This window comes from Canis lupus, chromosome 33 (genome assembly GCF_003254725.2).
Source record: "Canis lupus dingo isolate Sandy chromosome 33, ASM325472v2, whole genome shotgun sequence".
NCBI classification, from domain to species: domain Eukaryota; kingdom Metazoa; phylum Chordata; class Mammalia; order Carnivora; family Canidae; genus Canis; species Canis lupus.
Window position 1 is genome coordinate 8,753,241 of NC_064275.1, and position 144,179 is coordinate 8,897,419.

The following is a 144,179-nucleotide window of genomic DNA, read 5'->3' on the forward strand; positions in this document are numbered from 1 at the left end:
TCAGAGGACATTTTTTTCCATTATTTTAATGTTCTCTTCTATCCTCTAAATTATGTCTAATTTCTTTGGAATAGTATTTTTCTGTTTAACATTAGTTTCATGTGGCATACTTGCCTCAAAGATCTTTTTATACTTTGCTGTCAATTTATATTTTAAACTAAAACCATAAAAAGCACATCAGAGTTCAGTTGGAGCTTTTAGTAAGTTTACTGTAAAGCAACTGGGCAGGTATGCAACTGTTACAACTGTTAAAAAAAAAAAAGTCAGAATTTGAGACCTTATTTTCTGGTGCTTGGGAAATTCTTTAGAGAAGAGACTTAATTTTTTGGTCCAAGCCACAGATATCTTGGTGCTAGATGATAATAGAAAGAGTCGAGAGCCTGACTCTTAAGTAACATTCCTATTTTTACCCCCATGTCTTATCTTCGTCTTGGCATTTAGAAACCCCAACCTCCACCTTAGCCATATCTCTTCCCAAGCTTACTTTTCTGAGCAGTTGCTTCTTTTCCCTGCACCATCATTTTGTTGCACTACCTCCCCTTTGTGATTCCTTCCTTATTGTGGACAGTCCATACCCAGAAGTGCCCATATGGCTCAGGCAGGTAGTTAAGTAAATGAAGAAGCCTGGTCCTTCAGAAATAACAATGCAGCTGGTATCCCCTGGGATTGCCACTATTCAGTTTCAGTTATTATATTTTATTCCCTTATAACTAATTAAGTAAATGTTTCAGAGGTAAAAATGATCAACACATATGGTTGGCCTGTCATCTTGATTCAGAAGTTCTCCTATGTACTAAATTCTAAAAGAAATTCTTATTTTTGGTGAGGGGATTTAGATCATATTACCTTCCATCAGACTTCTCCAAGCTACCTTAAATGAACATGGTTCTGGGTTGAACCATGTCCTTGCCATGCCCAAGTGACCTCAAGCCATATCAAAAAGGAAATATTGTATTTCTTATTCTAAAAATTTCAACATGAGAAGCCCTGAATAATCTAAAAGGCAATAATTCTACCTTGATTTTATAGTACCATGGCAGCATGCTTCACTTTTTTTTTCTCATTTGGACCCTAGGTATAAATTTAGGGCTGAATATTGAGGCATAACTCAGGGAAAATGATTGTGCACGGGTATAGGTTAATGTGGTTCATTTCTATAGCTTTCTGGTTCTATATCTTGATCCAAAGATAGGATTGAGTTTAATGTATAACCTATGAATCAGATGGATGACATATTCTCAGATGGTCACTTTTAATATCATTTCTCTTGCCAGGCCTTTAGGTAATGCAACAAAATTTAATGATTATATTCTGAGATGAGATCTTGAGTGTCATGGTTTTCTGATGCTGATTGAAGGAAGAATTATTGAGGATTATTTGCATTATGTGATGAGATGGGGTAGATAGCATACTGGATATTGAAAAAATGTAAATGTGTTTTAGACTTGAAGGCCTCTAAAGGGATGTTTGTAAAAAAAGGCCAAAGGGTCATTTAATTTGTCACACCCTCCTTGTTATATTGGCGAGTTTATCGGTTTCCAGAGTTAATTCTGAAGGATGGCAGAGTATGTCAACCCACAATATGATTCTAGCAGTTCAGGACACACCACCTCCAAAATAGTTTTGCTTTGGTATGTTAATTATTTTTAGCTGCAGAGTTTTGGAAAGCAGCGCATGCAGAAAGAGGCTGTCTCTCAACCCCATTTATCTTTCTAAAGACAGATCCACTAAAGGAAACTCAGTTGTTACTAATCCCCCCATGGAGTTATATCATTCAGTTATATAATGATATATCTTTATATCATCCAGTCATATATCATCATTGACTCATCACAGGATAGGAGACTGGAAGTCATGTCACCCAGACAAACTTTGTCACAAACTCACCCAGACAAATTTTGTCACAAACTCAGAACTATTCTTCTAAGGGCTCATTTATTTTTCTTAAAAATTATTTGTTCCTCCAGAGGTCTTTATCCCCTGGCCCCTTTCCCTATTAGGATGGTGCATAAGCCTGAATTCTAAGCTCCTTCAAAGAGTTACCCATTTTTTCCCTAGAGATCTCCTATTGATACATAAGGTATACATGCTAATAAATTTCTGGTTGTTTCTCTCTTGTTAATCTGTCTTTTGTTATAAGGGACCCAGTGAGAACTTCAAAGGGTAGTAGGAAAGTTACTTTTTCTCCCCTACAATACCAAGTCATAACCTGATGGAAGGGGCAGTTGGGTCTCCAAAGACTTCCCTACTCCTTCCCAAATAAGCATGCAATCTATATTAAAGTCATGTGTTTTTCTCAGAAAGATAATTTTAAGACTTAGCAATAAACATGCAAAATAAAAACAATGGGATTTCTATATTAAGTAGCTTCAAAGCAGGCCCCCAACTTCTTTCCCCAATCTGATTTTTTACTCGAGTTCCTCCTATTTAGAAAATACAATAGTAATTAAATATTAAAATTCTTAAGTCAGTGAAGACTGGCTTGCTCAGATATTTAGAGCAAACAAGTTTTTAAGGTGTTTGCATTACCCTAATAATTCAACATGATACAGTTGTGTCCATTAAGCCTGTCAGCTTCCCCCCTTGAGAAGGAAAACATCAAATCAAAGCTCAACAAACATGAAATGCATGGTTTGCTGCACAGCAGATATAGATCTCTAAACAATTAAAAAAGTTGTTGTCTCCTAAATTATTGCTGAAATGGGCAGTGGTGCACACCACAACCTGTCTTTTCCTTGCCACACACTGCTTAACTGGTCACTCATAGACATGTGTCCAGATCAATATCCCAACATGTAAGAAAGTATTAGAATGTTGCAAAGTGAAGCAATTTAGAGGTACATTTAAGCTGCTGAAATTGAAAAACACCTCACATAATATACCTGTAACCCCAGTAATATCTTAGATTCCCAAATAAAAATGTGAGAAAGAGACCCCATGTCCTTTAAAGTTACAGACTAAATCAATTTTTAGTCTCTTTGAGAAACTATCCAGGAGGGGAAGAATCCATCTAACATATACTTCTCTTTTGGTTTACTGATGTATCTTGACTTCCTTAACTCCTGTTACACAAGTGGAAGGCTGACCTTCTGCTGGTTCTTTGGTGAAAGAAGCTTATGGAGTCTATTTTCTGAACTTAAATCCTGCAACTAAATACATTAGACTTGCAGAAAGTTTTATGGAGTACTTCAAAGGCTTCTGGAGGACTAGACTGTAAAGGTATATTCTATTGACTTAACTCAGCCCCAAATTGCCCTACCTGAGAAGTAAGGAGAAGAAAGTTAATCCGCAGGTACCAAGGGATGTGTACCTTCTCTCTCTCTCTCTCTTTTTTTTTTTTTTTTGAAGATTTTATTTATTTGTTTGAGAAAGAGAGAGAGTGAGAGGGAGAGAGCACCAGTGGGGGCAGGGAGAGGGAGCAGCAGACGCCCCCACTGAGCAGGGAGCCCTACTTGGGGTTGATCCCAAGCCCTTGAGATCATGACCTGAGCCAAAGGCAGACACTTACCTGAGTGAACCACCCAGGTCCCCTCACAAGCATACCTTTCAAAATCTGCTTGGGTCCTGTGAGATTACACATTCCCCAATGGCCACAACACTGCCTTCCATCTGGCACTCCTTTCTTGGTGCGCCTCCTTTGGACAGGTGGAAGTGTGTGTTTGCTCCATTGACTCTGGGTGGACTTGTGTCTACAGCAGAGAAGATGTAGTGCAGCCGGTTGTACAAAGCAAAACAGCTTCTCCTTAGCTCTCTTTTGGAACATACCCTCTTAGAACACAGTCCTCATGCTAGAGTAAGCCTCAGCAACTCCACAGAGAAGCCCTCTGGAAAGGAACTGATAGTCTGAACCTTCTGTCCAGATGTGAGTGGGCCCTTGCAGAAGCTGCTGCTTCAGTCCCAGCAGCAATGGCTGTCCCCACTGAGTCCAGGACACACTGCAAATGTGTGAACAAAGTAAGTCATGCTATTTTCCTTTTGAAGTTTGGAGTGCTTTCTTAGGCAGTGAGGGATCACTGTATTGAGAGAGGACCCAGCTATCCCCTTAACTGCCTCCATTTGGCCCCAGCCCTTACTTTCTAACTGAGTAAGTTCTTTTTTCTCCCAGTTTATCTCTTAAACTCAGGCAAAAGACCCAATGGGCATAGCATCCATGATGGGGACTGAAACTACATCCAAGCAGTAACAACCAGTAAGACCCCACATTACTGACCTCATGACAGTGATCAACCTGACCTTTACTGCCCAGCTGCATGGACCCACTGACCTCTGTCCCACATTTTCCTTATATAAACCTAGTATTTAAAACAAAACAAAACAAAACAAACAAACAAACAAAAAAAACACAAAAACCTGGTATTTCCAGCAGTTTGGAGACAGTTTTTGGAACACTTACTGTCTTCCCAGCGTTGACCTCACTGAATTAAATTCCTTTCTGTTTTCACCACCACTCATCTCTCTTCATCTGAATTTATCAGCATTGAGTGCCCCACCTGGTCTGTTTGGGATCTTTGGGGCCTGGGTGCTCTTGGGCCTTTGTGCCCTACTTACAGTATTAGGGAATCATGCTTAACCTTGTGCTGATTTAAATTCAGTAGTGTGTTCCTTTCCCCCATGACAGGAGTTGGCAAACTATAGTCTGTAGGCTAAATTATGGCCCATAGCTAAGAATGATTTCTACTTTTAAAGTATTATGGAAAAGAAAAACTCCAAGCAAACAAAAACACAACGAATATGTGACAGAGACTATATGTGGCCTGCAAAGACTGAGATATTTATTATCTGACCCTTCATGGGAAAGGTTTGGTATTCTTTACTCTAAGATAGCCCATCTTCTCTCAGGTAGTAGTGTAAATTAGGGCTCCTGGTTTTGTGCTGGAGGAAAAATTGGGCAACAAGAAGAAATCCCAGAAATCTTTCCTTAAAGATTCTATCATAACTGTCTTCCCACAACTAACTTAAACTTCAAAAGCAGTTGCACATTTTATTGAATACCCTCATGCCAGCACGTTGATTTCCCTATTAAGATACAATAGACTATAGTTCAAGAAAATACATTTAAGGTGTTATATACATTATACATATACATTGTACATATACATTAAACTCACAAACTGTTGAGCAGGAAATTTTTGGAAAACATTTGCTTGAGATCTGGAAATAGACATACTACCCCCTTTTCCTCTGCCTTCCAACACACACATCTATAATGTCTTATCTGAGGCTGAAATAGGAATTTTAGGGGAAGGATATTTGTATACGTTTATATTATGTACTATAATTACACAGTGGATTAAAGATTTTCAAGATCAAAATTGAACTAAGAAATGTGAACATTTAACACCAAAAATCTTAGCATTTTTTTCTTCATTGACTGATTGATACATTAAGAGACCTTGTCCGAGTCAACTACCGGCCCAGAATCATGTTAAGCAGCTGTCTCTTCCTTGAGCTTGCTGTGCCAGTAAAATCACAGGATCTGGCCAGAAGGTCATTTTTCATTGCTGCTCTTATGTTGAACAGATATTTTCATCTTATCTCTAATTTCAGATTCAACAACTGCTAATAATAAAATTTTTATCCATGAACTATGAAGAATAAGGGTACTTAAGTATAATAGAGTTTGGATTTAGACAGGATAAATAATTATGGAAGTTGGGAATTTTGAATCCTGCTTACTCTTCTCCATCGATTTAGGGACTGGGAGGCAAGAAGCTACCTGAGGACAAGTTGATGTGTCAGAGATCTTTCTTACCTGACGTGAGGAGTTGGAGTCATACACATTGCCTCTGTTTTGTGGAATTTATTTTTTTTTTATATTTGATAAACTGACTCATTATGTTTGAAAACTAGAGTCTTGAGTTGGTAAAATTTTTAAGTAGAAATATCTTTGGCATTTTAACTATTATCACTTAGCCATTTGCAAATGAAATGTTTCAATGAAAAATCATGAATATCAAAGAATATCATGAATATCATGATTCATGAAATCATGAATATCAAATATCAAATTCATGAAAATCATGAATTACAAAATTTTTGTAATGATCATATCGTTAGGTACTGACTCACTGTCCTTTACCAGGGATCTTGGTGATTTTTAGAGAAAAGAGCATAATGCTGGTCTTACAAGGCTGCCTTTAAGCCCTTGATAGGTTGGAAATTGCTGTGGAGCTTTAATTTTTGAAATATGTTTTCAGCACAAGGTAAAATTGATGTGATGGCATAAAGAAGCAAAACAAGTAACAACCTTTCAAAGAGATTCAACATAATTGTTACAAAGTAAAAAACCTTTTAGAACCCCCATACATTTCAGCAAGAATTGTGTTGTTTTCCATTATGGTTTTTATAGAGCTTCTGTAATATTGGTTCATAAAATGTGTGTCTGCAGAAATTATCTACGGAAGTTGGAGGGAGAAAAGACCTGCTAGGGCATCTATTTCATTTACAAGCCATCAATAACTAATGCAAGACACGACAATAATGCAACATTAAGGTTATTCATTTAAGCACAGGAGTCAGGAAATGCAAAAAACAAGGATCTCGTAATAACATCAAACACCCACAGTGCACAGATAAAATATTTTTGATTGCTAATTATACTGTTAAGTGTTATACCTTAAAATGAAGCACATGAAATATGAACAAGCTAATGTTCCCTTGAGATACTTAACTTGCATTTCCTGGCTTTTATGTTTAAATTGGAAACTTTAAAAGTTTCATTGACATAAATTTTTGTTTTTCATTTCCTTTCATTTACTTCTTATTTTTGAAGAAAATGAAAAAAAAAAAGTTGTTCATTGATTACTGATGTTGTTAACAGTGTTAAGAGTTACCCTCAGTCTCCATAGAGCTTTCTGAAGTGATTTTAAAATTGGACTTATAAAATTAACCAGAGTGATGCCCACAGTCCTCAGGATGTGGTTTCCATGTCTCTGAGCCTGGACCCAGTATTGTGGTTTTGCCCTTTCATTTTAAACATGGAGCCGCCTTCTCTAAACAAATCTCTGTGCCACATTTGTAGATTTCTTAATTTTATGAAGTACGATTTGAAAAGGAATAGGGAGTAGTGATAAATTTTGATTTGATGAAGTCTTTTTCAGAAGATAGAGTCTCCCTTTCAAAGATAACTCTTAAAAGAACAATGAAAAGGAAGAGGAGGGGTAAAGACTTACAGAGGACAGCAATAGAAAAAATACCTGGGTTGTGAGATTAGACACTGAAAGTAAGTTTAAATTGATGATGACAGAATTGATGATAGCAAAAACATCAATAGGATAGGGAAAGGAAGAACTCAGGAAGTAGATGACAACTTTTGTTGAGACTCCACGGCTTAGGGTCAAAAGTCCAAATGGCTGATATGGCAAACAAAATCCTTCCCAATTCACTTCTAGCTTCCCTCTGGAATCACAGACCCCCAAACACATCCATGTCCTGGCCTCAAACCATTTTACTTTACATAGCAAAAATATTTGTAGTGTGATTAAATTAAGGATCTCGAGATGGGCAGATTATCCTGGAATATCCTAGTGGGTCCTTACAAGTGACAGAGGGAGGCAGGATGGTCAGAGAAGACACCACAGTGGAAGCAAAGATCTGAGTTATGCGATTATTGTCTTTGAAGATGGAAAGTGGCCCCAGGCCAAGGAATGAAAGTGGCCTCTATAGGCTCTCCTCTATAGGCCAGGAGAGCAAGGAATGGATTCTCCCCAAAGATTCCAGAAGGAAGGCAACCCCTACCAGCATCTTGATTTTAGCCCTATTAGACCCATTTTGGACTTCTGGTCTTCTAGGACTGTTAGATACTATCTTTGTGTTGTTTTAAACCACTAAATTTGTGGTAATTTGTTACAATAGCAATAAGGAAACTAATATACCTCTGCACACTCATAATGATAGCATTATATTACTTGGTCTCAAAGATGACATCTATTATAAGACCTAAAACTAATTTCATGAGACTTGGAGGTGGGTACAAAGACAAATATTTGTTTTATCAGTTAATAACAGATTATGTTAATGCAATTACATATTTTTATCTTTTTGAATATGACAACTGAACTTGGACCTCAAGTTTTCCTTATACTCAGAATCAAATCATTCTTTTGATTTTCTTTAGGCTGCTGGAAGTTGTATAGTTCGATCTTGGCACATTGCTTTTCATAACTCATGTTCACAATTTCTTTAGAGATAGACATTGCCGTTTCAAGGTGTTTTGTTTGCATTTGCTTCTTGTTAATTCATAGTTCCATTTTTTTTTCTTAATTGAATTACATGTTGTTGGAAGTTTAATAGCTTCTCTTAAAAACCTAGTAGAAGCATTTGTCAGGCAGATGTTGGCGCTCCAGTGATAGTCCTTCACGATGCATGAATCAGCCCTGCTATGCTTCGCTACCTTTAAAAGTCTTATGATTTATTCTGAAACACTGGCAATGTCTTCTGTCTCTAATTGCATTACCTGGATGCGACAGACAGTCTTCTGCATATTCAAGCTGCCTTATAGCCCCTTTTTGAAGACATTTAAGTGACAATTAGAGATCCATATTTCAGTGAAAATTAAACTGCATGCAATGCTACCAATGCAAAGAACTCAAACAAGTTAATGAACAAACACATTTTAGGCAGATAGATTCCTCTATGCAGGATGAAAACAACTGGGCTGCAACTTACTCCTCTGCCTTAGAGCGGAAAAGATTATTTTATATTGATGATATGACATATCTTGATTTTTAGAGACATCAAAATAGAAAAACTTGACCTTTGGGGGTCCAGGAAATAAGATAATAATATGAATAATAGCTAATACAACACAGGCAAGATGGGGAAACTGAGGCTGGCAGATGATAAATAACTTCCTCCAAGATCAGCAGGCGAGCAGAAGCAGCGCTCTGAGGGAGCGGTCCTGGCTATCTCCCTAAAGTCTGGGTATTTAAACACTGTACCCTGTTACCCACCCCTTCTCCTGTTCCCACAACCTGTACTAAACTCCTTGGTGATCCAAGGACACACTGTTCTCATTCCAGCCTCTGTGTGGTTGGGCATATATGCTCTTCTTTCTCCATCCGGCGAACTCCCTAAGCAGGATGGTAAAGGAAAGTGTTCTAGACTCAAGTGACTGGAATCCTGCCCCCCACCCCCCACTTACAAAGTAAGCCTCTGTGGCCTCATTTCTAAAATGTATATTACTTAGTTCATATCTCATAGGTTTGTATTAAAGATTAAGTACAGTGATGCAGGTAAAGTGTTTCCCAGCAGCGACAACCACATTAAGAAATTATACTTAATGAGAAAAAGAAGAGGGAGGAAATAGGAATGATACATGTGTTACTTTCTCTCCAACAACTCCTGCCACTTCTCACAGCATATGTCTCATACTCTTCGATTCTATTGTAGACAGAAAACAATTTTTGACCATCAGCTTTGTGCATGCCTAGTCCGACTTTTACTATCATCAAAGGAATTAATGTTGTTGCAAGAAATGTAAGAATGCTGTTTGATGGCGAGAGCTCCTATATGGTGTTGAAGAGGAACAGAACTAGACACTAGGTAAAGGCGGTGAAAACAGTTGACTCAGTGTTATCACCATAGGGGAAAGATGCTTCAGAATGGAGCTGCATTCAATTTCTAATCTATAACAAGGACAAGTGAGGATTTTATAGCCAAGGAACCTAGTGAGGGGGTCAGTGGATGGAAAATTTCTAAGAGGAAACATTAGGGATAGATTCTTGCTAAACCAATTTAGTAAGATTCTTGCTGAAGGCAACATGGCCAGACTGATATCAAAGTAGGGCAAGAGAAACTTGGTCAGGTATCAAGTGTGATCAGATATTGAGGTATGGGGATGACTTAGCAGGATTCTTGCTGAAAATGGGTTTGGCAGGGATCGACACGGAAAATCAAGACCTGTTTGACAAAAAGGTTCAGAAGGGCTTCATTGCAGTTTGGTCAAGGAGAGAGTCTGTCAGTGGGAATCAATGACAAACTGTGAGGGGAAGTCCTCTTTTCCTTTCCATTATCTCTTTCCCATTACTGTGGGTCCCATTAGGTACTGTGAATATTTTTAAAAAGATTTATTTACTTATTTTAGAGAGACAGAGAGAGAGAGAGAGAGAAAGAGAGAACAGGGGGCAGGGGCAGAGGGGACAGCACAGGGAGAGAATCTGAAGCAGATTCCTGATGCTGAGCATGAGGCCTGACTGTGGGGCTCAAACTCATGACCTTGAGATCATGACCTGAGCTGAAATCAAGAATCAGATGCTTAACTGACTGAGCCACCAGGTGCCCCTAGATACTGTAATATTTAATGGCAGACCTTCATTGACTAGACATATAGGTTCATTTTTTGCAAGCAAATGTTGTTTGGAGAAGGAGAGTTGACGGGAGAGAGACTCTCCAATCAATGTGTCAGTTAGTCTTAACGTGATACTCAAAAATAATCTAGATATTTCTACTGGTTGTCACTTGGAAATGAGTAGGAGAACTCTGATGAGGTGTTTGAAAGAATAAAGTCTTAATTTTTTAAAAAGACTTATTTATTTATTTATTTATTTATTTATTTATTTATTTATTTATTTATGAGAAATGCAGAGAGACAGGCAGAGACACAGGCAGAGGGAGAAGCAGGCTCCCTGCGGGGAGCCTGATTGTGGGACTTGATCCCAGGACCCCGGGGTCACACCCTGAGCTGAAGGCAGATGCTCAACCACTGGCCCACCCATGCACCCCAAAGTCCCAAATTTTTAAAAGCTGACATATTTGGTCATTGTTATGTATCCTGTCCCAGCTGGTACATCTCTAGGTCTGGGGAAGCACAAATACAGTGAGCCCATGTGATTTGCTACTCCTAACGGTTGAATGAATCTGGAAGATGCCATTATCCATTACCTGTCCTGCATCCTCCTCACTCACATTTCCTTCATCCGAATATGCACTGTATCTTGTTGAAATTGTAGCAATTTCTTACTAAAGTATCTTGGTGCTTTGTTTTCATAGGGTAGGGTGTTCCCTTCATTAATCACCATGGCTTTTAAATTCTCACATTTACTGAATACAATACTTCCTCTGAGGCAATTGTAAAAACCTTTACTTATTCTACAGATATGGCAAACTAAACGATAATTTCTCTTTAGAAGCAGTTTCTGCACAGTTAATGGTGACGGATTACTTTCACCCTTGAGATAAATGCGTGTGAATACACGCACACAAACTCCATAGACACTTATACACGTAGATTCAGCAGGAACAGAGAGGAATAGTTTGATGCCATTTAACTAAAAGCTTTAATTTCGGAAGACAATTAGAAATTAGAGACAAACTCAAAGAAAGGAAAACAAGTTTAGAACTTGGGCGAAACCACTGTTTTCTCTATTCTCTGACCTTTGGCATATTATTTATCTAGTGGGTTTCAGCAAGCTTTCATATTTAGAAAAGGTCACATGAATAGCCAGATTCACGTACTGTATTTGAATAATGTAGGCAGCGGGGGGGCCAGAGAATGAGTGTACTTAGACTAGGAAGCGTGATTTTCCAGCCTGGTCTCATTTCTGCCCCCGATTTGTTGTTTGACCTGAGGTGAGTCATTCTCGTCTTTGTCTGTCAATGGTGATAATGAGATCTCTTCTTTCCTTTTCTAAAATAGATGTTGTGAAGAATGCAATAATCTCCCAACTGGCCTTTCCCCTATATGTACCAGCTCCTGAAACTAACTGGATACCACCTTCCTAAAATGCGGCTTTGTATTCCGGCCCCACGTTCAGATTTCCCTACATCTTCCTCATGGTACATCTTCCGTTTTAATATCCCATGTCTTCCCCATTTTAATCCCAAGCAATTGCTGACCTTCTTCAAAGTGCTAGACATTGTACCGGGCACTCTTAATATTAACTCTTATACCACCGTGAGCATAGCTATTTATGCTCATACCATCTTAAATATAAAGAACATAAAATCTTTAAAAGTATGAGTATGAGAGCAGGTCTTTTGCATACTTGGCTTTTGCTCCTTCCACATGCATAGTCAAGCTGTTGCTACTTAGCACGTACCTTTATGTGCATGAGCATACAGGCACATGCTCTTTTATTTAGAACTTTAGATTTATGCCCCACGTGCCTTCAAAAAAGATGTAAGGTGGGACGATGAGTTTGAAGTTGACCACAGCGCCACTACATTAAAAATAAACAAAAACATGAATATGAAAAGGAAGAGGAAACAGGCATCTTATCTCTGGAATGTTTCTCCAAACCGTTTACTGCTTGTACTGTCACCTCTCAAAGTCTCTTGCATGGACCGTTGCAATGGCCACCTATCCTGCACCCCCTTCTGCTGTTACCCCTACAGAATTCATCTTCCATACAGAGGGTAGAGTGACCATTTTACAATACGAACCTGGGCATCTGCTTAAAATAGTCTATTTGTTCCCACTCAATTTAAGGCATGACCTTCAGGCTGTAAGTGACCTGCTTCATGCTCAGATCTCAACCCTTCTCCCCTTTCTCATCCACCTCATTAGTGGCTTTCTTAGAATAGTGTATCTGGCCCAAGGTGTTTTGCTTCAGTTGTCACCCCAACCTGGCACGTTCTAACACTGGATCTCTGTGTGAGTAGCATCTCCTCATTAAGGTATCAGCTCCTAGTTTGCTAGATCCAGGTCAGTATATGTAGCCATTCTCATACTGAGCTTTTAGAAGGGCTTCAGAGTATTTATCACATGGGTTCACTTTAATTTAGTTAACTCGTGCCTGCCAATATGCATGATATTGCTTCCCAGTCTTTCACAATTTCAGAAAAAACAAAACAAAACCTCCCTGTAATAAGAATGATCACATATGCATATCAACACACTGAAAGGAGATTATTTATAGAAATAATTGTCTGAATTGGAATTACTAGATCAAAAGATATGGGATTATTTTTTGATAGATTTTTGCCAAGCCAGAGCATTTAATTTTATTTTTTTTCAGCTTTATTGAGGTAAAATTATCAAATAAAAATCTTATATATTTAAGGTGTACAATATGATGTTTTGATGTTTGTATACATTGTGGAATAATCACCTCAATCTAATTAAATAACACATCCATAACCTCAGATACCTCAGATAGTTACCTTTTCTTTTTCTTTTTTTTTTTTTTTGGTATGTTAAAAACACTTAAGATCTATTCTCATAGCAAATTTCAAGGATACAATACAGAATTATTAACTATACTCACCATGCTGTATATTAGCTCCCCAGAACTTATTCCTCGTATAACTGAAAGTCTGTACCCTTTGACCAACATCTCCCCATTTTTCTCACCCTTCAGTCCCTTGGTAACCCCTGTTCTACTCAGAGAGCTTAACTTTAAAGCATAAGTCAGTGAAGGTAGTCATGACATGCAGCTTTATAAAGCTCTAACTTGATCCAAGGATACATCTTAAAAAGCCTTCAGGAGTGGATGTCTTGAATGCTTTTCCCTGATGTGCACTTTTCTCAGCAGGTCTTTAGATATGAAATGTTTTCCTGAATACAGCCTCCTGCATTCCCTGTTGCTAACTAAAGGATGAGCCACAGGCTTGAAGTACTGGAATAAGTATAGGAATTGACCTCCTGCTATGCACACTGAAAAGCCTGAGCTGTATTTTTTTTTCCCAGAAGGAGGGTACCAAGATTCTCTATGAGGATGAATCAAGAGGTCTCCTTTACTGAATACCCATCTCCTGCTTTTTCTCCATGCTCAGAAAGGCTGGCACCAAGGTCACCTCCTCTAGAAATTTCCCCTGACTATGTGCCAAAATGCAATCTTTCTCTTTTCTTCGCTCCATCCACACTTACTGGCTGCACTATTTACTTGGTGCTCAAAAATGCTATACTTTATTACTTATCTCTTTTTTTTGTCTTTCTTCCCTCACTTGGGGTGTGTAGAACTCAAAGGGCAGAGATATTGCAACACCCCTCTTCTTATTTCTAAACCTAATTTGGCAACTCATACCTCCTAATACAAACACAAGAAGGATCATGAGACTGGCTATCCTCTACGGCTGGCAGGGTGTGGACCCTCCCCACTCTCCAACCAGTCCCCCTTTGGCCTGTGATATTCCAGTGGGACACTACTGATCCCGAGCAGGAGCTGATCTCAGATGTGGAATATTTTCTTTCCACATGATTTTCCTACCAGTAAGAGCCTATGACCTTGGCTTCATTAGCTGTTTTCTAACCAACTGAACCCATGACTAAACATTTTTAGGGCAAAATTTCCATTACAACTCATTGTTAAGCTGGCCTCAAGAAGAAAACAAACTATAGCCCTGGAGGGGAGAAAAAAAGCGTCAGAAAGTTGCCAGTGAGAGAAAATTGGGGTTATATGGTCAGTCTACATGCCACGTCAGCTACGGTACGCTTCCTCTGTAATGAGCTATGCAGTGATCCATATATATATGATCTATATATATAGATCTCAAAAGACTGCTGAAATCAAATTTCTAGATGCAGTTATTATTGATGTTTTCACGTCCCGGCATAGTAACATTTGACAGGACTGCACAATTTTGCAATTTTGCTGGGGCAAAGCTAAGTGTCTCAGCTATGTGAGGAAGCTTTTGTTCTGATTTTTTTCTGAATGCTTTGCATATTATGGGCACTCAGTCCATTTGATTGACAGGGTATCTTCACAAGATAACTTAAAAGACTACAGGTACTTTTGCCCTGTTTCTAGGAAGAGAGCACTGACTGTGTCTACTGCACTTTGAAATAAAGGCTTGGGCAGCTAGGTGCCATGAGTCATGAGAGGACCAAAACCATCTGTTTTTGCCTAAATTTTTACTTATTAAGTTTGGCCTTTGATGCTAATACCTACTGACCTACTACTGCTCTTTGTTGTGAAAAAAAAAAAACATTGTGTACATGCTTAGTACGGATTTGATGGAGCCTCTTGTTTATGAGCAGTTGGGATTATTTTAGTTCTCATCCTGTTGCTATTCAATATTTGACACACAAGCTTTAGTAAAGGGGAGATAAAAAGTGAAGGTAGAAATAAGAAGTAATTATTCAGGTAATTTAGGCTCCATAAATCTTTTTGTCTCATTTTAGCTTTTGAAGTTTAGATCTTTTGAAACCAATTTCAACCAAAGTCAAACTTAACACACTAAAGTTCGCCTTGTAATAAATGTGTTGTAGACAAAGGCAATTTTTTCCTACAGATTTGACTGCTTCTCTTAGCAAGTCTTAAACCAATTGTGCTTTTAAGATGTAAAAAGTATTATATATAATTTTTTAAAGCCTCAATATATTGTGGCATTTCTTGGCCTGCAATAACTCCAAAAATGCTTTCCAGTGACCTTAATTTTAAAATCTTTACAAATGCTCTTTTCTGTTAAGTATTTGGCGTTTTTCTTTAGTTCTGTCTTTGAAGCCCATTATAAAATTTTTTCACTCATTTCAATATCTCTCCTCTACCATTCATTCATTCATTCATTCATTCAATATACATTTATTGAATCCTAATCCTTTCTTGTGCAATATGAAAACATGCCTCCATTAAAGCAGTTTTTTCTTTGGTGGCGATGATAACCAATGCTTGAGCATCAAGTAAACATTTTTAGAAAGACTTCATTATCTATATATTGGTACTTTAAATGGGATGCTGTGTGATGGTACAAAGACTGAATATTCTCAATCTAGAAATTTTGGAAACAGTAGAGTGAATAAAGGCTAAGTCAGTAGTGAAGGGACTTTGATAAATCTCAGGATGCTCAGTCCGCTCAGTCCGCTGAAGGTGTTGTAAGGAGGTACATACAACACTGCAGACCCCTAACCGGGTAGAGTTGTTTAATTGGTATCCCTGACTCCTTCAGGCAGTATAATAATGCTTAATGATTATGGGAAAGCTTCTTTAATTCCTCATCTTTATGTAAGCAGAGACCCAGAAGTGAAAAAATGTCAAGCTCATTCCTTCAGTTTGGGTTGTTGGAAGGTGATTTGATGTCTTCCATCTGCATTGTTAAATGTCAAATATGTCAGTGGATTTTGATCATGGTTCTCACAATGATAAAAATGGCTGTGGATTGGTGATAAGACAGAAACAATTAGCATTTTTATCTTTTATTATGAGAAACTTTAAAACATATACAAAATAAATAGAATAGTATAATGAGCTATGAGCCCATCTTCCACCTTAAAAAATTATCAGTATTCAGTCTTCTTGTTTTATCTTTGCTTCCACTCACTCCCCAACCTTATTCAATAATAATTATTATAATTTACGAGTGGGTTGTGTTGTATGTGTGAGGTACAAGTTAAAGACATTGAAATGCACAAACCTTAGCTGTACAGTTTTCAAAAATAAGTACACCCTTGTTACTCCACCTATACCATCAGCAACAGTGGGATTTATACTTATTATTGTGGATGCTATAAAGTCTGTAGATACTCATATGGAAGAGAGGGAAACTCTCCCTCTATCTACTCCCTAATGCTCAGGCCTGGTAGTTGATTGTTATCCATGGGCTAAAGGACTTTAGTTAGATGAGCTTTTGCTTCCAAGCTAATAGGTCTTTAACATTATTCTCAATTATAGACTCTGAAATATCCTCCCCTTGTGCTCCTTCAAGGTACAAGGAAGAGGAGATAGCTATCATGAATCAGAGGAGAAGGAAGAAGAATCTCCAAGTCCCATGTTAAACCTCAGTGTCTTTGCTTGGTTAGAAAACTGGAAGGAATTAAAGTCAAAGTCTCTGTCTCAGGCTTTTACTTAAGTGAGGTAATATTTGTTTTTTCTTTATCACTAATTATTCATTTTTGAGCTCTAACTTAGTACCTTCATTATACCCTTTGAATTCTGTTACCTCGTAATAAGTCAAGATATTGATAAAATTTTAGTGTATCCAGGTATGTCTTAGCTGCGACTGTTGAAGTTGCATAGTGTGGTTGAGTGGAGGCTGGGACATAGGAAAATATCTGGGGTGTTCTGGGCACTGTAAGCAGCAGAGGGTGTGGCTCCAAAAGGTTCTCTTCTGCCTACATTTCCTCTTTGTAGTTTTGCGCAGTCCAACCAGTTCAAAATACAGATCACTACTGCTAAATAAGCCTTTAATTCTATGTATCAGAGATACACACAATATTTCTCTCCCCACTTGGCACTGAAAATCACAAACGAACACAGAGATGTTTTTTAAATGAAGTCAGATTTTTTCACTTCTTGCCAAGATATTGTTACTTATTCACAGTGTGTGGCTATTTGCAAGGCTGATCATAATTCTGCAGAAAACTGCCTGTATTCCCATGTCACTCTTGAATAATCAAAATCCAGAGCTTCAATAAGGGTGCTCCTCATTTACAAGGTTAATTCTTCCAATAATGATGTCTACACTCTTGCACGCATTTCAGAACTGAGAATTTATTGCATCGGGCACAAACTCATTAGGTATGCAGTGCAAATAACCTTATTAAGAATGCAGGGAGAGGATATACATTGCTGTTCTGTTGGGTCAGAAGGGTAAACACAACAAGAAAATGAGGCATTTACCACTAAGTAGTCCAACTGATTTATTTTACTGTGCCTTTTTCATTTTTAGCCTTTTGATGCACAGGCTGCCTGGGTACTCTACCCTCACCGAGGCATTCATAGAGATTCTAAATTCTAGAGGGCATGGGAACTGTCCCAGAGAACAACACCAGGGACTACGCGTTAACTGAAGTTAGAATTGATAACAACGTTTCAGGTCAGTGTGAATTGGTAGTAAATCTGGTTTTGCTTTTGCGCTCCAGGTGTTTCTGTTAGGATTTGATAAAACATATGATGGAGAATTTCCCTGCTGGTATAAACAAAACTCGACTGATCTAGATCTAAGCAGTGACACAGCTCTAAGTAGAGACCAGAACCAAGACAGAACAGAATATATTAACCGTTCATCTATCTCCTCTATATTGTCTGTATTTCCAGTTCAACTCAGTGCTTTGATGGAAGAAAGTTGCTGTCTGCTTCTTTTCTGCCCAGAGATAGCACCCAGTATAGCAGCATGCCAATGGGAAGAACTCTGTCAACCAAGTGGTCTTCTGTGACGTGAGGTCACATTTTATATAACAGAAAACACTATATCAAAAGCTATAATATCCTCAGGGCCCTTCTTCCAAGAGCCACTTGGCTTAGTAGTATATACTTTTTCTAGTCCTTGGAGTAACAAAATATTTTTAGGAAGATATCACTATCTTTCAAACTAGTACCAGTCACTGTAGCATTTCTTTACCTGACAATGATAATGATCATAGATTGCTACTTATTACTATAGATTTTACTGTATTATAAACATTGTAAACTTGAGTGAACTCACGAGAAAAGCATTTGGCCTTATGATGATCCCCAAATAAGAATCGTACCGAGTACATTTTATAATCTGTACATTTCTCTAAACAAATAGCTCATTGAGACTTATTCAGCATTCCATTTTCTGGTATGCAGGGAGAGGATGGAGTATCTTCCTTTCCTTCATTCATCTCTCTGAAGTTCATTTTTAGCTTATGTTGTTCTGTTCATGCTTATCTAGGAGAAAGATGGTTCCTCAGTTTTCATTGTTCCAAATCCCTGCCTCATGGAGGCAGAAATTTTAGTTACTTAAAATCTTAAATTAAATCAGATAGCAATGTTGACTCTCAATTGCAGAAAACAAAGAAAGATAGCTAATAGAAGACATAGGGTTGTGTGGTGAAAGGAGCAACAACCTAAAATTTCAGACGACCAGGGGTACATCTTCCAGGGATTTATAGATTAAAATCAATAAAGGTAAAATATGTTAAATAAAATCTGAAATTTTTATCAATATGTCACCTCCTAATTCATTGGAGGCCAAATAATATGATCCACTCCACGTGGGCATTGTGGTGCTGAATAAATGTTCCAAGCTTTTACTAACATGCCTCGTTAGAGTCAGCTTCAACTAGACCCCTGAACATATTTCTTAAAAATCTAAACTGCTGGTGAAATAAAATTTCTCTTTCTTTGTCTCACTCAACCCTTCTAAAGGAGGTCTGGGTTGGGAGTGAGAAAGGGTGGGCTCCATTCCTTGCCCTGCTGCTGACCAGCTGGTGGTGACATTGAGTATTTAGCCCCTTGAGGCCTTGGTTTTCTGTTTGTCAGATGAAAGAGTTGGGCTACATAACTTAAGATTCTTTCCGTCTTTAAAATTCTTCTCTCAACATCTTTAAAAAAACTATTTTAATCCTTATTGATTATATAATACTCATCAATGATATTCTCTGACCTTGAAAATACTAGAACTGGGTACAAGAAATGTAAGACTGTCTCTAGTTGAGAACAAACATGGTAACCAGAGGGGAGGTGGGGTGGGAGGATGAGTTACATAGGTGATGGGGATCAAGGAGGGCACTTGTGATGAGCACATGGTGCTATATGGAAATGTACACCTGAAACTAATATTACACTGTATGTTAACTCACTAGAATTAAAATAAAAACTAAAAAAAAAAAAAAAAAAAAGAAAAAAAGATAAATAACTGAAGCAAATTAAGTCAGAGCCAGACTGAGAACAGGGAGACTCTTTATTGGCTTAGGAAGGGTCAGGTTCATGGATATGTGAACAAGGCAATCATATAAGGTCCCATGTTTAGGATTTGATACAATGTGGGCATCTTGAATTATTAATAATTTTATCTTTAAATTTATCTTCTATAATCAAAAATCATCCTGATGGGATGATGGAGCATGCACTGAAGTCATCTTCTCACATACGATCCTGCCTCCTGTCATCTCCTTATTTCCCCTGGTGGGGTGCCAAGTCATCCACTCCCTTGACTGCACCCAGTGACTTCTGCTGCCTTCTGTTCCCAGCATGAGTTTCAGCATGGGTGCAGAGAGGACACTTGTGAGGGTCTGTACTTGCCCAGCAGGTATCCTCATTCCCAAGGGAGCACAACATTAAATGAAAATAAAAGTCACTATGATAGTTTGAGAGACAATAGAACAGAAAAAGCTTTTCCCCTGCTTTGGAAAAGGGGCTCATATTATCATTTTGCACTGAGCTCTGCAAATTGTATAGTTAGCCTTCACCTTAGGCCTTTGTAAACACTTTATTTACATGGATCAGATATTAGCAAGAACATCACCCTTTTAATATGACTTTGTATATTGTATAATAACAAAAGTATATAATGTATGTATAATATATAATGTAGTGATACTTCTGGTGTCCCTGTTGTTTCTGATCTTATTCTCATTTTTGTAGGTTCAGGAACTTGATTTCTTTCTTTCTCTTTAAGTCTTAGCTTCTGGAGAGCTGCTCATGTCTACCAAACTATAAGAGCCTCATGAATTAATAAATAATTGGAAATACTGATAATGGGGTATCAACACATTTTCTTCTCAAGAGAGATGCCTATTTGGGAAATAAGATGATTTTAAGAAAACCCATACAGAAAGTATATAGATGATCTTTAGAAATACTATTAATAGAGTATTATGCATCCTTTTTTACTATACGAATATACCTGCTGAGATGGCTAAAGTCTCTTACCTGCCAATCAGGACACCCTGTTCTATGGATTATGCTGAAGGCACAACTATACAATATTAAATTCTCAACTCTTATTTACCCAGACTTTACCCTTCGGAAGGCATTGGGTGTTACAGCGTCCAATTCCACTGAGTGGATCTTTAAGAACTATATTTACACAATATTTAGAATGTCAGTATGTTTATTTCGACAATTAAATGATCAGCTTGAACAAATAGTGCAAATATTATCAGAAGTAAGAGCTCATTATCAAGTCTACCAAAATGAAAATGATCATTTTTGGAAGACATTTTTCAATATCCATGTGGATATGATGCTTAACAGGTCTAATCTGCAGGTTCTGTAGAGTGTATTTTGAGAGTAACTCATCTTGAAATGCCATTAAGGTGTAGTCTTCCTCAAATTATTGTTAGTATTCACATGATGGAGATTGAGAATTATTAAAGTACAGTCTTAAAGTTTTCCAGTTAATGTATTTGCAGAACTCTGAGAATTTAATTGTGTTCTTGTTCAGACCTCTGGCAAGAACTGAAACTGCTTTCTGAGAGAAGTCTTGGTCCTGCTCGATTCAATTGCTCTGCAGCTGGGCAGGAATACAGATAAATTATTCAATGTTTATACCAAAATAAGCATCTCGTCAACTACACAGCTAGTAGCTAAGTCATTAAGAAATCAGTCCATTAAAAAAACAAAATGTGTCCATTCCAGGCATTTATAAAAACCTAAGTTTTCAAATATATGTTACATATGCTATTCTTTAAGAGGCCACCTGAAATAAGCAATCATTTTTCTAAAATTTATAATCTCCCTTCTGTTTTTTTTTTCACTAGAAAGCTCCACAATCCAGTTCTTCAAAAAATTGTCATTTTAGTGATTGATTCATTTATTCATGCAACTAGTGTTTATCGATCTCCTACTAGGAGCTCTTTCAGGCTCTAGTTGTAAAGACAGCAAAGACTGAACCTGTGGACCGCCATAGAGTGATGTGGATACCCAATATCAGATAATGACGAAAACTATAACAAATCTAGGAGATGTTAGATTTATGATAATGTATTTATCAATGCTATCCTGAATGCTAGCGTGAGGTTTCTGGAGCAGACAGATTTATCATTATTTATTTATAGCAAATAATAATGCCCCGTTTCCTTGTGCTGTAGTGTCTTCCTTCGGGGGCAATGCAGTGAGAGCCAGCTGTCACTCAACATATACAGAGTCTGTATGGTAGGTGAGTACCCCCAACCTCCTCCCCTAAATGAATCTGGACATTTATACAGGACAGAAAGGCAGCTGACTTTCCTCTTTTTTTGAGAGCGTTTCCTTGGAAAAATAATAGGAAGGATCCTGCGTCCTCCTTTTGGAATGTGTCCATGGCCCTGGGTCTCATCTCCCCTTGAAATGTAAACACATACCTCTGAAGAGATAAAACTCTCTGGGGTTCTTGTTATTAGTCAGTCCTAAATTACCTTGTAAGGATTGTGTTTTAGCCTAGATTCCAAATTTCACTAAAGTGTTCCCAGAAGGCCCTAACTTTGCAGAAACAAGAATATTTTCTCCACAGCTGCACAAGAGGGTTATGGGACAGAGAGCTTGATGAGTTCCTCTACATTGACTTGTCAGCTGTGACCTCTCTGAGGATGTGATCTCAGCTGCCATCTGAAAGGCAAGAAGGAGCCAACATGTGAAAATTTGTGGAAAGGGAACATCTGGTACAAGATCTTAAGGTTAGAATGATCTTGAAATGTTTTAAAAACGGAAAGAAAGCCAGTGTGGCTAGAATGTAATGAGGAAAAGGAAAGACACACAATCAGAGCAGTGCCAGGTTTCCCAGAAGGTGGGAGGGATTTGAATTTTACTCTAAGGGTAATGGGAAACTATGGAAGGGTTTTTAAGCAAGGAGGAAGCGACTTCAACAGTCTAGGTTTTTTAAAAAAAACCCTAGCTGTAGTAATAAATGTAACAGTTAGTTTTAGTAGATGTAGAGAGAAGTGGGTGTTGTCCTTTTTCACTAATTTCTTTATTATTCCCCCATTTAATAGATGCTTCCTATGTGCTATGTAGACATGAGCTAGGTTCTGGGGACCTGCACTTGGAAGTTTGACATGGTCTCTCTCTTCCTGAAATTTAGGCAATGAGGGAGAGAAAAGGTTGTGTTTGGGATTGTAGGAGATGCTGTGGAAAGAGGGGGGGGGGCAGCTAAACCAGAGTGAGGCTGAGAAACTCAAAGGAAGACTAAGATTTAGGGTTGTATTCAACTGTATGTCATGGAAATTCAGTTAAAGTGTCTTATTTTGTTTATTTTCCATTTCATGTGACTAGAGTCTGGAGGCAGATAGTACTCCAGGGCTGTTGACAGGAGGACAGTGAGGTGCAGACTTTCCCTGCTTTTTAGAATTGTCATCCTTAATGCACATTCTCCTTGTATTTGGAAAAAAAAAAAAAGGAGAGCGAGGGCGAGAGGGAGAGAGATTACCCTTCTAGACATCACTTTTCAATTCTAAGAAGGAAGAAAGGGTAAAGGTAAAGAGCAAAAGATATGTCGAGGAGGTTTGCCCATGTTTTTAGGAAGACATAACACTCTGAAAAGCCCAATATTTAACTGTAGTTGCTACAATATATTTTTTGCCCAGAACTACACCTCAAGCCCATCCTCTGATTCGTGGGACTGTGGAAAGCTAAGTATTTTTAAACGGAAACATTACCCACTAAATTAATTTGTGTTCTATTAGAAGGGGAGATGGAATGAATAGATGTCAGGATGGCAATTAAAAACAACTGGCACGAGGATGATTTCTGTAGAAAATGAGAGCTAAGACTTGGAAGAAAATGGAAATTCTCAGAAGGCCACTGAGAGACTTACAGGAAAGAAAAAATTCCTATCACTTAACCTTTCCTTCTTAATTCTTTAAGAGCAGTGATAAAAACAGTAGAAAAAAGAATGTGTTCTTCATTTTCTACAAAGTTGCTATAGAAAATACTGTTCAGGTTTTAGTCAGTGCTCCTTTGTAGATTCTTAAACTATATTCCTCCTTCCTGTTTGATTCTTGTCCTTTGAAGTTTGTTTTCATAATAGCTTTATTATATCTATTCCTCTTACTTATAATATCCCTTAAATCAGTTTCGAAGTAGGTGGAAACCACCCGCTGTAGCCATGGCTGAAAATAAACAAATGTAATAATATAGTGAGTTTCAGGAAAAAGTTTGTTTGATCTTTAGAAGATTTTCTAAACCAAATATCTAGTATAATGGACCTTGGGGTCAGTCCTCGTTAAGCAGAGTATGTGGCTGTTGACAAAAACAGACCTACATGTGTCACTGGCCAGAGTATTACCATTGTAATAAAAATATTATATAAAATAAAATCAACTTAAAGCAATGCTAAACTATCAAATATATTAACTTCATTCCTTAATTTCAGATTACACGGACTATTTGTTTCCTAATCCTTCTTAATCTCTCTGGCGTGTATTTCTTAAAACTTGAAGAGGGCACACTCCTTTGGAAAGAAGGAAAATTGCTTAGGACAGATATTAGTAAACAACTCTTTCCTATGGACCTTTGATGTCTTGTGAAAGTAGCAATTATAAACGGACTCTAGTGAAGCTGTTTATTCCAGCAATGCACCTTCTTGATTTTTAAGGTAAGAGTTCAAGTGTGGGGCCAAGTCAAATAAATTTTTCATAAATAACCTTGCATGATCGTGTGGTTCAACTACATATTTTCAGCAGGCCCGTGGTGAGCACATGGAGAGCACAGAAGATGCTGGACGATACTTAGAACCAGAAACCATCACTAAGATGGTTTGCACAAAACTGAAAGCACTGGTTGGACTTGGTACAAATTATTCTCGGGAACTTATTATATCTGTATAGAACTCATTTTCCAGATGACTGATTATATTTATAAAAGCAATAGTTTTAATGTTTTCTCTCCTGTTTAATTTCAAGTTTGATAATTTGGAGAGTCCTCCACTCAGTGTGAGCTCTGTTTCCTTTTTCCTCTTGATTATATATCGATCTAGTTGAACATGAACATGTGGAACTGTTGCTGCAATATGGTTTTTGGCATTTATAGACTGGACATTTATAGGTGCATTGCCACCCTAAGGACGTTTTACTTTTTATATTAGGATAATGAGTAAATATTTGCTTAGAGTGGAGTTGAGTATCGGTATTGGGCAAATACATGCGCTCATTTAATTTTGTCTCTCTTTTACTATATGGACTATTATTCCAATTACAATAATTTTTATCTCATATTTTGCATTTTCATTTGAAATTTAGAGCATCACAGAAGAGTTGCTTTCAAAAAATGACGAGACGCTCAAAAATGTCTATGTGCTTTTAATGAAACAGATTGCTAGTTACTCCAGTGTTTCCTGTGTACGTGCACGCGCACACACACACACACACACACACACACACACAAATCATTACATCACTCACTCAGTTTCTAAGGCCTGTTAGACTCCTGATGGTACAAATGAAGTAACCTTTCAGCAACCTAACACTGGACTACAGAAATGGTGAAATCAGGAAGCCACTTAGAGTTTAATCCCCTCTCTATTAAGAATTCTTTTGGAGAAACACAGGAGTTGCTGTTTGGCACCTACAAGTGCATAGGAATCCTGTTGAATGGAAATTGGCACAAGTACCCAAGTCCTGAATGGATGCCTTGTTTGTGAAAGGCTTACTACACATGCCTGTGTTCAGAAAGAGGAGAGGGTATGGGGAATGGGAAGGGGGATCAGATAAGAATACCAGTATATTTCTGTCATATAAAAATGTAATAATATTCACATTCCAAAATATTTCTTAGGCAAAATGGAAAAAATTGACCTAATAATTTATATAAAGATTATCAAATGTTTCAAAAAGTAATTTTTAATAGACACCAGATCCTGAGAAAGAATTGCATCTGTTCTCAAAATACTTTTTGTGTGTGTGTCCTTAATATACCCATCTATGTTCATTGTGGGGGAAGAGATATATTGGCATTTAAATAACACAAAGTGGTTGCAAAAGTTTATTGTACACAAATATTTAACTATGGGATGAAAAGATAGGAGCTGGAGGCAAATCAGATTCTACTTCTCCAAATCCCAGCATATGTAAAAGAAATCCTTTACCCAGGAGAATTAGCAGATAGTCTAAATCCCATTGGAGTTCATTGGCTCAATTCAATACTGATTCGGGATTATTTATTCAGAGTTTGGTCTCTTCTGAGACATTAATAAGGTAGGTAAGAATAAACCATGTCGTTCAATTTAAGCATTGTAATTTGTCTAGTATGATTCAGAAGCATTATTAAGTTAGCTTTTATATTTGAAAAAAACAGTAACAACATTCCAAAATGGACATTGACTATGGCAGGTGTAGACCGTTTCCAACTACTTTATACATTGATCTGACTTCACAAAGTAACTTTAATGAAACAAATATGATTCTATCTTCCATGTTTGAGATAAAGCTGGGCAGACAGTGAGTATGTGGGACATCAGAATCAGATCTCCAAAAGAATCATTTAGCCATTAATAATTATGAGTTGATTCTAAGAAGATCAAGTTTGTTGTGAATAAATAAAAGGTTTTTTTTTTTTCATTTTGGGTTCAGACAAATAAAAACTGAAAAGGAAAAAGTCTGTAAAGTTGCTAGGTAGGGGAGATGGAATTTAGCAGAAAAGGTATAACATTAACTTGCTGTTATGAGTCAGAGTTCTACAAAGAAAGAGAACCAAGAGTGTACAACTCTTTCCCTCTCCTTCTACTTTATCACCTCTACCACCTGATCTCTCTCTCTCTCTGTCATCTCTCTTTCTATACGTACTCTTATGACCATATTTAATGTTGACCACATGGAGAGGAATTAGATGCATTTTTTTAAAATGATAATGATGGAGAAGCAAGTTGACTAATATTGTGCCATTCACGAAGAAATTTCAAAGAGAATATTTGTACATGTGCATTGCATTTTCATCCATGACGTATGTTTCTATAGGTCAAAACCATAGGTTTGAAAAGCTAGATAGTATTTTGTTCTTCATCTCTATTCTCTGTTTCATTAGGGTAATGGTACTTAACACCTTCCTGAATGTGTCAAAAGGTAAAGGTGATGTTATAACCTGTCTGCTTTGATGTGACTGTAGTAAAACTAATATCAAGGTGGTACATTTGGACTTACTATTTTCTCCCTTCAAGATGTGGTACTTTATTATATGATAAAAATATATCAATGAAACTGTGATGTTGGGCCTCTTGGTTAGTTAGTATAATGAATGTGTAAATGGGTGCACAAAATTCACTCTCTGACTCAAGAAAATGTCACTACCAGCTAAATGGCCAGTACTATCTAAAAAGAAAAAGATCTAAGCAGGAAACTCTCTCATTTTTTTTTCATTTTTTTCTAATAAGAAATACCATTGACTTTTCAGACTTCTAGGCACGATAGCAAATTGGTAGCTCAAAGTTATAATCCAGTCCAAATATGTGAAAATGATTTAAAAACATGAGGTAGCACATAAAAGTTGAGTAATTGCAAATAAAATCCTTGATCTGGTCTTGAAAAATTCGAATTTCCCACCTTGCTGTGCAATGTACTTCTGAATGGGAACAATTCCTGAAAAAAGTGTTAACTGTTGTTGTCTTTAGGCAAGCTTTGTGCTCCCAATTGGTTCCTTCCTGCTATTAACTCAGCGTGCTCTAGGCCCATTCACCTGGAAGCTCACATCCCTTATTTAAATTATCTTTCAGCCTTTGTAGTCCTCGTTTGTTTCCTGTTCTATGAAAGAGGTGGTACCCAATTTAACCAAAAAGTTCAGGACAAACCCTTACCATTCTGGAATATGTATTGAAACTACTATAGTATCCTATGTTTCTGGCTTAGAAATTTCTTAGAAATTTTGGTTTTAAAAGCAATGGGTCTGCCTAATTATGACAATAGAGATACGATTAGAACAATTTTTCCTACCATTATCCAGTTTGTGGCTTTCAACCAAGATTTGCTGGAAATACAAACCACAATTTCAGTGCTTTTATTGGCAAATAGGGCTGTATTGGTGAACTGATACAGTAATTGCACTTTTATAGCCCTCAGCACTCCAATTTACAATTATTTTAAATTTAATGCTTTTGATTAGGTGTTTCCAGAAATAAGAGTGCTTAAGTAATCCAAGAAACAAGGAAATGCCATATAAATGTGGGGATGATTTATAAGCTTTCTTAAAGGTATTCAATATCAGATACCTAGGAAAGCTAGTTCCTGGAATTGATCATCTGTAAATAAATAACTAGCAAGAAATTATACTACTATAAATACTGTAATTACCATGAATTCTTCACTGAAAGCACCTAGGATATATCAGTAAATCTTTCATGTAAGGGAAGTCTCTAGAAATACCTGAAAAAGCAGAGGTTTTAAGAATCATGTGATATAAGAGCAACGATCTATCAGAATTTCTACTGAGCATCTTAAAGTAATAAATTCAACATTCCTTTAATAACATTTTCCCCTTTTGTGGTGCAAGAATGCCTGCGATACAATAAAATCTTAGTCTGGCTGTATTGCTGCTTGCTAGCTTATCAACTAACAACTTATGCTGATCAAGTAGTAAGACTAATTTATTCAGGTTTTAAACTCCTGAGATTAGAAATATTTGGTTAAATTACTTGTTGAGCTGGGAAATCGATTGCACTTATGTAGAAAGCTTGCTTGGGCCCTCTTTCAAGTGTGGCTAAGTCTGCTTTTATAATTTGTCTACAATACTGTGTGGACTGAAATCTCGTTAGGACATAGAGCCAATTTATTTGCGTATAGAGTACATGGGCTACAACTGATTTTATAAGTACCTGAAAAACCTATGGCTCTCCTACAACTCAGCTCTGCAGTAAGAAGCCCATTGGGGTGCATCTATGTGATGCCCACGTGATAGCAGGAAATGAAAAGTAAATTGCCTGGGGAGAATCCATGATACCAGAAAACTATTTTCTGGTTGCTGGATTAATTGATTATATCAAAGTAAAAAATTGATATATATATATATATATATATATATATATGTTTGTTATGAGTTCCTTTATAGCACTGAGTTTGGGTCCATTTTAAAACAAACAGGAATTTTGCAAGTGAGGCTAAACATTCACATGGTACAAACTTCATCAAGCATAGAGTTAAGAGGTACAAAGCTCTTATGCTTATTTTATAATATAGTTCTTTAGTGTGAGGCTAAAACTGCTTTAATAGAAAACTACAGTAAGAGGTATTTCTATAGGGTGAAGAAGACCTTTTCCTTTAATCTTGAAAGAAATAGATTTCACCACTTACAAGTTACAAGAAAGAATCATAGATGTTTTCTGTAATGCTGTACTGTCTTTCTTTAATTCCTTCATTCATTCAGAATATATTATTGATGCCACCTACATACTAGGCATTCCCCTGGGGGCTAGGCAAGCATTAGGGAACAGGAGAACCCACAGGAGGGATTACATTCAGGTATATGTCAGGAGGGAGAAGACCTAGAAGTAAGTAAATTATGTAGGACGCAAGAAAGTGGGTGCTTTACAACTGGATGAGACTGAATCATCTGGAAAGCAAACGTACATACTGAGGTAAAGAGGGCAAGGACTAAGCCCTGGGGGCAGTTCCATCCCTGAGAGAGAACTGTGAGAAGACAGTGGAAGTCAACCTTTGTCTCTTACCCCTTACACAGGCTGCTGCTGAATGTCCATTTTACCTTTCTAGGTTTGACCTTAATAACAAAAAGACAAAATCTCATCGTTATGTTTCATCATGGATAGATATTTATATTGAATGATAGAAAAGATGCACCTGTCCTATAAGCCAGATCCTAATGTATTGACTTACTAAAACTATGTTTTATTATAGCTCCATGTGACAAAGAGGGCTTTTTACTTTCATTTTCTAGCTGGAGCAATTCAGTTACTGAGGGTTTAGTTATATGATTTTTATTTTTATTACTTCATTTTTAGATTTTATCTATTTATTCATGAGAGACACACAGAGAGAGGCAGAGACATAGGCAGAGGGAGAAGCAGGCTCCCTGCGGGGAACCCGATGTGGGACTCGATCCCAGGGATTCCCCAGGATCACGACCTGAGCCAAAGGCAGATGCTCAACCACTGAGCCATCCAGGTGCCCCGTTATATGATTTTTTAAAGGAAGTCAGGAGCCCAGGCAGTTTGAAGAAACGGTTACTGATCAGGGAGTCTTTGAGGTCTAAATTCAGCCCCCTTTAGGAACTCAAGGGCATTCATTTGGTGGCCTTACTATGAAACATTAAGTAAATCCTTTTTGTGGGTGGGATAACTGCACAGATTTCCAATTCTGGTGCTATCAAATACTGATGAATATTTTATATAGCTAAAATTATTCCCAGATACAAGCATATGCTGCAGGTACAACTAATCAAATATTCAGCTAAGTCGCACAGCTTGTAAGACAAGAAATCCCCTAATAAAGGGCTCAGAGTTTTCTGAAAACTGTTAAAATTTTCTCTTAGAAGTTAGTGGAATGTATGACGTTACTGTTCACTACCTTTTAATGGCAAAATAGTAACAAATAATTTCAGTTACTTTATCTCAACTATTTTATTTTTTCCTTGTTGAAAGCCTCTAATGGAATTACTGTCTTTTTAGCTAACCAACTTATAGAGAATGCGGGTAGTGGTTTCAATATTTATGAAATGCTCATTTTCTCATAGGGTAGAGGCCACTGATTTTTTTCTGGAAATGGCAGGATTTATTAATTGATGCTTAAACCCACTGCATTTTTATTTTAACTTTCAAAATGGTAAAGAACATGGCAGACATATATTCAAAGTGAAACCTGAAAGATCGCTTGAAAACACCTAGCTCAAAAGCTTCATTATAGAATAAAACAGCCTCTGGAGAATAAAGAAAAGGTGAAGTTCCTGTCAACATAATTAGGAAGACCTAAGAGAGATTTCTTAGAATCATTTTTGTGTTTTTAATAAGAGTTCCTAACCAAAAAAAAAAAAAGGAATTTATATTAATGGTATTTAAAAAATTGGCATATTCATGTATGTCCTATTTGCTCATGAGTAGAATGGTGTTTAAAGTTTATGGAGCTGACACTTCTCTGAAAAATGTGAACCTTGACTTGTCTGGTCTAGGAAGCACCAACTCTCTCTCAACACTAAACAGGACATAGAAGGCAATGTGAGTAGCCTCCAGCTATTATTTTTTTAGTAGTTATATTAGCTTTAAGTTCACTTACCACTTAGAGAGAAAATTTGGTTCAGGGAATGGACTAGAGATTCTAAAAGGCTGAACTCTTAGATTTGAATCTCAGTTCACAGTAGCCATGGGCAACTTGCTTCAGTACGGAAGAAATTGAGAACGTAAATGTTGTTAAAGTATCTTGAGCCAATTGAATAAAATAAAATTTTATAAAGATATATGCCAGGGTATTACTGATAAAGCAATGTGCTTTTTCAGGACAGCCATTATTAAACAGCTGGCAGAGTAATATAAACCCACACAATGGGCTTCAGTCTGCTGCTTGGTCATCCCTAAGCACAGTAGCACATAAAATAAAGCTTTATTTTGGTCAGAATATCCTGAAAAGTTTTCCATGGTGCCTGAATCCCAGCTTCTCACTTCCCTTCCCAGTGAGAAATCATAATAGTTCCTGGGGTGGAAGGTTTAGATGACATCCAGCTGAGTCCAAAGCCTCCAAAGGCTGATGGGGCGTGTTGTTTGGAGGCCCCTAAACAGAAGCAGAGATTATGAAGCAGGTTCAGTGTCTAACTCCTTTACAATTCGGTCCTGTTGGGTTTTTTGCATTGACAGCCTCTTAGTCATTATGATCCCAACCAAACCATTTTTCACGATGATATTCCATATCCCATTTTCATCACTACATGAAATGTAGCACTGAAAGGGCCAGGCATCTTCACAAAGCATAACAGAACACTGATAACCGTGCAGATTGACTCCCAATCCAATCTCAGGCCTTGTTGCTTACTTTATGATCTTTTTTCTCCTGGACCAGCAGGCTTTCCCTCATCAGGCTGACGGTGGCTCACTTCACACATACCACTCAAGACCTCTGTGCAGTATAAAATAGAAGATCAAAAGCAGGTAGGAGAAAAAGAATAAGGGAATGAAATGAAAATTGAAAGAGATATAGTTGGAAGGAAACAAAGGTCTATAAAGGACGAGCTCAAGTTTCATGTTGGTGATGATTAGTCTTGCAAAACCTTCTGAGACTGTGGAAGAATTTGCTTGTCAAAAATCCAGTTTTTTTTTTTCTTCTCTCTTTCTCTCTCTTTTTAAAGGCTTTTCATAATGAGCGACTCTTCTCTCATTTGAAGGGTTGAATCTTTTCTGAAAAAGTTTGGTAAGGCCAGGCATTTGAACACTCAGTCACATGCAGCAGAACCAGGCACATGGAGGACAGCTGACTCCACAGAACCAGGGCCTTGGGTAAGTGCCCAGCACTGCAGCCACCTGAAGTGACCTCAAATGCTACCTTTTTAGTAACCATGGAAAATTCACTTTAATATTTTTTTAATGTCATAAGGCAATCTCCTTATAATTCTTTTGGTGGTGTGGTTCCAGTGATAAGTAAGGATTGGGCTGAGGAGTATCTTGAATATTGCAAAAGCAAAACGAAAAGCATCTTCCCATATTTGAGTGAGGAAAAGTATAAAGAAAATTTTATTTTAAGAACTGCAGTCTCATTCCAAACATTTGGGTTGGATTTGGAGAAAGGACTTACTCTTTTGGCAGCTTCTTCAACTTTGAAGTTAGGGTCTGAGGTCAAAAGTTGTACAAGCTTTGCTACACCGTTGTATTTGAGGCTAGAGCTCCATTCACAGTCCACTCCCAGTCGGCTACAGCCCATGGCTGTTCCATTAATGAGATATCTTATCAGGGATCCAGCTTACCAAAAAATCTGGGTAAATATGAGTGGCATCATCTCTAATTACCAAGATGATATGATAATTGAAAATAATTGTGGTTTGATTTTCTCTTAAATGAAAATAAATTTAATGATGAGTCTCGTATTGTTATAATCCACATGGAACTCATGTAACCTGGAAAGAAACATGGTGATTTCTATCCATATCTTGGATGATCTCTAAGTCTCTTTCCATTCCAAGACTGCCTTTGGTAAGACCAGTTGTTTTTCATGTTAAGGAAGACACCTCACTTCTTAGGCTCATGTATTTGAAATAATTTTTTAGTTCTCAGGAATATGATATTATTTGTTTTGCTACTGGGAACTGGCTTCTTATGATTCATTTTAGAGGTCAAGGAAAAACCATTCTGTTTAAGTTGTCAGCTTAAACAACTTTGTTAGCAACAGCAAAGGAGTTGAATTTAGTTAAAAATCAAATATTTATGTTAATATATAATAGAATATTTATTATTTCATTTTCTAGTCACTAGCTTTATCTTATGAGACACATATCAGAGCTATTATTTAAATATCGCTCCTGGTCATACAGTTTTAAATGTACCTAAGTGGTTTTTTTATTTTTCCTTACAGACTACTATAATACTTGGCTAAATATAAAAATCTATAAGTATACTGTATGTACTTTCATTTTAGAGATTTTCAGCAATGTCCTCAAAATAAAATATAGTAATTGTTATTTTTTAATAGCCTCACATAATATAATAACAAGATGATGCTAGATATTGCAACAAATTCTACATTCCTTTCAAGACATTTAAAGCTTTCCCCCTCCTTTTAAAAAGCCCTATGATAATGATCCAGAGGATAAAAAAAATTCAGATTTTTCTGCTAGGAAATCTTATTTTGAAGGTAACTTTTGAACCATAAGCGGATGCTCAGATTATAATCCATTTAGTCATGACATCAAACAGTGAATTACTGAAGATTTATGTTTTTGTAGCTTTTTCAATAGCTTGAATAGCATTAAGATCATTAGTAGAGGATGATAATCTTTTGTATCATTTAAATACCTATTAGTAGTGTTTGCTTGCAAGGAATTCAATTTTTTGGTTAATTTACCAAATTTGTGCTTTTTCCTCCTTCTGTGTTTAAGCTGAAATGTAAACTGGGTCAAGACTATAAATTCAGCTTGATCTGGTTTGCTGTGTTTTGTCTTCATTACAAAATGTTGTAACTAGAAACCGGGCATAACAGCTTTACCAAGACATGATGAAGTAAATATTAGGCTGAGTTTCATAGATCCAGAGTCATTGCTGATTGTTACTAGACATCTGCGTTGATTTTGAGTGGGGAATTATAGGAATTCCAAACTCTCAAGACTTCAATGATGTGCTAAAGTAAAGTATACCTCAAAAACATAAATGATTGATTTGACCAGTTCAATAATACTTTTTCAAATATTGGATGAATATCATAAGTATTTTATTACTAATGACCAATGTTTCAGATTGGCTGAAAGAAATCTCCTATAAACACATTGTGTCCTGTCCCCCAGATTTGCATATTATTTTATGTAGGGCTACATACTAATTGTTTAAAGCAGTATTGGCGAACTTTTCTGCAAAGACCCACAAAGTAAATATTTTTAATCTTTGTGAGTCTTTGTCATGACATCTTAAAGCTGTCATTGTAGTTCAAAAGCAGCCATAGAAATATGCACACAAATGAGTGTAACTGTGTTCCAATAACTTCACTTATAGACACTGAAACACGAATTTCATTAATTTTCCCTCTTCATGAAATGTTATTCTTTTTTTTTTAATTTACTTTTTTCAACCATTAAAAAATGTGAAAACTGCTTTCGCTTATGGTCCATACAAAAATAGCTGATGGATAGAATTAAGCCGGCAGGCCATATATAGTTCACTGACCCCTAGTTTAAAGTAGTAATTTTCTAGAACTCACAATAAGATATACTAATACATGAAGAAATATTTTAAAAAATCCAGAATTACATGCCTGGATATTTATGGATTTTTAAAACATAACAAGAACATTAGGAAATATTATAATGCCAAATTTGAGGGAAAATAAAAAGCTGCTATGTCTTAAAAAGAGCAGAGTTAAAGTTAGATTAATACGGCAGTTTTGTTATTTCTATTGCTATATATGTAAAAGATCCAGATGCTAAATACAAAAGGTATTTTTTTAGTTTGTTAAAGATACTTGAGGTTAAATGAAAATGTCAATGGCTTTATTTGTTTATAAAGTTCAGATTCTCTGTAAAATGAAGTTAACTTAAAATTTTCACTAAGGCTATAGGCATTTAATGTGAAACTGCATCATTAGGAAGAGTAAGAAAAAATGAAGACCAGTTAGTGTCCTATGTTAGAATTTAAAGTATATTTGCTCAAATATGCTTAACTAATAAATAACCAGAGCTCATATAACTAAACTGTCTCTCAGTTAGACATACCATCCTTTAACCACTGAATATAAACCTTCTGTAAATTATATGAATTTTACTTTCAAATTAAACAATTTTTTAGATAAGATTTAACTTGAAATTAGAAAGAACTTTTGCTTAGCTTTCTATTTCAAATGTAATTTATCATAATTTGGATATAAGAAGTTAAAATAATTGAATAATATAAAATACTAATCTTTTAGAGACTTAAAATGATTACCATGGAATATATACACTTTAAAAACTTATGTGTATTTGTGTTTAATGTGCATTTGTGCTCATATATTTAAATTCTGGCATAGCGATTCTATTTAGAAACTTATTTTGAATAAGTACTTCAAATTAAAGTAATATATTTCTGGTTTCTAAAAATTCTGTGCTTTGTCATTTCTATCATAGAAATGTGTGCCATCAATATTAATGGAATGAGAAGGAGACTTAGCAAGGGATTGTATTTTGATGCTTTTTAATTTATAAAAATTGAAAAAAATTACTTATAAGGCATAAAATGTGCTAAGTGAACTTTTTTTTAAAAAGTGAAACAATTACTTAAAGCTATTTAGAGAACATAAAAAATACAAACATTTTTTAAAAGAAAACTGAATCAATTAACTAATTCAAGCAATTTTTAATCCAAGAGTTTTATATACATATAGATGTAATCTTAGATACCAATCTCATTTTCTTTTGTTTTAAAATCATATAAAAATCAACATAAGTTACTTCTAGTGGTTAATTTAAGGATTTTAATTAATGTTTTGTTGAAATAGAAAATTTAATTTCATTAATGATATCATCTTTAAAAAGTAAAGCACTATCTTGGTCAGGACTAGAAATTAATATACTAGATTTTCTATATTTTGGTAGTATGATATTGTCCCTATTAAAACAAAATAACTCTTCATTTAACAAAAATTTCTTGAGAATCTGTAGTGGACCTGGCATTTTGCTATGTCCTAAATGCAAAGGTGAACATAATACTCTTGCTTTTATGAAGTTTACAAGTTTATTCAAAAACAAAGATATACATATGAATCAACTGGGGCGATTTTGAACCCCCTCTTCCACCAGACATTTGGCAGTGTCTGGAGATATTCTTGGGTGTCATGACTTGAGTCAGAGTACTCCTGGCAGGTAGTGAGAAGCCAAGGATACTGTTACATCTGCTACAATGATGTTAAGACATCCTATAATAGTTATCTAGTCTAAAGTGTCAATAGTGCTGATGCTGATAAACCTTGATCTCAACGTAGCACATTTGAAGAACTGCTATTATAGAACAGTGCAGAGACTCTGGTGGAAATAGAATAGGAAATGGTCAACTCCATGGGCAGGAAGTGTTGTCTTGATAAAGGAATATCTGAAAGAAGAGCTATGTTTGAGCTGACTCCGGAAGGATTGAATGGAGAGATGTTCCTGATAAGAGGGTGTGGAGTTGGGAAGAGGAACTTTCCATACTGAAGCAGCAACATGAGCAAAGGAATGAATGTGTGAAATCCCTTTTCATCTTTGGGAACATAAGTGCAGGGTGCGTAGAATGGGTATGGAAGTAGAGAGATCTGAGGTTGGTAGGAATCTAGGTAAGTAGGAATCTTATCTCAGGGATCTTTCTTTCTTTCTTTCTTTCTTTCTTTCTTTCTTTCTTTCTTTCTTTCTTTCTTCTCTCTCTCTCTCTCTCTCTCTCTCTTTCTTTCTTTCTTTTTCTTTTTAAATGTTAATGAAGTATTTTCTTATTTTGTGCTGTCTTTATTTATTTATTTATTTTATTTGTGATAGACACACACAGAGAGGCAGAAGCAGGCTCCATGCAGGCAGCCTGATGTGGGGCTCGATCCCAGGACTCCAGGATCAGGCACTGGCTAAAGGCAGGTGTTAAACCACTGAGCCACCCAGGGATCCCCCGATTTTTCTTTCTTTTGTTCTATTTTGCTACATCATAGAGTTGGGTTTTCTTCTGAAAGATGTTGAAGATGATGAAGGACATGACATGATCAGGCGGTCTATTTGTAGGACTCATCAACTGCGATGTCAAATGTCATGGTTATTAAAAGAAACACAAAATCCTACATCATTTGATGACAGAAGAGCCACAGGAAGAAAATGTCCCCCAGTGGGGAAAAAGGATCACTACTTCTTTACCTGTCAATGTTTTGCTTCTGATTCTATACCTTTCACTTTATTGGTCAGAACTGTATCAAAGCAATAAAAACTCAACCTTAATTTCATTTCTGTAGTTCCATAAATGCATTATGTTTCTGATTGGCTGACTCTCGCAGGCCTAAGCTGCCATGTTGTGGCATTAGTTAGCACTGTCCTTTCTTAGAGGTTCTGTTTTCAGATTTCTGTTATGGAACTGCGATGAATTAAAAAAAAAAAAAATCTGCTGGGCACCCCGGGCCCAGCGGTTTAGCGCCTGCCTTCAGCCCAGAGCCTGATCCTGGAGAACCGGGATCGAATCCCACGTCGGGTTCCCTGCATGGGGCCTGCTTCTCTCTCTGCCTGTGTCTCTGCCTCTTTCTCTCTCTGTGTCTCTCATGAATAAATAAATTTTAAAAACCTTAAAAAAAATTCTGCTTACAAAAAAAAAAAAAAAAAGAGACAGAAGTGAAATCTCAGCTGTAGTAAAACCTTGTTCTTTTATCTCTCAGTGGTTCTCAGCCCTGGATGTCCAGTAAGATCATTGAAAATGGGAAGGGAGGTGATTTTAGTGCTTGGGAGGCTTAGTGGCTGACTCTTGGTTTGAGCTCAGGTTGTGATCTCAGAGTCCTGGGATAGAGCATCATGTGGGCCTCTGCCCTGGGCTCTGTATTGGGTTCCAGGTTCAGTGGGGAGTCTGCTTGAGGATTCTCTCCCTTTCCTTCTGCCCTCCCCCTGTTCCTGCTCTCTCTCTCTCCCTCACTCTCTCATAAATAAATAAATAAATAAATAAATAAATAAATAAATAAATAAATAATTTTTAAAAAAGAATCACTGAGGAGAGAGATTTGGGTATCTGTATTTCTTAAAACTCCTTATTTTAACTCAGGGAACTGTGCTATGAATACAAAATATTAACCTCACATTTTTTATTTGGTCTTTCAGTGATTTCTTTTTGGTTTCTCTCTAGTAAATATATCTTCATATTTCTTATTTGGTCTTTCAATGATTTCTTTTTGGTTTTTCTCCAGTAAATATATCTTCATATTGCTCAAAAATTTTTGAGTATATGCTATTAAAAACTGGTTTTCTAACAAGGAGGAACTAATCTATGATTTCTTATGTAAAATTCACAGAACAGATGAGTCTCACTAGCTAGAGAGATAACTAGAGACTTGAACATGGAGTTTGGAACAGTGATATTTACATTTTCCAACAGTCTTATTTTGTGCCACCTGACTCTGATTGGTTGGTTAACGTGGCTAATGAGCATGATGTAGTGAAAGTGAGGCAAGGAGTTTGATCTTCATGTAACCTATTCTCTGTTCTTGAGCTATAGATCACACACCTCATCCTAGACAACTGCCTTAAAAAATGGGGTTTCTTGCTAAAGTGCTATGGGAGATTTAGTGTGTTCCCGTGATTGCAACTGACAGAGCTCATCTCTGTAAAAAGTAACTAAAAATGCCAGTCCTAATCCTTTGTTAACTCAACAAAATAGTCATTAATTACCTGCTCTGTGCAAGGGGATGACATTTTTTTTTATCTGTCAGGAAACAAAAAAGAAAACAAGGTTCAGTTCTCACCCTATGGATTATTTATAACATCATACCAGTGAGCAAAGAAGAAAACACTATCATTACAAATTGTCTTCTCTCCAGCTTCTTGATTATTTTCTTTTTCATTTCTTTTCTCTGTCATCAAAGCATTCCCTTTGTGGAAAAATTTTCTCTTAATTTCCTTCCTAATTTTCTCCTTCAATTCACAAACTTCCTTAAGTAAGTATTTATTGCCTCTACTTCCTTAATACATACTTTAAAAAATAAACATCCTCCTAAAATATAAACAAACGAATAATCAATCACACTCTATAATCCTACTTTGAGTTCTTACTTACATCATGGGAAACATTTTTTCTCAGCATTTTTCTGTGGGTAGCTCAGTCTGGGAATGCTCTTTTCCTTTCACTTGCTTCTTCTGTGAATCCAATCAAAACATATTTGTGGGTAGAGATATTCAGCCCATGGGCACCATGTTGCTATCTTGTTCTGAATCACTGGATTTCAGACTTTCCAGTATGACTCACAGTCAGATATTTTACATTGTAATCTAATATATACTAATCCAAACACATGTACATAGTATATATACATTTTACAAAAATATTCCATTTTACCCTATTCCATTCTATTCCATCCTATACTATCCCATCCTACTCTATCTCATGAAAAATGCTGTTCCTGAACCCACTAAACTAATATCCTAGCACAATATTTATTTTAAAAAGATTCTTCTAATCTAAACTCATGATTTTCTACAGGGTCTGTGGACTGTAGCATCCTCCTAAGAGTATCGCTGAAACTCTCAGGAGGTTTAGATAGTTTGAAAACAAAGCATATTTGTTGTTGTTGTTCAGTGAAGATTTGTGTTTAGTGAAGAGGATTATTTTATTTAAATTTTCAAATATCACAAAAATGAGACTATTTTATGAGACCTAATTTCTTCTTCTCATTTATATTTTATCCTTTTTTTGAGTCACCCAATGAATGGACTGAAACACTCATTGAAATTTATTTGGCAATTAATTATGTATTACTGGGTGACATCTTTTGTGTCAATCTTTGGGTCAGAGACATTTTTGTTATGATGAGCCTCAGTTTTCAAACTGGTCTTGATGGAATATTTACCACAGTAGTGTGAGATAAACTCTCCTGAAGAAGTGGGATCTCCATGTCATAAGGAATTATGTTTAATTTTACCAAAGACCTTGATTTACTAGCTATGATACAACATTATCTGTAATCCTTCTGCTTGCCTTCTTCTTTCTGTTCACCTGTTTCCCACTCACTTGTTGACTAGGATCCACAATAAGGACCTTACCTATGTGGCCCGCAGGCATCTCTACAGCTTGCCTGGTGCTTTGGATCCCAGAACCATTTTGGTTTATGAGACAGAAGCTAAAATGCTATAACTAGAGTTATATCTTATATTCCTAGCACTGGCTATTGCAAGGGCTGTGATTTTGTTAGAATTGTGTTCATCTCATTGAAGACACAAAAGCTCATAAGCTCTCTTCTTAAGAAGTGATAACTATCCTCCCCTTCAGAACTCTTCATTCTTCAATGTCTTGACATCATTGAGTTTGATCCTATAAATAAATTCTGCTTTTCTGTAATGCTACTAGAAAAAGGGTGAAATATTTTTCAAAACCTCTGTAACCTAATTATAATTATTTAGTCAGTTATATTGTACAAGTCCTTACTTTATAGATGACAGGAGAGTACATGAGAGGCAAAGTGGGTTATCTAAATTACTTCAGTTAGAATAAATTAGGTGCAGGTCACTTGATTTTGAGTTTTTGTTATGATAAATTTATAATATAAAAGAGATAAAAAGAATAGCATAAGCTTTAATGTTTTGCCATAGTTCTTACACACACACACAAACACACACTTTTTTGGTAAGAAATCATTTTAAAACAGAAATACAGCTGCTACTTGGAAATCAGGACTAATGTTTAATTCTTTCCTTTTAATTACTGATTTTCAGAGTAAGGATTTAATATAGTGACCACCTCCAGTGATCTATGAGTGGTCTTTTTAATTTATAAAATAGGAACAATTAATATGGAACTAACTGCAATGTTCACGTATGAGGATTTAAATTTTAGATTATCCCTGATTTCAACACTGATTCTTAACTAAAGCTTTTATGTATATATTCTACTTGATCTGATTGGCTAAAACTTTTGTTGATCTTACTTTATCATGGTCAAAGTATCATATTTTGCGTATGTGATTTTGTTATCAAACATCTAACTTAAAAATATTAGAAATTGTTACTTCAGGAGCTGCTTTTAGTTATGTTCTTTTGTGTTATCTATAATAAGCATGCATTACCTGGGAAAATCATTTAGCCACTTGGCATCAATTTCCACATCTTAGAAAACAAAGGCAGCTCTGTTGTTTCAATGTACTCCTCAGAGTGATGTCATGAAGGTTAATATTACATTCTCCCAAATAGCTCAACAAATAATAATAAAAAAATGAACATTAATGAGAACAGGGTTGAAAATGTATTTGAGGCAGAAAGAACAAAGTGCTATTATAAATTATCAGCAGCCTATTTTATTTTGTGATTATTGCTTCCTGAAAGCCTTTGAGACCTTTGAGAAACAAAAATGTAGATGCTAGGAGGAACAAATAAAAGTATAAAACCGATTACAACTTATTTATTTTTTTAATATAATTTTACTTTACCAGAAGAAGGACAGAGAGGTCCAAAAGTAGAAGGGTTAATGCTTTCCCTTAACAACATTGAGATTAATCTGCGAGGCTCCTTCTGATTTTTATTTCTTATAAAATGACAAGAGATAGATACGAGGGTGTTCTGATACCCCATCAGTTGATGTGGAGACAGCAGGAAGGCAGCAGATATCTAACACCTCCTAATTTTGTAAAGCCTAAATTCTGATAAGGGAGGTGATTTTAGAAAGAAGGACCTGATGAATTTATCACAATTTTCTCCTCCAGTTCTTAAAACATGGTTTCTTTGGCTTTTGATACTGGAAGTCCTCTTAGTCCTCTTCCCGTCAAATACTTCCCTGCGCACATGAGCTAACTGAGAGTAAGACACATTATGTGACTTCTCCAGGACCACACAGAAAATTAGTGATAGAACGAGAACCAGAGCCCAAAGCTATGGTTGTATTTAATCAGAAGTATGCTAGCATATGCTACATAATGTTGCATTATATGAATTAATAGGCAACGTGGAAACAAAAATATCTCAGTGAGTCTCTAGAAGGAAGTTGTGGGTAGGCCTAGCCTATAATTTCTGATGGTAAAGCAATTTTTTTTCTAAGAAATTTTTCATTATCCCAAGGTCATAAAAAATTATTCTAAATTAACTTCTAGAAGTTTTCATATTGTTGATGTAATTATTTGAAGCTAAAATGTTTCCCCTCTGATTAAAAACTTTTTGAGGACTGAAACATATATTCAGAAATGCATATTCTGAGCATTTAGTGAAGTCACATCAAACTGGAATTTATCATCAACAAATCCCACTATATAATCTTGGGGAAAAAAGAGAGAAAAATGCAATTAATTTAAATAATATTTTTAATCTTCTGTTATTCCAGTCAATGAATTGATTTATGACTGTGTAAATGTGAGACAGACTACATCAAACTGATTTCCTTCAGTTGATCTCTGTTCCCCTGTAATTATCTGGTTGTAAGCATCTCAATATGTGGTATATAAACTTAGTGTTTAAAGATTTGAATTCTATGTCTAACATGGCTTCTGAAGCAAAACAACTGCTTATTTTGTGCTTAGTGTGAGCTTTTTTTTTCTGTTGCTGTATATTGAATAATTGAAAAATATATTCTGAGGTGTTTAAAGATTAACATTCAATTTGAGTTACAAATGGTCAAACCTAGTTATTCTTAAAGATTTTAAGCGCAAATTATGAAGTTTTATCTGTAAGTTCTAGCAGACCTTATAATCTTTAATGTCTTTGAGTAATATAATATTTGATTTTATATGCAAAAGTAGTTAATTGACATACTGAAAAGGAAATAAGATATATTAAATTTTTATCAGAGGAAGTTTAGTATGTTCATAGGAGTTATCTGTTATAAAAAATCCTAAGTATTCAACTAATGCTCAAAGATAAAAAATAGATTTTTAAATGCGTTCAATTTTATATTTTAAGTATCTCAATAATATATATAATCTTGGAAGCATGTCAATTTTGCATAAAAAGTCTAAATTATTTACTCAGTTACACATATTAAGTCAGAATAAAAGAACTAATATTAGTTAAATAGGTCAAATTCCCTAACATATTAATTACAAAGAATACCAACATGCATCAGTTCCTTTAACACAAAGAAATGATCTGTAATTTTTGATTATCTTAAATATTTCTATGCCTACATATTCCTGGATTTAGGAGATACTAACCCACTCAGAAAGCATTATCTTATAAGCTAACAGCAATTGCTTATTAGTCAGAGGTTTTGACTGGGACAATGGATAGATTCTTACTTGCAACCATCATGCAACATACCTTTATTTTCTTTACAAGGACATGATAAATTAGGGAAGAGTTTGGTCCCATTGTTGTTATAGCCCACATAAGTCATCCAGCCCATATAACCCACATTTCTAACATTCTCTAGATTCATGTTACCCATTACCCAATTTTTTTTCTCTGCAACTCCAATGATAGTTTTAACATTTGATTACATTTGGTCTTTATTGACTCTTTAAGATATATGAATGAATTTTTCCAGCTTTAAATATTTCTGATTTTTTTTTTAATATTTCTGATTTTTACAGAATCTTGTACTTTCTCATATTATTTTGGTCTGGTATGACAATAGAATTCTTATGGACATGAAATGATATCAGAGCAGTTGAGGTCTCTGTATTACAAGAGTCTAAAGGGATATAACAACCCAAATACAATACATAAACCTTTGCATTTAGTTATATTATCTCTTTAGTCTCTTTTTTCTGGATCTTGGATTGGAGAAAAACAGCTGTAAAATATATTTCCAGTGAATTGGGGAATTCCAAATATAGAATTCATATCAGATGCTCTTATGAATTAACTGTAATTTTATTCAGCTTAGTAATGGTATTGTGGTTATGTGAAAAAGGTCTTTTTCATATATGTGTTGAAATATTAAGAATCAAAATGTCTAAAATTTAATATCAAACGATACAGTAATCACCATCACCACAACAATAAATGGATAGACTGATAAAATATAAACCAAAAATATGAGAGAAATAATATCTGATTGGAATCAAGATTTAATTAGAATCTCAAGGCTGTGTTAGATTTGGTGGTGTCCTCAGTTTCTGAGATTATGAGGCTGATTACACAGATCTCATTTCCAAACATAGTAATCCATTCAGTTTTGAGAAGCAAAACTAGCCATGAAGAGCTTAAGAATAACGTGTTTCTCTACACAGGGTTTTGTATGCAGAATTAGTTTGCATCTTAGATACATCCAAATGAATTTCTTGTCACTTCTTTTCAAGTGAACTTAAATTACAGAAGAGACCATTATTGCCTATGGCATGAAACATTGAATCTTGCCATTTCGAGATAACTGGTTTAAAATTTAGTCACTGCTGGTTTAAGACTTAGTTACTTTGGGGTTAACTATTCATAGTCAAAATTCTTCTGTCTGTACATATGATATTTAGATAAGACCTGTGATAACCAATAGAGGCTTGCTTTTGCAACTTAAAACAAGATTGAAATACTGCCTTTTACTAGTGCTCCATCTTTCATGATACGTAAGATTTGGTTACATTGCATTTGGACTAATCCACTGATATCTTGGTCCCTTCTCCACCCTGCTGCCATGACAGTAAATACTTCTTCCAAATTTTTATCATCTCAATATACAAAGCCACCATTTACTTGGTTGACCAAGACACACACTTGAGAGTTCTCGATTTCTCTCACTCACGCTGCACCTAGAATTCAACATTGAGTCCTATTATTTCCTGTTCAAATTAATATCTTAAATTTATTTACTTTACTCCTGGCATTACATTCCTTGCCCTCAACTCAAAGGCCTTCAATGGCTTCCCATTCCATCTAGGTAAGATGGTTTACCATGGTCTGTCTCCTGGCCTTACCTTTATACTTACCTCCTGGCCCTTTCCTCCTTGCTCAGAATCATGGAACTTCTTTCAAATTCCACCAAATAGGGGCGCCTAGGTGGTTCAGTCACTTAAGCATATCCCATCAGCTTAAGTCATGATCTCAGGGTCCTGAGATTTAGCCCTACGTTAGGCTTCCTGCTCAGTGGGGAGTCTGCTTCTCCCTCACCCCCTGCCTTGATCCCCCAGTTTGTGCTCTCTTGTTCACTCTCACTCTCTCTCTTAAGTAAATAAATTAAATCTTTTTAAAAACCCTCAGATTCCCAAAATATTAACTGTTTTAACGTTTTAGAACCTGTGGTTACGCAATGAGCTCTACCTGGAGTGCTGCTCTTTACAGACTTCACTTAAGTCAAATCATTCCTTCAATTCTTACCAACTATGGCACATTGCAGGAAGTCTTTACTTGGCACCCCCTATCTAAATTAGGTTCTGGGATCCCTGGGTGGCGCAGCGGTTTGGCGCCTGCCTTTGGCCCAGGGTGCGATCCTGGAGACCCGGGATCGAATCCCATGTCGGGCTCCCGGTGCATGGAGCCTGCTTCTCCCTCTGCCTGTGTCTCTGCCTCTCTCTCTCTCTGTGACTATCGTAAATAAATAAAAATTAAAAAAAAAATAGGTTCTATGGTTTTGCTTTCTTGAGGCATCCTTTTCTTTCATAGCACTTACCAAATATATTTTTTGTGTATGCAATTATTACATTACTATTTCCTTTTCTAGTCCAGTCTATAAACTCTGAGGGTAAGGGCCATGCTTGTTTTGGTCACCACTGGATTCCCAATATCCTGAGTCTGAAACATAGAAACTACTCAATAAAAATTTGTGAAATGAGGGACACCTGAGTGACTCACTGGTTGAGCATCTTGACCCCTCAGCTCAAGGCATGATCCAGGGGTCCTGGGATCCAGTCTCACATTAGGCTCCCTGCTTGGAGCCTGCTTCTCCCTCTGCCTATGTTTCTGCCTCTCTCTCTGTGTCTCTCATGAATAAATAAATAAAATCTTAAAAAAATAAAAATGTTTGGAATGAATAAATAAAAAAATGAATTAAGAGGAATTTGAAATAGTAGGGGTGCTCTTATTCTTATTCTCTTATTCTTGGCAAGAGTTGACCAGTATATGTAGTTATCTTGCCATTATCATTACTGGTACCCATGCAAATACTTTTGATTTTTTAGACGTGTGTTGATATTCAGCCAAAATATGTCAGTATGGTGTTACTTCTGATTGGCTGGTTCTTATGTTGTGTCCTTTCATAAATATTTTGTATATTATCCCCATTAAGAAAGAAACATTTTCATTTGGAAATAATCATACTCATTGCCAATTGTTTAGTTAATTACAGGGAAATGGGCATTTAAAATAAATAAATTATCATTTTACTATTAATTTGTTATCACTGTACTTCATGAAAAGTGAGAGGAAGTTTATATACTAACATGTCTTCAAAGCTGCTTCAGGAGAATAAAATGTACACATATCTTGAAAATGAAACTGGTGCATTATTTAAAAAAGGCTTTTAGAGTGACTTAGTTCAATCTGTCAGCACCCCCAAAACTAAGATGTTAGAATAAATGTTTAAGCTAAACACTGTAGATCATTTAAATTCTATGGATTACTCAAGAAAACCCTCAACAGAAAGACAAATGAGAAAGGCGGGCAAAGGGAAATGAATGAATACTCTGTGTCAGAGAAAATTGGAGTGGGTTTTTCTCTTAGGAACAGCCTTGAGCATTCATATTTTCTCATGGTATGTATCAGCATCTTTAGTCATAAAATTTCTGGGTATCTTCTTGATGGCTAAACATATTTCCTTCTTGGAGGCATTATTCTGAAACTACATGGTACATTTTATTCTTTGTTTAGCAAGACAAGGACACTCTTTGTTAAAGAATGTATATGTACATCATAATGGATATTTCTGATGGAAGTTTTATTTTTTTACCTTTCCTTTTATTATCTATGTTGCCTTTAATGTCCAAGTGGAACATGGAAATAAAGAGTACAGAGTTTCAGTCTAGACATCCCATCAGAAAATCTGTTTCTTGTTAGACAGTCATGGTTTCCAGCACTTTAAAACTGATGGCTGTGGAAGGTGAACTAATATGTCCTTTTGCTAGAAGCAAGACTGTGTAACACTTTTTAGACTTCACTGAGCAGGACAGTTGCCTACCTGTACAAATTCAGTGCCTTTTTGCGGCAGCTCTTACCTGGGTCTTGTTGGTTGCTTCAAAGGGCTTTATTCCTTTAACTTAAACACTGATCTCTGCTAAAACACACATATTTCTTCTCCTCCACTTTCCTGGGAACTCTTTAGACTATTTCCAGTCATTTAAAGTATAATGAACTGTTTCTGATCTTTTCTGAGGGGCAGGTGATACAGAAGCACCAGGAATGAGGTTATGCCCCCTGTAGAAGCCAGGAAGCCTGTGCAAAGCAGCTGGCCAATAAATTTGGAGGAGGGCTGACAATGAGAGAATTCGGGCAATCACTCATGCCAAAGACCCATTTCGTATTTTTTAAGTCTGTAGGATGAAACCATCAGCCTTATTTCAGCGAAAAAATGCCTAAGTCTTAGCATGACAAACATTTGAAAAGATGGTTTTTGAATTTTCCATTTTTCTTCTCAACTAGAACAGTATCATACAGATGGTCTACATGAATGCAATAAAATTAAGGAAATACAAAACTGACAAATGGTTGAACCCATTTGTTTCTGTAAAAGTTACTTCTTGAGAGTAGATAAAAGCACTTTGAATACGTTCACTTTTTCTCAGGTCACAGGGGTGCTATTTAATAAATTACTTTTCTCAGGCACTAAGGGCCACTTTTATTCATTTGAAAAGGTTAATGTGCTTGTTCTAAATGTCCATGTTTTTCCCAGAGAATAATTTATGCACTAAAAGTCTGTTTTACTTGGGAAATGCCTAAACAGTGTACAAAAAAGTGAAGTACAAGTTAAAAAGAGTTAGACCTGGCAGTTCATAACTAAAGTAGTTTTTTCATTTATACATGTTGTTGATATATCCCTGACAACCCCATTTAAAATTTCAATACTCCCATCCTTCTACCCTAGGACTTCCTATCATTCTTTTTGCTCTATTTTTCTCCATAGTCCTTATCACAAATACACTCTGTATTTTACTTACGCACATTGTTTTCTTCTGACTTCCCTTAGTAGAATGTAAGTTCTAGGCAGACAAGAAATTTTCTGCAGTCTTCCTCTCTGGATAGTACCAGGCATATGTAAACATTGAGTAATATTTAATAAATGAATGCAGAAATAGATCTATCTTGATCAAATTTACTAAGTAATTGCCATTTTTCCTTCGGAGTAGCATAGGATTGCTTTCTAGAAGGAAATACCATGTGATTGTTATCTGTTTAACCTTGGGCAAGTTACTTAACATTTCTGTGCCATAGTTTTTTATCCCCAGAATGAGACAAAAAAATTACCTATCTCAGGATTAGATAATATATATAAAGTGCTTGAAAAAACATTGTGGCATATAATCAGTCCTTAAAACTCACTGTATTATCATTAAGTCAATCCGTGAAAAAAATAATATCCTAAAGGCATTCATTGCCTAGGTGAAATAGTCATGGCAATTATGTAGATATTAAAGGTATTTTTTGCCTCAATCATCAGAACTGTTTAGTTCAAGCCATTATGTTATGCATGTTATTAATATAATTTACTTTCTGAAAATTATCAGAGCATTAATTTTATTTATTTGACAAACCAGTAAAATCAGACAGAACAGTGTAATAATTCCAAGGGTAAAGCTTGGTTTTGAATTCTACTCTGTCATTTACTAGATCTGTGACCCTGAGCAAGTCAATGAAAAACCTTAGGCTCCAGTTTCTACATTTGTAACATGGGTTAAAAAAAAAAAAATTGTGTTAGTAGTTCAATATTAAATACAGCACAGTTCCTGGCACATGGCAGATCTCAATGAAAAGAAGGTCAAAAAATGATAATTGAATATGCAAAATTAGAGAACAGTGTTTATGACAGAGCTTATAAACACTGTTATAAACATTAGAAAATTGAATGAGAACTGAAAATGAAATTACATTTTTCTGACTCATGGTCAATCTTAAGCAAATAAATCAGAATTTCTATTTTGGAAGAAGATACCATTCTAAAAAGAAAAATTAATAGAGAAATATGGATATATTTGACAGCAAATCACTCAGCCCATGATTTCCTTTGTATTGTTATGTATACAACACAGAGCCTATTAATACCAGCTTAAAAGATACGAGTGTCTCTTTTTTAAAATTAACACCTCTAAATTTCTTAAAATTCAGTGTTGTTCGTGTAATTCTCCTCTCCCTCTTTTATCCCCACAATTTAAATTTATGAAGATACTAAGCTAAGAAGCAGGTACAAAAACCTTGTGCACACTTATCTTCAAGGTTTGTGTTATCTAAGAACTTAGTATTAATGTTTTGGATTATTGGCTGTGTTAGGCAGTCCTGCACACCGTTGTCATCACCAATGTTGGGGCATTGGTTGCTGCATTTAGTTATGGTGGAGAAGATGGGAAATGCCTTTGCTCAAGCAGTTTGTTGGAGCCATGATGGGACAGCAAGCACCATATGTCACATCAGAGTGGATGATAGGAATCAGGTTCTACTTTGTGATGTGAAGCTCAACTAAGCTTTTTTAGGCAGAGGACTGGGGTACAGAATTATACTTGCCATACCATAGAATTATACTCGTCTAGGAGCCAGGGAGCCTGAGCAAACAGGACCTTATGCTTTAATGAATGTAAAGATACTATTTGAGTACTCAAAGTTACTATTTGAATGTATCTCAAAATAGTCCCAAATATCAGGTAATACCATTTCAGGAAAGAACTTTAGGAACTGTGGCAAGACAGCATTACTAAGCTTGCTTCTGTGAGTTGGTGATGTCCAGGGTTACTGTGTGCAGAGGAAATGATGAGATGGGATTGAGGGTGGGAAGGTTACAAGTTAATAGTACATCATTTTGTTTTAATGTGCAGTTGGACTATAGTCTCTCAATGATAAGTCTCTCTTGATAAGTCTTTTAGGGATCAAAATGTGGATACCTAAACAGGAGATGTAGATGTCCTTTCAAAATCTCCGGCTTAATGTACCTTAATATTAACACACAGATCAGTACAAATGCCATTATAAATAGAATAATGTCATTCAACTAATCAGAGCTTCCAGTAGCTCACGGAACATCTTTATGTTGAGCAATCTAGCTCTGGAGCATGTGGCTTAGCCAAAGCACAAGCCCTGTCACTGTTTTTATTGGATCTACCTGTTAAAGTACAACTTTCACATCAATATGTGGTGACCCTGAAACTGATATTTCAGTGTCTTCTGTATGTCCAGACTATGCTATGGTTTTTATGCACCTATAGTTTATAGTATTGTGACCATCATCTTGATTTTCAAATAACAAATCTAGAGAATTATTAGGGAAGGGTTGAGTCCATATATGCCAATATGATCAAAAATTATTTCATCAAAAATATTTATTAGGAGTTTTAATCTTCACAACAGTACTGTGAGTCTTATTTAAACTGTAGGGGAGAGAGGCTACCTCTTTTGGAGAACCTCAAATCTGATCTAAAAGTTGTAAAGCTTAAAATTTAAAAAATAGATAATAAAATTTTAAAAAGTTGTAAAGCTAAGACTTTGCCACCTCTATTGGTAGGCTGTTTCAAATAGCATGAATTTGTCATCCATTTTTGCTAAACATGGATGTGTCCTATTTAGTCTATAGTAATAATTCTCACAGTTTTCCCAATTAGGGCCTTTTCTCTATTTTTAAAAAATAATTTTCTCCCTCATAATGCCCATATTATAAAATACATCTTTTAATCAGATTGCATCAACTATATAAGAATTTGTTTATTCATTTCAGATGAAAAGATCTATTAAAGATCTATTAATTCATAGGGTACCTGGGTAGCTCGGTTGGTTAAGGGCTGGACTCTTCAGCTCAGGTCATGATCTCAGGGTGATAAAATAAACCCTGTGTTGGGCTCCATGTTGGGGTGAAGCTTGCTTAAGATTCTTTCTCCCTCTCCTTTTGCCCCTCTCCCTGCTCATGCTTTCTCTCTCTCTCAAAAAATCTAATAATTAATAAATTTAAAGAAAAGCAACTGATGGTAAATAGCAACCAAAATAATTTATTTAATAATAGATGATAGGTAGTGTGTGCAGTAAACATTACCAGAAAGACCTGGAGTTGAATTCTGGTTTCTCCACTTATTTTCTATGCTACTTAAACTTCCTGAGACTTATTTGTCCCTCTCTGCACATGGAGTAATAATTCCAGTCTCATCCAATTATTTTAAGACATATGAATGAGAAATAATAGCAAATGATCTGGCTCACAGTGCCTTCTTTGTAAATAGTGTCCACTCGGTAAGTGTTATTTTTCTTCTGTGAAAGAATATAAAAGCTAGAAAGTGTTTCAGAATAAAAATCATTCATTGATGAAAATTCCTGACTCCCTGAATCCCAAGAGATGGAAGATTTTTCTAGATTAGAAGACAACAATGTGAGTCTAGAGTCTCCAATGCCTTGTGGGAATCATGGGGACCCATCCTGAGAAGGGCATGGCAGGGCATATCTAAGTTTGTGCGGGATAGGATGTACTGCTCAGAAACAAGTTGCTCTCTTTCCTACCAATATTTCCAAGACTCCAAAAGAGCAAGGCTTTCTTAACACTTAATACTTCTTTGAAATGTCTTGAGGAGCTAGACAATGATGGTATTTATAGATGGGGCCAAGAGAGCCCAGGGTCTGGGTCAGCCATTTGTGTGAACTTTTAGTTGACCCAATGTCTTAGGGAATTAGAAGTAACCAGACATATGGCTGTTCTCCTAAAAGTCATGAGGTTGGTGCCTGAGTAGTATGCTATAATGCTGAAGGAAGGAAGCTCCTGTTGAATTAATATTTTTCAATCTATTTTTAAGAGTAAACTCATGCCTTCCTTTCCCACATCCTTACCAAAGTGACTTTGTTCACCATAAACTTGTTATACTAAAATGATGGTTCAAAAAAGCAAGATGTATTTCCTTCCTTTTGCTAAAGACTTGATTAATCATCTAAGGGCAGATCTTTAAGGGCAGCTAAAATATCACCCCCCAAACCCCAAGCTTTTAAAATGCACTAAATTATTTGAGCAAACCATTTACAGTTTTATTTTCTTTTTGCTTTTTGCACACAGACCAAAACCACCAACCCAAAAGATTTTTTTCAGTGCACAAACTGCCCTGAGCCTCAGTTGGGTGCTCTGGAAGATCTGGCCAAAAATGGGGCATCCAGGAGAAAAAAATATTAAGCACCAGACTGACTGGTGTTTAATTATCAAAGTCAGTTCATATTTATTTGTTCAACACATGATGACAACATAAAAAATCGTTTTCCGTTACTTTCGCCTAAGAATGCACGGTGTTCATTTATCTGTATCAGTCCTATTTTACCCACCAATGAAGAGTCATTGGTGGAATCATGATGTAAGTCCACACATAGTATTTTTCTATTCTTCCTTTTGCTTTATCCCTGTGTTTCCTGAAAACAACAACAACAAAATATATACAAACTACTGATTTTGAGAAGTAGCACTAGTCTGGAATTTATTTGATAAGGGAAAATTTTTCCTGACATTATTAAGCCATATAGACTATGGAAAATTCTTTGAGAATCAAGTATCAAGTGTTAAATCCCTCTTAATTTACAGATATTGGTATTTTAAAGTATAGAGTTGTCTCTACATTGGTCAGTTTGTCTAGCTATGCTGTTCTAATATGGTAAATATTTGGTTTGAGTTCTTCTTATTTATAATACACTTTCTTTGCAAATTTTATGACTTTCATTTAGTTCTTCCACTACAAAAGTCTGGATTTGTCACCCTTACCAAACTGATGCCAAAGAATGGAAATAATTTTCAAATATCATAACTGAAACTTCTGTCTTGTTGCTGATAATTATTTCTCATAATCCTTAGGCTTTAAATGAGCTTTGCCTGCATGGATGCAGCCTGCCAGCCCACCCAACAGTGAGTTCAGATCAGCCTCAGTCTTTCCAGCAAGAAAGAGTGAAGGCTGATGATGTACACATGATAAGAACTCTTTTCTAGGTTTTGCAATGGAACGAATATGGTTGCTGTTGCTTCTAACAATTGGAGTGCTTCTGGGGTCTGCTCAGTTTAATGGCTACAACTGTGATGCCAACCTCCACAGTAGATTTCCTGGTAAGTCTGAACCTAGTCTTTTCTCTAATTGTATCTGGAAAGAGTGATTGTGTTTGAATAGTAAGGCACTTGAATACATATGGAAAATGGAGGGAGGGGATATCCATCTACATTAAGTGGATATTAACAAATGGCAAATGACAAAAGACATTTTTCTGGAGTTGTAATTTATATCCACATTAGCATACAAAGTGTTCATCATAGTTAATATTATTATAATGGCTGCTCACAAATGTGAAAAATATTGGCTATTGGGTGATAGAATTGGTAGAGGCTAATTTCATCAAAATTTGCCTAATTGATGCCCTTTTCTTCCTCATAAGTTAATTCGGACTTTCAAAACTGCCCTATATGCTAATAGATTTACTTAGGAATAATACTTGAGAAAATAATTGTGAAATATTGTGTATACTCAAAAATATTATTTCAATGGCATGTCGGTCATTACAAAAGTACACAGGTCAACTTGAGAATGTATGGCATGGCAACCATCAATATTGTGACAGGAGTTTTTCACCACATTGATGGGCATGTCCTACAGGTTCCTAAAATATGCACTCAATGAGAAGTAATTCAATGTTTCATTTAAGTATTCATCATTTTATATCAGCTAAAGTTATAGAATCACAGTTAAACATTTACAAAATAAAGATTAGACAATCTGAAACCACTTTTCCAAGTTTGTCATGCAAATTGATATACTTTGTCATGTTTTACATTTTCAAACCTGCCGGTACTCCTTTGTTCAGAGCATACCAGAGCAACAACACACTTGTACAGAGTATTCCGTAGGTAATTATGGTGTTGATGTGGGATTTCTAATTCACCTGAAGAAAGGTAATATGGATTGCTCCAGAATAAAGATCCAAGTATTTAGGAATGTATTCAGGAGCCCAACCTAGCACACAAGTGCTTGGCAGGTTAAGTATGACCCGGAGGTCAGGATGGGGAAATGTCTAAAGGTAAGTCGAGCCAGGTGTTCTAAGGCAGGGTTTTAATGATTTTGATACCACAAAGGAGGGTTAAGAATTTTTTTTTTGTTATGGAAAATTCAAATATATCTAAAAGTAGAGACTAGTAAAACAAGCATTTGTACTGATCATCCAGCTTCATCAGTTTTCAGCACATACATTTTGCTTCATCTCTCTCTTCTTATCATCACCCCCCTCTCTGGAATAATTTAAAGTAAATTCATTATTCATGCTTCAGAATGTGTATCTGATGGAAAAATACTTAAAATATTTACACTTCATGTATATATCTAATAAACTTAATGGTAATTCTTTAATACATCATCTAATACTCAGCCAAGTTGCCTCTAAAACATCCACATGATGCATTTGTTAGACTGACATGTGTCAGTCTATTTTAATTTATAACAGTTTATCTCTGTCCCTTGCTTTTCTAAAATACTCCTCATATTTTTAAGTAATATGGTCATTTGTTTTGTGGAATTCTACCTTTGAATCTGGCTGATGCAGCTCTGATGTGTCCTTTAACATGTTCCTCTTTTCCTGTATACTCTGTAAACTAATTAGGGTAAGAGGCTTGAGTAAATTCAGGTTCAGTTGTTTTGCCAGGAAGATTTTGTGAGTTATTTGTGTGAAGTATTTTGTCTTTATTTTGTAGGCAACAAAGAGCCATTGTGTCCTATTAAACATATTCTTTTAAGGATCTGACCTGGTCATGTTTTATTTTAGAAAGCCAACATTGGGGAAAGCGAAAGATAGATTCGAGTTAGAAGAAACCAGAGGCAGAGAGAAATGTGATGAAAGCAGTGTCAGTGGGAGCAGCAAAAGGAGACCGTTCTTAAGAGATATTTTTTGTGGTGGACACAACAGAGCTGGAGAATTTGTTCAGCTGGGGAGGTGAAAGAGTAGATGATGACCATGTCTTAGATGATTTTTTGAACTCGGATAACTGGATAGCGATACTGCCAACTGACACCAAAAGTATAGTGCACTTGCATGTTTTAGAAAGAAACTTTGGGTTTGGAAAAAGTGAATTTGAGGAGCTTCTAGAATTTATAATGGCAGTCTCTATCCAGTATGGATCTTGGTCTGGGGAGAGAGGTTGAAACAGAAAATAGTTGTGTAGGGGCTAAATCCCTGAACGCTGAGTAAGTAATGAGGGAAGGGGACAGGAAAATAGAAGGTGGGAAAACAGACTACTACTTTAGATATGGTTGGTAGTGAAGGAAAGAGGAGCAACCTGTGCCAGCAGTTTAAATGAGAAGAGAGAATTTACGGATTAGAGAATTAGAGACAATTTGGTATACGTGAATAAAGGGAAAGTATTCAGAGATTGGGAATACCAATAAAGAAAAACTTGATGTGATGAGGAAAGAAAAGATGGAGGAGAGCAAAGGCAGAGGTGGAGGTGCTAACCTCCAAAAACTGATAGCTCTTTCTTTGATTTCAGAGAGAGGGAGAAATAAGACATAGGCAGAGAAGTTGAGGGACGCTCATTGTGACAAGGGAGGCAGAGGCCCTCAGGAGAATGAGGGCCCAGGGGTCTGGTCAGGTCCTGGGGAGGGTAGTCAAGCCTTCCCCTGTTATGTGTGGAAAAGGAGGCCAAATGTAGAAAGATTGCTCAGCAGAGAGGATCTATCTGATGTTGTACTTACTTATTTGTAAAGGTAAATCAAATATGTAAATGAACCAGGAAGTGACTAGGATAGGATAGAGAAGTATTTTTCATATGGGAAATTTAAAAATTATGTTAAAACATTTATTTGTAATGGTGCCCACCGACCACCTGCATCAAAATCATCTGGGAGAGTTGTTAAAACTCCCCAAAACTGTTAACTCTACTGTTTTACCCCAAATATGTAGTGTCCAAATCTGTAATAGTGGTGCTGGGAGTCGGTATTTTAAGCCCTGCAGATAAGGCTAATTCACATTTATGGTTAGGAACAACTGACATGGTATATACTATTATTTTCTTTAGTCCATTATTCTAATTAAAAGCATAGTCATGCGTTAGGGGAATAAAATTAAAAACAAACCCATCTCCCAATTTGGAAATGCTCTCCACCAGGAGAGTAGAGATGAAAGCACTTATCATTGAGTGAGCATTAAAGCAGAATGTGAGGCTTATCATAATCAATCCATCAAGAGATTATAAAGACAGAAAGAAATCTTACTCTTACATAGCTAAGCAGATGCAACCCATTACATATGTTTTCAAGATAAACAATAACTTGTCCTCAAATAAGAGGACTTGACAGCACCATTTGTCACATATAGTTCATTCTAAATATACCTGGTAATTGGGATGACCATCTGTGTTAGCATATTGACTTTATCTAGAGGAAAAATAAACTTGTATGTTTACAAAAGGAAATACTTTTGTAATTTGGAGCCACGCTCCCTCAGAAGTTAGGCTCCTACCCTCCCAAGGAACCCGTGACAGAGGGGTGCTACTTTCCTGGAGGTTTACCTTTCCAAGAGATGGTTTCCAGATCCTCGAAAAAAAAAAAAATTGCTGGGTTATAAAGCTGACAGAAGGCCTATCTAGTTTTTAAAGGATTTATACATGTCTTAAGGAGATGAGAAAGTACTTAGAATTACAAGTTCTCTGATGTAAATGATTTAAGAAAAAGGAAGGAGAAATTTCCTCCCTTATTTTAAACATGGAGAATTAGACCTTCTATTTTTAATTTGTATTTGTCCTTATACATGTTAGCACTTTTTGTACTGTCTGGATTAGATAACAAATATCCAGACTTTCCAAATGTACATGCACATGCACGCACACACATATTGTTGCAATGTAAAATCTGTTTAAAAAAAAAATCTAAGATCTAGATATAACTCCGAAGTCCCAAGAGAGGCTTTAATGGGTATTATTTTCAAGTAAGCCCATTTTTGTAGGTCATTTGCAGAAGACCAGAGTGAGCAAATAAAGCATGAAGGTTAATTGCTCACTCCCCTCTTGACTTGTGGCTTCTCTTCCACATCAGGATCACCTTTGATGTCATCAGGAGCTCCACAAGCTGCTCAGATACTAAGCAATGGGATAGAATGAGAATGAGTCTGGCAAAGGAGAGGCTCTATCTAAATGCAAAGTAATGTTAATAATGATGAAAGTAATCATCTCACCCTATCTGACCTTTGCTGTTTCATGACATTAGAACTATTTTCTTTAATTTCCATGGCATTTATCCTTGGGCCAAGGGAACTGCCATGGTCTAATTCGTTTTAAATTTAAAGGGACACAATTTAATGTTAAAGGTAGTTAACTCTTGGCTATCTAAGCTGATAGCAAGGAACAGACTTATACCCCACTGGTGCTCTTCCCAGAATGAAATTCAAACCATAGTTGACGTTTAGAGTATCACAGAATTATTTGGCTTAAATTAAATATCTGGATAAATGCCTTTGGCCTTTGTGACTGACAAATACCTTTGGAACTACCTCCCTTTTTGGGAAGATGGTAGCATATAAGGTTTAGCCTCTGAGAAGTCTTTAATGATAAAGGCACAATCAAGGAAAGATTAGGTTTATGGCACCAGAAACTCCGTGACTTGACACTGTCTTATAGTGAACTAAGCACTCATGGGAAACTGAATATAAGTCAGTGTTACACAACCTGTCATTTGCATCCTATTTAAAATAACACTTATAAGGGAAGAAAACAATGGGTTCCATGTATTGAGTGATACCCACATTACTAATTCTTTCTTGTATTTCTTACGACAAAAGTGTAAAATCTTATAACATCATTTTACAACGGGGAAATTGAGGATTAGCGTCTGTTTAATGTTGCAAAGCTAGACATTGACAGAGATATAAAACTCAGGCTCTTTCCATCAAGCCATGATGCCTTAAAGTGAATTTAGAATACTAAGTTTAAAATAATCAAAATGGGAATAGCCACATTAAAACATCTGAAAAATCACATAGTAGAAAAACATGTTTAGCCTTTTGGATACTTGCTTGACTAAGGAGGTATTTTTTCCAGTAATACTTATTAATATTTCAGTAAACAACAGTGTTCCACAGGAAATAAAATTAAGAATCACCAATTTAATTGAATTTATGGGTGGGTCAAGCCAAATGAACTCTCTAATCTTGTGTTAGGCTTTGCTTAACCATTGCATTATGCTGTGCTCAAAGTAAGAGTGGATAATGGAATAATTATTCAAGGAAATATGTTTTGGCCTTTCTGTGATAAGAAGGGCCAACTCTCCTGCCTTCCTACATAGCAGTAGTGTTTTGGTGTCCAAATTGTCCAGAGGATGCCTGCCTTCTGCTTTGAGCTTGTGATCGCCATTACTAGACCAGATGAGGCAGCGATTGCTGATCACTTCTGGTTAATCTTGGTGATAAAATACAATGGCAGGAAGAGCAATTAGTCAGCAGGTACCACGAGTCCATACCCTTCTTTATTTCAGTAAAGAAGTTCTTTATTGCACGAATTTTTCACTTCCTCTGCTTGTATAAGTGAAACCCATAGGCCTTTTCCTGCCTGAAAAAGATGACCAATCTCTTCTGGTTCCAAAGACTGTAGAACAGCTAGTGGGAGGAGAAGTCTGCAAAATTTGCCTCAGACCACATATGAATTTCCTGCAGCCCTAGAAACAACAGCTTGTATTTGCTAACGAGAAACAGATGTGGAAAACCAAGGTGGCAAGGAAACTTGTTCCATGTAGAAAGGAAACTTAAATTCCTAATCCACCTTAAATTCTCCATCAGCTGCTGGTTCTTTGTGTGGATGAAATATCAATACCCCTTTAGGATTTCTTGCTCTTTTAGCACCCAAATCTCAACATGGTATAAAATCTTGTTGAGAGGAAAAGTAACTTAAAAAAATGAGTTAAAACAGTGAACATAGCATCTGTTCTCTAAGCAATTTTAAGTTTATATAGCATTTTATATATATATTTAAATTATTATATGGCATATATATGATATATGCCAAGTATTTCTACTCTCATTTTACAGAGATAGAAATGGAAATGATGTATAAATTACTCATAATCTGCTAAAAATGGTATAAATTAGTTTTGGAATGTTTATTGGGGGTCAGGAAGTAAATTCTTTCCAGGTGAGATTACTATATCACTACAAAGCAGTGTACTCTTCAGCATATAGAGAAAGCTCCTCCTGGGATGGCAGGGCTGACTCAGTGGTTGAGGGCCTGCCTTTAGCTTAGGTTGTGATCCTGGGGACCTGGGATCCAGTCCCACATCGGGCTCCCTGCGGGGAGCCTGCTTCTCCCTCTGCCTGTGTCTCTGCCTCTCTCGGTGTCTCTCAAGAATAAATAAAATCTTTTAAAAAAGCCTCTTCCTATTATATTTAATAGGTTTTGGTTCATACTCTCAGTTTCAACCCAATGCTACTTTGAAGGACTTGTAATCCAGCCCATGAATCGAGGTGCAGTCATAGTCACAGGATTACCTATATCTGCATCTGACCTGCACAGAGCCTCCCTCTACTCACAACAGATACCCACCCCACCCCATGTCTCCTTTGGTTTTGGGAGAGTGTCCAAAGTGTACTTGCCATTTGAGGTGCTACTCCAGTTATTAAACTGCTTGGTTTATGCAATGGGGGAGAGATGGGGGTAGGAAAAGATCAAACCTATTCCCAACTTTGTTTCACCCACGGTCACCTTAGTACTAAAATAGATTTATTTGGACTCAAGCTCACAAAGCTTTTTATTAGCCCTCTTTTATGAGATTCGAAACCAGTTAGTTCCTCAGAGAAGGAAAGGAGTTAGGCATACATTCATCTCCTTCATGATTCTTTCTCCTCCTCCTCCTCTCTCTTTCCTTTTCTTTCATCCCTTTCATCCCAACTTCTCATTCTTGTTAACATGTAAATCATACAAATAGCTATTTGGTGGGAGTACTTAATCCTACCAGATAGAGTCTACCCTAAGGGTTAGCTTCTGCCAGAAGTAGATAGGTGTGACTAAGCAGTTCAGCTAAGAGACTTGCAACATTGGCGTCACCTGGGGGCTTGTGAGAAACACACAAATCAGCCCACCTCCCACCAAGATCTACTGAATCAGAATCTGCACCTCAATAAGATTATCTGCTAATGCATATGCACCATGAAGCATAAGAAGTGCTGTATCGAGCATGGTACTCATGATGTCTTGCTAGCTTTGTGTCAACCCCAGGTGGCTGTCATGCACTTGCTTGCTATTAATGACAATAGGTTTCAAAAAAATCTATCACTGTAAAGGGAAAATAATTTTTAAAAATCATTATTAGTAATGAGGCAAAATAATTAGTTACCAAGACTAATGTATTTTGAAAGGTTAAGCAACTAAAAAAAAAAAGAAAAAATCTATTCATTTGATATTATTTAATGGGTTGAATTTTGTCAATTGGAAGTCAGAAAATATGTGACATTAAAGATATTGATGTCTGTCTAAAACTCTAAAAACAGGAATCATCTCGGGTACTTGGCAGAGTACAGATAGGAAATATGAGTTCCGGATGAATAGTCAAGATGAAACCATATTAATTGCACATATATTTTCTTTGTGAATCTTGGAACTTATTGGTATAAATTAGAAACCATGTATGCTGTTTGTGAAGGAATTGAATTAAATATGCTTTAATAGACATTTGCTGTGTATTCACTAGGCACCTGGGAATATCCAGAGCTTCCAATGACTTCATAATCTACTGGGAGAACAAATATCCATTCCCAGATACAATGTAAGCAGTGTGGTAGCCTCACAGTCAAAGAGATACAACAGAGCACAAATTATTACCTTCCATTGGGAAATGAGGGAAAATCTCATTAATGGACAACTTAGATATTATTTTTCTATTCTCAGCTTATTTCTCTTCTTATCTGAATACTATCATGGGTATTTCATCCATTATTACCATTTATTTGTGATACATTGAGTATTTGGTGATTCTCACATTTATACTTTTTGCTCTTTTGTATCCCCCAAATATTAGATTCGTATTTATGACCATCTTTTCTACACTTCTGCTTGAAATGTCCCATATATATCTCAGCCTCTCAAAAACTGAGCTCATCCTCTTTATTCATGCCTTTATTCCTTATCTCAGGGAATGATCAAGTCACCCACCAAAGCTGGAAATTTGAGTTATCAGTTTGACTCTCTCTCTTCCTGCTATCATCTAATCAATTTCTTATCAATTTTGTCCATTAGAATGATTTCGTTTCCACGTATATATGTATGTAATCCTTTACACAACATGGGGCTCAAACTCATGACCCTAAGATCAAGAGCCACAAGCTCCTCTGACAGCAGCCTAATGCCCTGGAATGATTTTATTTCTTCTCCACAATCCCTTCCAAACACCTCTCCCTTACAGAGGCATGGTTGTATACAACATGGTATATACACCTCTTCCATGTTTTTATCAGGCTGTATTATAATTGTCTAGTTTTTCTGCTTCCTCTAATTGAACATGAGCATCTTGAAGTAAAGGAATGTTACTAAAGCCTTTATCTTTGGAGTCTAGCAAAAAGACTGACATGTAACATATATATATATATGTAGTTTTAAAAAATACTTTGTTGACATGAAGCAGCATATAGTCTAGATCTTGAAAATAAATAGGAACAGTAGCCTCTGGGTTGTATAAAACTGATGGCACTGATTTTGTTTTATTTATTTTACTTTTATTTTTAAAAATATATTTATTTATTTATTCATGATAGATATAGAGACAGAAAGAGAGAGGCAGAGACACAGGAGGAAGGAGAAGCAGGCTCCATGCCGGGAGCCTGACACGGGACTCGATCCCAGGACTCCAGGATCGCATCCTTGGCCAAAGGCAGGAGCCAAACCACTGAGCCACCCAGAGATCCCCCGGTGATTGTGTTTTAAACTCATGTGTACATCACATTTTTTCTCTTTTTTATATTATGCATTGACCCCAGAATTCCTGATATTCATGTGGAGATTTTTACATTTTCAGATCAGTGGTAAAAGAATATTTTGAGCCACTGCTCTGTGGGGCTGAACCCAATTTTTTGGGGGTGTTGCCGTTTGTATCATAGAATATGTGTATGCAAATTATTTGAATAATGTATTGCTCTGTGCTCTTATTATTCCAGGTAATAATTAGAAAATGTTAAAATAAATATTCTGATGTTAAGGAAAGTAAATGTAGGTCTCAAATGTAACAGTATCAAGATGAAATGGAGATCGTTCAGTCTATCAAAAGCGCAGGATCTTTAGTGTCATCTGGATGCCACTGGATTTAAGCTAGTTGAGTGTGGAATAGTTGAAAAAAAGAATAAAGTTAGATATACTTGCAGATATATGAATGATATGCAACAAATATATTGTCAGTAATTGTGTCTAAAGAGAAAAGTATAGTTAAGATGTTCTAGGAATGGAACTTTATTGAGAATGAAGAAGTAGAATGAGGTTTTTATTCATATATATAGAATTGGATTCATCTCTTCTTTACTCCCACTTATATGGTAACAATACTCTATAAACTCCAAATCTGGACACATTTTTAAATATGTGGTGAGATAGATGGCTGGTAGTGTGGCAGGATATTTAAAATTTGCATAGTTTAAGGAAAGGTGAGACAAACTCATGGCCTGATTGGTAGGTGAGAGAAGTGCAGAGCATTTCTTTATTTTTACCTGAAATTGATTTAATACTATGTATTTTTAATTCTTATGAAAAGCTTAGATTGGTTAAAATATCAGAGGAGGGGCACCTGGGTGGTACAGTTGGTTGGGCATCCGACTCATGGTTTTGGCTGCTGTTGTGATCTTGGGGTCAAAGGATTGAGCCCCACATTGGGCTCCGTCCTCAGCGTGGAGTCTGTTTTGGACTCTCTCCCTGCTCCCAGTGCCCTTCTCCATTCCATGCCACTCTCACTCTCAAATAAATAAATCTTTAAAATGTCAGGGGGAAAAAATAGCTATTTTGGCAGTATAACTGCGCATAAACTCTGTAAGCTGGCCTGTCATTATAAACATGCTTAGTATATTTAAACAAAACTAAAAGCCAAAAATCTAAAGTTATTTATTTCTTGATTTTGTTTTTAACTTGTCCGCATTGAGTTGTTTAATACTCAGGTGTTGTTCAAAAGGATAGAGCAATTCAGACCAGAGGTTGGACACTAAAAAGGCTCAACAAAATTTAGTTGTTGAGAGCGACCGTTATTTACTAGCTCTGAAAAAAAAAAAAAAATCTCTTCTTTTGGCAGAAATTGCCCTTTGGCAACTTAAAAGTCTCTTTTCTCCCTCCCCAAAGCCTCACAAATGGAAAAGTTGTGCTGAATGGATGTCTTTAGTATCTACAACCAGGAAAAAAACTGTGTTTCTCAGAAGGGATAGTGAAAAGTCTTAAGAAAACTGGGTTATGGGTGGATTTGAACAGATTTCTTTTCTTCCACTGCAAAAAGCCTTTAGCTTGTTATCATATCTCCTAGCGGGATCAGCTTGTAGCAAATTCAGTTCCATTTCAGGAGTTACAAGTCTTTGGTTAGAGGCAGAAAACTAGAGAGAGCTCTACATCTGAACAAAGTAATCTTTGCCATTTATGAAGCTATTTTAAGTATCCATTAATTCCTCTCAAACAAAGGTAAAGAAGCTGAAGGCTTTAGTTGGCTTAAATTAAGGAGAATGATAATTCTCCTTTGTAACATATTTAATGGTACGTATTCACTTCTATACGTTTGTGATGGTCCAAGTAATGCAGTGATACCAAGTCTCGATTCCACTGGACAGAGAGAGAGTTCTTAGTAAACTCATGGGTAACTAAGAATTTGATCCGAGGCTGAGGTAGGTATTTTGTTACCTTACAGAGACCGAAAAGCCTTCCTGTCTGAAAAGGCTTCCTATGATTTTGCCACGGTGTTTGCCACTTGGCCTCATTTTCTCCCATTTTCTTCTTTGTATCCTACATTCTCGTGAAAACAGAACTGTCCAGCTCTCAGCCAAGCCTGAGCTTATTTCACACTTGTGTCTTTACTCATGCTCCCCTCTGTGTTATAAAATTTCCACTCCTTTAAATTGCTAACTCTACTGATGCTTCAAAACTCACGTCAATGGCATCTTCTCCAGGAGACTGTTCCTAACCAGCTGGTCTGGGTGGGGTGTGCTTTCTGTACCACCCCATAGCTCTCTGCCCAGTCTTTCTGTCAAACTGGGCCACACCTATCTCCTCTTATGGACTATGATGTACTCGAGAACAAATACCACTGCTTTGTAAATCTTCAGTGCAGTCTATTGTTCCAACACTTCATATGGTAAAATAACTACTTAGTTAATAATTAAATATATCAACGACTGCTATAGCTTCCTGCCTTCTGGGACTTCCAGGTTATAGAGAAGACAGATAGAAAAATACACAAATATATACATGATTCTAAGGCAATATGACAGCATAATGGGGTGGCATGATTTAGATTTGGGATCAGGAAAGTCTTTGGGGAGAGGACAATGAAATTTGAGACCTGAAGAATGAATAGGAGTTAACCAGACCAGGAGGAGTAGGGGTAGGAAGAGCAGCCTCAACAGAGCAAAGAGCACGGATTAAAGGCCCTTTGCAAATCTATGTTAGGCTTTTTAAAACGTTCACAGCATTTTGTTGAGGAATCGTTTATATAAAATAATTTTATATATTTACACTGATTTTAAGGAGAGAGCTTTGCAATTTTGACTCATATATGCAGTCATGTAACTACTGCCCAGATCAAATACCATTGTTATCACCCCATATATTTCCTTGTTTCCTCTATTTTAAACAATTTTACCCCAGGGGGTAGCAACTATTCTGGCTTTCATCGCTCAGTATGATGCCTTCAAAGAACTTGAAAGAAATTTAGTGAAACAAAGGTAGGGAGTAAGGGGTTGGTAGAGAGATGTGAATACAGTGGTTAAGGGGAATGGCAGGTCATGGAGAGTCTTGAGGACCTGGTTCAAGATTTAGAATTTTGGCATAAGTGAAATGAATAGCTGTTGAAGACCCGAGCGGAGGTGACATGATTGGATTCATGTATTAATAGCTATACTGATTAGAGAGGGTTAAAAGTATAAATAAAGGAACCAGTTAGGAAAAGCTAACCTAATATTCTAGGGTTAGAGATGACAGTGGCACGAGCCAAGGAATAGCATGTCAATGCAGAACAATCAATAAATATAAGATCTAATTTGGAGTTTGTGGACAAACATTTATTAAAATAAACTCTATTATTTTAGTAAAGAACATCTTTAAAAGTTATGGTTGCTAATTTAAACAGCTAATGTTGCTAAAAGCTAATAGAGATATTCACCCAATTTTAAGTAGGATTTATTATTTCCTATGTACTTAATATTAAATTCTACCTATGAAGGGAATATTGCTTGAGTTTTCTATAATAACTATCCTAGTATTTGCCTTTTGGCTTTAAAAAAGATTTCCCATCTTTCTCTCCATCTTTAACCATGAGAAAGACTTTCTTTCTTTTTGTAATGAGTTTAAGGTCATACCCAAACCGAAATTTTCATTTTTACGTATTCACATTCTCAAAATATGACTCACTTTGCCAGCAAAAATCAGTATGCAGAGTGAATACTCCAAAGAAACATGCTGTTGAACACTGTTACCCTTAGATTAGATTTGAAGTACTTAAGCAAATAAAATGACATTTATTACTATTTATTACTTAGGTGAACATCATCTCCTTTACTAAACATTTATTTTAGTGTGCTTGTTTTTCCTGTTTTGAAGAAAAGAGTTTATTTCTCCAAATAGTTCAGTCGGTTTTTGTTTTGTTTGTGTCCACGTTTTGACAACCTGATGCTTGTTTTTGATTCTTTATCTAAGCGGTAAGATGGGATGTTAAAAAGTGGTTAGGTTACTGTATTAATTTCCTAATGCTGCCACGACAAAATGCCACAAGAAGGGTGACTTAAAACAGCAGAAATTTATTGCCTCCGAGTTCTAGAGGCTAGAAGTTCAAAATCAAGGTGTCAGCAGGGCCATGTTCCCTTGACACTCTGGGTAGAAGAATCCTTCCTTGCCTCTTTCGAGCTTCTGGTGCTTCACAGGCCATCTTTGGCATTCTTGGGCTTGTAGATGTGTGGCTCCAACTGTGTCTTCACATGGCATTCCTTTATAAGGACACGAGTCATGTGGAATTAGAAACCCACCGTATTCCAGCATGACCTCAGCCAAACTAATTACATCTACAATGACCGTATTTCCAAATAAGGTCACATTCTGAGAGACTGGGGGTTAGGATTTCAGTGTATTTTTTTTTTTTTTTTTTTTTATGAGGGGAGCAGGACATGATTCAGCTTATAACAGTTACCAAAAACAGTAAAAGTAAAAGCTTCTGCCACTGGGACATTGCCTCCCAACCAACCTCTCCATTTGCTACAAATATTTTTCTCATTACATATAGAAAAATAACTAAATAAAGATATGAAAAGCTTGTGTGTATACACACACTCACCTTTATTGACCTAGAATGGATCCCATCACTGATAACTCATGGAATAGTTAAGGAAGCTGTGAAAATGTTATTTTAAATTTCCACGTCGAGTTCATTCCTTTTATTTTGGCATAGTCATTAGCAAAATTTTCTTAGAGCAGGCTATGCCTCTTTTTTTGTAGTATCAGCACATTTGTTTTCATTCCTTTCTCTGTAGAGTAAATTTAATATAGGCAAAATAAAATGGAATTCTGATGGACAGCTTCTGTTTCTCCATCCTGGATGAGATGGCTTACAAAATACCAAAGTGCTCAGCAATACGGCTTACAGTGGATTTTTAACTGCTTCTTCCTTACACTTGGGAAGATGCATCATTTGTAGTGAGTCTCACTACTCTGGACAGGTTATCTAAATAATTCAGTTACTCTAGCTCTGAATTTTCTCTGTAACCTGATTTTTTCCCCACTAGATTCTCTAATCATCTGTAATACTCAACTGACATTTAATGCACGTCCACAGTATACCAGACACAAAGAAACAGAGATATTTTCTAACTCCTTAACAACTAAATCTAGGACTATTTTTCCTGGCTACTTTTCTTAACAACTTTAGCGATGGATTATAGTACATTTAACTATAGGAATCAGTTAAACAGACTAGAAGGATGAGTAAATACATTAGAAGATGTTATAGTTATTCTTGTACCCTGTGCTGTGCTTTTGTGACTGTTTTTTTTTTATATATATATATTTTTTTGTTTCAGCTGAAAGAGACATCAGTGTTTACTGTGGGGTGCAGGCCATTACAATGAAGATTAATTTTTGCACCGTGCTGTTCTCGGGTTATTCTGAAACCGATCTGGCACTGAATGGAAGGCATGGGGACTCCCACTGCAGGGGGTTCATCAATAACAACACCTTCCCCGCAGTGGTCATTTTCATCATCAATCTCAGCACCTTGGAGGGCTGTGGAAACAACTTAGTGGTAAGACAAGTGTGAAATTATGTGCTGGGTTTGGGGTCACGACAAAAAGTCTCCCCATTTCATGAAGTAATCAGAAACCCAGTCTATCTTTCAAGAAAAAACTCCAGTAAAACTGAACAGGTCACTTCCTTTGCCTGTTGGAGGCTTCAGACATACAATTTTATTTCCCAGTAATGGTTCTGCTTACTGTAGCTGAGCAGTTGAGGGGCATGAGTTCAGCTGTGCTCTTCTAAACAGCATTAGTTGTGTGAGTGACATTGATGAGTAGGCCCCTACAGCTTATCATTAGCTATGCTTCTCATGCTTTTTATGGAACTATCTTATCATACAAAATTTGTTTGTTCTGGTGAGTTTGGCAATGATCCCTTGGCCCGTTGCTTCTTAGTGACCTCATTCAGAAAGAAAGATGGAATATAGAATGGGAAACTCAGAATCTTCCAGGTTCCAAGTTTTACCATGGGATGAATGACCCACAGCAATGTTTTGTGGAAGAGGGCTGTTAGCATTTCCAGTGTGATATTCTTCGCCATGTGGGACTGTCCTTTGAATTTCCAAATGTTTTTCATACCCAAACTTACTCATGAAATCCCAATATATTGTTCAAAAAAGGAAACCTCTCTAGTCATTGTGAAAATCAAAATACTGCTTCAAACATTTCCACCCTGAATGAGAACCACTAATCTATGCTATTCATTTATTTATGCTTGCATTGAGCACCAAAAAAAAAAAAGAAGAAAGAAAGAAAGAAAGAAAGAAAGAAAGAAAGAAAGAAAGAAAGAAAGAAAGAAAAAAGGAAAAAAGAAGAAAAGGAATTGAATAAGAAATTGATTCTCCCAGGAATTAAAATTAACTCAAATATAAATATTGTTATTTGAGGGGTGTTACACTGAAATTCATTGAGTTCTGTTTTTCATTTTGCTTGTTTAAATATAATCTTATGGGTAAATCCTAACACAGGCAAAAAGGAGACCATGAGCATTACCACTTAGCCCAGTGAATGTGGAGAAACTGGCTCTTCCTCTTCATAAATTATTGTTTGAAATTAAAAGGGAAGGCTTAATTTCTCTAAGGGAAGGATTTCTAAGACTGGATGGGAGATGGCAGACAGGAGAAAGATTTCTTTGATCTCCTTCTTTATCTTTTCCCAGAGGGCATTTAGAATATTGTGCCCCTGACCATTTCCAAGCCTGTAGCATAAGTATTGTTGACTCTTTTTATTAAAAACATTTGTTTATCTCTCTGAGTTGTGCGCAAAGAGGTTATGAGGTGGGCCTGAGGGAGAGTGACGCAGGCTGTTTATTACATGTCTGTGTTTCCTGGTGGAAGGAGGAGCCTAAATGGAGAGCCAAGTTTTCCCTCCTCCCACCATACCTTGGGATCGATCTCTCCTTCATGGCACTTTCTTCTTTGGATTTAAGTCTTGCCCTGCTGCCAAGAAAACAATTCAGGAGTGATGCCAGGCAAAGCATCTGTGTGTGTGTTTGTGTGTGTGTGTGTGTACATGCATTCGCATGTGCACATGCTATTTATTTTTTAAAAATCTAAAAAAAATCTGAATAATTTGGATATAAAAATGGCTATATACGTATGTGTGTGTGTGTGTTGTTTGTGAAAACTCTGTTTTCACAGAGTTAGTATATTTAGTTAGCCAGTCAGGGAACTGTGGGAGGAAGGGGAAGATGCGCTTATTTTTTTCATTTTTGGCAAGGACGTCACCAGCTTTGGAGTCTGCTCCAAGGACAATCCTACATAGGAAAAGTTAAGTAGACTATTACATCATTGGATTAGAATAAAAACATGTTTTCGTTTGTAATGATTCTAGCTCTGCTCAAAAATTAGTTAGAAATTGCCTCAGCTTTGCCCATGTGCTTATAAGTTTATGCAAAAAGCTTATTCTATTATTGAAAGTAAGTATTACAGGTTTCCATAATATCTGCTAAAAGTATTTATTGAGAGTCATACTGCCTTTGACATAATGGGAGGCTCTACGGTGTTATGAAACTCGAGAACATTATTGACTATTCCCAAAATGATGGTTCTTAAATTTTAGTGGGATTGAAGAATCCAATGAAACCTAATCAGTCTCGGGAAAATACACATATGGACAATATTTTGATATAACTTCTGGGAGTTCATGATCCCTCTGAAACCCATCTATGAACTATTGCCCTGGAAAGAAAGAAGAGTCTCCATACATGTACCACAGAGTAAGGCCCTCAGATTGACTCTTAGAAAATGTATGGCCTTGATTCATTTGTTCAGAATTTATCTCAGGGTTCCCAAGATGCTGGTGTCACTGTGTGGTGATGACCGTGCCAAAGAAAACAAGGCTAAGTGGAGTCACTACCCACAAAGAGCTCTGATTACATGGAAAGGGACTGCTGGTTCAGCAGACTGCTTATGCACTGTGACTCCTATGATGCAAATGTGCACTACCTACGTCAGGAGTTTTCCTAGGGAACATGAGATCCAGGGGAGAAGCAGGACATGTCATGGTGAAGTGGGGGAGAGAGAGGCAGAGGGAGCATGTGCAAAGTCACAAGAAGGGTCCTACAGCTGGGACATTATTAACCAAGAGCACGAGTCCAAAGATACGAAGCCAAAGTCAAAAACAAGATCAGATTAACAGGAATCTTTTAAGACAAGCCACAGAATTTGGACCTTACTCATGAACATTTTTGAATTACTTGTTGTAGCACTCTGAACATGTAATCTCTCTCCTTTCTTATTTGTGAAATGTGAATAAAGTGTCTTCGGTGAATATGAAGTTTCATTTAAAAGACACATATAATCACTTATAAATAGCTTTATTTTGTATACAATCTCAAAGCTATGGCATGCTGCAGTTGAAACAGACCCTAGAACTAATGTGGTCTAATGTTTTATTTTGCATACGAAATGCCTAGATTTATAGGTAGCTATTAAATCTCTGAACTTGATCTACTATTCTAACAGGTATCCACAATTCCTGGAGTCAGTGCTTATGGAAATACAACTTCAGTACAAATAGGAAATATTTCGGGATACATTGATACTCCAGACCCACCAACAATCATCAGCTATCTACCTGGGCTTCTTTACAAATTTAGTTGTAGTTACCCACTGGAATACCTGGTTAATAATACCCAGCTTGCCTCGTAAGTTCACATTCTATCCTTGCTTTCACATTCTGTGTTTATGTTTGGGTCATTTTTTTTTTTTTTTAATCTTCAAGAGACTTATAAAGATAGCAGGGTTTGTTGAGAATAGCCAAACTCAAAGTAATGGAAACCATAATAAGTCTTGTATCTATCTATCTATCTATCATCTATCATCTATCCAACATTGTTATGACCCATATCAACAGATCAAATATATATATATATTTCCCCCAAAATTAAAGCTGGCTCAAACTGGTTGGATGTCTACCTGGGATTTTCCTCACACCCTTCAGAATTGCCCAAGAAGCTCAGAACTCTGTGTACTTATGCAGTCCAGAAGAGCTGTTCCGTTTCCAGTGCATAGAACAGCTACTGCATTGTTATGTCCTGTTTGGCTTCAGTCTCTGCCATCTGCTCTCAGTGGTTGGACTCTGCTGCCTCAGAATCTGAGGACTGCATGCCTCTTGCTGCAGACACAGCACAGGTGCCGATGGTTCCCAAAGAGCGGTGGCAACACTCAGAGCCAAAGAGCTTCAGATATGCGCTGAGGCCACAGCCTTTTGTTTATAGTCATGCATTCATTTATTTTTCCCAAAGTACCTATTCCAAGACAGGGCTCTATTCACATTACAACATAGTCATCTGGATTTGTCAAATAGTTTTGAAAAGATGGGGTAGCTGAGTAAAAACTTTCTCTCCTCGGTGCTAGAATTTGCTTTCACAAAGGCGTAGTTATTGTTTAATCTCAGTCATGAGTGAATGTAGAGGCCACATTCTGTTTCAGTTAAAAAAAATGATCACAGCTGGTTGTGATGGCACAATGATGATAAATACCTGGGAGAAAAGCAAGGCTGGGAAAGCAAGAAAGGCTTGGAGTCAAAACAATGCAGGTGTAGAGGGAAGTGAGTCATTAGGGTGTCATGGATTAGTCTGCTCCCCTCTCTTCCTCAGTAAACACATTCTTGAGATGCCGTGTACATGGAAATTCATTCATTTATTCAATAAATAGTTATCATACTTCTACTATCATACTTCTGCCATGCAATGTTCTACCAATGAACAAAGTAAAACAAAAATCCCTGATCTCATGAAACGTCTAATGGGATTGATGAAAGCGTGTCTGTTTCAGATTCCAATGCTATTGGAATGACGTTCTTCTTTAAAAAGTCTCATATATGTAATGCAAAATGGAAAGATGCCTTTGTAAAGAAAAAGACCATAAAGAACAGTCTGTCTTTATGTGGTCTCTCTTGCTTTTTGATTATTTATCTGTTCAGTGATTTAAATAGTGTGCGTATTCCGGGCCTAGTTAAAAAGTATGTCAAGCTTACTCAAGAGTTTTAGTGCCTTAAATCCAACATTAATGTATAACTGAAACTTTTAATTTAGAATCTCATCAGTGCTTTCCTTTCTCTAAATCTGTTTTAGGTCCTCAGCGGCTATTTCTGTGAGAGAGAACAATGGTACATTTGTCAGCACTTTGAATCTGCTCCTTTATAATGTGAGTTGATAGGTGAAGGATGTCATGTTCTCTTGTACCGTTCTGAGGAGCCATTTATGTGGGTGGATTTTATATGAAAGGCTACCAAGAGCCACATTAACCCTGTTATACTTTGGTAGCATTTATGCATCTTACTAGCATTTTTTTATATCTTAGTGATAAATATACTAAAAACTATTACTTTCTAAAAGTTGATAAATGACTTAGATTTTATTTGTAAATGTGATTCTACATAGCTACTCCAAATGTCTATCTACATTTTTATGTATATATTTATTTGCACACATGTGTATGTAGCCATAGGGTCAAGAATTTGGAAGTAATATTTTTGTGATAAAAAGATAGGAAGAGTCCAAATGATGCTTTCCTTGGTGACGAATGTGTTAATGTTTTCCATATGGGCTTTGGCTGATGATAATTCTATCACATTTGAAATAATTTGGGTCGACTACATGGTATTGTCTAAACTCTTGTCATGTAAATATCGACAGTGGCAGCAAAACGTGAAAAATACATGGATTTCTATTTATAACTCTAACATTAATCCCCCAAATGATATTTTCATGTTGATTAAAAATTTTTATTCATACATTTTAAATGCCTGATTTAAATATCAATTTTTCAATCTATCAACCAACATTTTTGTAAATTATGAATCTGATTTTTACATTATTATTCATGTCATCATGGCACTGAGTTATAATTCATGCAACTGATTTAAAAGTCAGTGCTTTATACTTTGAATATAATGAGCTATAAATATTGTAGTAGGACATTTTCCAAAGGCATTTAAAAAAATCATGTTTATAAGTGTGTAGTCTGACACCACTGAGTTCTAAACAACAAATTAAAATGTGTTGGAATGAAGATTGCCTTTCTGTCATTTCTAAACTTTCTTCTGCAAGGAGAAACTGCCAAGTTACTTGGTTCCACAATACTCAGCAAATACGTGACAATATTCATTCCCAATATGGCCAGATAGTTATTATTGTTTTGAGCAATATTTTTAAATTGGAAAATTCCTATCTGTTGATTTATATGTGTAAGGTCCCTGGGGTAGAATTGAGGTGACTGGTTTGGATTCAGTATTTGTTGTATTTGAGTGAAACAAAGATGATACTTCCTCATTCTAAAAAAGAAAAAAAAAATATGCCCACATGGCATTGATTGACGCCTTTTTTGTGTGTGTGTGTGTGAAATTAAACTATTCTCTTACTGGAAAAGCAGAAAATAAAAATTTAGAAGTGCAGATTTGGGGAGAGCTTTGCTCTGAGGGTCTTTCCTTTATAATTAGAAATAGTATTCTTTTTTTATGACTAGGCATAATCCTTCAAAAACTTTCTAGAATCTTAATGCTAAATAAAAGCCTATGATTTGGTGATAGCCTTAAGATTTTAATTCTATGGTAAAAAGGTAACCAATTGTTTGATATCAGACAGTAAAGGAAATAGGTAGTGTCAAAACATGTTTTTTTTTTTTTGATGTCTTGTGCTTTATATTTGATAAGATTCAACATCCTAAGAGCCCTGACGAGAATAGATTGTAAGACTATAATTCAGAAAACAGAATAAACACATCTAATTTTTACCCAGTTTGCAATAAAGGTGTCACTGATGATTGAATTAAAATTAATTGAATTTTAAAAGTTATTTACTGAACAATTATGTAATGAAATTTGACAATTTCTCCACAAAATACACTTTTAAATGAACAGACGACTTTTTAGAACAGTTTTAGGTTTACAGAAAAACTGACCTGGATTTCCTCTATTATTTACAACTTGATTTTGGTGTATATTTGTTACAATTGATGAACCTGCATTGGTATATTAACTGAAATCGGTAGTTTATATTTGGTTTCACTCTTCATATACATTTTGTGGATTTTGACAAATGTCGATGACATACATCCATCATTAATGTACAAAATAGAAGATTCTCACTGCCCCCCAACTATTTTTTTAACATGGTTGTAATATGGTGCCATGTTACAGGATATTACCAAACTAGTAATTTATGTAAGCCTCCAGTTTTAAAATAAATAAGTCACAAAGTGAAAAGTACAGCCTAGGGAATATAGTCAATTGTGTGGTAGTAACAAGGAAAAAAATCCTCTTAATTTACACTAGAAAAAAATGGATTTCCTTTCTTTCACATATTGATCCAAAATCATACTTATTATAATTGTTTGGAACACTAACATTTAGCTGTCCATATGTAATTTTATTGCAGAATTTCAGACTAAGTATTGTTTTATAACCATTAGTGGTCATATCTTCCTATTTCATATGCAGAGTTTTTTATTTTTAATCCATAAGAATGATGAAAAGTTACATTATATAGCTACTATTCTCATTCTTTGGAAAGGAAAAGTTGTGCCTAATTTGGATTCATCCAATTGTTTATTTCTATGTGTTCTGGAAGCTAGTAAATATACTTAAGAAAATTTTATTTATAAAAAATGATGACTTTAATTGGCTATGTGATCTCCATGTATGTGGATTATTTCAAGTTGAACTGTGGTCTTATTTTTGTAATATAAATGTATCAGTTTTCTTCTCTGTGGAAATGGAAAATGAAGATGACTTTGTGAATTTGAATTATACCTAAATATTAGTGTCTTCTGAGCAAATACAGAAAGATTAAGTCTGAAATAGTATCATAGTAATAATGTTTCTTAAAAGTTGAAGAAAAAGTCTAAAATAAATATAGTTGACTTTAGGTACAATGTTGCACTAACAAGCATAAAAAAGCAACTATACAAACCAAAGGAAAAAAAATACTTTTTGAAGCAATTTTAGGAGGAAAAATGTGATGATTCATGACTAAACCACAGCTGAGTCACATCATTTGCAAATGACTTAGCAGTATAATACTTGTAAAAAAGTAAAAACTCTTCTGGACACTGCGGATGCAAATATAAGATTAAAGATCTGTATATTTAATGAAGTGTGGAATATTTGGAGAAGTTTGCAAAGGGAGCTGAAAAAGATAAAAATACTACCTATTAGAAATGGTTGGGGAGCTATTACCATTTATCACAGAAATATAGAAAAAAAGTACAGCATATAATCCCTCATTTATCTGTCTTTATTTGGGAATAAAATAAAGTGCCACTCTTTCAAAAATAAAGTGTGCAAGCCATAATTTAAAAAATTCAAAATCTGTTGCTTTCTTTCCAGCTTCTTAAATAGCTTACATTTTTAGAAGTTCTTTTCTTTTCTGTTTTTTTTGCATTCTACAGTTTTTTTTCTGTTTTTTTTTAAACTATTAAAGTTACCACTTCTCAATTTCTAAACTATTGCTTTAATACTGTAAATTGGGAAGTGATATAAATAGGCTCTCTAGAACTGTTATAAAATAAGGGTAAAGAGATGGAAGTGAAGTCCTGAGACACTGTTCTATAAGTAATTGGCAAGGAATCAGGTGAAGGAACTCCATGGCATACATTTTGGCAACTTGCAGGACACGTTGGTCTTTTTTGGGGTTTTCAAATACATTTTGGTAATTTCAGATTGTCAGATAAGTGATTTGGGGCAAATGAGAGATTATCAAGAGTGTAAAGACCTACGACTCCAATGGCAAAGGGTTTAAACTAAAATAGACATAACTCAAAGAAACTGAGTATTAGCCACTAATGTAATTTAAATAAATGAAGTATTAATTTAAATAAACTCTATATCCACAATTGATTATTAAATTAAAAACTAACCACTATTAACTGTTGAATGCAATTTAAATACACTGAACATTAACCATTATATATGATAAGCTATAGAAACAAAAATATTTATTTACAGAAATGAATTTGTTACTTGGGTATCGTTTAAGAACAGTTCTTAGAAACTAGAGGATTAACTAGATCCTTTTTGCTGTTGATTCTGTTTATTTATGTTGACTTGCCCCCTCTTTATATGATATTATTGTTTTAAGTGGTAAATGTATTGTTTGGAAGACAATGACAGATTAATTGCTCATTTTTTTCACCATTAGGATTCAACCTACAGTCAGCAGTTAATTATCCCAAGTATAGGATTACCTTTGAAAACCAAAGTATTTGCAGCTGTACAAGCCACTAATCTGGATGGCAGGTATTTTCAAACATCTTTTTTTGTTGTTGTTGGCTAAAACATTTTGACCACGTAAAGCCTCATGAATCATAAAGTTTGCTCATTTCATTTTTAATTTAAAAAATACTGTCATTGCCACATCATTTAGGAATGCTAGTAAATAGAAATAACAAATTGCAAAGATTAAGGAATGACAGTTATTTTGTGTCATTAATTGGAAAATAACAAGTCTTCCCATAAAGAAGGAGGGAGAATTACTGGAAGAGGGAATGGGCTGATCTTCTGGAATACCACAATGTTCTATTCTTTCATCTGAAAGATGATGAATCACATGCAATCATTTTGTGACCACTGAAGATTTGTGCACTTTACTATGTGTATATTACTATTCAATAAAAATTTATTAAAAACAAAAGAACTCTCCCCATAATGATCTGGGCCAAAATTATTTAAAATGATCCTCAGAAACATCTCCATAAAAAACCCTAAATCAATAAAGTTTCATATGATCAAGTTTCATATGATCACATTTTAGATAATCCAGAATGATCAACATTGAAAGGGAATTCTAAAGCTGAGGATCCCATCCTACCCTATAATAACATTATAATGTGTACGTGGTTTACTTTGGGTTTCTCACCTATTATTACATAAACTTTGTATCCTGAAGAGTATTCTCCAGTATACTCTGGAAATTTAATTCCTCCCTTTTTTTCTTCTTAGTATTTCTGTTCTTGGATCTTTAAAACTATCTTATCAAATGCAGGATTTAAAAAAAAATGTTGGCATTTACTTCCCATAGACTAGTAATTTTTATAACAGCAGAGTTGGAAGGAAATAATGCATAAACCTAGGCACAGTATGTCTTGTGGAGGAAGGCTGTGTATTTGCCTCATGGTTTTCTTTTATCTAAAACAGTGTCTATCATAGACCTCCCACTCGCGCCACCACTGATTCTGGCATAATTTTCAGTGTATGATTTATGCACCAAACTACTTGTTGTATATAGTATAATATCTTCCATCATTTGTTGGATATAGTAATTTCTGGAAACAAAAGGCTGTTGTTCATAGTGAACATAGAAGCATCTCTGTAGCTCACTTTTGGCTTTTGTTTCTTCTTATACACAATTTTTGTGTTTGTGTGATATTAACCTTAGCCCCACTTGATATAGGATGGCAGTTTGCTGCAGATTTTTAAACACCTTGAGCTTAGGAGAACATTTTAATAATCAAGAAGCCTCTGAAATAACTAATAAAAATATGATCCTATTCTATGGGGTAAGACATTTGTCAATATTTACTTCCCTTGGATTAGTAACTAATATCCAAAAGGAGGTTCTGACTCTCGGCTATGCTTGCCTCTTTCTGCAGATGGAATGTCTTAATGGATTATTGCTACACAACCCCATCAGGGAACCCAAATGATGATATTCGATATGATCTCTTCCTTAGGTAAGTCTTGTATTGATAGCAAAATCCTAGTTGTAGATAGTTGAAATGAAAACTCCAAGATAGATAAACAAATTGTAGGGTCCTTCTATAGCTTTAAGTTTAAAGTTACATTTTGAGCTTTTAGTCCTTACAGAGCTGGAAGCATAAGACTTGAGAAGAGTTTTCAACACAAAAATGCTGATAAAGCTATTGTTGAATGAAACTGCAAGTAAGTTAGGTCCATCAAAGATGTTTTATTCATGTTTAGGACATATGGGAATATTTCGCTGTCTTAGAAAAAGCACGGGTTGGATATTATTGGTAATCAGAGAAAGGCAGGGGGAGGTACTATTTATTCACAGCTAGACAGTCTCATCGTATGTCATGGAAAGTAAAATTAAAGTAATGGTATAGATAATTTAGACCCCAAAATGCTTTTCTTCATTTATCAGTATTTAATATGAAAGTATGATATAAGCCTACTACTCCTTTTTTATCAGAGCCAATAACTTCAACTTCATTCCCCAATAGACAATGATAGAGTGAATGTAATCTACATTTGGGGAAAGGGGACATTGATCATAAAAACATTCAATCATCCCAGTTTCCTTTCAGCATTTTTATCTGACAGCAGAGCAGACTTGAGAGTCAAGCAATGGCTTCTAATCATGCTTATAAAATGCAGTTGGCTCAGATCACTGCTGCTTATTGACACATGATGGGAGCAATATGATGGGAAACCAAAAGAATATGTTTTATTGGTTAATCAAGGTTAAGAGGATGGTCAGAGGCTAGGTCAAACTGACACTCTTACATCCTATTGCTGGAAGTGTTAATTTGGGCAATGTTTTGGGGAAAAAAAGTCTGTATCAAAAGCCTTAAAATATTCCATATTCTTTGATTGAATATTCACACATTTGGAAGCATATTATAAAATATTTATGATTTTCTGATCTATCACTGATATTTAAAATAGTAAAACTTGAGGGCAAACTGGGTGTTCAGCAATGAGGAAATGGCTAGGTGAGTTATGGAGAACTAGTGATTTGAGATCTCACAGAAGCATTAGATTATATAAAGTTACTTCTAAAACAGGAAAAAATAAGACTGTTTCTATTTTATTTCCTACCTTTCTGGCTTCTTAGTATTTTTTTCCTTGGTAATATATAGTTCTTTAAAATTTAAATTAATCAAATAAGAGGTGAGAGAATCAGCATATATAATTATATGTACAATGAACCTCATTTGTATAATATATAATAGAAAAGCCATAAGGAAATACATCAGTAGGTTCACAGTGGTTATTTATGCATGGTAGGATTGTGAATCATTTTGTTTTGATGTTTTTCTTATTTTCCAAAATTTCTATAATGACCACATACTGATAATCTGGAATATGATTGTCAGACTTCTAGTATGACTGTGGCTTAGGGTTGAATCTCTTTAGTGTTCTTATCAGAACTATAGAGAGTGAAATGAGTAACTAAATGAGTTTCTCAAATGTCAGTTGCAGTGAAAGTAGGTGAAAAAGAAAACTGAGAAATCCCAAAATATGTGTTTGTATTGATAAAAATAATTAAGATCAAGACCAAATGGTGCAGAGGGAGGTCTGCAGGAAGCAGTGTGGGAAGAGGTGGCAGGAGAAGCAGGGAAGAAAAGTCAATGTTGAGGGGTTAGGGTAGTAGCAGATTTCATAAACAGCCAAGAGAAATGCACACCCAGAAGGAGAGGGTACCACTCTGAGTGGGAGTTGTTAGGAACAGAGCTGAAACCCAACAAGCCAACAGCCCTGGGGAATGTGGAGAATGAAGGGATAGAGAATGACCAGAGCCTCAGAAGTGGTAGATCTCAGAAAGTGCCAGGAAAAGTGTACCTTCTAAAAAGTGAAGGATTCACCTAGGAAGATAAGAGCCATGGTTGAATAGGCTTGTGAATGAAGCTGAGGAACATGGAGCTGATAGTAGAACTCTTGATATCTTAGGTTCAGAGAGGCAGGGAAAACTCAACTACACAATTATGGTGCATTCAATAGAAACTTGTCTGTCCTTGTAAAACAAAGGCGGGAGAACCTCGAGTTGAGGAAATCCTTGAGGAAAATCCTTACTGCTCCACATTGCCCAAAGAGTCCCCAGAAAATGATATGTCTAGGGAAATCCAACCTTTCAAATGTGAATGGTAAGCAATGAAGATACTGCTTGCTATATTCCAATATACTACACAAAAAAAAATGTAAAAAAAAAAAAGCTGAGAAAAAAGGATGTTAAGGATAAATTAAACTCACTAGAAAAGGTTGCATGAAAAACATAAGATTTGCAATTAGACATTGCAACATTAATTTTTTATATTACAAAGTAACCATAAAGCAACAAAAGCAAATTTAAACAAGTGGGATTATATCAAACTAAAATCTTCTGCACAGCGAAGGAAATCATCAACAAAATGAAAAGGCAATCTACTGAATAGGAAAACCAAGAAAGAGTCTGGAATTCTAGTCCTATTTGGCAGTAATGACACAGCATCTCTCCTTCCATGATGAAGTGTTGGCAAAGGAAGTCAGCTAAAATATAAGGTTTATGTAAGATTCTGAGTCTCATAAGATAATTGTCCAAAACATCCTATCTTATGAGAGGCCAATATCTAAAATATATAAAGGGAAGTCTGGATGACTCATTTGGCTAAATGTCTTATTCTTGATTTCAGCTCAGGTCATGATCTCAGGATCATGAGATTGAACCCCATGTTGGACTCCATGCTCAGTGGGGAGTCTGCTTGAGATTCTCTCTGTCTCCTTCTCCTTCTCCCTCACCTCTCAAATAAATAAATACATTTAAAAAAATATAAAGAACTCCTATAATTCAACAGCAAAAAAAAAAAAAAAAAAAAAAAACAAAAACAAAAAAAAAACACCCTCATTCAAGAACGGGCAGAAGACATGAATAGGTATTTTCCAAAGAAGACATAGAGATGGCCAACTGGTACCTGAAAAGATATTCAACACCATCAATCACCAAGGAAATACAAATTAATACTATAATAGAGATAGCACCTCACACTTCTTAGAATGGGTACATCAAAAAGATAAGAAATAGCAAGTGTTGGTGAGGATGTAGAGTAAAGGGAATACTTATGCACTGTTGGTGGGATTGGAAATTAGTATAGCCACTATGGAAAACACTATGGGGTTTCCTCAAAAAATTAAAAATAGGCAGGACTCCTGGGTGGCTCAGCCACCTAAGTGTCTGCCTTCAGCTCAGGTCACAATCCCAGGGTTCTGGAATCAAGCCCCTCTTTGTGCTCCCTGCTTCCTGTTTCTCCCTCTCCCTTTGCCCCTCCCTCCCACTCATTCTTGCTCTTGCTCTCTCTCTTGAATAAATGAATAAAATCTTAAAAAAAAGAATAGAATCACCATTTGATCCAGCAGTTCCATTACTGGGTACTTATGCAAGAAAATGAAAACCTTAACTCAAAAAGATATATGGACCTCCATGTTCATTGCAGCATTATTTACAATAGCCAAAACATGGAAACAACCTAAGTGTCTATTGATGGATGAATGGATAAAGAAATTGTGAATGGATATCACATGGGGGAAAAACCTCTTATAGATATCATAGATACAGAGAACAGATTAGTGGTTGCCGGATATGGGACTTGGGGGTGAGAGATATGGATGAAGGTCAAAAGGTGGAAAAAAAATTAAAACAGGGAAAACAGAGAAGGACAAGAAGAGAAGGAGAAAAAGAGCAAGGAGGCAAGGAAAAAATTGTCAAAATGACAATTTGTGGTGAGTTCCTTGGGTGTTCTTTTTGTTTCATATATCCTAGACTTAGAACTGAAGAAGTCAGTAACTCAGAAATATTAGTGGGCACAGATATAAATGAATGAATAGGTGATAAACCTGTCCAAATGAATGAATAAGTGAATGATGATAAAGCCTGTCCTCTCAAGCCAAAAGACAAGGAAAGGAACAGCCTAGTAAGCAGAAAACTTGCACAATAATTGTACTACTCTTAGTCTAACACCACAAAATGGACTGTGGTTTCATCTCCACCCCGGCCAGCAAAGGCTGAGTGGAGAGCCAAATTTCCACAGTTGTCTGGCCTTAACAAGGCATCCCAATCTCCCCTATAGGATAATTTCAGAGAAGGCTGAGTAGGGATTCTGTACTTCTATTCTCACCAGGCAATAATGAAATACCCTTACTTGCCCCTTTAGTTTCATGTCAAAGAAGTCCCAGTGGAGAGTCAGGACTATTCTTACTGCCCCACAGAAACAAGGCCATAGTCCTCGGGGCGTTGCTGGAGGCCACTCCTACCTCGGCTAATCAGCCAGATATTAGTAGATGCCTAATGGGGAGTAGAAACTCTCACCCTACCATTAACAAGATCCCCAATCCTTGGGTCCAGAAACGCCAAGAAAGATTCTGGTATTCTAGTCCTATTTGGCACTAATGTCACAGCATCTCTCCTTCCATGATGAAGTGTTGGCAAAGGAAGTCAGCTAAAATATAAGGTTTAAGTAAGATTCTGAGTCTCATAAGATAATTGTCCAGATGTCCTAGGTTCAGTAAAAATCACCTGTCACAACAACAATCAGGAAGATCTCAAGATGATTCGGAAAAGGACAAAAATAAATGTGACAGAGTTTAGAATTACCAAAAAAAAAAAAAAAAGATTTTAAAGCAGTCATTATTGAAAGTTTTAACAGGCAATAGCAAACGTGCTTTTAATAAATGGAAAAATAGGAAGCCTTGACAATGAAATGGGAAGTCTCTGAATGGAGAAGGAAGACATAGGAAGAAAAAAATGAGAAATTTAGTACTTAAAAATACAATAATAAGCAAGAAAACTAAATATGCAATTACCCTACAATCTAGCAATTGCATTCTTGGACATTTTTCTCAGTGATAAGGAGGCTTATATAAGGGACTCACACAAAAAATGTATACATAAATATTAATGACAACTTTATTTGCAATAGCCAACTTTTAGCTATTTGCAATAGCCAAAAACTGGGAAAAAATGGATATTCTTTAATAGATAAGTAATTAAACTAACTGCAGTATATCTATAGCATGAAATACTACTCCTAAATAAAAATTAATGGATTATTGATTTCTATAACATAGATGCATCTCCAGATAATTACACTGAGTAGAAAAAAATCAAATCCCCAAAGGTTACATATTGCATGATTCCATTTATATAACACTTTGAAAAGATGAAATTTTATTAGAAAATTCTAATGTATAAATGAAGTTCTCTTAAAAAAACATAGTGATGGTGGGTGGTGCCTGGGTGGCTCAGTCAATTAAGTGTCCAACTCTTGATTTGGGCTCAGGTCATGATCTCAGGGTTGTGGGATGGAGCCCTGCATCTGTCCCCACACCCAGTGGGGAGTCTGCTTGAGATTTTCTATCTCTCCCTCTGTCCCTTCCCCTACTTGTGCACTCTCTCTCTTTTTCTAAAAATAAAAAAAAAGTAAACAAACAAACTTAAAAAAAAAACATAGTGATGGTGATAGAATTATAAGAATTCAGGTAAGAAAGGATAGGACAATGAAAGAGAAGGCTATAAAAATGAGTAAAGGGAAATAGATGGAACTAAAAAACAATGTGCTACAGAAAAATTTCTATAAGACAGAAGGAAGACATAATTAGGTGTTCCAGGGAGAATAGACACAGCAGAAAGCACAGTATGGGACAGAGCAACTAAAACTAGGCAATGCAAATAAAAAGAAACAAATATAAAGGAAAAGATAAAAAGGATTAGAGTAGGAAAAATAGAAATAGAAGGTAGGCCAAGGGAATCCAATACAGACATAAAGGATGCCCTGGATGAAATCAAAGGTTTTGTCAAATGGAAATGAGGAGAACTATAAAAAGACATAATCAGAAATATAATAAAAATGAGAGACTTTAATTCCCTTCTCTCAGGAAACTCAGCTCTGGTGGCCAACAATTAAGTAAGGGTATAAAAGATCTGAATGACATAGTCAATGAGCTATATATTAATAGCTGACAATACTTAACAACATGGAAATAGAAAGTCGCTATGACTTGGCAGTTTTAAACACTTGGATCTGTATTGGAAATACAAACCAAAATTTTGCAGTAAGTAAAGAAAAAAGTAAGTTCTTTGAAAAAACAAATAATCCCAAGCTAACCTAATCAGGAAAAGGGATGAACAAATCCACAAAATACCCCAAAACGTGGAAATGGCCCAACCCAATATTATACTTAATAATAGTTCTAAAATTATTAAAGGAATGTGACATCATGTGAGATTAGCCACATAGACAAAATTAGAGTAGTGAGATAAGAAATAGTTCCAAAACACATGGTAAGAATTTACAGTGTGATAGACTGTGACATCACAAATCAGTAGGATAAACAGAGATTTTAAAAATAGTGCTGGACAGTAGATATCCATGTATGACCAACCTCTGCGAGTTTCAAACTTTTCTTCTGCAGCTTTCTCACCATCCTCAGCCTTCCTAGAGTTGAAGAGACTTAGGGCCTTGTTCTGGATTAGCTTTTGGCTTAAGGGACTGTTGTGTCTGGTTTGATCTTCTCTCCAGACCCCTGGAACTTTCTTCATATCAGTACTAAGTCTGTTCCACTTTCTTATCATTCCTGCGTTCGCTGGGATAGCACTTGTCATTTCCTTCAAGAACTTTTCCTTTGTTTTCACAACCTGGCTCACTGTTTAGTCCAGGAGACCTAGCTTTCAGCCCGTCTCAGCTTTCAACATGCCTTCCTCACTAAGCTTAATCAATTCTAACTTTTGATTTAAAATGAGAAATGTGTGACCTTTCTTTTCACTTGAACAATTAGAGGCCATTGTAGGGCTATTAAGCAGCCTAATTTCAATATTATTGCATCTCAGGGAATAGGGAGGCCTGAGGAGAGGGAGAGAGATGGGGAAACATCTGGTCCGTGCAACAGTCAGAACACATTTGCTAATTAAATTCACTGTCTTTTAGGGGCAGAGTTTGGTGGGGGTGGAGGAAGCCCAAATTACAATAGTAACATGAAAGATCACTGACCATAGATCACCATAACAAATATAATAACAATGAAAAAGTTTGAAATATTGTGAGAATTACCAAAATGTGACACAGAGACAGGAAGTAAGCAAATGCTGTCTTGCTGCAAAAATGGCACCACTAGACTTGCTCAAGGCAGGGTTGCCACCAACCTTCAATCTGTAAAAACCACAATCTCTGCAAGCACAATAAAGTAAAGCACAGTGAAACAAGACATGACTTGCTAAAAGCCATACAATAAAATATTGAAAATTTAACATAAAAATAAAGCTCTTGTGTATGTATGAACACACACACACACACACACACACACACACAGACACACATGCACCCGCACTTAAGAAATGTCCAAAGCTAAGCAACAAAGTCAAGCAATTTGCAGCTTATATAACAAACAAGAACTAGTGTTCCTAACACATAAAGAACTTGCAGGAATCAGAAAGAAAAAGCCAACAACAAAATAGAAATTTGGGCAAAGGACAAAAACAATTTTCCGATAAAGAAATACAGATGGCTCTAATGTATATGAAAAGATGCACATAGTCATTTCCACAGACTTAAATGCAAATTTAAAATTATATGGTGACAGTTTATTTTTCCTACCCGATAGTAAACAATTCAGAAAAACTTCCATACACTTTGTTAATGTAGCTCTGGGGGAAATGAGGGTTTTTTTTTTTTTTTTTCATACTTTACTGGGGGAGTACAAACTGCAATGCGATTTACAGAGGGCAATGTAGCAAAGTCTGTTAAACAATCCTACAGATGTACAGATAATTTTGCATATATTCAAAATAATGTTTAAGGCTATTCATTATTACTTTGTAAAAAAGCAAAAGAGTCAAAACAATGCAAAGGTACATAAATTGGGACTCGATAATGTAAACGCTGGCCCATGTGCGTGATGGAATACTATACAGTGTGCAAAAAGAATGAGGTGTCTTGATAAATATTCATAGGGATAGATCCCCAAAATCCCTTGCTAAATTTTTTAAAGAGGTATGGTACAAAATAATGTAGATAGCGTGTTATTTTTTTTTTTTTTTAAGAAGGAGTAAACAATAGGAATTTATTGCTTCAGCTTCTATACGTATGTATATACCCTGGGAGGATGCAACAGCAAGTGAGGTCACCTCTGGCAGATTTGAATGTGGATGCAGAATGATGTGGACAAGGGCAACGATGGGAGGGAGATTTTTCACTACATATATTTTATACTGTTTGGATTTTTGAACCTTATGAGAGTATAATCCCTCTAAAATTTGATGGTACTATTATAATCAGAAATTGATCTCCTTAAATTTTACGATCTAGGTCACTCGTCATGTTTGTTGAGTTAGCTTATGCTCTTATTAAATATCTGTAACACGGCATGATTTTGTTAGCTCTTAATACTGCAGAAATTAGTTTACCATTTCCATTGGGCTGGTAATTTCCAGTAACGTCCTGTTTTCACATTCCCTAAAATGTAGCTGTGACAAAGATCCTCAGACCACCGTCATTGAAAATGGCAGAAGCCAGCAGGGCCGGTTTTCCTTTGAAGTGTTCCGATTTGTGAAACACAAGAATCAGAAAATGTCCACCGTCTTCCTGCACTGTGTTACCAAGCTCTGCAGAGCTGATGACTGCCCCTTCCTTATGCCTGTATGTTTTTAGCAACTTTATTCTAAATTGTCAAATTGATCTAAGCTGAAAGGTTGTCAAGTGTTAGGAACTAATTTCTGTACCAAAAGTGCATGTGTGTCAGATCAGATGGTTTTAAGTAGAGTTTATTTATTCATCCAGTAAAGATCTACTGAATGCCTACTTTGTGCCAAACATAATACTGGGAATACAGACACGTGTGCATAAATTCTGAACTCATTTAGCTTGTGTTTGAAGACCATGACATAGTCATGGAAGAAAATAAGACAAAAATGTTATGGGCCAAAGGCAGAAATATATGGGTTGTGGTAAGAGGCAGTATTCACCATTGTGAGAGAGCCAGAGATTGGGAGGTTTGATGGAAGAGGAAGATGTGAAACCCGGGGTGTGATTTTGAAGGTGGAGAAACCCTGAAGCGATAAAATCAAGAGTGTGAGAGACACTCTATGTCATAGGTTGACCAAATTCACAGACACATAGACAGAGTAACCAGGGAACTGCCAAGCTTTCAGTAAGGTGATGGATTAGAGTTAGAGGATGAGTGGAAAACCTATGGAGGGGGAAGGGCTGACACTAGAAAGGTAGATTTGGGACTGATGGCTCAGGAATCCCTTGGATTACAGGTTAAAAAAGGTGTGGATCTGAATTGCATACAGCCATCATTAAAATGTTGATCCATTTAATAGTAAAAAAATATATATTTATTATATATATATAATATTATATAATATATATTTATTATTTAATATTATATATATATATAATATATATATATATTTCCAACAGGCCCCTAAGGTCACATCCATATTAACCGGAAGAAAATAAATGAAGCCACATTTTTTATTTAAAATAGCTTTAATAAGTTTTTATTCATGTGCAAATTCATGCATTTCTTCACAACAAGTGATGGCTTGAGTCCTAACCAGCTATGTCAGATGGGGTTAAATGGTGAGTCCACATTACCTTGACTCTGTGCTGACCGACACTTCTGGAAAAAATTTATTAAAGGCTTGAGAGAGATAAAAGTAGAAAAGTTTGATAAACACAGCTCTTTTTCAGGAGAACCACTGAGCTATGTAAATTAATGAGGCAAAGCACAATTATAACGGGAAGAAATAAGAAATGTGGCCCAAGCCAGGATAAGAAACGCTGTAGCAGTTATATGCAAAGTAATTAAATAAATGCACAGAAGTAAATGAATAAAATTAAACATGTGGTATCTCTTCCAAAAGAATCTGCTTTCCAAATGGCCATAAAGAACCAATTTTGTGCCGGTGTGGAATCTCATTTGTTTTCATTAACACCTCAGATTTGCGGCCACAGAGAAAGGAGGGATGCGGGGAGGAGGACCACTTGGAGCCCCCCCAGCACGTCTGGAAACGCCGTCCTCTCTGCTGGTCCCATCATTACTCGGAGTGGTAGGAACATTCCTCCTTTTGTGTGTAGTAATAGATTCTTCCAAAATGGCTTATTACTTGGCTTCTAAGGAGGACTCAAAGTGGTTTCTAAACAGCACTAATTAACTGTGAAACAAGATAAACTGCTAAGCAACTTTAATTTCACAGTAGTTTCCTGTTTACTCAACTTTCACACAAAGGGCAAAATTGTCTTTACAATATTTCCCTTTTCACGCATGCACGTGCTACGCATGCACACACACAGATATACCTGCTGGACGTGTGTCACTCTCCCCTTTCCTGAGCTGCTCTCAGCCCCAGAAGATGGGCCCATGTGAACTGCACCCGTCCACTGCTTTGCCATCCATTGGGTATGGCCAGTAGGGTGGCTCAATCAGGGGATGGACGTGAAGTCTACACAACTTCTCCCAGACAACTTCCCCCACAGAACTGGAAACTCCCCCCTTGACCCATAGCCCAGGGAACTTGACTTTTTTGTGTGAATTCCCTATATCTTTATAAATAGTCCTATTAAGCTTTTCTAAAAAAGTTTAAGTACCCATGTGAGTAATTTGTTTCTTCCCAGGATCCTGAATAATTCACACCCCTTCCAACGCACTCAATCACAGTCATGAATCTAATAGACACACTGTTGATACATATATTCTCATGTACACAAATAATAATAAAAGTGTGCATGCGCATTTATGCACAAACTCTCCAAAGGAAAATTGCTTTGTATCAGTGTGAACCCAGAGACATTCAGAATCAATTGGATAAAACAGATGTGCAATGTAAATAACACAAACTGGTTCAGAAAAACTGGTTCTAGCTCCAGCTTTTATCTAAACAAACTATGTGACTTACGATTTTATGTCACTTCTCAAGGCAAATATTTCTTTATTTCTAACATGAGGGGTCTGCAGAAGTTGGCCTTAAGATTCTAACTTTATAGCTATAAATTTTGTCTTAAAAAAAGCAGAATTATGGTCTGGATTATATTGTAACAGTTTTTTCTCAATTTTATATGAGCCATAAGGCTATTATTATGTTTTGGATAAGTTATCGTCATTTTCCTCCCATAACTCCTGTTCCACGGTGAAAAGAAAGTTTTGCCTGAAATAGATAATTAAGCAAAATGTGGTTTGGGCCTAAAAAGTTTAGACAATTGCTTGAATTATTCACTCCTCTGTGTTGGTGTAGACAGCATTATTTAAAAACAAGCCAGTGTGTTTTTAAAAATAATGCAGAAATTTATTAAATACGAAATCTCAGACTTAGTCTGCACTCCCTGAGGTTTGGTATGTGTTTTGAGTGGTTTGAAAATGACTGGTTTGTGGTTTGTGAAAGGCCCAATTCTTATCTCTGTCCGGCTGTCAGAAATAGCTCATAGAATTACACTGCATGGAAACTCTTGTTACCAATAATTAGGAATGCTTTTGGGTAGGCACAATAAAAAATATTTTTATTTCTGTGGAACATATCTAGAGTCAGTTTTGTATAAGAAAAAAAAAAAAACCTTGAAAGTGACATCTCTCTGCCCTTGTTGAGTAGATGGCTTTTCCTCATTAGCCTCCTTGCTTCTTTCTTACCCGGGTCAAATCAAATTTAAATATTATACATTTTGATTAATTTGTTAGCGTAAGATAAATTTTTTATAAAGACCAACATTTCTAAGACCCTCAAATCCCAGTAAAGATTACCAACTAGAAGTTTCTAATACTACCATAGCTAACCAGCCATGCAGTTTTGTAGGGTTCACCTACACCATATCCAGTTGCCCAAAATATCTGTGCTAAAACCTTAAAGAGCTAATGCCCTGATCATAGTGCCTCTGATGTCATGCCTGAATTTCTTCCTTTCCAATTTCAACCTATTTTCACCTCAAGGATAACATTCATTTTTCTTTTATCTTTAATATCTTATTTATTTATTTATTTATTTGAAAGAGAGAGAGAGAAAGAGGGATCATGAGCACGGGGGAGGGCAGAGGGAGAAGTAGGCTCCCCACTGAGCAGGGAGCCTGATGTAGGACTTGATATCAGGACTCTGGGATCATGACCTGAGCCAAAGGCAGATGCTTAATCGGCTGAGCCACCCAGGCACCCTAACATTCATTTTCCAACACAGTAGTATTGTCTTGGTTACCTCCGTCTCCTCATCATCAAAGCCCCCAAAGAATCATATTCAAACCTTCCAGATGCTCTTCATTCCTCTCTTTCTCTCTGCAGACTTATTTTTTATAATTTTGATAAATAGCCATAGGAAGGTGCTCATTTTGGGGCAATCATGGTGACCCTACTGTGTGGAAGGCCATATATAACAATGTTTACATTATGATACTACAGTATCATAATTTAAATATTATTCAATTCTGCATAAATACAGAACTCAGAAATCAAGCTATATCCATCCACAGGAAAATTCTATGTAAACGTAATGTCTGGCTTAATGACCAGGGCTACCTTCTTTTCTAAGTTTCACTTTATTTTTATCTTAAGTCAGCTAGAATTTATCTCTTCAGATCCTATGGCCGATTTTATATAGACAAGTCCAATTTCAGGCTTGATTTGCTCTCTCCAAAGCTCTCTGGTACTTGGGAGTTTTGCTCTGTTTACTCATTGAACCACTCCTTTCCCCTGGACATCTGACTTAGGTCAAGTTTAATAAGTTGTTAAAGCTCAGTACTTTTGTTTTAATGAAATCAAGGACATTCTGGTTATTTTTACCCAACATTGTAAATCCTTTTGTTGGTTGATTTAGCAAAATATTCATATCTTCAAAGTTTAAAATCCTCGAAATTCCTGAAGTATTCTCTTTTGTAAGCTTTTATTTATTTGTCAGAGAAAGAAAGAGGGAGAGAGCACGGGGGAGTAACAGGCAAAGAGAGAACAGTCTCTGCTGAGCAGAGAGCCCAATGCAGGACTTAAACTCAGGACCCTGGGATCATGACCTGAGCCAAAGGCAGGTGCTTAACTGAGCCACCCAAGCATCCCTCCTGAAGTGTTCTTATTTTATGCCCTCACATGCTGCTAACTATTCACTAGGGGAATGCTTATCATGGGGTAGAGTTCTGGAAATTCACAACTGCAAGTACCGGGAAACAATAGTACCTAATTGTTTTATTATGTAAATTCCAATGGAGAAGTCCAAGCCAAGCTAGTCAACCCATGTCATTGAGTTTTATGGGGAGTTAATAAATTCATTGGAATCTCCACATGGGACAGACACTCTGCTAGGAACTGCAAACACACTAGAGAATAGTGTGTTTGAATAGCTTAGCTTTGTGTGTTTGAATAGAATAGCTTTCAAGGATCTTAACATTCAAAAGTAGAGACAGACTTGACAAATGTAACACACAGTGGAAGGGATAAAGTTTGGAACTTCTCAGGGTGGCTGGGTGGCTCAGTCTGTTGTGCTTCCAACTCTTGATTTTAGCTCTGGTCATGATCTCAGGGTTGTGAGATTGAGCCCCCGGTCAGCTCTGTGCTGGGTGTGGCACCTGCTTAACACTCTCTGTCCGTCTGTCTGTCTGTCTGTCTCTCTCTCTCTCTCTGGCGCCTGGGTGGCTCAGTTGGCTGAGCTTCCGACACTTGACTTTGGCTCAGGTCATGATCTTAGGGTCCTAGGATCAAGCCCTATTTTGGCCCATAGGGGAGATGGGCCTTGATGATTCGCTCCATCTCCCTCTGCCCCTCCCACCCTGCTTTCTCTCTCTCAAATAAAATAAATACATCTTCTTAAAAAACCTCTCTCTCCCTCTCCTTCAGCCCTCCCTCTCGAAAAAAAAAAGTTCAGGAGTTCTGAATTTGACATATATAGTCCATTTTACCATATAGGTAGATAGCTAAAAATTAAAAAAGAGTTTGCTTGTGCTAAAAAAGGAAAAATATTTATTCTGTATATATCTTTGTGCTAATGTTTACTTTTTCCATTTATTTCTACTACTTATATGAGAGAAAAGCAGAGAAAAAGAATTTATCTGCTGCTTCTGGCTTTCAAACAGCTATGGTATTGCTACCATTATTTTCTTCCTATGGGTCCTCAGCGAGCTGCATGTTTTTTGAACAGCCCATCAAGTTTAGTATTCCAATCTGTTCCAATTCCAGAAGGTTTCTTTTAATATATATGTATATGGTAAGACCAAGTAGGTATAAGAGAAAAAAAACAGAGTGTGTGGTGGAAAAGATCTGGAAAGTGTCCTTTGGGACTAGACCAAGTTGCAAGATAATGGAAATTGAAGGACACCAGAAACAGCTACTACATAAAGTGATTCTCTCTACCTTTATCCACTATCAAATATAATTCCAAATAATATTCAAATATTACCTGCTTTGATTTTAGCCATCTGCCAGAGGTAGGATGGTTTCATTTTTTTTATAGTCCCAGAACCTATAGCTGGTATAGCGCATTTGACAGTTTGTCTCACGTAAAGATTTGTCCCGCAGCCCAGGCCTGGAGAGGGATACCTGGGATATTGTTCCTACAGAAGCATTTGTGGTAATGTGGGAGAGAAGGGGATATTCTGACCTCTTTAATTAACTTCAGGATGCAGAAAATAGTGTGGGCATCCAGTCCTAGCACTTCCTTTTTTAAAGATTTATTTATTTATTTGAGACAGAGAGAGAGAGAGAGAGAGAGAGAGTGCACAAGCATGAGACAGGGAGAAGGAGAATCAGGCTCCCTGCTGAGCAGGGAGTCAGATGTGGGGCTATATCCCAGGACCCTAAGATCATGACCTGAGCCAAAAGCAGATGCTTAACCAACGGAGCTACCCAAATGCCCAAGTCCTAGCACTTTCACCTAATTTGGGACACATAGGAGGGAGGAGTTTCTATTCTTTAACCCCCCCCCCCCAAAAAAAAAACCAAATAAGTGTGACTTGTAAACAAAGAATAACTTTGAAAAAGGAACTTTAGAGCATTAGATATTCTCCATGTTCCAGTGAGGCAACTTGTCTTGGAAATCTTTTGGAAGAATTGATCACAGTTCATTCATTCCATCCATTTCCATGAGAAACAAATGTCTTTACAAAATAGTGTTGGTTGGAGGTTAGGGTTTTCCTAAGGGTGTCCTATAATGAAAATTTGTGGCTTTTTTTTTCTTTTTGTCTTATAGTGGTGCACTGCACCATTCTAAAGAATACTATAAATAAGCACTTTATTAATTTGGGGCATTGTAATTCAGGCTCAAACAGCAGAATCATCATTTCTACCAAGACTCATGTGTCTTAAAAGACATGGCGTCAGATGGCCTATAAATATCACATCAGGTTCTCCCAATCAATTGTTTCAAATACTAATCCTGGGGTTTCATAGCTTAAGATATTCATCTTTATAACTAAAAATATTTTCCATACTTGGCTAGTTTATATTATTTTAGAAAAAGAATTCCGAAGCTGAGTTTTTATTTAAACCTGTTTACTTTATCATGGAGGCTGTGACAGATGGAAGTGTCTTCATCTGTAAAATGGGGGTAGCGATAATATCAAAACCATAAGGCTGTTATGAGGACAAAATGTGATAACATGAAGGAGCACTTTGTAAACTGTATGGCATTACACACATGATAATTGTAATGATATTTAGACTCCAAAATCGAACAGTCAACTGCACACATTTTATGGTTCAAATAATGGACCTTCACAGACACATATATACTTTGTATTTAAGAACTAAAAGGAAATCCACTCATTGTGCATGATCGGGGTTAATGGCTATATGACTACCAAATGAGGAACACAGGTTGGGAAACCAGGTGAATCCATTCATTGCATCTATTATTATGTTTGCCAGGAACAAGTAAAAAACTGATGTCTTTAATCTTTTACTTAACAGATGCAAAAAACCCTACAACTCAAGATTAGGAGCCATGTTTTCCTTTCATTTAGTTATTAAGTGTGAATTTATCTTTTTGGAACTTAAAATGATGTTTTTGCAGATTATGATGGGCAAATAGGCAACACTTAAAATAGAGCGGCACTAAATAATGAATATTTCTCTAAAACAAAATAACAAATGGCAGGTTATAGGGCTATAAAAATGTAATAGCTGTTAACAATTACTGCCCCCACTAACGTGACTAAAGAGATAATGACAAAGCAAAGTTGGCAGGAAAGAATATAATATAGTATATTTTGCAATTATATTTGTATGCCCGGGGCAGTGGCAGGGTTGGGCTTATGGAATAGAAAGATAATAAAATCTCAGACACGTGGAACAGAAAGAGAATGATTTAGGATGATTTTCATTATTGTCTTCCCCAAGGAGCTTGTGGGTGAAGATGAGGGCACATATAGGTAAAAAGTAATCACAGAATTATAATAAGCATAAGTAAATATTTAGAGATACAATATCACTTTTCTTTTTCTTTTCTCTCCCAGACGAGACTCCAACCAACAATTCACAGCTTGGTAAGATAATGAACATATATTGAAAATAAAAGTATGATTTTCAAAAATTTTAGTATTTTTTGACGATCAGTTGCAAAATTCTAAACAACTAAATATAATGAGTTCTGATTTTACGCATGTGTTATATTTTACATAACAGTTCACTGAGGATTTCTGAATTGATATGTGACCTGTTGGTCAATTTTTATAGCATTTTATAGATGATTTTTTTTTGCCTGCCTAAGGGATACAAGATATCTAAATCACATAATCCTTTGGTTATTGAATTATAGTCAAATAGATTATAGAATGAATCAACTTCATGCTGTTACTTTACAAGATACTAATGACAGATGTTTTGCAGGTATAAATGGGGATAAGGCTAGATAAATCTGATATTGGATTTTTCTACTGTGTTTTATTGCTTGCAGGCTCTCCAAATGAACCTCCTTTCCAGCTGAATGCTGTCACCAGTGCACTGATATCGGGAATGGTCATTCTGGGAGTCATGAGCTTTTCTCTTCTCCTGTGCTCACTGGCCCTTCTACAAAGGAAGACACCCACCAATTTGGTGTTGAATGGCATAAGAAACCCAGTCTTTGATTGACTGTAATGGTCCCTCCTCTTGAAAGAAGGATTCACTGACCATAGCATGGGTGACTGGTCAGTGTTTCATCCAAATTGAATGCCAGCCAGCATTTGATATTTGTAGGTTTGATAGGTTTCACAGTGTAGCTTGTTAGCCTAATGATAGCAAAAGAATTGTGGTGATATTGTTCTTGTCACTATGTATGTGGCCAGCTCTTTTTGTTTGGCACCAGTGGGTATAATGAGAAGAAGCAAACAATATTCAGGACTTAGATCATACAGGATCAGTCATATTTCATTTTATTTTAATTTTCTTTTGATTAATGGTTGTTATAGAGATAAAAGGTAGGCATAGAAAAAAGTACATTTGTTGCATTTTCCCCCCTAAGCATTAAAACCCAATGTGATGGCATTTAGATTTGTGTATGTGGTCCTAAAATGAAAGTTCCTTTTTTGTTTTATTCCAGATAATTCCAGCTTGGGGATATGTTTTAATTGGACTGGCCAATGTGGACACCTGAGATTTAATTACTCATTCTATAACCTGTGTTTTTGGCTGATTTCCATGTCTGATGACATTCATTAAAAAAAAAAAAAAAACAAAACACCAACAACAAAACAACAAACTCTTGGGAAATGTAGCTTAACCTAGAGCATCTACTTGTGTAGCAAACAGTAAAAATAGTCATTAATCTCTAAAGGATACTAAGTGACCCTAGAACATTATTCATTTGGTTAGAAATGAATGTGATCAGTTTTCTCCTGGTTCAAGTGAGAACATCAGCACATGTTGACTCTCCTCCCAGGTAAACAACTCAGCTGCTTTTGCAGCTGTGTTTCCAGCAGTGAGGCAAAGGCAAAGATCATTCTTCATTCAGGAGCCATTACAGGAGAAAACAAACCATAGTTGTGGGAGAAGACACTGTCCCCACACATAAGTACAGTGTTCCCATGGGGGAATTTAAGAACCTAGTTTCCTTTTCTCCCCCCGTGACAACGAGGAAACTGGGTAAGTTCGTTTTGCAGAACATTGTTGGAGTCTCTGAAAAAATGTCCTTTTCCCACAAATTTCTGATGCTGGCTAAACAAAGAATCTGGAGGAGCCCTACTTTCTAAGGTGTCTTCTTGAAAATGTCATGATTGCCACGGAATAAACAGTATTTTCCTATAATAATAAACTGCAAGAAGCATGTGATCCTTTATCAGTTTTGTAAAAAAAAAAAAAAAAAAAAAGTTTCAAAGCCAAGGTTTAAGCAGCCTATGTTCTTATAAAAAAAAAAAAATCAACCTTCTGTTTGTTCAGTCTATCTACACAACTGAATAGAAGAATTCAGTGACAAACATCAAAACCTAGCATGTGTGGCTACCAGAAGTGCTATGCTAACTATTACAACTGCTGTAGAGACTAATTTCTATTCAATATTTGTGACCCATTATTCAGAACTTAATTTACTATACTATATGCAAATCATTATGCAATTTTAAATTTGTTTCAAATGAAGTAGTTATGCTCTGAAGTTAATAATTAAATCAATCACCAAATCAAAAAACACCTTTTCTCCAATTTGCCTGAACAGATCAGAAGAAAGTGTTTCTATTATGATAATTAGCCATATGATTGCCTCACCTCTCTTTTTCAAGGTGTGGATACAGTCAAAGTGAAATGGGATCTGGAAAGTCTTTGGATAATTTATTTGATATTAAAAAGTAACACTTAAAAAGCCAACCTCTTCTTCCCTGTGTTACTTCAAAATCACTTTGAAGTGACCATTCTGAACTTTTATCTGTATTAAAATTTTGTTTTCTACTTTAAGGGGAAAAAAATCCTACAGAAAAAAAAAAAGGAAAGACCATGCATGCTACCTATGTGACCTTTCATGTGCATGGATAGTGTTAGTCTGGTAGATCTGTATCAGGTACTTTAAGTGAATCTCCATTAATCTGAGGATTAAATCCTGTGAATAGAACATTATCATTAAAACCGGTTGGTCAGTTTGATTTTGTGCTTTGGGGATGACTGCTGTTCCAGTGCTGACCTTTTATATTCTATATACCACTTTTGAAAACTGAGTAATGGACACATCATTTTGCAAGCCACTTACATCTCACATTATTTCTTTGCCACCCTTTCATCATAAATGGGAGAATCAGAGCTATAATGAGACAGACCAGGTTTGTTTTATATATAGCTTTGTTCTCGTCAACTGCAGTTATATGTAGTACTTAGTTGCACTGAATATTTGGGTTACTTTAGTGTGAAAGCCTTACAAAATATGTGCAAAAGTTCCTTCAGTTTTAATACCTCAAACTGTTTTGTTTTTGTTTTTGTTTTTTTTTTTTGCACTTCAGGGGTAAGGTCTGATGATGTGTAAAAGATAATTGTTAATAAAATAATTATAAATGAATATCTTTAAAATAGTCATCTGGTTTTTTTAAAAAACGACATTTCTCCTTCCTAGTCTCAACATACTCATCCCGCTTTCACAAGCATTAAGAAGTATTGAACTTAATAGAAGCTACCTAATGGGACAGGAAAGGGCAGCGATCTCTGAAGTTAGATGAAGCTTGTTCTCTCCATTTTGAGCTTCCTGGTTATGGCTCTGCGTCAGGAGACCTGTTCAGGAGAAGCTGATGGTAAAGAAGTGTACTTTACCTTGAATTTGAGCACTGATTAAAATTGAGCCTATAATGTTTAAAACTTTGAGGGGAAAGTCAGAACTGGAAAGACAAGGAGCTCAGCTTCTGCCTAGAGTTTCATGGGCTCTCATGACAGTTCCACCAAACTCTGGCTGTCATTCCTTGTTTTGGGAAGTGACATAGAGTTGAGGAAAAAAACTTTTCTTGATTCAAGGAGAATCTAATCTTATAGAAGTGAGTACTTCTCTGGGTCTTCAAATGCTGGCACTTAGCTTTGGGAGCATCGCAGAAATGATGTCCTTTCATGACATTGTCAGCGTGGAAAATGTAGTAAACTTCTACAAGTGAGAAAAGAGCAGGAGAAGTCCTAGGAGATACTTATTTGTGAACACATATGAGACATAATTTGAAGGATTTCCAGAGCACTTGGCAGGAGAGAATTTTAATAGGATGGAGAGCCTTCTATTATGACTGTGGAGGTTATTAGGCTAGCACACGTTGGCTTTCATTCTATATTTATAAGGGAAAAAGCAAGTCGATCACAGATCAATTGCCTTTGAGAATGAAGTTCCTCAATTATTTACAAGTGAGGAGACATTTAATATAAAACAATCCAAATTTGTAATTTAGAGAAAAATGTAGTTGGGTAGTAAAGAAAACAAATGCCAGGGGCTACCTGTTGTATTAACCAGGGTTCTCCAGAGGAAAAAGAACTAATGGGACATATGTACTATATATAAAGAGGTTTATTTTAAGGAATTAGTTTACATGATTATGGAGTCTGGCAAGTCTCAAGATCTACAGTTAGCAAGGCCCAGAGAGCTGGTGGTGGAGTTCTAGCCTGGGTCCAAAGGCCTGAGAACCAAGACAGCCGATGGTGTGTTTCCAGTCTGCAAGCTAGTAAGCAGGCTTAAGAACCCCCAAAGAACTATTATTTCCACTCAGTTCCAAAGACAGGAATAAACCCGTGTCCCAGGTTGAAAGGCAGTCCGGTGGAAATATTTCTCTCCCAGTCACAGGACGTTCAGCCTTTTTGTTCTATCCAGATTTTCAAATGACTAAATGGAGTCCACCCACACGAGGGAGGGCAAATCTGTTGACTCATTTACTCAAATGTTATTGTCATCCAGAAACACCTCACAGACACGCCCAGAGTAATATTTGACCAAATGTCTAATGACCTGTGACCTAGTCAAGTTGATACAAAATGAACATCACAGATGGTAAACTTGCAAACACAACATTAATATATCACACTTCTGAAAACCAAAAGTCCTAATCAATCCAATAATGGTAAGGGAATGGAAAAAGAAAAATGTCACACAATTTGGCAGTCTATGATTGCAATGATTTTGAAACAATGTCCAAAGGTAGGGAATTAGGAGCAGAGGGTTCTCTTTTATGTTAGCTAGCAATATGGGTCACATAGAGAAAGGATAGGGCCTTGAGTAGATGGGCAGTGATGAGCTCCAAAGCTGTGCCAAATTATCCTTTTGAGCATCAGGAGAAAGAGGGCAGAGGAAAGCTTGGCATCAAAGTACTGATGCACCCACATCCCGCAGGGCTGGCCCTGGAGCAGAGTGAGGGATGACATCAGCCATGACAACCGGCCAGAAGCAGTAGAGAACATAACACAGCAAAGCAGAGATATTGGGGGCAAATGCAGCAGGGGGAGTGCCAGATGCTGGAAGGAGAGACACCTTCTTAATGGGAATGAGTTCATTAATGGGAGACAAAAGGAGAATCTCTGGTAGCTGTTACCCATATTTCTCCTGATGGTGGCCCATCTGCTCCAGAGGCTCCAAGGAAGTAGAAACTGGATAAAAATGTCACCTCTCTCTTTTTTTTAATTTATTCTTTTTGTATATTTTTTATTGGAGTTCAGTTTGCCAACATATAGCATAACACCCAGTGCTCATTCCATCAGGTGCCCCCTTCAGTGCCCGTCACCCAGTCACCCCCACCCCCGCCCACCTCCCCTTCCACTACCCCTTGTTTGTTTCCCAGAGTTAGGTGTCTCTCATGGTCTGTCTCCCTCACTGATATTTCCCACTCATTTTCTCTCCTTTCCCCTTTATTCCCTTTCACTAATGTTTATATTCTCCAAATCAATGAGACCATATGATGCTTGTCCTTCTCCGATTGACTTACTTCACTCAGCCTAGTACCCTCCAGATCCATCCACGTCGAAGCAAATGATGGGCATTCGTCCTTTCTAATGGCTGAGGAATATTCCATTGTATACATAGACCACAGCTTCTTTATCCACTCATCTGTCGATGGACACCGAGGCTCCTTCCACGGTTTGGCTATCGTGGCCATTGCTGCTATAAACATCGGGTGCAGGTGTCCCGGCTTTTCACTGCATCTGTAACTTTGGGGTAAATCCCCAGCAGTGCAATTGCTGGGTCGTAGGGCAGGTCTATTTTTAACTCTTTGAGGAACCTCCACAGTTTTCCAGAGTGGCTGCACCAGTTCCCATTCCCACCAACAGTGCAAGAGGGTTCCTCTTTCTCCACATCCTCTCCAACATTTGTTGTTTTTCGTCTTGCTAATTTTCCCCATTCTCATTGGTGTGAGGTGGGATCTTATGGTGGTTTTGATTTGTATTTCCCTGATGTCACCTTTCCATGTTTGTGAGAATACCTTGTCTGATTGCTTGTTGGTACACAGCATCAGTTTCTGCAAATGTGAGTGACACAGGAGAAATGAAAAACAGACGTGGTTAAGGTCACTTTTCTGCTGAGAGAGCAGAGAGAGAACCGGTTTGGGGCCTTCTACTCCAGGTCCTTGACATAAGATTTGGAAATCTCTGCTCAGTAAACTTCATTTGCAAAATGCTTTCTATTCTTCAAAAAGTGAAATCAACAGCTCAGATTGTTATCTGCATAGTGCAGGTCTCCAGTTCTCTTTGCCTCAAGTATCTGGATATTTTCTGTTTTACTTAAATTGCCAACATAATTACCTCAATTTTCTCTTTCATTTTCTATGTTGAAAAGTGAAGTGCCGTCATTATATAGAGGTTTAATGGCCCAATGTAGCCCAAATTTTGAGGTTAGTTTTCATCAAGAGTAGAGCTCCATTAGCATTGCCCAAGATGGAATCCGGTACTGAATAGCCCTGCTGGTTTGGCTAATCAACGAACACTGGAAGATCCTGGGAGAGTTGTAGTTTGACAAGTTCACACAATTTTGCCTCAGTTCTAAAGGCCCTTAAGCTATTTCTCCTCTTGTATGTAGTTTGTCACCTTTTTTTTTCCCCAGTAGTGAACAATTGACTAAAATGAAAAATTACTAGAGAGGAAATATAGTACATTTTAGGAATTATTTACCACCTGGGATTGGAAATTATTTGCTTTTTAAAAGATATCGTTTTGCTAACACATATTTTGCTGCTGCTAAAATGAGGTGACAGAGAATAATGCACCATGCGCACTGGACTCGAATCTCCCTTCAATCCTACAGAGATAAATCACGATTTTTTTTTTTGGGGGGGGTGGGCATCACCCTCACTCTTGAACTACAACAGGGAACAAAGGTGATTCACTAGCTCTCATCAAAAGATTTATCAAAACCTTAATGCTTTTTTTCCAATTTGTCAAAGGATATGTAATGAGAATTTCTCTTACACATCACCATCCTTGATCTGCGGTCCTTATACCATGATCCCAAAGAGAGAAAGGTCCAAAAGTAGAGGCAAAGGGCTATACCATCAGTCGTGTAAGGAAGTTTCCTGGGAGCTGCCACAGGACACTTTCATATTCTAGTGGCCAGAACATGGTCACATGGTCATACTACCAGCAAGGGTGTCTGGGAAATGTACTGTGGGAGTCCACGTGCCCAGAATTATCAGGAGGTCTGACTTAAGCCTGTGCCACTCAAATAATGTCCTCATTTACTCACAACCTTAGAATGTTAGATACGTTGATTTATGTACAAGATGTTTATCACTATTATTTTGAACAAAAAAGCATTAGATGCCACCTAGATGTTTTCAAATACAGAATTCTTAGATGTACTGCATGACTGTTCTGTGATATAAGAATATGTAGACACTGAAAATCGGTTATTAAAATACCCTTTACCAAATAAGAATATGCTGGAATATGAAAAGGAAAAGGAATACTGGACCGTATCTATAATATAAGCTCACACAGAAAAAAAAAAAGAAGGAAATTGGCAGGAATGTCAACTATGGTCAGTAAGGAAAAATTATTGGTCTTAATTTTAATCTCATATGACTCTCTGGCATTTTTTTTTTTCGTTTTCTAATGATTTAGAAGTTGAAAAAAATGTTTTGTATATATTCCTGAGATAATCGCATCAATTTAAAAAACTGTGTTTTATTTCAGCTACCGAGAAAAATATTTGTACCTATTTTAATAAACATACACATGAAGGGAGCAAGCCCAAAACTTTCTGAGAGACAGTGAGAATTTAAATGCTTTGCTTATGCCTAACATTTTATTCAATTGTTAATTTTAACATTTTACTCAATATGCAAATGATCTACACTGCACTTCAGATTATACAATGGCAGATACTAAGCGGATTTGGGGGGACTCTGGCTTCTATTGACAGCAATGAATGAGCTATCCGACTCATTGTTTTTCATTTGTGCATTTGTTTTTCCCACATCACCAGCATTCGTTATGGTTAGCCGGGCTCGCACTGAAGAAGGGTTTATGCTCTGGGAAATGGTTGAAAAGCATCATCATCTTCATTATGTCAACAATGAAAATTATGTTTGTCTACGCTCACTGGAGTTGATGGCTGGAATGTTTGAAAACAACATCCAGGCATTTTCCCTCTCACCCTGAGGGGGGCGGGAGGGAAAGACATCCATGCTAGCATTATGTTTTTATTTTACAAATAATCTGTTTCCCCCTGCCCTTTAGATCTGAGAAAAGCTGCCTGTAATAAATGCTATTTGAACATAGAGGCAATTTCCAGAATGAGTATAATGCCACTGCCTGCCGAATCTTGAGAGAGATGGCCTATGAAAAAGATACAGAAATTCTCCAGATTACCCCCTTCAGTTGAACACTACCCGGATTTTGAAGTGAACAAATAACTATTTTCTCTGCATCTTTGCCTCACCCCATCTCCCCTTCAGAACACTGTTAATTACTTTGCTGACACTTCACATTTCTTCCATTACCTGCTAAGTATTCCTGGGAATGGGTGGACGGAAATTCATTATAAATATAAGGCCCGACTCCTTCAGGTCTGAGGGAAAAGACTGGGGCAGCTTTCCTCCACTAATTTATTAACTCTTTGGGTTAAATTTTTTTTCTCAGCAGTGGATATTGCCTCAAATGGCAGCCAGCAAGAGTAACTTTACACATACCCAGCAGGTTTGAAATAATGCCTTAAAGACTGTGTGGTTTTTCCTAAATTGTCACCTGTACCGTTCAAAAGATATCACGTTTTGCTTCAGCTTAAAAATCAACATTTTTCTCTCTTCAGATGGGATTAAGGGAATAACAGAGCCGAGGATAGCACATGAATGTGTATATCTTTTGCTCTTCAGTCTAAATTACTTCCCCCAGTATCTAAACTCTGTGCTAACTCTAAATGGAAGGCAAGAAGTAAAGAATAATGTGCTGTCTTAAATGTAGATGGAAGATAAGATGTTGAGACTAAATTTTAAAAACCACACCAAGATATATTCATTCCACTCTCACATTTAAATAATGCTCACATTAAATAATTGTTCCAAAGGAACTGTCAAAATGAAACAGTCATAGCTTTCCCTAGCTGAGCCCTGACAACTATAAAAGTCTAATGCTCACAGTGAAGCTATGAAAATTATTTTTTTGAAAATCATCTGCAAAACATGAGCAAAACCTTATTTCAGACTGAATATTGGCAGAAAAAATAAGTTCAAAAATATTGATAAGGTGAAACTTTCCAGATTATATTGATTACCAGGGCTAACCCAAGGAATCTAAACCATGTAGGACAAAAATTGAGTTTTGAGGACTTTTGCATAAATTGTAAAGGTATAATAAGCACTAATTGGTTTTAACTTTTATCTTAGTTGTCATCTCTATATGTGCTTTCTGTGCTCAGGAAAATGTAGAACTTACTATGAAATGCATAAGCTCCGTAAATCAGTACTTGGAGCTTCTGGGAGGGTCTTAGAGTCAAGGAATTGAACACTTTATTTTTAGAATAGATTGCTCCTTCCTGATATCTGATATCACATTATGGCCAACATTGGTCTGTATTAAAAAGAAATAAATTGGAAACTAATCGTCCTTAACATATGGTCCCCAACTAGCACTGTCAGCCTTATCACAGCTTCTCAGGACCCAAGGCAGACCTACTCAGTTAGAAACTCTGGGGATGGAGCCCCACATTTTCTATTTAGCAAGCTCTTCGGTTGATCCTGCTGCATGCTAAAGTGTGAGAACCATGTTTCTAGAATAAGATCGAAGGCAATTCCAGAAAGTTGAAAGGAGAACACCAGAGATATATGGCACCATCTGCATATTCCCTAATAGGAAGAAGGAGTCACACTACGTAGTGTCTACAACTGGAAATGTGATTGATAAGACTTTCCACTTACTGATCACCAGGGCTGATTCGGCTGACCTCACAGGGCAGGTGTGTGCTTTCTCCCTCATGCCTCCTTGTTTAGTCTCTGGTGCCAGTAATTTGTGTGCTTAGATAAAGGGGATGAACTCTCCAGTTAGAGAAAGACTGTTCTTTGATCAAAGACATGCACATATGGAATTCCTTCGCTGTCTGTACCACGTTCCTTAGAGACAGATTGCTCCTGCACGTGGAACAATTCTATCGTCTAGACTGTATGCGTTCGGTCTCTGGAAATCTTATATAATAGAAAAAAAATATGGGCTTTGGAATCAGACCTGATTTGAATCATAGCTCTGTCATTTGTTAGCTGCGTGAACTTGGGGAAGGTATTTGACTTCTTTGAACCTCAGTTTCCTTATCCACAAAGAGAAGACTCTCACACCAACCTTTGGGCTGTTAAATGACAAAGGGAGGCGTGTAAAAAAACTTTAAGAGTTTATTTTCATGAATCATTTGAACTGGGCAGTGCCAGACTAGAAGTGTTTGGAACAGTTCACTGAAAGGAACCAGTGGAAGAGACTTATGAAAAAAAAAAAAAAAAAAAAGCAGAAGCAAAGAAAAGAAAATATCCATTGATTGTGGCTGAAAACCTCAGCTGAAAGCTGGCTGTTCATGATTGGTTGTCCTCAGCATTTTGATTTCATTATCTTTTTTTTTTTTATTTTTTTTATTTCATTATCTTGAAGCGTTCAGAGGCTTGGATTTGGGTTTGCTCACATTGGCCACCTCAGTCAAATGACTTCATTCTTTAATTAATTTAATGGGGTTAATTTGAGGGCCGAGGACAATCTGTATAAAGGTCTAGCACTTGGAAGATACTAGATGGTCCACTTTGCCTGGTTTCTCCCTACTGTTGCACTTGATCTTTGCTGTTATTGTGACTTCTGACTTCTTCATTTGTTCCTGTACAGCGGTGAGAGGTGAAGAGCATGGGCTGTGAGTCAGCCTACCTGGGTTCGGATGTCTTTCCTGAAACGTATCCTATAGTTTCCTCACGTGTACAATGTGGAAGAAAATGCTACTTACCTTCACGAGCAGTTCTAAAGGATATATTTTTAAAGATTTTATTTATTTATTTGATAGAGAAAGAGAGCATGAGTGGGGAGGAGGGCAGAGGGAGAACCAGGCTCCTTGCTGAGCAGGGAGCCTGATGACACAGGATTTGACCCCAGGACCCTGAGATCATGACCTGAGCTGAAGGCAAATGCTTAACCTCCTGAGCCACCCAGGTGCCCCTCACAAGCGGTTCTAAAGAATAAATGAGTATAAGTCCCTTACTCAGTGACTGACACATAGCAGGCGTGCAATCCATGTTAGCTGCTACCATTATCCTCGCTCCTCAGCCCTGTTGTGCCTTCACTTTTCTTCTTTATCCTGCTTGTACCCTAAAACACAGTACTTTGGTGGAAAAATCAGCTGTCAGTTAATTCATCAGCAAATATTTCTAAGGATCTACCATGTGAAAGGACTTGAGCAAAGAAGCCATATAAGATCCCTGCCTCAATTTTTAAAACATGGATTTGCATTTACCACTTACTGCTTCTCCAAGTTAGTTTTCTCATCTGTAAAGTGGGGATAATAAAAATCCCCCCTGTGTCTGTGTTGAGATCTTGCAAATGAAGTGAGGTAATGAATGCGATTCTAAAAACTGAAATGAAAAGCTTCAAACCCATATGCATATTATCAAACCATAAACACCTCCCTAGATGGCATAGCATCAGGGCAGAGGAGTACAGATATTGTTCCTCCTTTCCAAACATATCCCCCAGCTTCCTATTTGTATTTTCTTTGGCAGCCTTAGTGCTCTTGTTAGAATGAGACGGGAGAGAAGAGCAAATTACTTAACCAGTAAGAAACAAATGAACAAAAGGACCAAATTCGCAAGGTTTTGGCTCTCTTCAAAAACTTAGACTAAAGCTATAGATATTACTTTAAATATGCTGTATAATACAAAGGTAATTTGTTAGAATGTTTATCTACCACTGAGACTGTGGAAACAAGAACTCCATTTATGAGCATCAGGTCAGGGGCATCGAATGACAGTTGAGTGCCCATGCGTTGGGTGAAGTGCAGGTCCCTGCTTGCTCCAGGTTGGGGCAAGAAATGCAGGTTACTGTAGACCCAGATGAGAGCCAAGGAGGACAAACATGGCAGTATTAGGGGCCTTTTCACCACCATGGGTGGTGATAGGGTCACGAGTTTGTCTTGCTTCTTCTCAGACCCATTGCCACTGGATCTCTTGGAATTCTCTGGTCATCTGTCCAACAGGAAGATCTCTTTCCTGATATTTGTCACCTCTTGTGACTGGATGTCAGTTCTAATCCCCGACTGTGATCCCCCAAAAGTTCTCTACTTTTCTGAAAACCTGCACAGCACTTTCCTCTGCCTCTATTCCTATCAGCTGCTCCCTGGGTCCTATCCTCCTGGAATCATGAGCTACAGAGCTCTTTAACCAAAGCCCCAGTATTGGAAGCTTCTTCTCCTCTATCACTTCTCCGCCTTGGAATTTTACACCAGCTGAAATGATGTCTAAGTCTCTTTAGGTTTGATTTTGAATTTTAGATGGTTGGCTAACCCCAGGGGACCCTGCTCATGTGGACTCTTATTTATGCTTATTCTCAGCTTACTTCTCTTATGCTGTAGTCTGCTGAGCAGTCTCAGAATCTCTTACAGCCTGGATCATGTGGGTCAAGAAAGAGAATCTTTCGAAGAGGAAAAAGTCATTTCAAACTTCCCTAGGCAGCAATTTCAGAGACCCAAGCCATTCAAATCATAGCATTTCTAAGAAGGCAAGCAAAAATATTGTTAATTAAATGTTTAATTTTTATTATAGCTAGCATATTAATTTTAAGTAGCTTTAATTTATAGTATAGCACAATTTTATTTATGGGCAGCATGTATACTTTATAGCACAGAGTGCCCTCTTGTATAATCAATGTGTATAGGATATTTATGCTCATTTTATTGGACTCTGAGCATAATTTTACTATTAAATATATGGAAGAATTTTATGCTTGTTTTTATGACATCATTGGCCTGAGCTAGGCTTACTTTTATGCCAAGTCTCTTGTCAAGAACACAGCTCTCAATTTCAACATTGTTTCTATGGGAAAATACATAAATACATTGCCTTTCATGAACATCTGCTTGTCTATAATTTTAATAAAGCTAATGGAGCGAGACTCAGGTTTTCTTATTTCGATTGAAACATTTTTCCTCCCTGTTTTTCCCTTTCCCTCTTGGGCTAATGATCTCCCTTGAGGTTATGCAGTTATGTTATATGGTGGTCAAGTCTCTTACTATGAATGAAGCACTCATTGCCTTGAGATACAACATTCTCAGGAATCTAATGTTTTTTAAAAGTGCACACATGTGTGTATCTACATGGGGAGGTGTATGCATAAGTGTATGACAAACAACAATAGCCTTAGTTTGAAAACCATTCCAATTAAGTGTTTTTGCTGTTAGTGCTCTCACTATTCTTCTATCAGCGTATTTCACTTCATAGCCTTATTTAGAGGTCTAGATTTTATTGGCCAATGAGGCCTGAAAAACCCTTTCCCTGGCTATTTGGAACAAGAAGAAGTCTGATGGATGTAATGTGGTGGTATTACAAGTAATTTGTGGTGGTCAGTAATAAAAGTAACTTGTACCCAGGGTTTGAGGTAGTATGCAAAGTGGGAGGAATTAGTGATATGTCGGAAAGAAAGAATGCTGAGTAAAAAGTTAGGATGCCTACATTTACTTTGGCATATCAGAATCTCTCTAAATTTCCATTAGATTCCTTATTATTATGCTTTATTAATTTCCTGTAAGAAATGCAAAGCTACATTTCTTCTACTTCATATGTCAAACTACTTCAGTATATTAACAAATTAACAAAAAGTAGTATAATTACATGTGGAAACATATGCATTGTAAGTGTAAGTTCTCCACACTTGGAGTGAGAATATCTGTTAAGCCTAACCATGTGGCCTTAGGTTAAATCAGCCATAAATGTAATTTGATAATTTGCAATTCCCATCTTCAGACTTTATATGATAAAGTATACATACTAAAATAATAAGATCTCATAAGCAGCAAATACCTAATCATCTTTTGTTTGTTATTGAAAGCCTTTAATTTTATGCCAGTAGTTCTTTGTCATTATATGTTGTAAGATGCAAATCCTCACAACCATCTTTTTATACTAATGAAAAGTCATATAAATTTAGAAAGTATTTCATTTCATCCATGCAATGTGCATTTCAATCCAGAGTAAGCAAATATTTCGCATGCACACAGTGAATCTCTTATAGTTTCATTTTAAGCTTGTCAAGTATTCTGATTTCAATCCTATTTGACCAATTTAAATTGCAATTTAAATGGTTAGTTCTACCATTAGATTTTAATTACCTCCAATTCTATCAGAGCGGGTTCCAACCTTTTGTAGCAAATTCATTTCCTGCTTAACCAAAGACACAATACTCTTTAAATAGACTATCTCCCCCTGCCACTGCTTTCTCTGGAAAGAGTTTTCACGCAGACCGTTGTTTATTTCCTCTCTTACTACAGGAAAAATTTATGAATAAAATAAGTGACACACCTATACAAGGGAAAGACAAGATGAGAAACGTTATTTACTTTATGGAAGCAGATGCTCATCATTTCTTTAATATTTTGTGACCGGGCGGCTTTATCTTTTTAACCAGAGCCACTAAATTCTCATCATAGTATGACTTTGCACCTTTAGCCTTTCTTTGCATAGGTCTTTTCAAATGCGACCTCTCTCTAGAGAACATAATTGGCTAATTAAATATATAGAGAAAGAGAAACACTCACTAGGCAGCCTGAGATTTTAAGCAGAGCACTGATAGACATCATAGGAATCCATCTGACGTGTACACGTTTACACTCTTATAAAAATACATTGTAGAAGATGCAGCAAGACAAAGCCTCATTCTTATTCTTGATTTAAGCTATAACCAAGCATTTCTGGACAAGCCATTAATTGTTTCATGCCGCCAAGGGCCCACTTAGTGCACTGAAGCAGTAACTTCTAAGTGGTCCCACTGGCCGCGAAGATTTAAGTTAGGCTCCAGAAGAAACCCAGGATAGTTCATACAAGAGTGCTCAAAGTCAGGCATGTTGGAAATGACTTTGTGACTGCACATGGTGATGTTGGGAATGCAAATATTGTCATATGTGATGAGGTGGTGAAAGGAAAATTATTTTCTTCACTCAGGGCTTGAGGATTTTTGATCTAACCGGTGGCTGAGAGTAAAGGTGACTCTATCATGATGCTACAGCATCTTGGCAGAAAAAGCTTCCCATTATTGGCACACCATTTGAATCAAAATCTAGTGTGGTGAAAGATTGCCAAGTTTCTTTAAATGGGATCTGTTGCCATTGTAATAAAAATCTGACAGGCTCCTGGCTCCTACTTGAAAAGAAAGTACTGTTTATCCTTGAATCAAATAATGAATAACCTGGGGAAAAAAAAAAGTGAAATTAAACTTTTTTTTTTTTTTTTTTGAAATTAAACTTTTTATAAGATCTGCATGTCCTACATAAAACATGCTGGTAATAAACAGAGTTTGCTTTTAGGCTTGTCACTGACCGGTATTACGACCTCTTCAGATTCAGGCAAGTCTTGGCTTTGCCACTTGCTAGCTACTTGATCTTGGACAAATTTTTTTAATATCCCTTAGGCCTTGGTCTTCTCATCTGTGACAAAGGGTGAGCACATAGACTTATTGTGAAGATTAAATGAGATCATCTAATATGAAGTCTTAGCACAGGGCCTAATACCTAGTTTGTCCTCCACATGTTATTGCTGCTGCTGCTGATGGGGATGTCTCGCCTTAGACTCAGGTTCTTGGCCAGTTTTCTCACTGTCCATTCAATCAGTGGTCAGAGTCTTCAATTAAGCCTCCACAATATCTCACATCCGTGCTTTATATACAGTCTTGTCCTTTTACCTTATATCAGGCTGTATTCAAATGAGAAAATGTCTGTGAGAGAACTTTGTAAATTTTAACACACAAAAGAATTATTAGTTACTCTAAACATTTTATTGAAATTTGCCAACACGCTAGTCATTAATTAAATGGTATCTTTGCCACTCGGCCTTCCAATCCGTTCTTAACAGAGATACCTTTTAAAGCATATCTTTTTAGATTATTCTCTTTCCATGGTCCCTCTCTTTCCATGGACCCACACTCCATCAAAGTGGGTCATTGTCTCTCTTTACACATTTATTAATTAATATTTCCTTTCACATCCCACCAATACCCTGCTCTCCAGCACTTCGGAAAAGATGCTCTCCTCTAAATTTGTTCTAACTTTGCCTCATTTAGGTAGCAATTCTTTAATTGAATAAATATGTTCGCAAATTTTTTCATATGTTTTCTCTTTGTACCAAATTGCCTATTTCTCTTTCCACTGTTCAAATTTCTTCTTCAATTCCCTACTTAAAATTTTATTTTATCTGTTTAACCTTTTTGGATCCCCCTGGTAAAAAATCAATTTCTTCTTACCTCTTCTCCATTTTCTAGACTATATCCATATTCACTCTTCTTTTCTTAGTTTGTCATTTACAACATAGGCTCAGTCTGGGAGATAAGGACTAGATCACCATTTTCCCTCTGATTCTATAGTGCCCAGTGCAACATCTTTCACAAGGAAGGTCCTAAATCAGAAAAAGAGACAGTAAATATTTTTATTTACAGGTGTCTTTGTTAGTACTGAGCTATAGTTAAAAGAAGAAAATAAAACTAAAGATAGAGCAGTGGCTGGATTTAAAAAAAGTCCCCAAACTCAGAGAGGAGAGAGGTTGACTTTGCTTTTCTCTTCTTCTTTCTTTCTTCTTTCTTCTTTCTTCTTTCTTCTTTCTTCCTTCTTCCTTCTTCTTCTTCTTCTTCTTTCTTCTTCTTCTTTCTTCTTCTTCTTCTTCTTTCTTCTTCTTCTTCTTCTTCTTCTCCTTCTTCTTCTTCTTCTTCTTCTTCTTCTTCTTCTTCTTCTTCTTCTTCTTTTCTTCTTCTTTTTTAATGTACTACTCTTAGGCTGTACCTTCTTCTGATATTTATTTTAACCAGAATTCACGAGGATAAAAATGTTAGGTGAAGGTCATAGATAAAAGTCAGAGGGAGAAACTACCAAAAGTGTCACTGTGGACTCTAGTCTTTGTTCTGAAGTGTTTTACTAAGACCTATGAAAAATACCCCCTGTCATACAGCAACAACAAAAAGGCACATCCATAACTCCTTGAATCTTGTTTGCCATTTGATGACAACTTGTATTAGCCTGACCTGGTCCGCTTGGTATTCAGAGTAAGGTGAAAATTCATCACAGAAAAAAAAAAAAAAAGGCATTTTATCAATGGCCATTCTCTTCATTTTCTGCATTCCACCTCTACCCCAGTGTTTTATGGTTCTCTTTAGCCCTAAATTGCTTTTCTGGGTGAGATGTTTAAGATTGAAAGGCCAAGTTAGAAAATACTTTCTCGGCCTTCATCACCACCAAGGTTCAGGATTATCAGTGTTTACCACATCTATTAATCAGGTAACATTGTGAGGATCCCTTCAGGCTTCTCCAATCTTCTTTCATTCTTCATGCAAATCACAGGACACTACTGTGAACTGTGTGTAAAATGTAATGGGATGGGTTATTTGGGGACCACAGTATTGATGGCTGTGGGCAAGATACTGTTATAAGATTTTGCCGTACCTTGGATGGGGTAATTAACTAGATAAATAGCATTGCCCCTTTACGGATTTTCAAATCCAGCCAGAGCCATCCATCTTTCTAAATAAATGAGTGAAATTGGTCAGCAGCTACAGTTGCATCTTACCCAGCCCTATGGTCAATAAAAACTAGTCATCTTCTACTGTGAGGAATGCATGATCTTAATCCCAACTGTTGTGAATACCAATTAAAGCATAAGAATAGAGAGACTAGGACTCCTGGGTGGCTCAGTTGGTTGAGTGGCTTCCTTGGGCTCAGTGCGTGATCCCAAAGTCCTGGTATCCAGCACCACATGGGGCTCCCTGTGGGGAGCCTGTTCTCCCTCTGCTTGTGTCTCTGCCTCTCTCTCTCTGTGTCTTCCATGAATAACAAATAAAATCTTAAGAAAAATAATAGAGAGACTAAAGGAAAAAGAAAATATACTCATCCTCAAATTGACAATTATGTTGGGCAAAACAAGTTCGTTGTTGACTCATTGCATGACTAGCAAACTAAATCAGAGTGGAGACAGCATTGCCTCTTTTTCCCCATATGTCAAAATGTTGTTCTGGGCTCCTTGGTTCCTGAAATGGCCCTACAATAATGGTTTAATTCTCATGGCGTCCCATGAGTTTTACTTTGAGTCAGATCAGGGTGAAGGCTGTATTGAGTGCTTTTGTTTCTGTGATCAACCCCTCTCCTTTCATTTAAAGGTGCATTAAACATGGTTTACAAGGATATTCAAATCACACAGGTTTTCCTTTTAAAGTTTTCCACTTCATAGAACAGAGCAACCATATCATAGCTACATTGCTATTTGTACTGAATCCACTGTTTCAGAAAGATATTTCCCTCTAAACTGCTGCTAGCTATAAAATGAATAAAATATCAATGCCGAGCTACAAGGTACACACCAGATGTAACCATGCTTTTCTGGAAACCATGCCCACCAACAGGAGCTACGTGAGAAATTGGCCCTGAGCATTTTCAGCCTCATAAACAGGACTCTAATTAGCACGCTGATAAATACTTCAGCAACTAGCAGACAGAGTAAGCATTCTGTGGTCTAATTTATACAATTCTTTTGACATTCTCTGGTAAAGAATGATAAGCCATACCGCTGATACCAGGGATTCATGAAAGCAATAATAACATTAACCCAACTCTATTTACAAAATAATTTCATTACACCTCAATCTTGGATATCTCTGCTAATGATGAATGGGATTAGCAGGGATAAATGCAACTTATGAAATACTTACATCATAAAAACTTTTAGCTTTTACTTTTAGATTCCTTTACCTCTTATTCTCTTATTAAAATTCTTTACTGAAGATGTAAATACAGACCAATGCTGACTGTCATTCCCTTCTGTGTACCCTTGCTGAGATACGCTAGGATCTTGCATATTTAGGAACAAGCCCATTTTGGACCAGATACAACAAGCTTACCTATGTTAGACTCAGGTTACATAGAGAAAGTTTGCAGGTTTAAAAAAAAAAAAAACAAAAAGTATGCACCTTTTGGTCAGAATTCACACAGAGAAGTCAGGAACAAAGTCTTGTCAGCAGCTACATAATCAGGCCTCCCGGAGAACTAGAACTCAGGAAAAACTCAAGCTGCCCTAGTGGTCCAAAACAATTCTAGTAATGATTTAATCTTCAATTCAATTTCTTTCTCCAATTCTTTCTCTACTTCTGTATCTGCTTTTGACTGAGGTCAGGCTTACCTCAGGCTTTACTCATGGTTACTCCTGTCTCATGGATCCTGTTTATTGCGAATTCTCTATGTGTCTTCTCCTGTGCTACTGTATCTCTATATTTGTATTCCAGTTTCTCAGGAAAATGATCTCACCTAGACAGATGATCATGGTTCTGTGCAGGGCACCTACAATGAATAGATATTTAACCCTAGGACATACATCAGAGATTGTATAAGTCACTGTAGGGTTGAGTGCCTTTGCTTAGGGGTTCTTCGATTTTAACAAAGGTGTTAGAGTAAAATGACCCAAAGCATGATGACATATGCATTGGAATTAAGTATCTTTGATTGTAGAGAAGACACTCATTTCATTTGTGAGCACTGAATTGTGAGCAGACAATTGCAGGAAATTGATGAAGAGTGACATGAAAGAAATATAATGTCTAAGAGGAGAAGGAGGAGCAAATGGCTTGAGAAAAGTACATAAAATGAATACTTGACACTATGTTCTATTTGAAACTGATAATAATAAATATAACTTTCTAAGAAGAGCTCTTTTTTAGTTCTTCAAGGAACTTAGATATTAAGGAAATTGTCCACCAAATTGTCCACCAAACATACATCATGTAGTTATCAAAATTAGAGCTTTGTTTGCATGAGATTGAGAATAAACTTCAGCTCCTTTGGTGGTCCTGCCACTCCAGAGGATGTTAGCTATCTGACCTCAGAATCCCCTAATTTAATAATTGTTAATAGGAAATAAAATATCATCTTAACCAAACTTCTTATTTTACAGTTGGAGTTTAAGTCTAAATGAATAGTCTAAAATCTCACGGCTAATTATTGTCTAGGTGCTACACTACATTATAAGGGACAAGTCCAGTGGTCTAGGAAAACATCATTTCCCTAGATTCTGTGTTTCATCTAGACCACTGTGAGCAGCCCTTCTACATGCATCTAAGGGAATCCTACCAGTTTCAAGTGATTACTCCATCACTTAAAATTCTCAATCAACAGACCAAAGAAAGACCACAGAATTCATTTGAGTTACTGACAAATGGCTGAAATAACTATTTTCCTCCAGATTTAAATATTCAAATTCATTTAATTCCCCATGTTGTTTATATAACACTAAAGAAACTTTATTATTTTTTTTTTTTTTATTTATGATAGTCACAGAGAGAGAGAGAGAGAGAGAGAGAGAGAGAGAGAGAGGCAGAGACACAGGCAGAGGGAGAAGCAGGCTCCATGCACCGGGAGCCCGATGTGGGATTCGATCCTGGGTCTCCAGGATCACGCCCTAGGCCAAAGGCAGGCGCCAAACCGCTGCGCCACCTAGGGATCCCACTAAAGAAACTTTAAATTATAATGCCATTTCTCATTTTTCAAAGGTGTGATCTACTATTAATCATGGATAGCATCAATACACTTCATGATCATTCTTTGTTTCTGGTTTATATCACAAGCCATATTTGAAGCTTGGCAAATATATGTGCAAGGCCTCAAGGCCAGGAATCAGCAGCACTGGGTAAGGATTTCGCATCTTCTGATTATCCTTTATTACGGACATCGTTATTTATGTACTCCCAATTACAATCTTGTACTTTTACCTTCCATAGGGAAAATGTCACACTAAGCCATTTAGAGCACAAAGAAATTAAATCAAACTGAGAAATCCTGGGGTATAAATTATGTTCATTTAGGCACTTTCCAGTGCCCAGCATAAGTGATAGATGTCTTACTCCCTCAGGTTCATCCTTTCTCATCCCTCTGGCTGCTCACCTTTTTATTAGATTCTTGGTCCTTGAGAAAACAAAGCCAGTCTTTCTGCTTCATTTCTGTGGCACGTTCCTAGAGTGAAGATAAAATAATTTTCCATATCAATTCCTAATGCCCCAAGCTGGGCAGAGGAGAGTAGGGCTTTGAGAGTAGAAAAGCAATAGTAGAATCTCGTTGCCAAGAAAAGAAAAACATATAAACCTGTTGTAAAATAAAACGAAAACCTCTCACCCATCAAATGATCACTCTAGCCAGCAATAAAGTGCTTCATAGAGCCATACTAAGTTGGCAATAGTAAATTACTGGATTCAAATATATTGTTGGTATTCAGAGTCTCAGAACAATCCCCCAGTCTCAGCTTTGCTCCACTTATGCTCATATTTTCAGTAAGTTATGGCCAACAATCACCTAATATGTTTTGACTGTCAAACTTTTATGCAATTGGTAATGATCCTTCCAAAATGGTTTCTGTGACCAATGAAGCCTTCACCCATAAACCATAGACTCAGGAAGGAAACAGGGAATGACCAAGGCATTTTGTGTTTGCATTTGTATTCATTTGTATATAGACCCATAATTCCTAATGGTGCATCCTTTCATTCTCTAAATGTCACTCTTAAATGCTACAGAAATGCATACGGTTCTAAATAACACCAAGCCTTTAAAAATAAAACTCTTGTCCTTGTCATATCTTGGAACATGATTATACCAATTGTAAGCCAGTTGAAAACAAAGACATGGAGTTAGAAAGTCCCAAACCTAGGGACTACTCCTATTCTTAACCTATGGTAAGAAGACTAATATTCAGCAGGGTTCATCAGTGAGTAGTTTAGTAAAGCAGTTCTTAGCAGAAAAGCTGAAGATGTTGATAATGGTCAGGTGGACCCTAATTATGGGGAATCTGGAAGGCAGGAAGGCAGTGATTCACCAATGGACACTTGGATCTTGGATAAGAAGGGATTGCCTAATAAGCCAGGATTCATGAATAGGAATCCAACCTCAGGAAGGTGGAGCTTAGCAGGCAGGACTGTTCAAAGTGGTTTGGGGCTGAAGGAGGATTAGGGTGGTGGCTAATATAAAACGACACCTGCAACAGTGACAGATGGTATATTTAAAGCTCTTACTACATACCAGGTGCTTTCCTATGCACTCTTCCATGAACTAGCTCCTTTAATTATTATTGTAATTCTGTAGCTAATATTATTCCCATTCTAAATATAGGAAACTGAGTCTAGAAAAGGAACTTGACCGAAGTCCCACTGCTTGTTTGCATTTTTACCTTGTAAAATGCATTGTTTCAGATACCCCTTATTCCCTTGGATTCTTCTCCACGTTGCTCTTTAAGAGGCTGACAGGAGGAGATGAAAGGGAGATTAAAGAGAAGAAGGGAGGAAATTTAAGTCAAAGTATTTTTTTTTTTTTGCCAGGTCCCAACCCATAGGGTCATGTCAGGCTGTCTGTGCCCCTTGTCTCACAGAGTATCTAATACTAGGGCACATGATGGAACATGGTCTCTTAGGCAACCTGAGATGCTCAGTTGTCATACTCTAGTAGGAGTTCAGAGAGAGCTGAACACCAAGCGATGCAGGACAAGAACTTAAATCTCCTTTGCCTACAATCACAGACCTGCAGATCTACACTGCAGGTGAAGTCAACTGGCTTCATCTGTGGGGTCTGGAGAGTACCAAGGACTCCAGCAAGGCTCAACGACAATTCTCTTGACATTGTAAGAGCCTCTCTCCTCAGTAAATTCTACTGGGAAACATTTTTTTTTTCTGTTAATTGTTCTTTTATCCCATTGCTGTTAGGACTTCATGATACAGTGGGGCTTCTCATTTTAAAATGAGAAAAATCCGATAGGCTTCCTTGCTCTAAGAGTAAAATTTTAATGTCAGCAGAACTGAGAAATGCACAGAACTGCCAGAGTAGCTCCCATGCCTACTTGACTTGACAGTAACCCAGTGAAAATATTATCACAGATATATTAACATATATACGTTAACGTCATATATATGTGTGTGTGTGTATATATATATATATTTTTTTTTAAGAGTGACTTTATCAAAGAGAGCGCTAACAGCCTCTTCCAAGACAAAGAAAACAGAGAGTTAGGGAGGGAAATGGGTAAATGCGGGCATAGTCTGGTGAGTGGGCAAAGACCTGTAGCCAATGAATTAAATTCTCCCTGCCCTTTTGTCAAGGTGGTAACTTTATAGGATTTTCCAAGTTTTCAATTGTATTCTCATTTAGGAAACTGGATTATGATTGGGCTTTTCATATATTTTGTCTTTAGGGAGATAATGTGTCAGCCAGAATTGAGAAACAGAATCAAGTAGATTTTATACCAAGATAAATCTGTGGTCATTCTAGTTTTATTTATCAGTTTTGTGAAGTTAATGTGAGTCTGCATCTGAGAGACAGATCATCCTATGGGTGATGACAAAGTAAGACCCCACCGTCTTCAAGATTAAGGACCAGGTGCTGTACCATGGAAAGTTATTAAGTTGATCTCATCCTGCAAAGCATTTTGGGAGGAGAACAAGCTGACTCATCATAGAGGACCCCTTCTCCTCTATAGTAATCTGGGATTTTGGTTGTTTCTTTATTTAAAAGTCCTTAATTATTTCTCAAATGTCAGGCACTTTGTTTTGTACCGGGAAAGTAATGATGATCAAGACACAGGCCTGGCTCTCAAAGATCTAGAGTCTTGTAAGGCCACAAGCAAATAATGCCTTTTCTGTACTTCTTCCCGGGTTTGCAAATGCTGAGGGTAATTTAGATGTATTAGATGCTCTGGGACCCTGTGTGGATAAGTTAAAACAGGAGGAACATCTTTTGAGTCAATAAAAAAAAAAGCTTCATTGAGAAATTTCTGTTAAAACTACAGTATATACAGTTTTGTAGATCCAGTATTCACCCCTGACTGCTCCCATAGACTTGAATTTTCAGAACTTGCTTCCTAGACAACCCTTACCTGGAGGTGGGACTTAGTTCCCACTTTGCTTTTTGCCACAGCTGAACATTAGCCCTCCCATACGCAAGCTGGAGTAGATCCACAGATACTCCTTTTCCAGGAGGGGAGGCCAGATAATATTTTCAGCATCCTGTCAACAGTCCCATGACTGTTGTTATGTGAAAAAAAATTCTTTAAGACTTATTTATTCATTTTAGAAAGAGCATGGGCAGGGTGGGGAGGGGCAGAAGGAGAGGGAGAGAGAGAGAGAGAGAGAGAGAGGCAAACTCCCCACTGAGAATGGGTTCCATCCCACAACAAGGTCATGAAATAATCTGAAATCAAGAGGAACGGTCAACTGACTGAGCCACACAGGCATTATGTGAAAAAAAAAATAATTATTTCCCTTAGTTAATGTTTCCATTCATTAATTCACCCATTTGTTCAGTCAAAGTTCATTGAACATTGAACAAGTGTTATATGCAGGCATTTCCCTTTACTACTTTGTTCTAGAGAAATAAATAAGCCACATATTATAAATAATATGCAACATATTTGCACATTCCTTATGGGAACATTGGGGCATTAGGAACTTGGCGGAGCAGGTGGTATTGAGACAGATCTTGAAGGACAGAGTAAGCTTTTCCTGGCAGAGACTGCAAGGACTCAGGAAAAGTCAACAGGAATTAGGGTGAAGAAGAAAGAATGCTGTTTTTGAAATCTGAATGCCTTTCTATCCCAATTATTATACATGTGACCTTGGAGAAGTCAATTTATCTTTTTTAAGCTTCCATTTTCCTAATATGCAAAATAGGATTAAAAATACCCACCTTCTCAGGGTTGTGGGGATTATATGTAATAGTATGTTAAGGTTTCTTGTAAACTCTTAAGTGTTTTGTAATGAGATTTTGTTCACACATAGCTAACAAAAGGAAAACTCAGAGGAGTCATACGGTGAGTTTGAAAAATTGTAGGTGTTTTGGCCATGAATTTTTTTTTAAAGATTTTATTTATTCATGAGAGACAGAGAGAGAGAGAAACAGAGCAGAGGAGAAGCAGGCTCCATGCAGGGAGCCTGAGGTGGGACTCGATCCCGGGACTCCAGGATCACGCCCTGGACTGAAGGTGGCACTAAGCCGCTGAGCCAAAGGGGCTGCCCTTGGCCGCAAATTTTGTTTAGATATGTATGCCCTTTCTCATTTGAGTGACCTTAGATGAGTGACTTATCCTTTTGTTTTTTCAATTACTCAGCTGAAAAACGGGAATGCTATTTTCCACTGTGATGACTAAAATTAGAGTATATTATAAAATGCAAGGAGCATTTGGAAATGAAGAGTTTATGTAAATAATTTCAACTGAATACCTGTTTCGGCAGAGAAATCTCATTCTAAAGAGAGATTCTTTAATGTGCTATTGTTCTGCTATTATTGGGAAAATATGAAATGTCTCACACAGCTCTTGATATGGCAGAAGACTAAGTAAATTTATTAAAATTTGATCTATATTACGTGACTGTCTCCTTTTAAAGATTATTTGTCAGCTCGGTTTTTTTAAATTACAAATTCTAGTACTTGATTTTGGCTAATTACCACCAGAGTAATTTGGGGGCTTGGGCATTAATTTCATTTTAATAAACAGCATCAGCCTAATGTGGGAATGACTTTTATTTCAAAACTGAATTCCTAATGTAAATGTCTGAAAGAAACCTCTCTAAAACCCAACAGCATACACGAGAGTTATGTCTTCATAATGTAAACACAGCCTAAAATTGCAATAAAAATATAAACACAAGAATTTTGGAGCAGTCACTTATAAATGATTGCATAATTCCTAATGCTCTGTCCCTTTGTTTTCCAAACCCTGCCTTTAAACTGCTTAATCTGTTTCTCTGACAGTTGGGGGTGTCGTGTGACACCTAGAGAAGAAGTATTTTCTTCAATATTGCCATTATGAGCAACATCTTAGTATATAAAAAATGCCATGAGCAATGCTAATTTGAATGGCTTCTGAGCCAACATCAACATTGCTGACACCATGGTGTTATGTATACCAAACCTAATCACTCTCCTAATATGATGCCTCAGTAAATCTGTGAACATTAACATACAGTCGCATCAACTTAGCACTGACTCATGCTGCAGTATATTGACACAGAAACACTCTGGTTTAGGAGCAGAGCAGCTCAAGCATAAATGCATAGAATGTATTTGTAATGTATTTTCAACTTGTGATGTGGCTATCAGTCACAAGCTCTGCTACTAGAATGGCACTTTTTTGGTCTTACCCTATCCCAGAGACCTTGTAAGTGCTATTTCGAAATCAGATATGTCCATTTTGAAGGTGGTGATTTATCTTCTTTATGACACGATGTGCTTATTTTAGGAAATATTATCAGTCCGATTTCCAATCTGTAAAACAAATGAACTAGGTGGTAATTATTGCCTTTCTAGAATGACTACTTTCATGCAGAAGGAGATACCTATAGGACTCAAGTTTCCTTTGGAGACACATATGAAGTAAGATGGATGCATGTGTGTTCAGAAACATAAAAACAGCAGCAGCCTTCCAACCAGTGTGGTGTCAGTTAATGGCATGGAGTGTACCCACCTAGAATTCCTTCATATCTAAAACAATTTATCTTTCTTTTTTTTTTTGTGAACAATTCATCTTTCTTGTTTTGCTCAAGCTGCCACTGGTTAAAAAGACACACATATACTAGTATAGAAATCGATGATTGTAATAGCACAGAAGATGACTAAGTCACAACTACGGTGCTGGCGAAGATTTGCTAAGAGTATTCTGGCCCTTGGATCAAAAGGGCAACCAAATAAAAACCAACTGAGCACATGTTCCTCTAGTCAACCTTCTTAAAGAGTCTAATGGGATAGAGTCCACTAAATGTATGTCAGAGACAAAGTTATCTTAAGGGATTTTTCTTTTGTGTTTTAGGACTGTTGGCTGATAGTAGGCAGTCAGTCTTACTTTGATGGTAAAACATTGGTAGTTCAGGATTTTTCTCCCGGCTTTTGAGATAACTTAGAGTGTAACTTTTATCATTGAAGGTTTGGTTATGAGTAACTCTTGGAGCAAAGTCTTGAAATTAACTTAAGCTTTGCTGATTTAGTTCAAAACCACATGATACAATGCTTTATTAAGGACTGTTCTTCCGAACAGGTGTGTGGTACAGTGAACAGAAAAGAATCTCCAATGGTTTGGGTGTGGGTTATGTGGACAATGTGGGCAGCAGGGACACCAGGGAGCTTCTTTCCCTTCTTCTGGTGGGAGGGGCTGCATCCCTTGGGATGAGTGGCTTCTTTACTCTGCCAGCATTCTATGGGCCATGAGGTTTCCAGGTGTTGGACAGCCGGCTTTCTCAGACAGCTTCTGTAAACAGCTGACATACAGATCCTAACTCCTGGAACCAAGCCATTGTATATTCCTGCTCTGACAAGGCTACTTTCTCATTCTTACCTACAAGCAGGGAGATGCCTCTCCAGGAGAGCAATTCCACATTGTAACGCAGGTTTGAATAAAGAATATGCCCTAATACTGGGCGCAACAATTAGCAGCCAGGAAGGAATTCGACTGAAATGCCGGGATGCATTTGGGTAGGTCCCTAGGTGGTGCTATTTACAAAGCGCTTGGATAAGGATCCACAGATTCCCAGAACATTCAATTGTGCATGAAACGATACAACAACCATCATATTATAGCGGTTGCTGATTAAGCAACTTCAGTAATTGAATACTGGGGGAGAAAACACACTTTACTATAGCAACATACAATCAGGTAACCTTCTATTCAGGCTAATAGGAAGGAACTCTCAAATGGAGAAGACGACTAGGGGTGGAGAGGGCTTTCTCATATGCCCAGCAAGCTCCCTGTAGTCACAAACCATATATGATTCCAGTTGTACTAGACAGCAGAACCAGGGGCAGATTAAAGGGGATAAGAAGACATTTATAAAGATTGGCAACTGAAAAGACTGGTTCAATAGTGCACAAGAACCCCTCAGCACTCAGTGTGGTGCTTTTTATCATCATGGCAAAGGACAGATTTCAGATTCTGGTAGTTTGTCATTTTAAAAAGCATGCTCTGGGGCAGAATTTTCTTCTGAAATACATGCATGATTCCCACCGACATTCTCTTGCAATATGTTCCCTCCAGTTAGGAAATTCTTCTGAAGCAATGGCTAGTATAATCCAGTTATAGAGAAGTAAAAACTATTGTATGATGCACCCATTAATATGCCAATGCATGTTTGTTATATCTGAAACTTAGAATTCAGGGACCCCAAGAGTTGAGTCCTTTTCTCTGAAGGTCATTACTGCCACTCTTACTGCTTGAATAATTACATTAATGACGACTCATCTCCTTTATGTGATGGTCGTAAAGTTGGAGCAAGCCAGGAGACACAACTTGAAGATGTGTCGATTTCCACAGAATGCGAATAATTTTATATACAACGGATTCTCTCTCTATGGTACTTTTTTCTTGCTACTCCATGCTTTTCTGTTTATAAAGGACAAGTAAGTAAAATAATGGGAACCGTGAATACTGAATCAAATTTGACCATTATGAAATTAAATCGCTCAAAGTAGAGAATAAAGATGAAAATATTCAAGGCTTTTTCCTACATACTTGGTGAAATTGTGCAAATAGAAAGGGAATTCCTGCCTGATTGAAAGGGTATGAGTTATATCGGAGGATTTACAATCATCTCCTGAAATTGCTTTGTAGACAGTTAACATAGTTCAGACTAAAGCATCCACCTTTATCTCTCATGGACAATAAATGCTAAATGGTCCAAAGTACAAATTGGTCTTTTTTCACAATCCAAATTCACTGAGATATTTAATTACCAAAGCTTAATTTTGTGCTGGCGGGAGAAAGAAGAGGAAGATGAAGCTCTTCAGGACAAAAATCCATCTGCCACCAATAATAGCTTTTGTATTTAAAAGGCAGTTGGTGATAACATGACTTTTCCTTCTCTGTCCTATTTTTGTATTTCAGTTCTTTGGGAAGAAGGGCATTTTGAAAAATTGACAGACTGTCAAAAAAGGATTCAGTGAAAATTAAATTGCATGGACTTTGTCAGGAAATAAAGGGAATATGTAATTTGTTCCATGTAGGGCCTCTAAACCTTGAGCACATCCTGTGTGTCAACTGGGAATGAATGGATTTGTAGTAATGATGACTAGAAATGTGAGCGTCGACATCAATAACTTATTACTGCATAAACCACATTTGAAAAAAAAGTCTCTTTGAGACAATATTACTTTGGCCGTTACTCAAATGAGCAGGAACAAATGAGGCATTTATACAGTTTTTTTTTTCTTACTCAAATCAAGCTAAATCTCATTAAGAAATGAATCCACCAAAAAGGGCTTTTGCAATTAAAAATAACTTAGATAAGAGACAACCTATTTTACAAAAGAATATGTTCTATTTGCACTTAGCTATCCTATAAAACAAAAATCAATTTTCTGTTAAGGGTCCTTCATTCATAATTGAAGCAGGTTAGATCTAATTAATGGAAACATTATTTTTTTTTTCCACCAAGAAGTTCTATCATCAAACAAGGAAGTAGACTAGTGTAACCTAAGTCCATGGGATTTTTCAAAATGACCCCTCTTTTTATGATGCTCATTCCATGTATTTTTTTTTTCTTTTTTTACAAAATATAACACAGGGGGCACCTGGGTGGCTCAGTCCGTTGAGCTCAGCCTTCTGCTGGGGTCATGATCCCAGAGTCCTGGGATGGAGCCAGACGCCCAGCCCCCCACCCATCAGGCTCACTGCCCAACAGGGAGCCAGCTTCCCCCTCCCCTTGCTCTTGCTCTCTCTCTCTCTCCCTCTTAAATAATAAATAAAATTTTTTTAAAAAAGGAAAAAATACAGCTGCAGCTTAGCTGCCAATTGTGTACATGTCAGTTAGAAAAAACTTAATATGCTACTTTAAATCAAATGTAGGGATAAAGTGACTCAGTGCATTAAATCAAGTACAGAAAGCTGGGCAAGTGCAGAATGAAGCTCAGCTTTGCCCAATTACCTGTGACCTGTGGGCGGTCACGTTGGTTCTTAAGGCCCAATCAGCGGGTCCGCGAGCAGGATTCCTCCACCGTCCGTCTCCAGGTGCCGCTGTTGGAAAACGATGACTATGTTTTCCCAAAAAGAATATCATAATTTTATTAGATTATGCTGGCACCTTTGTTGAAATCAATTGATTGCTTTTTTTGTTTGTTTGTTTTTTGTTTTTTTTAAAGATTTGCTTTATTTATTCGTGAGAGACACAGAGACACAGGTGGCCCGCGGGGAGCCTGATGCTGGACTCGACCCCGGGACCCTCAGGCCACAACCGGAGCTGAAGGCGGACGCTCAACCACTGAACCACCCAGGTGCTCCCAAATCAATTGATTTATACGTATAGGTCTATTTTGAGACCCTGTACCCCTGCCTATCCATCTACATGCTTACCTTTATGCTAATACTACCATAGTCTTGAATTTCTGTAGTTTTATTTTTTTTAATTTTTTTTGAATTTCTGTAGTTTTAAAAGTAAATTTAATAACTCATCTCACTATTCTTTTCCAGAAGCGTCTTGCCTATTCTGGGTCCTCGCACTTCTATATAAATTTTAGAATCAACTTGTCAGTGTCTGAAAAGAAGAGGTTGGGTTGTTTAGAGATTGTGCTGAATCTCCTGATCAATGAGAGAGAAAGGACATTCTAACTATTGACTTGACTAATTCACGAACGTGTTTCCCTTGTTCACAGCTTCTGTGCCTTCTCTCAGCAATGTTTGGAAGTTTTCAATGTAGTGGTTTTAAATGTCTTTCATTAAATGGATCCCAAATATCTCACATTTTTGATGACTTTGTGTTTTAAAGTCTAAGTTCCAGAGGTTTATTGCTGACCTACAGAATGCCATTGGTCTTTCATATTGGCCTTTCATACTGCAAGTGTTCTAAAATTGTGTTAATGCAGGATTTTAAAAAATATTTTAAAAATAATTTTCCATGTGGATAAATACGTTGTCTACAAATAGAACTCTTTTTTACCTCTTGGTTTTCAGTATGTAGCTCGTCTTATCACCCAGCTAGGACCTTCAATACTGTAAAAGTGGTGCTGTTACCTTCTGTTCCTAATCTAAAGAAAAAAAACATTCAGTCTTCCACTGTTGTTATGATGTTCGTTGATGGTTTCTTGGAAGATGCTCTTTATTGGGTGAGAAAATTTGTTCCTATTTTTAGGTTTTGAGGCTTATTAGCAGTGGGTTTTGGATTTTAACTGTTGGAACAATCATGTGATATATGTTCTTTATTCTGTAAGTGTGGCTATTTACATTAACTGATTTTTTAAAATGTGAAACTAACCTTGCATTCTCTGTCATTTTGCTTTATCTTTGTATTATCCTTCACATATATCGCTGAATTTGATTTTCTAATATTTTTGAAGATTTTTCTGTCTAGGTCATGAAGGATAGTGGGAGAAGTTTTCCTTTTGTGTAGTATCTCTCTGGCTTTGGTATCAAGATTATGCTGGCTTCATGGAATGGGTTAGAATTTTTTTTTTTCCTCTGCCTCTCTTTTTTCTTTTTTTTTAAACTCTGCCTCTCTTTTTAAACAAAAATTTGGATTAGTTGGTATTATTTCTTTTTCCTTCAATGTTTGATTATATTTATGAGTGAAAGCAACTTGGTCTGATGTTTTATTTGGGGAAAGATTTATTTTATTAGAAATTTCATTTGTAAAATAATTTTAAAAATATACGGTTATTCAGATTTACTATTTTTTCTTGTTTTGAAATTGGTAAATTGTGTTTTTCAAGAAATTTTCTATTCAATCTATCAAATTTATTGTCATAAATTCTTCATAATATTCAGTTAGATGTTTCATGCCTATAATACCTAAAATGATATCCTTGTTTTTATTCTTGATATTGATACTTTTTGCTTCTTTTTTCCTAATTAATGTTGTAAAAAGTTTATCAATTTTATTACTATTTGTAAAAGCCAACCTTTTATTTATCACCTTTTCTTTTTTGTTTTCTACTTATTTGAGTTCTGTTGTTACCTTTACCTCTTTCATCTCATTTAATTGATTTCACTTTGCTTGTTTTTCTAGCTTTTTAATATGAACTATTAGATTATTTTACATGTTCCTTTTCTAATAGAAGCATTTAAAACTGAATTTCCTTCTAGATGCTTTTTCAGTTGACATGTAATGTTTTCATTTTCCTTCATTTTGAAATTTTCTTTAATTTCCCTTGTGATTTCTGCTTTGATTTAAATGTTATTCAGAAGCATCGTAATTAAGTTCCAAATAAATTGGGGGTGGCTTTCTATGTATTTCATTGTTTTGATTGTAATGGTCTCAGAGAAAATATTCTACAAGTTATATATTTTGAAATCTATTGAGACTAATGTTATTGTACAGCATATAGACCATTTTGGGGGATGTTCCAGGAGCTCTATGTATTCCGGAGATTTTGGGTGTAGTATTCTATAAATGTCAATTAGGACAGTTGAGAGCCTTGTTCAGACTGTCTAAATATTTACTTATTTAATTTTGTTTTTTATTTTTTTCTATCCATTACTGAGAAGATATATGAAAATTTCCAATTGTGTTGTAGAGTTTGTTTACTTTTCCCTTTAGTTTGCCATTGTTTTTGAAATTCTTTTGCTAGATCAATATATATTTAGGACTTCTGTCTTCCTTATAATTTATCTCTTAATATTATCAAATATCCCTCCTTATCTCTTGCAATACTCTTTGACTATTATTAATATGGCCATTCCAGCTTTCTTTAGTGTTTTCAACCTTTAACTTTCAGTCTATGTGTCTTTTTATATAAAGTGCATCATTTGGAGTCACTGTTCAGTTGGGTCTTGTTCTGTATCCAGACTGACACCTCTCTGTCTTAATTGAAGTGTTTAGTCAATTTACGCTTAATGTGGCTGGGCTTATGTCCATCGTTTTGCCATTTCTTCTCCATTGTCCCTTTTGCTTTCTCTCCCTTTATTTCCTTCCTGCCTTCTTTGAGGTTAATTCAATATCTTTCAGTATAAAATTTTATTGTATCTATTCCTTTTCTTTTTTAACCGTACATCTTTAGTTTTGTTTTTGTTTTTGTCTCTCTAGGCCCAACAATGTGCAGCTTAACTTACCAAAGTCTATATGAAGTTAACATCGCAAGACTTCCTACTTCCCATTTTTGTCATCTCTGACACTTCCCATTTCCCACTTGATAAATGTAGTGAACTTATAACAGTATGATGCCATTTACCCACCTCTCCATTTTTGTACTATTATCTTCACATTGTTCTTTTCAGAAAACGTTATAAACACCACCTTCCAATGTTGTTATTTCTGCCTATAGAGTCAGTTGCTTTTTAAGGAATTTATGACAAGAAAAAGTAGTATTTTATATTTACCCCTCTCTCCTCCATTTCCAGTGCTCTGTATTCCTTCCAATAGACCTGAATTTTCACCTGCCATTATTCTCTTGCATTCTGGAGAACATCCTTTTACATTTCCTTTTTTTTTTTTTAATATAATTTAAGTTTTTATTTTTATTCACCTTGAGTATCCTTGTTATATTGGCTTTTACATTTCTTGTAGTGCAGTCTTGCTGGTAATGAATTTCATCAGATTTACCTTATTTGAACATGTCTTTATTTCATTCTTGTTTCTGAAATGTATTTTCACTGGATACAGAATTTAGGGTTGATGATTTTTTTTCCTCTTAGCATTTCAAAATTTCTTCTATTCTAGTTTCCATTATTTCTCATGAGTAATAATCAGCTATAATTTGTGTCATTATCAGCTGCCAGTTGATTATTCTCCCCCTGCATGTAATGTGCCTCTTTTCTCTACTTTTCAAATGTTTCTCTTTATATTTGCTTTTTAGTAGTTCAACCCCCTGGTGTAGTTAGATATTTTCTTTGTATTTAACCTACTTGGCTTTTGCTGAGCTTATATAGGTCAATGTTTTTCATCAAAATTCAGAAAAATTTGGCCATTATTTCCTCAAATACTTCTTTGCTACATTCACAATTTCTTCTAGGACATGTTAAGATTATTTTCCTGTCATCAGGGCATCTGGGTGGCTCGATGGTTGAACATCTGCCTTTGGCTCAAGTCATGATTCTGGAGTTCTGGGATCAAGTTCTGCATCAGGCTTCCAGAGGGGAGCCTGCTTCTCCCTCTGCCTAGGTCTCTGTCTCTCTCTGTGTGTCTCTCATGAATAAATAAATAAAACCTTTAAAAAAAAGATTGTTTTCCTGTCATCTAAGAGGTCACTATTGCTCTCTTCAGTTTTCTTCAATTTTCTTGCTATTCTTTAGATTGGATAATTTCTACTGACCTATCATCAAATTTACTGAGTTCTTCATTGATCTCCAATCTGCTTAAAGTCCTTTTAGTGCTTTTCTTTTTCATTTCACTTACTTTCCAGTTTTAGAATTTCAATTTGGTCCTTTTATTATTTTACATTTCCATTTTTCTGCTAGGGATCCTTTTCAGCTTGTTCATAAATACCATATTTTAATATATTCCCTATCTTTCCTTTGAGTTCTACAATAGTTCCTTTAATATCTTGATGTGCTAAAGACGACATTAAGGCTATCACATGGCTGGTTTCTTTGGCTGCTTTCTTGCATGACTGTGGATCACATTTTCCCATTTCTTTGCATATCTTATAATTTATTCTTGTGTACTAAACAATTTAGATAATACATTGTAAAGAATATGGATTCTCTTATCTTCTAAGTGTCTTGATTTTTGTTCTAGTAAAGAAATTTAATTATTCATGAAATACCTTGAACTTGTGTAAACATGATTTTCACTTGCTTAATACAGATCAAAACAAAAGCATAAGGTATTTGCCAAGATGCTCCAACTTGCCCAAATTAAAATTCCTCCAAATTTTATGTTCTCTGAGGCTCTTGTCAGGGCTTGACTCTTGGTTTTATTGGACAGGTCTAGAGTAGTCCATACTAAAGATTACAACATCTTAACTGGATTCCTGTAATACTCCCAGTGTTTAAAAGGTCTTTTTGCTTGAAGCAGACTCTGATTTCCAGCACTATTCAACTTCTAATGTTAAATTCTAAGTGCTATCTAGCTGTTTTCTGGTAAGTCTTATGGAAGTCTTGCTTTGCACATGTGCAGCCTAGCCCTTAATGAAGGACTTGTCTTGATCCCCCAGAGTTCTGCACATTCCTTGCACAGCTGTCTTCTTGTCCCTTGGGTTCCAGCTGCTTCAGCTACCCTTAACCCTGATTTCTACATTCTCAGTTCAGTAGGACTTCCATATTCTTTCTGAATTCCAGCTCACTGTGCCAAGGTCAGGAAATATCTCCAGACTGAAAACTGGGATGATCGTTGGGACTCATGAGCTTTCCCTTTCCTCGAGGTTTGTAGTATTGCACTCCTTTTATCTAATGCCCAAACAGTGGCCTCATACATTGTGTCCAGTTTTATAATTATTTATGACAGAAGCGAGTGATTAGTATTATTTACTTCATCATATCTAGAAGCAAAAATCCCCTTTACTTGGATTGCAGTAAAATCCTGTTTTCCTTGCTTTATTAACTGTTGACCTGAGTGAGTTATTCTCTTTCTTTAATTTGTTTTTCTCTTTCACGGCATTGCTATTTCTGAAATGTATGGTGATTCTTGATTGCATGTCTAAAACAAAGTCACAATAGGAAACCTATAACGCAGTTGAAATAGGACAATCAGAGGAGAGTTAATTTACAAAGGTGTGGGCATAGGGGAACCTCTGAAATTTTTATTTTTAAGTAGAATAAGTCCTATACTGGTACTATATACTGATACTATACTGGTATACTGGTACTTGTAAGATATTTAAACATGGGAATTGTGGGTACCTAGGCTTTCTGCCATGCACAGTGAGGAAGAAGAATTAGGCCAGCATTCATAAACATGGGGAGAGGGAGAGGAAGATGGACAGAGAGAGAGAGAGAGAGAGAGGGAGAGATTCCTTATTGTGGTCAGTGGTCTGACTGTAACTGTTCCAACGTCTGTATATTTCAGAGGTCTGTTGGTTAAGTGCCATTGTTGGAGCTGACCAACAAACACTCTTGATATTCCTTGAGTTAGTTTAACCTGGTTGTATCACTTTCCACAAGAAGAGTCCTATTACGGACAGTAAAGGAATAAAGGTTTGAGAGAAATGAAGATGGATTTAAGAGAATTTATTCAATATGAATAGGGCAATCTAAATTTTGTTAAATTTTTTTAAGGAATTTAGACCCCAGTACCTGCTGTTTTGCTTACGATAAAAAGATTAAGTAAGTGTACCTTTTAGGTTTTTTTATTTTTTCCCATATCCATCAAAAGGGAAATGTTATCTGAAAGTTTGTATAATACAAGCCCCACCTTTTTGTTTTTGTTTACTTCAAATTTCTCAGATTTTAGTTAATCAACTAAATAGTAATGGAATGTATCATTAAGTGTGCTGGTTCATCAACTAAGATTTCATCAATATTTCATATCCTATGCACTGTGGTCCAGAGCTGTGCTTGATTAAAATCTTAAACACTCCACATATTTTAAATGCTTATCCTAAAAATGATTTCACTTATAATCTTATACAAAATATGTCTTAGCTCTTAAAAGAATATTGTTTTTTTTAAAAAATTAAAATTCAATTAGCCAGTATATAACACATCATTCATCATTGTGTTAGCCAATACATAACACATCATTAGTTTCAGATGTAGAGTTTGATTATTCATAAAAAAATGAATACAAAAAAAGAATACTAGCTTTATCACTACTTATGGAACAAAGAGTTACGGTGGTTAATGATTCCTAAATCTATCAATACTAAGGAACAAAGCACTTGGGATTTCCTGTTCAGGAGTTGAAGGTGGTTAATTATTACATTACCTATCTTCATACAGAATAATTAGAACTTAGGATAGAAGCTGTCACATAAAGTATTTACCTACTTGCAAAAAATTTTTTAAAGGAATTATGCTTTCAAACATAAGCAAGGCATAGCATATTCATTTAATACTTATTAATTTTCTATGTTTAAATAAAAACTTACACAAGTTTAAGCCATGAATGTAATGTTCCTTCTTTTTAAATTTTTATTTATAATGTTTATATGAACAGGATATGGTAATGAGATGAGGGGATGCATTAAACAAGACAGAGCCAAATTTTATAGCTTGGTTAGGGGAAGGAAAACACTAGAGCTTTTAAAATAAGACTTACAATGAATGTTTATGGAAGTAGATTCAGGCAAGGCTGTTAAGGAACTGTATGCCTTTAACTCACCAAAGGGAAATAAATAATTTTATCCATCATGGTGAAAAACTAGCCGATCCAAATGTATATTCAAATTATTTATTACTCATGAATTTAATCAGAAAATTAGTATATATTGAGGATTCTGGCATCTAATTTATGTCTTGGTTTGGTGGGCATGCAGGGCATTAGAGAAAACAAGTATGGTTTCTGTGGGGGGTTGGGAATATGCAAGATGTGCAACTAATCCACCTACATTTGCTAGCACGAAGTCCTTGCCCTGTAAGCCATTTTTAGCTCTTCCTATATTTCCTTTTATTATTAAACAATGAGAACCAAAGCATCTGTCTGGAAATATACATTTTGGGAAAGTCTACATAAGGCAAATTCATCCAAGCATACTGTATTATTTGCTCCTAAGACATTTTTTTTTTCTACTTAGTTTTGATTATCTTGTCTTGGCTTGCCAATAGCCTCAGTGCTAGATATTTGGTTGCCTTGTGCAAATCTTGGTGTGTTTATGTGTGTGTATATGTGTGTGATGGGGTGTGGGGGAGTGTGAAGTTGAAGAGTGGTTACAGGGTGATGAATTACTTTTTATTGAGGAGGTACATAACACTAAATCATAGGGTAATTCCACAGTTGCCAGCATCCTGTCCAAAAGAGTCGTGTCTAACCAAAGCTAGAAAATTTTCCTCCTGAAAACATTCTGTCTCACACTCATGTTAACCCTAAACTGTTCCACCATTTACCATAGTCACTGGTGTCTGGACCCCATCAGTCCTTACCCGAGTGTGAGTGGACTCAGTCTGCAAATCCTCCTTTTAATAGTTGCCCTTCTTTGGAAACTTCTGGGAATCGGTTTCACTTTAAATCATGGATCCTCAGGGTATGAATCAGATGCAGGCAGGTTCTTCATTGCCAACCTTCCTCCACTAGAATTTGGCTTTCATAGTTTTCTTTGATAATCCTCAGAGGTTTACCAGGGAGTTGGGCAAATACTTTGATAAACAGTGCTCTTTAGGAGCATCGGAACTTCAAGTGATCTTTTTTTTGTGTGGAGTATTCTTATAAATGAGTACTGAATGCACTTCCATCCATAACAGGAGATGACAGAAATAAATAAACCACTCACGAAATGGCCTAATGAGGCATTGACTTTAAGCTCAAATGACTAGACTGTGACCTTTGCCAAAAAGAAGAGGTGAACACCAGCCTTAGGACAATAGTTAAAACTTTAAAGTACAATGCATGGCAAGGATGGAAGGGAGCCCCCGCAAAGAGGAAAATGTTGAAAAACTTTAAGCCACAGTAGATCTGAATTATATTACTGACACTCTTGAGAAAGAGTCCTCTGCTCTTCTTACACTTCTTTACCATGAATCTATTAGGGAATGATCTTAGTAAAACTCAATTATGCATTTTTATTCCTTGGTTGATCTTCTTGTCTCTATTCCAACAATCAAGCCATGGCCACTCCTTTCTGATTGTATCCATGTTGTTTACATGAGCATTATGTACCAGACCAAGCTGCACTTAAATTCTCCATACAACACAAGGTTAGGTAGAGTCATTTTCCCTGAGCTCTGCAGGCTTCTCCTCAAGGTTTTAAAATGCATCTCAATTTAACAGCTTCTCTCTCTGAAGCATAGTTACTTATAATTGCCCACCGCACTGTTAAGCTCTCCCATGTGCCTGGCCCTAGGCGGTGGCATAGGAAGATATCAGTGAGGGAGATGCAGCGAATTTTCACCCTTATTCTGACCACTTAAGCTGCTTCTCCACCAGTAAAGTCAGTCTGTTCCAGGTATTCACAAAGGAACAGCCAGTCCTTCCTTCATCCCATCCTCACACTCCTGCGAGCTCTCATCTGACTCACCAAAGCCCTGATTCTTTGTCTTTCAATATCCGTGGCTGGCACCCCGATTATATTTACGCATATTTTCCAACTTCCTCTTTTGCCCTATCAGCCACGTTCTGCAAACTGCTTTGATTGTGGCATTACTGATAATTTCTAGGTAAAGCAATCCATAGCAATCTTCCCTGAAGGGGAGAGAAGATGAAGAGTGACTATTTCCAGCTCAGGAGCAAGGGAAGGAACTAATTATTTGTGACTAATGTGTGTCAAACACAGATATGTGCATCACTTATATTATTATATTTAACTTAGTAGCAGAAGTGTATGCAATATACTATGGCAAGTGAAAGAAGTATAAATAGCACAAAAGGATAACCTAATAGGAAGAGTTATTTGCCCTACTGAGCATTGAGGGCGTGGCTGGATAGCCTTTATACATGAGGTGAGTATTTGGTGACATAGAAAGATGGTGCTGGCCAAGTTCTGGGTAGTCATAGCGTGCCAGCTTGCCTTGTAGCTTCTCCTACTTCTGTCCTCTGGTTCATTCCATACACAGCAGCCAGAGAGTATAAACCCACTAGATAATTTTCCTTTGGACTAGACCCTTAAATCTCTTCAGCAGTGTACGGGGACATAGATCTGGCCTACTCTTCTACCCTTCTAAATTCAGTTCTAGTTACTCTTCCTTCACTCACCTCATGCCAGCCATGTTGACCCTCTGGGTTCTTAAAAGTATCAGCTATTTTTCAGCCTCGAAGACTTTTTACATGCCTTCTGTATGGCATGTCCTTCCCAACCCGTGCTTAAAAAGTGGATGCACTCTTGGACTTCATAAGCTTGTGTATTCGGCTGATTACCAGATCAGAAGTACTTCAAACAAGTTCTGTTCTTCAAGTACAAGAAATTCTTATCTGACAACCTGGCTTGATAAGCAGTTTCATTTCCCAAGGGCTTACTTGTTAAATTGAGACCTTCTGTTTCCCGCAGAAACATTAGCAAGTGAGAGGGTTGAGTTTACCTAGGGAGTGGGTTTGCTTATCGTTGTGGATATTGTTTTTGGTCTTTAGCTTATCTTTGATACTTAGACCTGAAAGTTACATTATGAATGTTGTATATGTGACTGGTATGGACTTTGAATTTTTGATCTCCAGTTATTATTGCCATATTTTATGTAACTATTAGCTGTTATCAAATAAACAATGAATTAATCACATTTACTATAACAGAAAATAATATAGGGCTATTGCCTGTTTCCCTGAATGGCCTGAATTTTGGAGACCATTTTACAGCGGGGACAGCTTAAGAGTAAGCTGTCCAGGAGGACTTGGTTTAGCTGTGGCCACTTCTCATGTGTCATATACTTTTTTTCTACTCCTGCTTGAAAACACCATTGGCTGTTATTTGGCAAATAGACATCTTGGGATGGAGGTTGGGACAGAAGAGGATGCGTAACAAAGCAAGTGATTTTAACAGAGGGAGAAATCTGATGGGCAAAGGAAATGATTACTGGGTGACTTCTGTGGGAGTTTGGGATTTGTCAGGGCTGATCTCAGGGGCTCAGTGATGGTAAGAACAGGTGGGATGGGCCAGATGATCAAACAGAAACAGAAAATCCCATAGGGCAGGCTGAGTGGGGGTGTAGAGCTGAATTAGTCAAAGCATCGTGGGATCCACAGCCCTTCAGTACAAACTCTCACCCTTCTTTCTCCCTCCTTTGTCCCAATGACATATTAAAGACAATCATAAGCTCATCAAAGAGGAAGAAAACTGGGATCCCTGGGTGGCGCAGCGGTTTAGCGCCTGCCTTTGGCCCAGGGTGCGATCCTGGAGACCTGGGATCGAATCCCACGTCCGGGCTCCTGGTGCATGGAGCCTGCTTCTCCCTCTGCCTGTGTCTCTGCCTCTCTCTCTCTCTCTCTCTCTCACTGTGTGCCTATCATAAATAAATTTTTAAAAAAATTAAAAAAAAAGAGGAAGAAAACTTTCAAGGATTTAGGGCTTTGTCTGTGTAGGAGGGAATGAGTTAAGGGTAAGAGAGGAGGGTCTTACTCTTTGGCCAGACATCATAAAACAAGATACCTGTTACAGTGTGCAGTGGTATCTTCTAGTAAGATCAGGAAAGGCCATTAGCTCATAATCAGGGAAGAATACGTAAGTCCATTGTGCAGCATTTTTAAAAAGTTTGCATTATACTTAAAAGAAAGGCTGAGAATAACAATCTTCACTGGGTGAGTCTTGAATAGGGAAGCTCGACTAATGGGAAATGCAAAATTTATGACATCTGTTATGAAATAGACTGGGTAAAAAACCAATCTCATATAGACCAGAAATGAGCCTTAATAGAAAGTCATATACCAAAAATATCGTCCAGTAAGACTACATCTTAGGAAAAGAAAGTCGTCATGACTTGAATTCATTTCTCACAATGTCCAGCTCCACATTCATATTTCTCATTTGTCAAGAAATCTCTTCCATGTTGGTGGTGGCAGATGATTGAAATATAAACTGTTTAAAATCAACTTGTACAAATTTATACTCACTCAGGGGAGACCAACAGTACTGACCCATCAGATACCTCCGAAGCATGCAAATAGAGTGGATATATAGCAGAGAGCGACTGTATTTTGAATGGATGTTAAATTAAGTAATAGTAGGCCTTTTAAGCCCTGCATTTGCCAGAAATCAACAATTTGAATTTTCTGTTTGGACTTAAACTATGAATGGCAAATGGAGCTCAAGGAAAGGAATTAGTATGGATATTCGATAAATACAAATGACATGAGCCCTTTGTTCTTTGGTTGACTAAAGACATCTACTTTGTATATAACTTTCCAAAGAATTTGAATCATTAAAAAAAAATGTCAAATAGCTTTCCACAAGTTTTAAATCTAATGCCCCTCTATTCGATTTGAGCTTTTTTTTTTTTTTTTTTTTTTTGGTAACTCTGTCCTTGTACTATGGAATCATGGCTCTCAGAACCATAAGATATAAGGTTATGAAAGACCCTTAGAAATTATCTAAAATAATGGAAGTAATTGTCTACTAGTTCTTAAACTTGACTTGCTAAGAATCACATGTGCCAAATCTACTGAATTAAGCTCTGGGAATGGAACAATGCCAGATATTTTAAAACATTTCTCAAGGCGACATTGATTCAAATGATGAAAGTCATTGACCATTCTACAGAGAGATACCTCAGTTTGAGAGATGATTAACCTAGCCAAGATCACAGAGTTGGTTTGGACGAGTGTGAACTAAAACCAGAACTTTGGGCTCTCAGCTCAGTGAGTATTCTCCCTAAGATGTCAACAAGCTAGACAATTTAAAATATAAATTTGTCATCAGGGCAGCCCCAGTGGCTCAGCGGTTTAGCACCGCCTGCAGCCCAGGGTGTGATCCTGGAGAACCGGGATCGAGTCCCACGTCGGGCTCCCTGCATGGAGCCTGCTTCTCCCTCTGCCTGTGTCTCTGCCTTTCTCTCTCTCCTCTCTGTGTATTCTCATGAACAAATAAATAAAATTTAAAAAAATAAATTTGTCATCATTGTGAATGTACTAAATTCCACTGGCTTTTACCACTTTAAAGTGGTTAGTTTTATGTGAGGTGAATTTCACCTAATAAAAACAATATTAAAAAGTACTAATTTTATTTTAATCAGCACATAAGCAGGTTAATTTTATAAATATCAGGTAGAACGGGAACCACATGTTATGTCTGGCTAGTGCTACAGCTAATAGGGAGATTGTTGATATGTATCATTCAAGCTACTAAAACCACTTTCTGGTCTGTATGAAGAGGGAATGAGAATGATAATGTCTTTGTTGTTGTATTAATGTAAAGCTTTGAAAGAAACTGTATGCAGTGTGCCTGGCATATGGTAGGTGGTCATGGCTAGCTATGCTTTAGGATATACAGCATATCATGTGCTATTTTAGTCCTCTCATCTTGCCTACCACGGTGTCTTATATATAGCAGGTAATTAATTATTTATTTATTGACTCATTGATTAATAGACACAGAAATCACCACAGCCTCTTGCTGGGTGAAAATAACTTTCTTGGAAATCTCAGTTTGAGAGAGAGCTCAGCAAATTCCATTTACTCCATATGTGACTGTTCTGCTTTCCTGGGTCTGATTAGGTTACAAGTTGTAAGGGCAGAGCTCATTTTGGGGTAATTACAGCATTAAATGCACCCAGAAGGCTATTATACACTGGCCATATCCAATGCATATAATAAATAATTAATTGGACAAATAAATAAATAAAAATTACAGCTCATAAAAGTGCCTCATTAACTTGCCCAATACTAGTCTGGCTCTTGCAATTAATTTTAAACTCTCTTGTTTCTCCTTTATTAAGTAAGCTGAAATAAAATAGAAATGATATAATTGTTTTTGCTTTCTCATTTGGAGAAATACTCATGTAGGCTTAGTTCTCACAGCACACAGAAAATGAGACTGGATGAGCCTCATTCAATGCACAAATAATAGAATTCTGAACAATAATGGAATCCCTGTTATTTTTCCACCTTTATTCCATATATATTCCAATGTAGGGGACATGAGTCCCATGAATTTAGGAAAAACACTTAGTCATTACTGAATTTTTCCAGGGGAAAAATTAGAATCCACTCCCTTTCTAATGACTATCGTTTTGTGAGGTTTCCTTGTTATTAAGCCAATCTCTCTCTCTCTCTCTCTCTCTCTCTCTTTTTTTTTTTTTTTTTGTGGGGAAAGTGCACACAGGCACACATGCTATAGATTCATCTTTTGGCTTATATCTTCTTTCCCCAAATTCCTGGCATTATATAGTCAAAGGATAGATTATGAGAACCCAGAGATGAAGTTTGCTAGTATAGCTTCCAGGAAAATCACTAAGTCAATGATTCTGTTTTATGAAAACCAACTGACAGCATCTTTAGAAAAGTAGACATGATGTAATCTGTTTGGGGGGAATTTTACAGATCTTAAGGGTGTGTGCTCGTGGAAGTAGAAACTTTGGGAGAGATTAATCTCTTTAGTACTAGATTTATATACTCTACTATAGGAAGTTATAGGTACTCAGGCAGAGAACACACTCCACCCCAACCCTGACACTGTTGATAGAACATTGATTATCTGTGTAGGAATGACTCTTTCAAGCACATTGCTTTTGGGTTCCTGAGAGCTTCAAATACAATTCAATAATTATTATTTTTCTAATCCAAATATCAGTACAGTGAACAATGCCCCATATAATTCATCTGAAAGGATTTTGCCGTGATTAAAATGAACCACCTAGCTTGAACAAACGTTTTGTACATAATTTCATTTTGAATTGGCAGTGTGGCATAGTGCGAGGAGAATTGGACTAGAAATCAGGAGAGCTCATCACGGCCGGAATCTTTTCCTATGAGCTGTGTGTGAGGTTTAATCTAACATTCAACTTGACTGGGCCACAGGGTATCCAGGCACTCTGTGAGACATTTTTCTTGGTGTATTGGTGAGGGTGTTTTTGGAAAAACAAAAACAAAAACAAAAAAAAGGTATTTGAATGAATAGACAGAGTAAAACGGGTGGGCTCCATCTCATCAGTCAAAGGCTGGAATAGAGCAAAAGGCTAAGCCTGTTTCAAGTAGGAGGGAACTTCCTCCTGCCCCATCAGGGGCTGGGACATAGTTTTTCCCCTGCCTTCAGTCTTGAACAGAAATATCAGCTCTTCCTGGTTCCAGAGCCAACCAGCATTTCACTGGAAATACACCCTTTGCTGTTCCATGTTTCCCGCTTGCCAACCACAGATCTTGGGACTTACCAAGCTCCACAACTGTGTGTGCCAATTACTGCATTAAATTTCTCCATCCCTTTCTGTAGCTCTATCTCCCTTATAATAACACATTTTCTGTTATCTATTTATCTATCTATGCATCCTGCTGGTTCTGTTTTCCTGGAGAACCCTGAATAACACTGTGACCTTGAGCCAATTCACTCAGCTTTCTAAATCACAGATTTCTTTAGAATTGGTCAGTATAGATCTATTATAGCCCCAAGGTCTAATCTTGCTCTTAAATTTATAATTTATATGACATTTTGGGGCTCCCTCAGAGAGATGTTTTTGCTTCATTATCCCTGGGAAGAAAATAGGATACATTTTATTTCTTCTTCTTTTTTTTCATTTCCCCATTTTTTTTAAAGCCTGTCTCCTCCTTCTTGGTGTTCTGTCTTAATCTAGGCCACCCTGTGGACAGACAACATTAACAGTCAGGGGACATGACTGGCTATAACCAGCCTCTCTCTAAGCTGGTTGGCCAAAGGAGAGGTTTTCTTGCAAATAGAATAGTTAGTGACAGGTTAAGTCTATCGGAAAAAGCAGCAGGTTCATACAAACATTGTGGACCTCAGTGAAGGAAGCAGTGAGGAAGCGCTGGGCTGTGGGTGGGTGAATTTCCTGTGATTACTTGCAAGGCTGTGCACAAACTCTCCCTGGTGGGGACTATTCCAACCTGATGTTGTGTCTCCTCATGGTTGGCAGTTGTAGAGTGCAGTGGAACAATCAGTTCCTTGGTGATCTTCCAAGGTGAGCAAGGTCAGTTTTAAACAGCTTTGCTGTCAGGCAGCTTCATATTTTACTCCAGTCTCCTGACCTCACAAATCTTGAGGCTGGCACTGAAGTCAATGAGTCCTCTGCAGCCCCAATTCCCCACAGCTGCTTCTCTCCACTTACAAACATGCCTCGTCATGGCTCTGCCAACCCACACAGGTTTTCAGGGAGCAAAACTGCAATTAGTCAGTGCAGCCATAATTCAGCTCTAATAGAGTATTTGCTTTCACCAAGTGTCTGTTTTTTTTTTTTTTTCAGTCCAAAATTAAGCCCCCACCAAAAGAAAATAGCCCTTTGAAGGTTTGTATGACATCACAGAGCCAATTTTGAGCTTTGTCAAATGGTTGTCATAGGAGAATGTGAGGTTATACAGTCATTTGCTTATTAGCATTTCATCGAAAACATTACCATGTCCAATTGACTTAATTCTCCTCACGGTATAAATATTGAAAATTTCTAAGCTCTCATTATATCTCTTGCCCCCATTTTATTCTTCCCATCAGACCAAAAAAAGAAGGAAAAAAAAAGAATGTGATCCACGGAAGTGTTAATCTTACTTAAAGGAAGGAGAAGCCTCAAGAGGAATGGTTCATGAGATGACAGGTGTTCCAAAAAGGAAATAGCTATAAAATAAGACTCTTAAGTAACAGTGATGGTCCCAACTACAATTATATCCAGCACTTCAAGTAAATGAGCTAAATAGCAATGTTGTTTGCAAATGGATGCCTATCAATGTGTAATAGGCTACTTGAAGACATTTACCATTAGGGCATAACTCTTTTTGGGGTCCCTGTTGAGCAGATCCTAGTTTGCTCCCTACGTGTCACTGCCCTCTTTATGGCAGCAGCAGGAAATGAGAGCCTCCATGGAAATAATCCTGGGAAAAGAGTGAAGAGATCTGCTTTCTACTTCTGGTCCTTGAACCATGGACCAACACGGCTCCAAGGGACCTGTCTGGACAGATGGGACATTTCATGGGTCAGCTCAGAAGTGGCCCAAGTTCTTTGAATTTAGTTAGTGGCCAGAGCTTGAACCAGAAGGATGAGGACAAGCAATTTCCTTGTCCAGTTCTTGAGTTACCTGGCCAGTGTGTCCGTTCTCTTCTGCTTGACCCCTCCATTGGTGGTGGTTAGAAGCAACTAAACGTTAAAGACTTATGAGGAAACCACTTTATAATCAATGAAGTATTTTGATTTAAAAATTCTTGGATAGACGAGGCAGGTGGTGTTCCATATGTAATGCTATGGGTTGTTTTTCTATTTCCCTTTTGTATGCAGCAGCCATAGAATAAATAGAACAGAGTCCCGAGCAATTATGAACCTAGCAATGCTTGTCTTCGGTTGCTCTGACAGAAAAGAACGTAGAGACGTGTGGTTATTGTGCTGTATTAAAATATACCTGGGCACTAACGAATGGGGAGAGAATTGCCCTAGGAAATCTCTGAACTTTTCCAGGCCTCAATGTCCTCGTGGAGGAGGTAGGGAATTTAATAACTAGCCTAGAAGGTGCTTATTTTTGTTAGTGGCTTCTCACCACTGCGTTGCTGGCCCAGACCTTCGTCTACTGGAAACTAAAATTATCTCCTTGGTCTTCTATCTCCTTCCTGGGCTTATCTGTTTCCCTTTCTAATCCCTCCCACTCTCGTTGCCAGGCTAATCTTCTGCAAACTGTGCTTTGACTGTGTTGCTTTGGTACTTCCAGAAATGCCATCTGTTTGCTGCCCTATCAAATCTAATATTAGTGGGTAAATTATACGAGCTTGTAGTGGTGGCATTTTCTGGGTTATCACCCATCAGCCAGCGGGATGGTATTTTCTCAGGATAATTAAAAGTACCAAAGGAAGGAGGAGGCTTCTCAGCATCCCCAGTTTCCTAAATGAGATATTTCCCATTTTGGCCCTGGATATTAGAAATGGTTATTAGAAAATAATAGGAACGAGTAGTGTTTTTATGCTTTTTAGCTGCTTACAAAGCACTTTCACTGATATTTACTTATTGAGAATTTTATAAGGTCTTCCAGAATTGCTATGCCCTTTGGGATTAGAGGTCTGCTGCATAAAGATAGGATAAGCAGAGGAAGTAGGGGTGAGGCATTTGGATTTACAAAAATATTTGTTTGATAGCGAATTGCTTTTTTAAAAAATTGGCCATGAGGAGACCTATAGACATATCTCTCTTGGAGTGTGGAAAAAATATATACGTGAGAGAGAGAGAGAGTTTATTTCTCTAATATCTTGGCAAGGAAGAGAATTCCAGATGTACAGATACATAAGGGATCAACATGAATGTTAGTCAGCCCTCAGGAACCGGTGATAGCAAACCCTGTGTTCAGGTCATGCCACGGAAGGAGTTTGAGCTTTTCTCCCTCAAGCCAGTTTTTTTTTTTTTTTTTCCTCAAGCCAGTTTGAATGGCTTCATAGTTTTTCAGATGACACAAAATTTCAGTGAGTGATGACAAAACTGAAAGCAGGGAAAAAGTAACACTGGAAATGAAAAAAAAAAGCATCAGTGGGAAAATGGAGAGCTGCAGGTTTTGCACCAGCACGTGGATGCCTATTTCTAAGAGTATATCGCCATCTAGTAAATCAGCATAGAAATGCATGCACAGCCCAGGGCAACCAGGCCCTGAAATCCAAGCTTCCGGTTGCAATTCCTTCAGGCACCTTTCTCGAAGCATCTGCACACACAAGGCAAGCAAAGCGACCTCTCCCAGCCTCCCCAGTGCTCAGGGCCCAGGTCCAGCTCACCTTCTCCCGTCCATCTAGGACTACGTAACAGAAGACAGCCACACACATTTAGATAGGAAGATGTGTCAAGACCTTCTCTTCATCTCTGGTGTCTACCCTTGGAAAACAATTAGTCAAAACTGCACATATTATCATTTGTCTGTTCCAAATAATTCAACTCCAGGCTGTTCATTACTGAAAATATTTTGCATTTTCTACTTTCATTTCTGTCTGGTAAAAGAAGTGGTCTGTTCACGCTCTTTGTGAGGAAGCATGGAAACCCTGGAATTAGAAACACCAAAACTGATAACCATATTTTTTTCCCCTAAAGCCATGTCTTTAGTTTTTCTGTTGTTTTAAATAATCTCTTATTTCTTCTGCAGTGGTTGTTTGCACAGAATGTTGGATCACTTGCTCTGTTTTTTTTGTTGTGTTTTGTTTTTCATAAAGAGATTGCTAGCTTGATGTAAATATTGCACAGACTTTTGAGGCTTCTTGTCTATAGGGAGTTAATTACATAGGGTGGCATCCTGGCTTTTATATACCCCTTGCTAATCCTGATTTTGTTTTTTTAACCTGTGAGATGAGGACAACAACAGGGTGTATATCACTAGAATTTTAGGAGAGAGAAGTAAAGCAGAACTGCTAAAAATGTTAGCGATTATTGTTAATAATAAAAATATAAAACAAATGCCATACAACAGAAATTGTTTAAGAAATAGTAGAAACAAAGAATAGAAACTAATTTCATCTTGCCACTCCCAGTAGATTAAAATGCTTTAGCCAAACGAATAGATGCAGAGGGAGGAGGACTATATTCCAAGACCAGGAAATCATCTATTTTTAAAATGTCAAGTGATTGTATTTTTTAAAATTATTAAATTTTACTAATTATAAAAGTGATTAAAGTGGTTTAAAAGCCTTGAAAATGCACCCCCATTCTTTTTTGTATACTTTCTTCCTTCCTTTTAAAAACCTATCCTCGCTTCAGCCCTCCAAATAATACTGTCATTTCATTGTAAGGACTGCTTAGGATATTTTGGCTGAAGGAATGAACCAAGGGTTTAGAGTGGAAAAAGAGGGAGGGGAAATTTTTGTTGTGGGAGCCTTGTCCATAGGGGCTGTCAGTCATATAATTATCAATTTCACTTCAGCCAGACATGGCAAGAGCCTGCCCTTTGGCCTCTAACATCCATTTTTCTTCTTTCCTTAAAGGCAATAGAACTTTTTGGCTAGCACATAACCATATGGCTAAACATGTCCTAGTTGCCTCCGGAAGTAAGTGTGTCCTTTGGGCTCAGGATGTATGGCAGGTCTTGGTCATGCCCTTGCGGAGAACATGTGCACCATCCTTCCCTTGACTTTTTCTCTTTTTCTGCTGCCTGAGATGTAGATGATAATGGTGGGAAAAGAGCAGCCATCATGGGCTAAGAGGTGGAAGCTAAGTCTTAAAAAGAAGCAGAGCAGCAAGATAAAAGCAGCCTGGTTTCCCAGCTCCGCTGATGTTCCCTAACAGCCATGAAATGCCTAAATAGGCCTGCAGATGGGAGGAAAGCCAGTCCCTATCTTACTTAAGCTGATATAGTTTTGAGGCTGTTTATTACAGCCATCTAAGCCGTGTTACGTGAATTTTAACAGTCTCAAAGAGGAACGGACCCTAGAAAAATGCACGTAAATTACAGATTTTTAAGTATGAAGAATGTGCCGCAAGTCACTATTTCCCAAAGACTCACCCTTTACGGATGTTGAAAAAGAAAAGTGTGTGTGTTTTCTTTTTTTTTTTTTAATGTATTCCAAAAAAAGAGTTCTCTTCTCTTCTTAATGGTAGAAGAGTTCTAC

General features: G+C 36.8%; 1 protein-coding gene across 15 annotated transcripts; it reads left to right on the forward strand.

The window, feature by feature from the left end:
• Window positions 1-16,587: 16,587 nt before the first annotated feature.
• ZPLD1 (zona pellucida like domain containing 1) lies at window positions 16,588-96,924 on the forward strand. Of its 15 annotated transcripts, XM_025478579.3 has the most exons (18): window positions 16,588-16,730; window positions 17,545-17,691; window positions 21,656-21,723; window positions 22,057-22,219; window positions 23,914-24,135; window positions 31,526-31,611; window positions 31,809-31,956; window positions 52,690-52,740; window positions 52,822-52,935; window positions 67,089-67,309; window positions 70,265-70,446; window positions 71,878-71,950; window positions 75,943-76,040; window positions 77,393-77,473; window positions 85,972-86,143; window positions 87,453-87,561; window positions 93,923-93,952; window positions 94,363-96,924. In XM_025478579.3, exons 8-18 carry the CDS (start codon window positions 52,716-52,718, stop codon window positions 94,536-94,538), a joined length of 1,281 nt encoding a protein of 426 aa, XP_025334364.1. In that variant the 5' UTR covers window positions 16,588-16,730; window positions 17,545-17,691; window positions 21,656-21,723; window positions 22,057-22,219; window positions 23,914-24,135; window positions 31,526-31,611; window positions 31,809-31,956; window positions 52,690-52,715; the 3' UTR covers window positions 94,539-96,924. The 15 variants fall into 15 exon arrangements, 14 of the variants coding, with proteins under 14 accessions (XP_025334364.1, XP_035565933.1, XP_035565935.1 ...); XR_004811658.2 differs by lacking the exons at window positions 16,588-16,730; window positions 17,545-17,691; window positions 21,656-21,723 and having other exon boundaries at window positions 21,979-22,219; window positions 94,363-94,594; window positions 94,987-96,924; XM_035710040.2 differs by lacking the exons at window positions 16,588-16,730; window positions 17,545-17,691; window positions 21,656-21,723 and having other exon boundaries at window positions 21,980-22,219; window positions 31,523-31,611.
• The last annotated feature ends 47,255 nt before the right edge of the window (window positions 96,925-144,179 follow it).

What these genes read in the sequence shown, in the direction of transcription:
- ZPLD1 (XM_025478579.3), top strand. Translation starts at nt 52,716, where the DNA reads ATGCAGCCTGCCAGCCCACCCAACA. An exon ending in CCTCCACAGTAGATTTCCTG is followed by an intron (nt 52,936 to 67,088) that starts GTAAGTCTGAAC and finishes TTTTTGTTTCAG; the next exon opens with CTGAAAGAGACATCAGTGTT. An exon ending in GCTGTGGAAACAACTTAGTG is followed by an intron (nt 67,310 to 70,264) that starts GTAAGACAAGTG and finishes CTATTCTAACAG; the next exon opens with GTATCCACAATTCCTGGAGT.